The sequence below is a fragment of the Arvicanthis niloticus genome, chromosome 20 (assembly GCF_011762505.2).
Source record: "Arvicanthis niloticus isolate mArvNil1 chromosome 20, mArvNil1.pat.X, whole genome shotgun sequence".
In the NCBI taxonomy this organism is placed as follows: Eukaryota; Metazoa; Chordata; class Mammalia; order Rodentia; family Muridae; genus Arvicanthis; species Arvicanthis niloticus.
This window is the reverse complement of record NC_047677.1, coordinates 17,091,822-17,236,000: the sequence shown is the minus strand read 5'-3', so window position 1 is coordinate 17,236,000 and position 144,179 is coordinate 17,091,822. Positions and strand designations below refer to the sequence as shown.

At 44.4% G+C, this 144,179-nt stretch overlaps 1 protein-coding gene and 1 pseudogene across 2 annotated transcripts; both read left to right on the top strand.

Moving 5' to 3' along the window:
* The first annotated feature begins 1,648 nt into the window (after positions 1–1,648).
* On the top strand, positions 1,649–5,028 carry LOC143435278 (DNA-3-methyladenine glycosylase pseudogene; annotated as a pseudogene).
* Positions 5,029–33,017: 27,989 nt separating this feature from the next.
* Mettl24 (methyltransferase like 24) lies at positions 33,018–141,879 on the top strand. Of its 2 annotated transcripts, XM_034524915.2 has the most exons (5): positions 33,018–33,825; positions 66,320–66,418; positions 73,909–74,048; positions 85,266–85,494; positions 141,227–141,879. In XM_034524915.2, the coding sequence occupies exons 1-5, from the start codon at positions 33,517–33,519 to the stop codon at positions 141,539–141,541; spliced, it is 1,092 nt and encodes a 363-aa protein (XP_034380806.1). In that variant the 5' UTR covers positions 33,018–33,516; the 3' UTR covers positions 141,542–141,879. The 2 variants fall into 2 exon arrangements, with proteins under 2 accessions (XP_034380806.1, XP_034380807.1); XM_034524916.2 differs by lacking the exon at positions 66,320–66,418.
* Positions 141,880–144,179: the final 2,300 nt, after the last annotated feature.

The following is a 144,179-nucleotide window of genomic DNA, read 5'->3' as shown; positions in this document are numbered from 1 at the left end:
TGGTCAGCAAAATGGCTCAGTGGATAAAAGCACTTGCCACTCAAACCCGACTGTGGATCTGGGAACCGAGGGACCAGGAGGAGCAGCCCTGGAGCAAGAGTGGGGTCGAAGCCTGTCTAAATCCTGAAAATGTCATCCTGAGATTGACAGGAGTTGGATCACTGCCCGTCACCCCAACTCCTGGGCATGCATGTCCTGGTGTGTATAACCCTGTGCGCCCCCATCTTTGCCCCACCAGAGGAGGTTACATGGCCTGGTAGCCAGGCTAAACTTCCATTTTCCTTATAAGGTCATGTCCAGCAGCACCTGGAATGCCTCTTCATGCAAATGAGTCATCCCCAGCACCCTGGCCCTGGCCAATGATGTATACTTACCCCTACAGCCCCTAACTACCCCCAAAGGTTTAAATAGCCTTTGTTACCCCGATAAACTGAACCAGTTCTCGGAAGCTGTTCCTGGGTGTGTGTATTCTCTGTCTGCACACTCATGGTTGATCCTGCCTGCACATAACCGAGTCCTGCTGAGTTTCTCTTCCTCCAGTCAGCCTGGTGCACAACAGGCCTGGCTACCCTGAGGGGGAGAAGCAAACAGGGGCCACCACCTGACAACCTAAGTTCATCTCCCGGAACCCACGGTAGAAGTGATTCGGAGGCTCGTCTATTCTGGAGACATTCCCATAGCCACACCCAGGTCCACATGTGACCAGCTATTTGGGCACCCATAAACCAGGCAAGTTAGCACATGAAATAAACCATTCACAACTGGTCTTTATTTCTAGGAAGATTTCACGTTTATGTAAGTAGGATTTTCATTAGGGAGTGCTACTGTCTGAGCATGGGCCACCTGTTTTATTTCTTTGTTTCCAATTTTGGAACATCGTTTATGAATTTTGGAGCTCTGTAGACACAGGACAACCGATTTCTCTCTTAAATCCCTGCTCTCAGGCATGGAGTCTTTGTGTCTGAGTGAGAGCCTGCTGTGCTGTGACCTGGGGACAAGGCTGCTTGGAGACACTGTCACTCTCAGCATGCACTTCTGCGGACAAAGGTTATGTTCAGAGTTTGGGATTTTATTCACTTGGAAAGAAAAGATGTTGAAAAAGAAAGGCCACAGCCCAGCTGGGTGTAATGTATAGAAGATAAGCTATTTTTAAAAAGACACATATTCCTATTACAGAATAGACACATTAAAATGAGCTCTCCCTCCCTCCTTTCCTCCTTCCTTCCCTCCCTCTTTCTTTCTTTCTTTCTTTCTTTCTTTCTTTCTTTCTTTCTTTCTTTCTTTCTTTCTGTTCTCCTCCCTTTCTCTTTGCTTCTTTCCCTTTTCTCTCCTCCCTTGCTTCCTTCTCCTTTCCTCCCCCCCCCCTTTTCTTTCTTTTTCTCCTGCCTTTGCCCTCAACTCTCTTCCTTTTCCTCTTCCTCCTCTTCCTTCTCTTCCTTCTCCTCCTTCTCCTCTTTGTCCTTCTTGTTTTTATTGAGACAGGACCTTACTCTGTAGTTATGGCTGTCCTGGATGTCACCATGTAGACCAAGCTGGCCTTGCACTCACAGAGCTCCTCCTGCCGCTGCCTCCGCCTCCGCCTCCGCCTCCGCCTCCGCCTCCGCCTCCGCCTCCGCCTCCGCCTCCGCCTCCGCCTCCGCCTCCGCCTCCGCCTCCGCCTCCGCCTCCGCCTCCGCCTCCGCCTCCGCCTCCGCCTCTGTGCCTCTGCTTCCTGAGTGCAAGCATTAAAGGCATGCACCACCAGCCCTTCCTTTTCTTTTTAAAAACAGGGTCTGCTGCAGCCCAGTCTCGCCAGAAACACCAATTGATATTTAAGCCAAATTTTCTCAGTCAATTAATAGTTTTTAGAAATAAGGAAGGATGGTAGCACCCTGCCTGCCGGGAGTTGTAGTTCTTACAAACCTGCCACGAGACTCTCCTGATGTCAAATGTTTGAAATGAATGCAGCCCTTCTAGTATTTTTCTCCCTCAATTTCTCTCATCCTTCTTCTTGAATGTGTGAAAGATGGAGACACTTTTGAAGCCTGTTTCCTCAGGATATCACTCACTGGAGAAAAGCTGATTGAGATGTTTAAATGGTACCTTTCTTCTTGAAAAATCTCAGCAGTTTGCCGCCAGGCCTGGGGGTTTTATTATCCTAAGTGACTTTGCTGTCTATAAATCACAGCCGTAAGTAGCCAAAGGGAACAGGTTAACCAGATCCGTTAACTATAACCGAGGCTTGCTGGATTGTTAGTGGAGCAATTGACTTCCTCAGCTCAGGTCACCTGACCACCTGGCCTGGAGCCAAGCTGCTCAGACACAGCCTCATTCTTCATAGCCTTCCCCGGAATTGAACTTACTGTATGGCATCCATATGCTTGCTATATGGCATCAACCCACTCCCAGTTTTGCGATGGGCCTTAGTCTTTCTCTTCATTCAGATCCAGGTCATCTGGTCATCATGTACATCTGCCCAGGCCCCTTTCTGGACTCCTGCAGGGCTCGTCTCAGCCGCCTCACCAGTGTCCCAGGCCCCTTTCTGGACACCTGCGGGGCTCATCTCAGCTGCCTCACCAGTGTCCCAGGCTTTTTTATTGAGAACAAGAGCATTACATATAGGTTCCATTGCAAGGAATAGAAAGCCTCTAAATATTTGCATAAATTAGCATGAAGGAAGCCAGGATGTAGGCAGGTTAGGCTGGTGTGAGGGCTCTGTGATCACCAGTGACCCAAGCTCCTTAGATATGGCCCTGTGCTCATGACAGGAGAAGCTCCAGCTAGCATACCATTTTGTCTTCTCTCGAGGAAATGTCCCGGAAGACTCACGTGACATTTTGCCTCCGTGCTTCTGGGTAGGATTTAGTCCCAGGATTCCACAGAGATTTGTAAGACGGTGGGAATGCAATCTGTCAACTTGATGGCAAGAAAAGGCCAAGTTCTCAGCTCTGCTTAAAGTACTAAACTATACATCGAGTTTCACCAGTGAGAGTAAGAACTTGTTCTAAGTGGGCTGGAGACATGGCTCAGCAGCTAAGAGCACTGGCTGCTCTTCAGGAGGCCCAGGGGTAGATTCACAGCACCCACAAGGTGCTCCCTACCGTCTGCAACTTCAGTTACAGGAAACCTAAGATCCTCTTCTGGCCCGTTGGGCATCGGACACATAGGTGGTGCACAGATATACATGTAGGTAAAACATCCATACAAATAAAATAATAATAAAATTGTGTCCTCAGGGATTTTGTGATGATTTCCAAGTGACTGTAAGTTCTAGAAACATGTAGACTATAGCGGACAACGAGATTATTCAGATTTATGTGGAGGAAAACGGGCAAGAGAGAAGATACCAAGATGGCAGAGATGGAAGCTTGACAAGGGGCCATGTGGGTCCGAGGATGTATCAAGAGTGACTTCAGGGTGCTGGTGGCGGTGGTAGTGCTCGCCTGGGCAGAGGATCCTTAAAACCAGTGTCTGTGACCCTGCTCCCCGACACCGAGCAGCCTCCATTTCCTGGATGAGCCCACCGCCGCCCAGAGAATGCCAGAGCAGGATCCCTAGTGACCGGATATCATGAGGTCGGCCAGATACCAGCGCCGCTTTCCCAAAGCGACTGGCAAACTCAGAGAAGCAGCAGACCCCTAAAGAGAGACTCCCTTAGACCCCGGGCCTCCAGCGGAGTACCTACTTCTCTAGTCCAGAGGACCACCCTGCCCGGCTAGGACCAGAGTTTTTGACCAGGCAGCAGTCACCCCAGCCCGTGCATTTCTGGGGCAGGTCCTTATCCGGCGACTCGCTGATGGAACAGAACTCCGTGGGTGCATTGTGAAGACTGAGGCATACTTGGGGCCAGAAGATGCAGCTGCTCACTCAAGGGGTGGCCGGCAGACTGCCCATAACCGTGGCATGTTCATGAAACCTGGGACCCTGTATGTGTACATCATCTACGGCATGTACTTCTGCTTGAACGACTCCAGTCAAGGGGACGGGGCTTGTGTCTTGCTAAGAGCACTAGAACCCCTGGAGGGCCTGGAGACCATGCGACAGCTTCGTAAGTCCCTCCAGAAAAGCACTGTCGGCCGTTCCCTCAAGGACCGTGAGCTCTGTAGCAGTCCCTCCAAGCTGTGCCAGGCTCTAGCCATTGGTAAGAGCTTCGACCAGCAAGCCCTGGCCCAAGATGAGGCTGTGTGGCTGGAGCATGGCCCGCTGGAGTCCAGTAGCCCAGCTGTGGTGACAGCAGCTCGCATAGGGACTGGTCATTCAGGGGAGTGGACACATAAGCCCCTGCGCTTCTATATCCAGGGCAGCCCATGGGTCAGTGTGGTAGACAGAGTGGCTGAACAGATGTATCAGCCTCAGCAAACAGTCTGCTCCAATGAGCTTTGAACTGTTCAAAGGTAAAATAAATATCCTGTTTGTAGAGAACTGTCCCCAAGTCTCAGCTAGAATTTGCGTTCATGTAGTTACTTCTTTATCCGGGTCGGGAAACTGCGTTACCCAGTATGTCTAGTAGCAGAATGAGAACACTAGTGTGTGGGTGTACACACCTGGGAGCAGGATGAGCTGAACAAGTGTTTTTAGACTCTCTCCAGGGCAGCTCCACAAGGGGCAGGCCGGGAAAGGGATGAGGACACAACCTCTATCTCTATAAAGGGCCTGGACTCTGGAGACACATCCTGGAAGACCTTCTCCAGCTCAGCAACGTTAAGCTGCCGTAAGGACTGATGGAAGAGGGAGACTGGTGGGTAGGAGAGATCACAATGCTTAGAAGTGTTTCCTGATCTTCTGTTCCCAGCACCACACCCAGTGGCTCTCAACCTCTGTAACTCTAGCTCCAGGGCATGCTTTCTTCTGACCTCAGGGCACACATATGCACAAAACCATAAATAAAAATAAATAAATATATTTTTTTAAGTTAAAAAAAGAGTGACTTTAGATCTTAATCCCTTGTGAAGTCTGAATATGCACAGTCAATTCTACGTTCTTAAGAAACTTTACATCAGAAAATAAGGGGAAAGAGAGTAGAGGAGAGAAGAGGAGGAAGGGGGAAAAGAGGAGGAGGAAGAGGAGGAAGAAGAGGAGGAGAGGAGAGGGGTGAGAGAGAAAGAGAGAGAGGGAGAGAGAGAAGGAGAAGGAGAAGGAGAAGGAGAAGGAGAAGGAGAAGGAGAAGGAGAAGGAGAAGGAGAAGAAGAAGAAGGTTTCAGATTCTCTAAGAAGTGTCTGTGCTGGAGAGTGAGAATTCAGTGGTTGAGAACATGTTCTGTTCTTACACAGAATCAGAGTCTGGTTCCCAACACAAATGTCAGGTGGTTCACACCGCCCGTCACTCCAGCTTCAGGGGATCTGACTCTCAGTTCTGGTTCTCATTGGCACGGCCACTCATGAGCTTGCTTGCACAAGCATACACACATGTAATTAAAAATAAAATAAAATAAAATAAAATAAAATAAAATAAAATAAAGGGCTGGAGAGAAGGCTCAGTGATTAAGAGCACTAGCTGTTCTTCCAAATATCCCAAGTTCAATTCCCAGCAACCACATGGTGGCTCACGACCATCTATAATGTGATCTGATGCCCTCTTCTGACACTCAAGGTATACTTGACAGTATATACATAAGAATAAATAAATCTTAAAGAATAAATAAAATACATCTTTTAAAACAGAAGCTGCTTTTTGGGGGGACAGGAGAGATGATTCATTGAGTTAAGTGTTTTCCCTGAAAGTGTGGGGACAAGGGGTCCAGTTCCCAGAATCCACACCAGGCCAGGCAGGCATGGTGACTGCTCACACTCCAGAGGCAGAGCCAAGGCATCCGTGGAGCAAGCTGGCTGACTACACTGGCCAGAATTGACAAGCTCCAAGTTCAGCAAGAGACCTTGCCTCAAAATACAATTTTAAGAAGCATCGAGGAAGATATCCAACACTACAGGCATGTGCGTGTACAGTATCAGCACATACATGTGCCTGTACGTGTGTAAATACACATACACTCACACCACACACGCACATACAAAATCTTTTCTTTTTTTTTTCTCTGCAGTAACTTGAGTAAAATGCTTTTCTATGGTGGTAAGTAAAATAAAAAAAATACAGGTCATTGTTTCTTTCTAAGCTCCCACACATGCATACAAATCCGTCTAAAAGAGAATGAAATCCCTCACAGTAAAGATGAAACTGCGCTGTTTATCTGACCTTCCAAGAAATTAGGGTCACAGAAGCAAAGACCAAGTTTTCCAGACAAATCCGTGCCGATTGATATGATAATGAGATTCTCTCGCTACAGTATCCGTAATGGAAGGTAATCAGTCAGTTATTTTTCTGTACTTGTCTTGAATGACCAATAAAATCTTTTGCTTCTGATATTTTTCAGTTGATAAAATCAACATCTTCTTTTCATCCCACCAAAACACTTAATGTATTTTGTGGAATGAAGTTCTGCCTAAATCTAGAAAGGAAAAGAAAAAGAAAGCCAGTTGGGGTGGTTTGAGTAAGAATGGTCCCCCACCGGCTCACATATTTGAAGGGTAGAAGGATTAGGAAGTGTGGCCTTGTTGGAGGAACTGGAGTGTGCCACTCGGGGTAGGCTCTGAGGTTTCAAAAGCCCATGCCAGACCTAGTCTGTCTGTCTGTCTGTCTGTCTGTCTGTCTGTCTGTCTGTCTCTGCCTGCAGATCAGGATGACGCTCTCAGCTACTGCTTCAGTGCCAAGCATGTTGCCATGCCCTCCACCCCACCCCACCATGATGGTAATGGACTAAGTCTCTGAAACTATAAACAAACTCGCAATTAAATGCTTTCCGTTGTAGGAGATGCCATGGTCACGGTGTCTCTTCACGGTAATAGAATACGGACTAAGACACCAAACAAAACCACTTAACTAACCTGTTTTAAGTTTGTCTTTTAGCACTAGGTAGCTCAAGAATAAAACGTACACACACAGTGCAAACTCAAGATTTGGTGACATGTGGCTTCATTTCCTATCACCAGAAAGGGCTTGTTGATATACTTGTGTCTCATCTGTATTTATCATCACTCAGTGCTAGGCTAACCCAAGTCACAGATACCCAAACAAAGCCCCCAGGATACTCAGGAAACACTGTTCGCTTCTATGGCACTAGCTCTGAGAATTTAATCAACTTCCTGGCTGGGATCTTATGACCAAGGGTAACTTAGCAGTGCTCATTTTGTTTTGAACAGGACATACAGTACAGTGGTAGAGGGCTTGCTTAGCGCCTGCAGGCAATGAAAATCCAAGAAACCTGTTAGACCGTGTAGGGTAGGGACATGGAAAACGCTTCTTGTCCTTGGCAGTCAGCTCTGCTTGTCCAGAAGCAGGAAATGTCTTTGGTTTTATGACATTTTATCCTCGCCAGGAGGTCAAAACTCCAGAAATGTTTAGGGGACCTGGTTTGTGTTCTGGTTTCTTGTTATTTTTTTTTTTTCTCTTTTACATAGCAACCCAGTAAACACGGTTTATTAAAGATGAGTGGATTGTAGGTGGAAGACACCCAGAGGCTTGCCTGTGGCATGTGCAAGTGTGTGGTGGAGAGATAAGAGAGAAAGAGAAGTGGAATGGTTCGAGCATCGTGAAGGGAGATGAAACTGGGTACTCAAGGGTGGAGAGGATTAGTCTGATGTGAGCAGTCTGTGCTGCCACCTAAGGGCATGGTGATGTCTCAGCCCATGTTGCTGTTGACAGCCACATCTGTGGGTCCATGACCATGTAGCAGCAGGGGTCTGTGTCAATGTCTGTGACCCATGTTACCACCAAAGGCCATGTGGACGTTCCTGGTCTGGGCTACTGCCTTGAACCATATTGATGTCCAAGGGCTGTACAGAGCTGGCTCTACCTCTAACTGGCTATAGCACGGGAAAGCAGGTCCTGTACTTGGTCTGGGCAGCATAGTAGAACTTGCCCTGTTAGTAGGAATGGGAGTGAGCCAGCCCTGCCCCTCATCTGCTGTGAGATGTGACATGGGTGTGGTTGAGCCACCCCTTAAGGCATAAAAGCAGGAGAGCTGGCCCTTCCCCTTGCTGACTGTAACATTGGGTGAGCTGGCTGGGGCAGTGCTGGAGAGCAGGTTCTGGTGGTGCTGGTGCAGGAGAGCTGGCAGGCTCAGCTACCACCTAGGCCCAGATCCACAGCTTTGACGTGGTCCACCCAAGTGTCTACCTCATCAATGAACTGCTAGAGTGTGTGAAGGGGCCAGTCCTGTAGATTCAAAGCTGCAAGATCTCTGTGACACACAGCAACAACAGGCGATCTGAGAGGAGTCCCAGTGAGGATCCAGTACTGATAGTGTAGCAGAAACCAGGGCCTGGAACAGACCAATGCTTCGCAATGAAAGTTGGCAGGAAAGATGGGTGGAAGAACAAATATACTGTGAGACTCACTGACACATTGTTTCTTTTCTTTTTTTTTTCTTTTATTTTGAGGGGAGGTTGCAAGGGCAGAGGGTGGGACAGGGAGATGAATGGGATTGGGGTGAATGAAATTCACAAAGAATCAATAAAAAGTTTTATAAAATGAGTAGATTGCCATGACACAGAAATAGTTCAACCATCCACTAGGACTGGGTTGACAAACTGCTTTCATAGAGGTCCTGATGACAAACGATTGTGTCTCAGTAAAGCTTTATTCACAAAACAGGAAGAAGTCCACTGTAGCCTGAGAGCAGTCATAAATAATGTGTAAACATATGGCCATATTGTGTTTCAATAAAGCTTTATTCACAAAACAGGAAGAAGTCTATCAAGTCTATCAGCCTGAAGGGTATTGTTTTGTCAGTTCAGTCTTTGAGTTACATATGGACAGGAACATGTCTGATCTGTTTGACACTTTTATATCTAACTGGAGGTACAAAGCCTGGTATATGACAACATTTATTATCAATGGACCAAGTATCCAACTTTGACCCATTCATTAAGATTTCTTGTTAGCTTTCTCATTGATTTTCCTTAAAAACTGTAAAAATTTACAGAGAATAATACAACCATGGCCAGAATCCTTGGGTAGCTGAATTGTCTAAGCATCTTATGGGGCTAGGCCAGTGAAGACCTTGGGAGGACACTCACCACCTCTGTGCTTTGGCCATTTCTACATGCATCTCTGGCTCAAGTCTAAGCTGAGATTATGGTGTGTGAGGTGTTTTCTGGCTGTGTCCTTTCCCTGAGTCTGTGCTCTTGGTGGCCTCCAGGCCTCTTAGAGCTAGGATGGGGCTCCTCCCACTAGATGAACATTATGAAAACATCAAACCTGGGTCAGGAAGCTTCTTTGACCAAAGGCCTCCTGGTAAGACTGTGATGGTACCTAAGCTCTGCCCTTCTATGGTACCTAAGCTCCGCCCTTCCATGGTACCTAAGCCCCGCCCTTCCATGGTACCTAAGCTCCGCCCTTCTATGGTACCTAAGCTCCGCCCTTCCATGGTACCTAAGCTCCGCCCTTCCATGGTACCTAAGCTCCGCCCTTCTATGGTACCTAAGCTCCGCCCTTCCATTTTACCTAAGCTCCGCCCTTCCATGGTACCTAAGCTCTGCCCTTCTATGGTACCTAAGCTCCGCCCTTCCATGGTACCTAAGCTCCGTCCTTTTATGGTACCTAAGCTCCGTCCTTCTATGGTACCTAAGCTCCTCCCTTCTTTGCACAGACCCTTGAGTCCTGCTCTCTTGGCCACCAACAGCACTGATCACAGGCCTATATGTGTAAGTATCAAGTGGGTCGTTATAACAAAGACAAAGAAAAGATTCACCCCTTGGCCCACCCAAACCAACAAGACTAGAATTCCCTCCACTGGCAATGGTGGGCAGCAACATTTTCACCTTTCCTAGATGATCTGAACATGCATGGAGGATGGGGAGCCACCGATCTAGATTACTAGTCCTGGTGAGAACCACTGGTTTGTTTGCTTTAATAGATGCATGGATGTTCACGCTCTGTTCCAGCCCTCAGAGTCAGAGTCTCACAGAACGTGGGAACCGGGCTGAAAGCTCAAGGGTTTTTCTGATGACCCATCAGGGATGGGAACAGGACTAGAGCAGGCAGAGGTAACAGTCGTGACCCCATTCCTGGTTGCAGATTAGATCAATAGTGAATTCTAGGTTTGCGGTCTCTTCTCTCAGCATCTTGAAGATACTATTCCAATATCTTCTGGTCTCAATTGTTGACATAGAGAGGTGGGGTATAGGTCTATTTGTTGACTTATTTTGGGTAACTGGCCTTTTCTGCTTTTCTTCATGCTGCAGCTTGTTTTTTTCTTGGATACTGAATTAGCTTCATGCTTTTTCTCCCCTTATCCTTCAATATGAGGTTTTAATGTCTCTATTATTCTCGGAAAATTACAGAAGCTTCTTTTCTTATTCTGTTTATTTTCTCATTGGAGACATATTCAAAAAACTGTTTGCTTTAATTGTATTAGGGGAGAATTGGGGCATGTTTATTTTCTTCTATGGACAAATCTACAATCATTTTATTTTGTAAAGGTATGTTAACTGCATATTTCTTAAAAATGGTAACATAGAAAAGAAGAGAACTCACTGTTCTGGGTAGTTAGAGGACACTGGAGTGTTGGAGTAAATATTTAAACTCCTGGCCTGTGGTTTCTACCCTTTAGTTCTCAGATGAAAGACACACTCACAGCCTGTATATTTACAGTAAGCCCTAAACAGCACAGTAGCTGGGCAGCTCCTGCCCTCCATGCTGTTAGAATCTACTTTCTTATTGATAGCCTGAGTTATTACTTAATATTTACTGTGTTCCATCTGGGCTGCTCTTAACTCCAATTGGGCAGCCCTCAGGGCCATGCTCTCTTGACTCCTAACTCATGGCGGCCTCTTTCTCTTTTCCTGCACATTCTTCTTCCCCTTGTGGTCCTCCTCTAACCACTAGTCCGAGAAACCTAAACCCCACCTATGTCTCTCCTGCCTAGCTACATGGCTGTCAGCATCTTTATTTACCAATCAGAATCAACTTGGAGGCAGGGTCCCAGGGGCTATGTGCAGACTCCAGGTCCAGGGTCCCAGGGGCTATGTGCAGACTCCAGGTCTTGGAGCCCCTCACATAGCATCACGGTAGACAGTAAAAGGCAAAACCTCAACACTGCGGGTCTTTCTGAAGAGCAATTTTAGGAGGGATTTAGTGTGAGCAAAGCATCGAGCAGAAGACTGAGTTGTGAACGTGCTGTACGGAGATGGACACAGCAGGTGAGATTAGCCTTCTGAGAAGAGAAGCTTGTCTGTTACTTTAGGATGAGAGAGATCAGATGCTGAAGGGAATAGTCCTTAGGGTAATGAAATGCCAAATCCAAGTGTTAACTGGTGTACATATCACCGGTCACCCGTGTAACCTTCCTGGCAGAATGAAGTTATTCTAAAGAGAAACTTGTGCCCTTCCTGTGACTCTCATAATGGGAAAACTGGTTCCCAGGAAACTGGAGGTTTCCCCAGGATTCTAATTCTGAGAGAAGGAAAAAGCTCTAGCCTTGTACTAACCAGAGGCGGTGCTTGTCTCCCAGGAGGAGTTTTCACAGTCTGACAACTTGTAAGCCACCTTGCAGGAGGGATGAGCCCAGACGATGACGGGTGGGACCACGTCTTGATCAGGACTCTGTGGCTTTCTGTACTCTCTGCCCTCTATTTAAACCTCAATCTCACATCAAGACCATAAGGTGGATGCAGACTGATCCCAGGACCTCTTCCCAATCCAGCCACATTGAATAACTATTCACTTTCTGTGTTTGATTGTTGCTTGTCTGTTCAGTTGGTCCATTTAGGACAGGTGGCCCAGTCCAGCTTGTTAGGGCTGCTGTTAGGGCTTGAGTGCCGACCCTAACAACTCTGGTAAAACCAAGAAGGCAGAGGGAGGGAATTGTAGAGAGAAATACTGTGCTGAGGAAGCCGAAAAGGGGAAGGGGCTATGGGTGCGTCTGCAGGTGTGGATAATAGTCTGCTGTGGTTATCACCTGATGTCTCGACTGTTCCCTGTACAGCGGGAAACAAAATCTTTTGCCGTTAATGAGTGAGGAATTGTAGCATCGGTATGGAGAGACCCCCGCGAGCTCTGCTCTAGTTGGTTTCTAGTGTTGTGGAAAAAAAAATTCTGAGAAAAGCAACTCAGAGGAGGAAGGTTTATTAGCTCACAGTCCCGTGGTGGGAAAATCACAGTGGCAGGAGTTTGAAATAACTGGTCACAGCCAGAAGAGAGGGATGGTTGCCTGCATGTCTGAGTTCATATAGTTCAGCATCTCCAGCCTAGGGAATGGTGCCGCCCACAACAGGCGGGTCTTTCCACCTCAACTAAAGCCATCAAGACACTCAATGTAGACAATGGTTGAGACTCTCACCCCTGCGATTCCAGAATGTGTCAAACTGATAAAACAAACCACAAACTCTGACTATGGGCACATGCTATTGTTCAGTAAGTGGTACCTGGAGATTAATGATCCTAAAGTCAGTGATTCAACTCTTGTTAATTAGTTAATTAATTAATTAATGAGTCACATTTATTAAATTCTAACACTGTACCAGGTGAAGTTCTCCAACAAAGGAATGCCAAACAAGAGCTTTCTTCACGGAGCTTATACACAACCAGAGGATACATAATACATAAGTGCTCACTGTGCTCTAATGCTGTACAGTGTGTACTGCGAAGAAGAGTGAGTTTTCTTTGAAGTGGGGGATCACCACTTACAGGAACTATTATTCTATTATTGCACTCCGGTTGGGTTTGTCCTTGAGAAGATGCTTGCCTGAAGTGAGGGGGACAATGATCCAGGCGAAGAACCGAGTGAAGGACATTTCAGGCAGAGAGGAACTCAATTTCAGAGTCCCCAAGAGAGTGGAATGTGCTTGATACACACAAGGAGACGCAAGGAGGCCAGTGCAGTAAGGAGGCGGGAGAAGACTAAGACATGATCCAGATCCAGTTGAGATCGCGTGGGGTTGGGGCTGTGTGTGCCTCATATGTTAAGTGCAACGGAAACCTAAAGACTGTGATGATGTGATTTACATTAATCTGGTTTATATTTGGAGAGTGTCTTAGGGTTTTATTGCTGTGAAGAGACACCATGACCAAGGCAACTCTTATAAAAGAAAACCTTTAACTGGGGCTGGCTTACAGTTTCAGAGGTTCAGTCATCACGGCAAGAAGCTTGGCAGCATCCAGGCAGGCATGGTGCTAGAAGAACTGAGAGTTCTTCATCTTGATATGAAGGTAGCAGGGGAGATGTCTTCTGCAGACAGCCAGGAGGAGGTTCTCTTCCACACTGGGTGGAGCTTGGGCACTAGGAGACCTCAAAGCCCATGTACACAGTGACACACTTCCTCCAACAAGGCCACACCTCCTAATAGTGTCACTTCCCATGGGCCAAGCATATTCAAACCACCACAGAAAGTAAACTGAAGAAAGGGCGAGAGAGAAAACAGAAAGATAGGGTAAGAACCCATTGCAACCATGCTAGTAAGGAGTGGCAGTCTTCTGCATCCATTTTGAAGATCATACAGGATTTGCTATAAATTGGACGTGAAGTTTAAAAAAGAGGAAATGCTGAGTCAGCGAAGTTTGCGCTGAGCAGCTGCGTGGCTGAAACCTCTGTGTTTTCAGGTAGAGAAGAGATAACTCAGATGCAGGGCAGGAGTGGTGGCTAATCTGGAGTTGGGGAATATTAGATTTGAGAGCTGTGTGGATATGTAGACTGTATAGGTCAACAGATGGTCTGAGCTCAAGTTAGCATGGAGGGTCTGAGCTGAGGCTAGCATGGAGGGTCTGAGCTGAGGCTAGCATGGAGGGTCTGGGCTCAGGCTAGCATGGAAGGCCTGAGCTCAGGCTAGCATGGAGGGTCTGAGCTGAGGCTAGCATGGAGGGTCTGGGCTCAGGTTAGCATGGAGGGTCTGGGCTCAGGCTAGCATGGAGGGTCTGAGCTCAGGCTAGCATGGAGGGTCTGAGCTCAGGCTAGCATGGAGGGTCTGAGCCGAGGCTAGCATGGAGAGTCTGAGCCGAGGCTAGCATGGAGGGTCTGAGCTCAGGCTAGCATGGAGGGTCTGAGCCCAGGATAGCATGGAGGGTCTGAGCTCAGGCTAGCATGGAGGGTCTGAGCTGAGGCTAGCATGGAGAGTCTGAGCTGAGGCTAGCATGGAGGGTCTGAGCTGAGGCTAGCATGGAGGGTCTGAGCTGAGGCTAGCATGGAGGGTCTGAGCTGAGGCTAGCATGGAGGGTCTGGGCTCAGGCTAGCATGGAGGGTTTGGGCTCAGGTTAGCATGGAGGGTCTGGGCTCAGGCTAGCATGGAGGGTCTGAGCTGAGGCTAGCATGGAGAGTCTGAGCTGAGGCTAGCATGGAGGGTCTGAGCTGAGGCTAGCATGGAGGGTCTGGGCTCAGGCTAGCATGGAGGGTCTGGGCTCAGGTTAGCATGGAGGGTCTGGGCTCAGGCTAGCATGGAGGGTCTGAGCTGAGGCTAGCATGGAGGGTCTGAGCTGAGGCTAGCATGGAGGGTCTGGGCTCAGCCTAGCATGGAGGTATACATTTTGAAGCTGTCAGGATATTTGAGTCTATGGGATTTTTATGGGGCCACATGGGAAGTGTAATAAAAAGAGAAAAGAAGATGCTGGAAAAGGCAGCCGAGGCCACCCAGCACTTAGATGATGGAATGAGGAGGAGGCAGCAGAATAGAAGACAGGACAAGACTCATCCATGGGGAGAAGGGAACCTTGAGTGTGGGGTCTCTGGAGCTGAGTGCAGGAGGAGGATATGGTCATTTGTGTGGGACACCCCTGGAAAGTGAGGCCTTGGGCTTTGGCTGGAAATCCCTGGTGAGGAGAAGTGTGTCTCTGACAGGAGTGTGCTTGAGAGACAGTGAGAAGAGAAGAAGTACAAATGCCAAGTGAGAGACGAGTTCTAAAGGGGTTTTGAGATGAGCAGGGACAGAGATGAAGTGTGGATTATGGCACTAGGTCAGTTCGCGACTGACGGACTGTAGGGTGCATACAGCCAGTGTGTTGGCTTGAATAGGTTTGGCCCCCAGAGACTCATGTGTTTGAATGCGTGGGCCATGAGAAGTGCAATGCATGGAAGTATGACCTTGGAGGAAGTGTTTCACTGTGGGGGTGGGACTTTGAGGTCTCCTATGCTTAAGCTACTCCCAGTGTGGCACTCAGTCTCTTTCTCCAGCACCATGTCTGCCTGCATGCTACCATGTTCCCCATCATGATGATAATAGACTAAACATCTGAAACTGTAAGCTGACGCCAGTTAAATGATTTTCTTTATAAGAATTGCTTTGGTCATGGTATCTCTTCACAGCAATAGAACCCTTGGAATGATGCAAGGTCAGTTCATAGCTGATGGTCTGTAGTGTGGATACAGTGGGGTGGGGCATGGAGGCAAAGCCACCTGGGGCACTGCTCAGAGCAGCTGAATTGGGGTCCCAAGGAGTGGGTTGGATGGCCAATGGGGGGGGGGCTGTGGTCCTTGGGAGGAGAGAAACAGTGGAAAGCAAAGACACGACATTGTTTTTGTAAAACTTAGTCTACTTCAGGTTTCTTGGTGTTTCTTGATGTGTGAGTGTCCTGGAGTTTTGAGTGACAGCTTGGTGCCACTTAACCCCCTTGTCTTAATCTACATACCAAATTGAGAGAAGAATGCTCATGAATTCTTCTGGAAGAAGAAGGGGAAGAATGCTCATGAATTCTTCTGGAAGTCCCCATCACCACCACTACCACCGAGAATCCATTGTTTTCATTTTCCAGCCTCAGCTTCTACAGGTCTCATCTGATGTCCTTCAGGAGACTTTTGGTTATTATAATGCAGTATGGCCCATGAACAAGGATGCATAAGATAGAAGGATAAGAATACAATACACCTGAGCAGAATGGACGGGGTGGGGCAGGAGAGAAAGAGATTGTTGGGGGCCGACTTTTAGCAGAAAGTGGCTATCAGCTTTGCAGCCATCTTGAGCCATATACCCTGACATGAGACTTGTTTTACATCAGCCTACAACAGCTGAGCACACTCTGATAACATCTTGGTTTAGATACCTTGGGTGTGTGAGATTAAAGGTGTGTAACTTAAGAATGTGACTTAGAGATCAGATTTAGAGACAAGACCTAAGGGCATGACTTAAAGGCGTGACTTAGAGGCGTGGCTTAGAAGTGAGACATATAAAAGGCGAGAGGCAGACAGGAGAGTTGAGAACAATTTGGAGTAACAGAGATTCAGACACTAGGAGTAGGAGTAGACATTAGACACTCGGAAGAGAACAAGAGGAGTACAACTAGGAACTAGGAACTAGGAACTCAAGACTTGGGACTTGGACTAGGAAGAGAGACTGAAAAATAAACGGGATTGAATCACACTCTGTCTGATCTCCATTCTTCCAGTCCGTCCTCACTCTCTCTCTTGCTGACCCTGACCTGAAGACCGGAGCGGCAGCTTGGGCCGGGAAAACGTGGCCACCAAGCGTGGAGTGGAGAGGGCCACAACATTTTTGGCCGCCCAAACATGGGCTAGTGTGGTTCTCAACAAGAGATAACTAATGAATAGAGCAAAAGCATAACTTTTCTCTCCCTCCTCCTCTTTCTCCTCTCCCTCCCCCTCTTCTCCTTCCTCTTTGTACTGCCACTAGAATTTGAACCCAGGACCTCACACATTTTAGGCAAGAGCCCTACTACTGAACCCCTCCCAAGCCTGCCTTTTAACTTTAGACTGGGTCTAAGTGTGGCCAGGGCAGCCTTGAACCCGTGAGCATTCTGCCTCAGCTTCCTGAATTGTTAGGACTGTAAGTGTCTAAGAGTTACCGAGAGTGATTCCGGACCCACGTCACGGTTAACTTTCTAGGGCTGAGTATTCGTGGCACTATTTTCTAGTGTTTATGAGGAGGGCACATGGAGGAGTTAGCTATTCTATGTTATACCTGATGTGGCTCCATCCCTCTGGGCTGGGAAGGCCGGCCCACAATTCAAGCTCTTGCCACCGATCCTCTGATATGCAACACAAAATACAAATGGGGTCTCTGTGTTGGAATTTGGAATGAGAAGATCATTTGATGTTTTATGAAGAAAAGTCTTCTGTGTTTGCTAAGAGATCTGGTGCCAATTTTTGGCAGGCGAGATGTGAGCTGGTAGCCACACACGAATGCCTGAGGAGGAAATGTTCAGCTGCGAGGGAAGAAGCTGTGGGCAGATGTTTACCCCTCGGGACTGGACTGTAATATTTTTAGGTTGAGAAAGTTTTAAAGTTTTAAGATCTTACCTGTGACAGCCATTTTTGGTTGTCAACTTGACTATATCTGAAACCAACTAAAAACTCAAGCAGCTGGGCACAGCTGCGAAGGATTTTTTTGTTAATTGGATCATTTGAGGTCAGAAGGAACCCTAAATCTGGGTTACACCTTCTCATGACAGCCTATATTAAAGACAAGGAGGAAAGGGGCTTTGACTTTTGTCTTCTTGTTTTCATTCTCATGGGCAAGTTCTTCTATCCTGCTGCTGAGGTAGTTCTTCACTGGCATTAGAGCCTGCTTCTTCAGGATCCTGATGTATACCGAAGACCACCTGAGACAGCCAACATCATGGATTGAACCCGACTCTTGGACTTTCAGTTGGAAGATAGCCACTGCTGGACTAGCTGGACCACAGCCTGTTCTCTCTCTCTCTCTCTCTCTCTCTCTCTCTCTCTCTCTCTCTCTCTCTCTGTGTGTGTGTCTGTCTGTCTCTGTCTCTGTCTGTCTCTCTCATACTACTCATTCCTCTAGAACAGTGGTTCTTAACCTGTGGGTCACAATCTCTTTGGGGCCTGAGTGTCAGATACCCTGCATATCAGACATTTACATTATGATTCATAACAGTAGCAAACTTACAGTTATAAAGTAGCAACGAAAATGATTTTGTAGCTGAGGGTCACCACCACTGTATTAAAGGGTCGCAGCACTAGGAAGGTTGAAGACCACTGCTCTAGAGAGCCCTGACTAAAGCTTTACCTTTAATGTTACTTTTCTGTTAGTGATACTAAAAACAACAGGTTATTAAAACTACACCAGAGAAACACAAATAGAGAGAGATCTGAGTTGTGTGGCACTCTGAGATAAATATCAAGACCATTGGGAAACCCTGGGAGGGGACCAGGGGAGGTAGGAAAGCAAGGGGGAGGGAGAAGAGAGAAGGAGGAAGGGAGGTGTGGAGGGAGGGAAGGAGAGAAAACCAATTAGACAACTGTGTCTTCTCCTCTGCCCCCTTCCCCTTTCTGCTGAGGACACCAGACAAGTGTTCTGTGACAGAGCTACACCCCCAGCCAATCTTTGCCTCCTCTTTAGTGAGGAAAGTTTGATAGACAGCTGACCTATAGTCTTTAGAGAAATACAGGTAGCTAACAAACTGTGAGGGAAGAGAGGAGATGAATACAGCACTGGGGGGGGAGGGGTGTCAGCACTGAGGGGACTGTATCCCTTCGTATTTCCACAGTTATCAAGGGCGTGGCTATTTTCCAGCACCAGGAAATAACTGATGCTTATGGATAGAATTTGGGGATATCAAGGAAGAATAAATTATATTGTCTTTGCTTTCTTAAACGAATCTGGGAGAAGTAACAGAACTTGAAATAGTTCGCAGTTAGAGTGTTTAATATTTCAATTGGTTTTTCTGTTTCATTGAAACTTCACTAATTAGAAATACTTTATAGAAGACCATGTGAACTGTGCAATGCTCATTTCAGACTCTGTGTTCTGGGAATTTTCCGTAGAGTCTTGTAGACTGAAACATCATCACTGAAACTTCTCTAGGATTCCATTTACGATTTAGGTTCCTCTGGGCTGATGCTGGTATTTGGAACCTAGGGACGTGTGGAGAGAGGCAGGGATGAAAACATCTGCTCCTGCTGATGCAGAAGAGGACAGGGGACCATTATCCAACCTCAGCTGCTTCCTGGTTCTGCTGCATGCTTAAGACTGGAAGGGGCTTTCCCATCAGGGGCAGGGGCATCAAGGAGTTGGCCCTTGGCATTCAATTTTCTATGATTTAGTAAGCCACAGACTATTAAACAACTACTATCATTTGTTGGGAGCCGACTTTTAGCAGAAAGCGGCTAGAAAGCAGCTATCCACATGCTAGCCACACCTCCAAGGCTTACATCATATCCACGCGCCTACAAGGGGCGTGGCAAAAGTGTATAAATACCCCAGATTTCCCTTCAATAAAAAAGACTTGAGACTTGAGCAGAACCTCTATCTTGTCTCCATTCCTTGCGTCTCTTCCCCACTCTCTCTCTCTCTCTCTCTAGACCCTGACCGGAAGACCTGAGCGGCAGTTTGACGCTGGGCAGTGGTGGCATATGCCTTTAATCCCAGCCTTTGAAAGGCCAAGCCAGGCAGAGCAGAGCAGGTGGCAGCATAGTTACTATTCAGGCATTGTTAAGTCTTTTGTCTCAAGCCAGGTAGAGCAGAGCCGGTTGCAACAATCATTGGATTGACTGAAACCTAACACAGCTTCTGTTGCCTACAGTGGGTACCCCTCATGCCAGATGCTGAGAAACTATCAACTCCATCTCCCTAGTTAGCTCTCAGGGCCCCACACCAGGTTGCCAAGGCTAGCTTGATTGTAGACCAGGCAGCACCCAAGTCCAGTGACTTCTAAGCTTGGAATGCTCTCTGTTGGTGACTTTACTGTCCTCAAGTGTCACCTGAAGAAGTCCCACCCTTTCAATGAGCTTTAGCTAAAGTGCAATGCACCCCTCCCACCTCCGCCACACACACACCATGGACTGACTTCTTAGCATATTTTGGGAGGTGTGGCCAGAAAGAGACACTGGCCATTTACAGCTTGCCCTGAATGTGTTGCAGGTTTCAGAGGGCGGTTGTCTTTGATAGCGTGAACTTGGCGGTGGGAAGGGCTTCAGGGTAAAAGGTGAAAATGCTTGGAAAACCCACATGTGTGGGGCGTCTGCTGGAGCTTGAGGCGTGTGTTGCCAAGGGTGATGGTGCTTGAACATGGAGGTAGCTGAAGATGATTTAGCTGGAGGTGAGCCACACCATCACTGGCTAAGGCTTAGGTGGCAGTAGAAAATACTGATACATGCAAAAGTAAAGAGAGGACTGAACAGTGGCAATGCTTTTGTTGGCTTGCTAATTCCCTCCCAGTCAACGCATGGCTTTTGGAGTTGCTGTTCTGACTAACCCAGGAAGGGGCTGGAGTGATGGTGTAACCCTCCTCGCCACTTGCTGTTAGTCATGCATTAATTCTTTGGGGCTGTGGATGGGATGATACCTAAGAACTATTCAGAGTCCAGGGAAAGAGCAGCTTGGTCAGTGGAACCAAGAACGTTTAATGGTCGAGACAGAGTCAGTAGAATTACTTTAAGGTTACAGTGACATGTTTATCCACAAAGCTCTGCTCCAGTCTTTCCTAGGAGATTTAGGAGCAATTTCACAACAATCTAATTTTAATTTTCCCGGCAGTCTTGTGAGATAGGTAAGAACCCTCCTTACACTTTTTTTTTTAACAGTTCATAAAATTCCATAACAAGTATTTTCCAAAGAAAGCACCCGAGACCAAAGTGTGAAGCTAGTCAGAGAAGTCTGTCTGCTCAGGGCAAAGCTGTGTTTTCTTTCTTCTTTCTATGCTGACCCCTGGGCCACCAATAGCCTTCAAGTGTGGTCAGCCAGGGCTTGGCACTGACCAACAGTAGCCCCCTAGAAATATTAATGGTTAATGGTTAATGTTAAGACTTCCCTATGGCATTGGCCCTGGACTGTGCAAAGAGAACAATTTCTTTAGCTGGGCATTGCAGAGGCCTCAGAGTTGCAGAAAAAAATAATTGAGACATGACACTGCGGACTCTTTGGAGGTGGTCTTTGTTGAGCAACTCTAAAAGGTTTTCTTGGAGCATGAACTGATCAGGAAAGGCAGATTTAAAAAGAAAGATTATTTGCCATTGTCTTCTTATTCTCTTGTCTGAGGAAAGAAATAATTCCACTGCTCTGCCCAGCTAAGTTTTACTCCTGTCAGCAACAAAGGCTTTATTTCTAACGCTTGCCATGAGTCGCAGGTCCAGCGTATCTGAGATTGTTCAGGCCGCAAAAGAGAATAGAGCACCTTCCCTTTGTTTAACACAGGATTTGAAGCTACATGGAAGTAGCTGTATTTCATGAAAGCAGGCAGTCAAGAAGAGAAAGACCCTTTGTGTGGGATCAAATTTCTGTTTTAATGAGATGAGACTGAGATAAGTTATGGATTTACTTTTGATTGTATTTCTTATCAAGGACTGCTTAAGGCATCTCTTTTTCATATTTAATTGCTAAAATGAGCTTAGGCCTGGAGGGCCCTTGCAAAGTCAATTCTTTTTTTTTTCTCTCTTTCTTTTAATCTAGAATTGGTGAAGTGAAGGACATAAGAGGTCACGAGTGATGCCCAAACACTTGCCAGCGTCTCACTTCAGCTGAAATGGAATTCTAGAAAAGATTGGTGTGGCTTCCAAGCAATCTTTGGTATTTTCCACCAAACCTGGCAAGCATGTAATCTAATATACTAAATATACACACACGAGATTCCCTTAAAATGTCATCAGTACAGCTAGGGACTGGGGGTAGAGCCTATGGATGTTGGTCCATCCTTTGTGCTTGTTGAAAACCTGGGAGGATTTACTAGGACATAATTATGCTATATCATTATCTAATAGCTGGGCAACGGTCACAGCATTTTGTTAAATCCCTTATGATTAATCCTTACGATCAAACCTTCTGGATTTATGGCAGGATGCTCTACGGTAAAGGGAATGAATTCAGTCCCCAATGCTAAGGGTGAGTCTTTGTTCACACTCATACTTGTTTTCCCCAGAAGATCTAGAACCAATAGCTAATGCTTCGTGTTTCCCACAGTGTGGTGTTGTTCGTATTTCGAAGTTGATAAGACAGGGCTTTGGAAGGACGCTTCCCTGAATTCTGAGGTCTACGAAGGCTGTAATCAGAGTCGATTTCAAGCCATGCCAATGTCTTCTGCTCAGGGATCATCAGTGACCTGGGGCTGGAAAGAAGGCTCAGCAGCTAAGAGCACTTGCTGCTCTCTTGGAGGACCTGGCTTTGGCTCCCAGCACCCACATGACCATCTGTAACTCCGGTCCCAGGAGACCTGAAGCCCTCTTCTGGACTCCCTAGGCACTGGGCACACATGTGGAGCATAGGCATGCATGCAGGCAATGTACTCATATACATAAAATATAAATTAACTACCCCTACAAACCATCAGTGACTCCCTGTGCCCATAAGAACCCAAACTCCTCAGCCCACAGTGTTTCAAACCAGCGGTGAGTGTCCCGCTTCTATCACAGAGCTTTTACTGTCAGGCACAGAACGTGACTGGAGCAAAGGCCTGTGGGAAGGACATCACAGTGCATGCCGTGGTAGTGAATGAACGGGCCTGAAGGGCCCTGTGCCATGCCTGACACCGGAAGGCTCCTGAAATCTTCAGTCACATGCATTGCACTGAGTGGTTGCCAGAGATGGGCTGACAGCAGGGATGCAGAAACTATGACCTCATCGTCCACATCCCAGCTCCAGCCCTGCATCTGCTGTGGGTTCAGGGCCTGTGAGCAACCAGCACAGATAGATGTGTTAACAGCTTTGACATCTGCTCAGGTCCCAGTCCTAGAGGTGATGGCGGTGTTTTCTTGATTTAGACAAATGTATTTCCCCTCATTACAGCAGCATTTAAAAATCCCAAAGACCTTAAATAAGATTCTTGGCTGCTAGAAACTTAGCAGTGACATAGCTGTAGTGGCTGAAGCAGCCCACAGACACACATGCACACACTCACACCACAACCCCCCCCATGCATGCACACGATGCACATTTATACACACATACACACACCCCACAAACCCCCATAATAAACACCACACAATTTACTCACACATTCCACACACTTTCACACACATATCATACACACACACACACACACACACACACACACACACACACATATATATATATATATATATATATGTATATATATATTGCACACATATACATACATACGTCACACCCACACACATACACCACACACACATACACATACCACACACACACACATACACCCACATTGCATACACATACAAACACATACACACATACATACACATGCAAACTCACACATACATACAATACCACACAGACATAAACATATATATATATATACTCATACACACATATTTACACACCACACACATACTCACACACATACCATACATACACATACACAGATATAAACACATTCTTATACACATAATACACATACTACACACACCACACACACTGTACACATACACATCACACACACCAAACACACACATACCACACACACACACGCACACATACACTATACATATATACCACACCACACACACATACACACATACCACACACACACATACACCACACACACATACACACATATACACACCACACACACTATACACATACACATCACACATACACCAAACACACACATACCACACACACATACACACATACCACACACACATACCACACACATACCACACACACATACACACATACCACACACACATACACACATACCACACCACACCACACACACACATACACCACACACACACACACACACACACACACACACACCTCCACCCTCTCTTTGTTTTCCATCTCAGGCAGTGTTTCTCCTGGCTATCCTTTGACAAGGAGTGACAAGGAGTGACAAGGAGTGACAAGGAGTGATTTCTCCTCTCTCCTAGCAACAGCAGGGTCCCTTTAGAAGGGACTTCTCTCCCTTTCTGAGCTCAGTCTGTTGGGGAAGCTGGAGCAGAGGGAGACAAGGCAGAGGGAGCTCCAGGCCTCCTGCTCCCTCTCAGTGGAAGCTGCTCTCAGCTTTGGAAAATTCCAGAAAGAGGGATGGGAGGATGTGTGCTCTTCAGGTGGGTTTGCACCTGATAATGAACATGTGAGGTCTAGTGGCCTCTGGCCCCTCGGGCTGTTCTGGGGGGTGGAGGGGCAGGCGAAAGGGACATAGAGGGACTTCTAGACATTGGCTAGAAGTACCAACTGAGAGTGAGCCGCAGAGACAGAGGGTGGTGCGAGCACCCCAGCGGAGAAAGAGGAGGAGATAACAGTGTGGGCTGCATGGCACACAACAGCCCGAGACACAGAAATGAAAGGCGAGCTCAGTTATCACAGTGCACATCAGAGGGGAAGATCCACCAGTTAAGTCAGATCAGTGTTCTTTCAGAATTAACAGGGACTCTGGAGAGCGCCATCTCCAGGCTTACAAGGCGCTGAGGAGAAAGACCACAGGCTGGGGAGGGGTGGCGACGGTTGGGCAGACAGACAGACACAGATGGTCATCTCCCTCTTCTTATCCCAAGGCACAAACAATTGAACTGAAGGCAAGGGGAGGACAGCATAAATTGCTGCAGAACACGGAATGGAAGCAAATGTCCTTTTTGATTTACGATGTCAGCAACAAATTACACTGTGGGCCCGGCACATCCCTGCAAACTCTTTAGACATATGAACTCACGCAGGCTTGGGTGGGCAAAAACAGCGGTTTAGTAAATATACAAACTTGTTTCATCGTTACAACAACCCCATGAAGAAGTTACTTGTATTATTTTACTATTATTATTATTGTTATTACTATCATTTTATTTATGGTTTTCCAGATGAGGGCACTGAGGCAGCTGAGGAAGGCGTTTTCTGCCTCTCTGTCAAGTTGAGCAGATTCCCTGTTCAATTGCAATAGAGATGCCTACTCTACTGTTCTGGGGACTTCTAAGAACAAAGTGGAGCAGGAAAAATGGAGGGATGGAGGGAAGGATTCTCTTCACCTCCCTGTGAGGAGTGGTGGGAGAAGACCAGGCTGCCCTGGGAGGTCCAGCTTCTGTACACGAAGACTCCTTGTCAATGCTAGGAAACTTTGTCTGTGTTTGTACAGAGGGGACTGACAGAGAACATTTGCACCCATGGTTACCAAAGTACCTTGTAAAAAACCGACTTCACCGCACCTTCTGCTGCCACAGTGGGGTAACAGAGTGCCAAGGCATCTGTAGATTGGACCACGAGCCACCTGAAACTTAAAAGGACAGCTTCTGGTAGGAACTCTCCTGAGGTGGGGCTTTTGCAGCTGCAGTCGAGCAATCCCCTAGCGTGATTCATAAGCACACCTAAGTCTTTGAGAATCTTGCGTTCTGATCTGAAAATAATACAGTTCTTGTGTTTTTCTCAAGGGCTATTGCCTTCCTGGGAGGAGAAACCAGGATGGCTTTTGACCGCAGGATTTTTAATATATTCACAAGCTGAGCTGAAATGACGGAGCCCTGAGATTTTTGCCTTTGGGCGTGCTGCGCCTCAATCTAACCTGTCAGGTCCCTGCTGATCTTTTCTGACCTTGAAAGGTTGGGGAGAACTTAAATCAGATTTTTTTTTTTTTTTTTTACACTTGAAAGTGATCTCTAGCTGAGAGATTATTTCTGGTACGGGTCATAATGATAAGATTCATGGAAGGTTCAGGAGGGAAGTGTTCTCTAGGTGGTCCTTTGAAAAACGATGTTTTGATCATTCTTAACTCAAGACCCTTTATTAAAATCTAGGCCTCGTTGTCGGAGTTAGTTTATATAGACACATTTTTTTTCTAAGAATGTTTGAGGTTTGTTTCTAGAATGTTTCTAGAAAGTGTGTGTATGTGTGTTCACATGTGAGTGAGTGTGTGTATGTGTGCATTTGTAAGAGTATATGTGTGTGTACACAGGTGAATGTGCACATGTGAGTGTGGGTATGTGTACATGAGTGTGTGTGTGCATGCACACGTGTGTGTATGTGTCTGAGTGTGTGTATGTGTGCATATTGAGTGAGTGTGTGGGCTCACATATGCGTGCACATATGTGAGTGTGTGTATATGTGCATGTGTAAGTGAATGTGCATATGTGAGTGTGTGCGTGTCACATCTTTTGTCAGTAAAACTTCCTGTGGGAAACCCAGGACCTAGGGCTGACTTCAGAGCCAACTATGATTTCCACCCTTCCCGAGTACTGTTATTTCCACAACTGTTTATTTGATCTGTGCCTGTTTTCCTCCCAGTGACTTCCGTGACAATGGCTCTGATTATTCTCCAGGTCCTGAAGTGCAAGAGGTAGCAGGCTAGAAATGCAGTCTGTGAGCAGGCAGTCTAGATTTGGCTGCAACGCTTACTTGGTTGAAATAAGACAAGCAACATGGTGTGCTGGAAGAGATGTGGTGTCTTGCATCCCACCATCCACGGGACCGGAGTGTGATTCCTGTTGTTCATCCAGCGTCCTGACATGTGGTTGAGACCAATGCCAAGGAAGGCACCATGGGAAGAGGCATTAGGGCAATAGATTCTCCATCCCTAAGCTTGAGAAACATCCCAGAGGAAGGATACCACAAGTCTCCAGCATGGTCAACCGGAACAGTATAGAAACTCAGGGTGAGAGATCGCTAAAGAGAGAAGCAGGCTCCTGCTCTCACTGTTAAGCGGGCCAGGAGGCTCAGACACACCACCTAGGTGTTTTCCTCCCGCCAGCCCATAGTCAGCTTCCGTAGGTTGAAGACTAGTCTATGGAATAGCATTCGGCAGGGCTCTGGATCTCAAATAGGTTCAGTGACTGTCCCGTTACAACTTTTGTTTTGGTCTTGAGAGCTTTCAGCTTTGTGAGTATGACCTTGAACATGGATGTCTGTCTTAATACATAGCTATGACTCCGGGAGGTGTAGTGAGGGGAAACTAATTGATAAGCCATTGAACACAAATCCTGTCTGGGATGTGGTTTTGGAGAGGCATTTGAGGGAGTTAAGTAATGGAGGAAGTAGGAGACTAGACTTGCGGAGGTCATTCTGTTGCGGTAAGCTCAAGGCTACTCTTCAATTATGGTCTTTACATAGGATTAGGACAGCCTTTTTTGTGGCATGCTTAAAGATTAATAAGGACATATTTCATCAAAAGAAGAATTTCCCTTAAATTATTATCACTGCACTCTTAGAACTAAATGCGACGAAATAATTAGTTATCAAACTATTGTCTAAAGTATTGGGGTAATAGCAATAACTAAAATAAACAAGTCCTTGAGCTGGCGGAGTGTATACTACGGCTTGAGAAGACATAATAAAGAGAACACATTGTCCTCATAGGTAGCTCTCAACCTGCTAACATGGAGACCCTCTAATACAGTTCCTCATGTTGTGGTGACCCCAACCGCGTCATTATTTTGTTGCTACTTCATAAATGTAATTTTGTGACTGTTACGAATCACAATGAATATATCTGATATACTCATTCATGTGAGGGTCGCGACCCACAGGTTGAGAACCAGTTGTCCATCTCCTAATGGACCCATCCCCCAGCTTCTTCCCTCTAGAAATACATTTTTTACTTTGTGCCCCTGGGGGCAGACTTTGAGGTTTCAAAAGTCTATGTCACCCTCAGTTATCTCTCTCTGCTCTGTGCTTGTGGATCAAGATGTAAGCTCTCAGCTACTCTCCAGCGCCATGCTCCCCACTGTGATAGCCATAGGTTTACCTCACCCTCTGAAACTGTAGACCCTCCATAATCTCTTTCTTCTGCGAGTTGCCTTGGTCATGGCGTCTTATCACACTAGTAAAAAATGCAACCAGGACACTTGATTTCTGTGAGCCACGTTCTTGTATCATGCTGCGTATCTAACTTAGCCCCTTCACTGAATTCTGCTTATGGTTCTGACGTTGAATTGGTGAATACTGGAGCTAAGTTCTCAGAATCTTCTTATCTCCTCCCCTCTCTATGCAGGTGGTCTGAAGTTACGTTTCAAGCCCTTACCACTTCTAGGAATTTTAATTTCAAATCCACCTGCCTCCTCTGCTCCTTCAGTAGGGTGTCTAGAGAGACTTACAAACGTAGCATAATCACTAAAATCAAACTCTTGGTTTTCTGCCCCAAGAGTCTTTTTCCTTTCCGTCAATGACAACTTTATTCTTATAGTTACTCAAGAAAAATCCGGGAATCAGTCTTGTCTTCTTTCTCTGATCCTTCAGATTTAGCTGCAAAGATGTTCACCATTGTGTTGTTTTGAGACTTAGAAACTTGAAAATGATGTAATTGTTCAGACAGTGGGAGAGTGGACAAATCGTGGCACTCCTAGCCGTTAAAATAATATTGCAATTACTAATAATCATAGGATGTAAAATAAAAAAGTGGAATGAGATTCACAAAGATGATGTTACAAAAGAGAAGAGATGGCACCTGTTGACAACAACCGAAGGCAAGGATGTGGAAGTCGGAGTTTACTGTGGGTAAGAGTATAGATCAATACATTGACCATGACAAATATGGTAAGTCTTCTGCAGGAGTTAAAACTAGACATGCCATATTGGCCAGCAAGCCCTCCTCTGTGTATGTGCTCAAAGAAGACAAAACCACCACTTTGTAAAGATATTTTTATCCCTGTATTCACTGCTTTATTGCTCACAAGAGCCAAGAAGTGTAAGTGCCCATCAATAAACATGCATAAGATCACATGGGATAGTATGACCCTTAGTATAAGAGGAGGGTTTGTTATTTCCTACAATATGGATGGAGCAGGGGCATTATACTATGTGAAATAAGCCACAGGCAGCCATAAAAATGTCACATGGTTTTTATCGCAGCGGAGGTCAAGTATACAATGAAATAGTGATTGCCATTGATGGAAGAGGAGAGGAAGGGAAGTGGGGAGAAGCAGGTCAGAAGATTCAAAGTAGAGGGATGTGGGAAGATGAGTTTTAGAGGCCTAATGTCCAATATGAAATCTCTGATTAACGGAACCACACTGCGTCCTGTTAAGTACTATTGCTACATAAACACCCCACTTCTCCTTCACCCGACTTTTGATTTCAACAAAAATCTTCAGTTTCCTGAAGATAATTTAGGTGGGAAAAGATTAAGTGGAAAGTTCCAGAAATTTAAAAAAAAACAGTTTGTAAGTTTTCTTTGCACACGGTTTTGGTAGAATGATAAATCAGGCATCACTTTGGTACACTCGTGCTGAATACTCTAGTCACCAGCCACATGGGTGTCTCAGTTAACAGATTGACTTTTGTTCTATAGCAGGACTTTGGTCTACTCCACACAGTTTCAGGCATCCATTGAGGGTCTTTGGAGCAGATCTTCCGTTGGTGAACGGTATCTGGACGACTGTAGATTTCAGACACTCTTGCCCTCCCGGTATAGAAACCATTTGAGATTCCAGATGTTTGAGATTCCAGATGTGTCAGTCTTTACTATAGCGACAATGGGGACCACCTACCTTCTCTAACAAAATTTTATAAGCTAACATGAACTGTCCTTTGTGTTATTTTAAAGATGTAGCTACTAGCTTACAACTTGAAACATATTTGTTGTGCATAACGTCAAACATGCTTAGTGATAAAGAGTTGAGACTATATCACCAAACTGTAACAAAGATCTACTTACAGCCACTTTCTGCTTAGTTTATGCCTTTCTCACCCCTTTCTGCTCTGCACAGCATTGTTTTAAAGCAAATTTCAGATGTATTCTTTACAAGGTAGTGACTATCTTCTTTGGGTATGTATTAATAATTTGGGTATATAATAGTATAGATACTATGTTGCAAACGTTGATTACAGAAGAATGCATATGGATTCCCTTTGGGAAACAGGGAAGAGTTTGGCAGGATACTTACCTCCGAATAGAAACAAATGACTCCTCACATCCTCTTTGGTTTGTATGTATATCTCACCCAGTGCACATGTGGAGAAAAGATGATAGCCCTCGGAGGAAGCTGTTGATGCCACACTTCAGCTGTATTCGTCTTGAAAACCTGATTGCTTTGGTTCATCCCAGGTGCTTCTGCTTTACACAGCAGAGCAAGCGGAACCAATCTACGAAGGCAAGAATCATTTCTGCTGGTCTTTGATCCTTGGCATGTCAGTAATTTAAGATTCCAATATCAGCATCTATCATGACAGCATGCTTTCTCATAGTCATCTCTCCTGATATCTTGTACCTGATATTTTCCCTGGCTCTTTACCTGTTAGGTGCTAGTATCATCTTCCTCTCTCCCTACCAGTGTACATGATGTATATGTATATGTATATGTATATGTATATGTATAGTGTTGGAGATTAGCAATAAACTTTCATTCATTTTATTGGCTAAAAACTCATGGAGAACATAATTTGTGATATGCTAAAAGTTGTTATTGTGGTTTACTGACCTGCGTATTAACAACCCATGACACAATTGCTAGTGATAACCTGCATATTGAGACATATCCAGGAACAACCTTGACTTGGTCAACTCTGAGAAAAGCAAAGGTCATGAATGAAAGACTGCCTGCCAGCTATGGTCAGTCACAGTTGCCTCTCCAGCTTACTGTCAGGCTATTCTTTATCATCGACAACACAGGGAAATAGTGCGTGGAGCTTAAAAGTGGAAGATCTCTGCCCAGAGAATTAATGATGTTCCATATTTATCAATAGGTCTTTTGATCAGTAATGAAGACGTAGACATGGGTGCAAAATATAAAGGAAAAGGGTATTTAAACATTGTGTATAATTTGGAGGGGTTCCCTGTCCCATAATGGAAACACTTTATTAGAGATAAAAGGAGATCAGGGGGAAATATGAGACCACCTGCCTCCCTTCTCCTCTAGGGCTACACTGTTTTGAATGTTTCCATGTTTCTGCTGCCTTTCCAGTCCTTTCCAGTCCAGAATCTTATTAAATACCCCCATTTTAGCAATATAGAGAAGTCCTAGGATTCCTCTCTGTAGAGACTCAACAGATAAGCAGAGGACATGAGTTAGTGGTGCCGTGATCTTCAGAAAATTGCTTTTTTATTTAGTGGCACTGTGTTTCTAGGGACATAGAAACAAAACAAACGGAAACAAAACTTAATTAATTTCTAGCATAGTCCACCTCAGACATGGCTGAAAAGGATTATCAAACACTGTACACGTTATTTAAATAGTGCCATGTAAGTATATAACTTACTAGAGTGCATTTGCAGAATCGTGAGTCTGGGAACGGACATCAGGGCCTTGCACATACGAGGCAAATGTCTTCCACTGAGCTACAGCCCCAGCCCTGGGATCATGAGTCTTACATGTCCTTGAAACTGTTGATGCTTTAGTCAGGTTTGCTAGAGGTACAGAACCAAGTGGGTGAATATATTATCAAGGAAGCTTTAAGGTAACGATAGCCAATCCCATCTGAGACAGAAGAATCCAGTACTCAGTTCCTGAGCCTCTTACTGGGAGCCACCCTGTAGTTACCCAGTCCACAGGGCAGGGTGCATCAGTAGTCCCAGGCTGATGCTGGAAACGTGCAAAGTTCTCGGAGAGCACTGGTCCCCATTCTCCCACGAAAGCTTGCAAATGCTGCTTCTGCTACAGCAGAGAAATCAGCCCCTCAGCCCAGGAGCAGCGAAGGAAGGGTCAAGCAAACAAGAGGTGAGAATCAACCCACTCTGAAATACTCTCATTGGATCTGGGCTACGACCCAAGGGTGTCACCCACAGTCTGGGCAGGCCCATCCACACCAATGGAGGCCATCGGGAGAGTTCTTCAGATGAGGCTCCCCACTGAAGTGACATTAAAACCAACCATAATACGTAGTATATGCCAATTATACACAACAATGGCTTCATAATGGAGTGTTCATGCAAACATATAACCTGTTTTTATCATATCAGTTGGGAATTCCTAAGTCAAGAGACAATATTCATAAAATCCTAAGTCAATGGTAAGATGTCTATAGATCACTTTGTCTTGTATTTGCCCATCTTTAAAAAAATGCATACTTTTTTGTGACACTATCCATCACTTTGTCATTGGTAAATGATTAAAAAAATTAATGTCTGAAGGCCAGTTATTATTTAGGTACTAAATACAACGTAGTTATGCAACATATGTAACCCTAAATATTGGTCTATTTCCCCACAGGAAAACAGAGGCTCAGAAAAGATACATGCTTTCTTTAATGTCTCACGTCACTCAGTGGGAGGGCTGTGAGTCACACACAACACAGTTCAAGTAAATAACTCCAGGATGTGAGGCCATCTCGTCCAGCGAATAAAAGGGTGTTTGTTTATAACCTTAATACACACTTAGCTGCAATTTCCCTAGAGGTGGGAAAATATCTATCTGTCTGTGTATCTGCCTGTCTGTCTATTCCAATAATGTGTGTGTATTTTCAAGCATAACAAACCCTTTAGGATCCCGAGGACTGGTGGTGGCCAGGGAATACACTAGATTAGGTTTAGAAATTCTGTGACTCTTGGAATACAGGTTTAGTGCTCTGACAAAGAATAATGTGGCCAAAAAGGAATGGGAATTCCATTTCTATGTAAAATCTCAAAATTCAAATGGGGAGGTGGCCAGACTCCATCTTAGGTCTCTGTTATCCATGTTGCAGGCTAGGGAGAGAGACAGCCTACAGAGAAGCGTGGAAAACATATCCGTGTGTGTGTGTGTGTGTGTGTGTGTGTGTGTGTGTGTGTGTGTGTGTGTTGGGGGTGGGTACCTGGCCATGGTTTACAAAACAAAGAAACCAAAGAACCTGAATGTAAATCTGGAAATCAATGTCACCCTAAACAGGTGGAGGGAAAGAATCTTAACAATTAAAAGTGGAACGCCAACCCCATTTGTGAGCCCAGACTGTGAGCATCTAGGTTTCTTTAATTAAGGTCAAGGTGACGATGGCAACACCAGCTGGGGAGCATTTTGCCCAGAGATAAACATGTCCTTCTGTATTTCTGCCCGGCAGCAGGGAGGTGTGTGTTTGGAGCTAAATTAATTTGATTTCCATCACACCATGGCAACTTCTGTTCCCTCTCTCCTGCTGTCAGATGTCTTCGCTGGCTGGTTCCCTTTCCTTCACCCCCACACGTTTCATAACCAAGGGAGAAAGCACGGGTTGGCTTCAGGCAGAATTTAGAAACTGAATAACTAATTGGATTCTTCTGCATGGAGTGCTATTCTCTCTCTCTCTCTCTCTCTCTCTCTCTCTCTCTCTCTCTCTCTCCCTCCCTCCCTCCCTCCCTCCCTCCCTCCTTCCCTTCCTCCCTCCTTGAGGGAGAGAAGTTGTAAGCCCGAGCATAAGTATTTATTTTTATATCATGCTTAGTGGCACAAACTGCTTGACAGAACTTTTTCTTTGGTGCCAAACCTGTCAGCTCACCTTTCCTCTTCCCTTGTGTCGAATAATAACACCAACAAATGAAGTCAGAGCCCAGGTCCCCGGGAGGAACTTGCCTTTTCTGGTTCTGTGGCTGTCCCCCTGCGCCAGGCTTTGCAGGCTGGTCATACCTAACGACACCCAGCCTTGCCAGGGCAGCCGGGGTGCAAGCCTAGCCCACCGCCCCTCGCTCTTCCTGCTGCGGCTGGGCAGGATGAGGTTACGCCGGGGCCTCCTCTGTCGCAGGGAAGAAGGCGGGCCGCTAGGGAGTTGCCCCAGTTGGCAGTCTGGGCCCATGGGGAACGCTTCTCTGCAGGCGGCCGGGAGCTGAGAGTAGGACCCAGAGCGCAACCGGAGACCGGGGTCCCCGCCATGGCCACAACTAAGCCTCCCGGGCGTGGCTGTGGAGCCCTGCCCCGGTGGCTGCTCGGTGCTGCTCTGCTTCTGGGCCTGCGGCTCTGCATGGAGTTGCGCCACGCGGGCTCGGGACCCCCGAGCCGCCGCGATCCCCCGGGGCCACCCCGGACACACTTGCCGCCGGCGCCCGGCCCCCCTCGCGGAGCCAGAAGGAGGCAGGTGACCTACGTGCGCAGTGGGCGCCGAGCGCTGCCCCGGGGTGGCGGGAGCACGACGCCCCCAGAGCCGAGCTGCTGTGCCCAGCGCGGGCTTCCTCGCAGGAAGGTCAGTTGCAAATCGTGCAGGCATGGACCTTGGAGTTGAGCCTGCACCCAGATGGCGCTGCGGAGCCTTCTGCTCAGGCCGGTGGACTTCCCCACTGGGACCTCCAGACTCTTCTATTTCCTTTCCACTGAGCTCTCCCTGGAACTTTCTGTAGTCTCACTCAATGCCCTATAGAATGAAGTGGAATCGAGCAGGGTTCATCCAAATTCAACTAGTGTTTGCTGAGTTCCCACTGTGGCAGGCCTCTTTCTAGGAATGGAGCACCCAGCAACCACACCCATTTCAGTGAGGGAGAGGGCGCTGGAAGGGAAGGAGGCTTGCCTTGCCATTGTGCTTTTCCCACCCAGGCCTGGACAAAGCTGGATGGGTAGACACTATGAATGGCTCATCCACCAGTCCAGATGATGGTGAAGATCTGCCTTCCAGCAGCAACCCACCCCTCACCCCCCCACCAATCCCCGAGTCCCTACCCAGGGGTTGGAACTGGCACAGGGTGAGAAGCCAAACCCCCAGCACCACTTAGTGGGAAATAATTGGATCCTCCAGGACCAGAGCTGAGGTAGTCTTACATCGCTGGCTAGGCTCTTCTTTGCCTCGTTAACTTCCCGCGTCACACTTCATTGAGTAGGTCAGTTTAAACCTCTGTTGTAAAGCCTCACCTTCCCACCTTCTCTTGGGAACTCCACGGTATCTAGGAGTGAAAAGATTAGAAACTGGATATATGAGCTAGCCAGATCCTTCCGCCCATCACTCCTGCTTCCAACTGCAATGGCATCCTCCCGAGCAAAGCTGTCTGTGCTGCCTGGAGTCCGTTTTTTTTTTTTTTTTTTTTTTTTAATTTAATTTTTTAATTTTTTTTATGGCATCTGGCCACCCCCTCCCATCCTGCCCACGGGCTGCCCCCCTGCATTTATCACCCTACTCTTCCTTTGACTCCTCTACCTTCTTTTCAATTCTAACAATCCCCCCACTTTCAATGCTTTTCTTCCCCCACTTCTACACGCCCCACACTTAGCCTTCCTGCACGGCAGTTGCTTAACAGGAGAGTCTCTTATCTTCTGGGATAAACTCAGCTCTGTTTTCTGTCTGTGAGATGCGCCTCCTATATAAAGACTTAGCTAGTTTCTCTAAAAGAGCCACCTCCTTCTCACTCTGACCATGCAGTTCCCATGATACTGGGCTAAGCATTCAGAACTCTTGCCAAGGGCTTACACTGGATGCTGGGTCAAGTGCTGCCGGCACAAACTGAATTCAAAGTGGTTGGGACTCAGGAAAGGCATACAACTTGATTCAGGCCTTGAACCTACAAAGAAAGATCAAAAACAGAACAAAAGAGACATTTGAACTGAGACTTGATATTTTTTTTAAGAGTCTGGCCTCCTTTGTCCCTCTGTGGACGCCCTTGAACATTCTGTCTTTGATAATCTCCCCTTTCAGAGTAATTCTCCACAACTTTTGTTTCTGCTGTCGCCTGTTCAAGGAGACCTAAGGTTTTGTCTCCAAAGTTATTGGTATACCCTGCCTCGCAGTGTTAAGTTTTGGAATACATAGACTCAGAGGGTCACTGGGGGTGTCTGTGGGGAGTTCACCTCTATCCCCCTGTAGGAGGGGAACAGAGAGATCAATTTGAAAATGGCAGGCAGGTGGTAAATCCGGAGGTGACAAGAAGTGGTGGACACTGGGTATGTTTGAAAGTTACATAGAGAAGCAGCTATCTTTGCTTATCTTGGTTACCTGTTTATTGTTGGTAGATTACAGAAAGAGGTGCTGACTCCAGATAACTTTCAAATATCTTTTAGTGATTCAGTTGGTGATGTCAAGTAGACAGCCAGACATGTTGATCCGGGGCTTAGAGGCAATGTCCAGGCTGAAGTAGCAATTTGGGGCCACTGCTCTCAAATGGCACTAAAACTATGAGGTAGTATGAGGTCAACTGTGAGTGTGGCTCACAGGACAGGAGTCTGAGTCCTGGGGTTCAGTCTTTACAATTAAATGAAAAACAAAACGAAAGGAAAAGGTTTGCATAGTGTCCAGCATGTTATAAACACAATGTAACAACTTTTATTTTCTCTAAACTATCCCAAGTGTTCAGCCTTAGCTGTTCAGCAAGTATAAACGGTACAGAGTATTTACATTCCTTTGCCATATCAGCTCTTGCTCTGCGTGTTTCATCCTGCATCTTGTCAATCTTCTGCCCCCTTCCTACTTCAAACATTCAGGTCAAGGTTCTCTGAGAACCTACTCCTGTCTCCATGCCGATCTCTCTGCCATCTGTGATGGCAACGGACAGCAATGCCTTCTGTGTGTTTGAGTAGCTTTGTTCATGCGGAGACCTGAGAATCCATCTCAGATGGAATGTTTTGTCTGCATAAAGCATTCTCCATCGGGAGGGATTTCATTTCCCACGGTTACTGTGGTAAACTCCAGAGACACTAGCATTCGACAGATGGATACTGCTACATCTTGAGTTTCTCCTGGGTGACCCTAAATGTCTTTGGCTAAACTATATAAAAAGTAAAGCCTACCACTATTGTAAAAAATATTGTTATTAGTCTCTCATGGGAACATATGGGAACATTTTCCTTAGATTTTTCTCCATAGTTATTTACTTATTTTATATGAGATTTTTTAAATTATAAATTTATAATTTTATTATAAATTTACAAATATATTTTATATAAAAATACATAAAATTACAATTATAAAATTTACTTACTTTATAATAAACATTTTTATACTTACTATATGAGAATTTATATTTCATTTCACCAAGTTCCTAGGCAGGATTTTAGATTTGTTTCCCTTTGCCAGTTTTTCACAGCTGAGTTAAAATATACCTCAAAACTGGAAAGGCCAGTTTTTAATCTTTTTTCTGTCTTCTGAGAATGGAGTTTACATCTTACATCCTGGGATAAACCTTGGTCCTTTTGAGCCTTACAAGACAAGGTAGCGCACCATTAATAAATGAAAATAGAATTTGGAAGTTACTCATTAAACTTTTATTTATTTTACTTTATTATTTTATTTTAATTGCTCGAGAACACTGATTAACAGTTTCATAAGCTTCTCAGTTCCTTTGCCCTGGCTGGCTTCCACATTGGTACAGAAGAGCCCACTCCATCCTGTGGGCAGCTTTCTGGGTGATGGGACTTGGTGTGGAATATTAACCTGGATTGCAGAGTGTTTCTTGCCACCAAGCTTTTGTTGCAGGAGTGAGATGCACAAACATTCCGCAATTATAGTACCACCTTAATAAGAGGTTATGCTATTCTTAAAGGATACAATCTGGATACACACACACACACACACACACACACAGAGAGAGAGAGAGAGAGAGAGAGAGAGAGAGAGAGAGAGAGAGAGAGAGACAGACAGACAGAGACAGAGAGAGAGAGACAGAGAGAGAGAGAGAGAAAGAGAGAGACAGAGAGAGAGAGAAAGAAAGAGACAGAGACAGAGACAGAGACAGACACACAGACAGATGCACGCTCGAGTGTACACACACACACGGGGGGGGAAATAGTCGTGCAATTCTCTCTCTCTTCCCACAGCCCCCTTTTGCCAAGTTCTATAGAACTAGCTCTAAATATGAAGTCCTTCGTATAAAGAGTTCTAATCTTTGAGCACTGGGAGATGGAGATGGATGACAGATGGTAGGAAGCCTCTTCTGATTGTGACAATCCTGGAACCTATTCATTTCTGCACATTAGACTTTGAGCATCTCATCAGTGCTCAGAGTCCATAAACTTTGCAGAGTATGTACGTGTTGAAACATCCCTGATATCTGTCTTTACCCTGTTTCCTGCATGTGTCTGGGGTTTGCTATTGTTTTCTTTCTTAAATAGGCATTTATGGTTTCTATGGGTAAAGTTCTTTTGTGGGGGAGGCTTATTTACAGAGGGTTAGATGTAGTCTATGTGACGTAGGTTTCTAATGCATTCTTGGAATGCATGTGGTACCCCTTATAGGTCAGCAGTTCACCTACAAGGAAACAGCTTTTTAACCTCTAGGCCTTACTTGTTCTGGAGATACTTAACTCAGGACCAGGCTGCCAAGAGAAATGTCTTTTCAGAGCTATGTCACTTGACATTTAATATCCTGGCAAGAAAAGTGACTCTGAGTCACTGAGCTACAGAACCCAGCAATGTGCTGCTGACTTGTCTGGTATATTACAGATCCTTCAGAACAGTGTGCTGGCATGAGTGTCTGAGTGTGTGAATGCATGGATGTGTGTGTGTGTGTGTGTGTGTGTGTGTGTGCATGTGTGCCTGCATACACACATGTGCATGCATGAGTATGTATGCAGGTGTGAGTGTGTGTCTGCATACATACATGTGTGTGCATGGATGTGTGTGTACCAGTGTGTGCATGTGTGCATGTGTTTGTGTCTGTGTGTGTATGCATGTGTGTATATGTCTACATACATGCATATGTATGCTTATGTGCATGTGTTCATGTGTGTGCGCACGTGTGCCCACATACATACATGTGTGTGCACATGTGTGTTTGTCTGCATACATGCATGTGTGTGCACCAGCATGTGTGTATGCATGTTTCTGTCTGTGTGTGCATGCATGTATATGTGTGCCTGCATACATGCATATGTGTGCTTATGTGAGTGTGTGCATGTGTGCATGTGTGCATCTCTCTCTCTCTCTCTCTCTCTCTCTCTCTCTCTCTCTTTCTCTCTCTCTCTGTGTATGTATAGGGGAAACTATTTCCTTTTCTGGAAAACAAAATGGCAAAAATGGTCTGGCTTCTTGTCTTTGTCTTCCTCTTAGTTTTATAACTCTGTAGTTGTCATTGAGAAGATGGGAACTGGCATGTGTGCCCTTCAGGTCTACCCAATTGCCTTAAGACCTCTTATTGTTTTCAGACTCCTTGCAGGTAGGGTGGGTCCTTTGTGACACAGAGAGAAGACATAGTCCTGTGATTCGCTTCCTCTTCCCCTTTGCCAGGCTCTATAGAACTAGCTCTAAATAGGAAGTCCCCTTGCACATCAAGAGTTCTAATCTTTGAGCACTGGGAGGTGAGGACGGATGACAGATGGTGGGTAAGCACTGCCTCTTCTGATTGTGACAATCTTGGGACTCAGCAGTCAAGTCCAGCCCCTCGGGTGTGCATATGTGCCCATACTTCTGACGTCCAGGGAGCAGTGTGAGTCAGCTCTCTCCCACTTCCCACAGAAAGCCCAACATTTCCATTTGAAACAAAGTCAGTGGAGAGTAATTGAGCGAGCTCCAGTAGTCCGTGGGTGTGAAATAGCAGTTGCTTAGTTTCATTTCAAAAAGAGGGTTTTTATTACAATTTTGATGTGCCTTCAGTGGGGACCAGGGCTCTGCTTCTACCCAAACCCTACAGTTAATTTCTTGGAGTGTGTTCTGTGGGCAGAGGGCTGCTAATGGAGGCCTTATTGTTTCTCAACAACCAGTGGTAGGGATTTGGGGCCTTTGTGTATAATTTGTGCAGTTCATTTTCTCTAAAGAGAAAAATGACCTGCCAGTTTTCTTAGGTAGAATTGGATTTCCTTTTTCAGTCTGTGAAGAGAATCAGGGCCTCATAGTTACACTGCAGACTGGCAAGGGTAGAGAGCCCTTGTGTTTTTCCATCTGTACGATGATACCTTTGCAGGCCTTCTGCTTCTGAGAAGTTGGGCTCTTTGTTCTCTCACACACGGGAGGTAAAAGGAGCCTGCTTCATTTACCACGAGACGAGTCTCAGCACAGCAATCTGCCAATGGTGACAAGCGTCTTTTCAAACAGCACCTGGGTCCTCTGGATATGTCACAGTGGGCCCATTAGTGTCTTGTGGAGGTTTCTGATAAAGAAGGGTGGGAAAAATTTGCTCTTCAGTGAGCATTTTTATCCCAATCAAGTGACTGAAAGAAAATTGAGTTTTAGAAGCCTTACAATCAGGGGGCATGTGTAATTTAAGCTAATAGCAAACTATCCTGCTAGTTAACCCTGAAGGTAAACATAGCCAACGAATTTGAATCACATAGCATTTTTTTTTTCTAGTAGTGGGAATTGAACTCAGAGCTCATACGTGACAGGCAAGTGCTCCACTACTGAACCCTGCCTTTACTCTAATGTAAATGTCTTTAGACAAGATGTCCAGTGGGATCCAGCCCTATAGAGGAGTTCTGGTCGGTAACATTGCTGCTCTGGCAGGGGATCACATCCGTGTGTGAGGTCCAGCTGGAATGCAGACGTCCACACACCTGTAATCCTTCTGGCTGGAGTACAGACACACCCTTTTGTGTATACACTTTTGTGGCAAAATTCGTTTGTAGAAGAAAGCAGCCATGTTTGAAAGTAATGTCAGGTTGAGGGACAAAGTGACAAATCAGAGAAATATTTGGCGGAATGAGTCAGGACAGGATTTGCCTTCTCAGGAGACCAGCTTGGGGGCGGGGGTGGGGGTGGGGGTGGGGAATGCTATTTAAAAGCAACACAGGGAGAGTCAGTTGGGAGTCAATTCAGTGAAGTTGAGTTCATTCTTGAGTTCAGTGTATTTCAGTGCAGCTCAGAAGAGGCAGTTGAAGCCAGAGAATGAGAAGAAGCCAGAAGATTAGAACAAATTATCAGAGTTAGTTTAAGACCAAGCAGAGCAATTCAGTGAGAAGCTGAGAGAAGCCAGATTGACTCTGTCAGCTGGAGAGAAGTTTTGCCTTAACTTGCCTCTTGGCATTTTGTTCCAGGAGTGAGAAAGTCATGGATACAAATGAATTACATGGGGCCAGAAGTGGACACTGGAAAGGTGCTTGTAAAGAAATGTATTTCCTCAGTGTAGCACTGTTTTGGGTTTTACAACAACAACAATAACAGCTACAAAACACCCAGTTTTGCTCCTTAAATAAAAAAAAATTGCACTCTTGCCTGACTTAAAACAAAGAGAAGAATTAAAGAAGTCTGTTGGGGAAAGCTGGTGATTTTTCACTGAGCTGGCAGAAGACTTCAATCGCTTCCTTTTGGAGGAGGGGGCTGTTTAGAAAACTCCAGTTTTCGGAGTCCACTGTCCTCACTCCTGAAGGGCTGCCAGAAGGTGGCTCTCCTTGCTCTGCTCTGGGACTATCTCTCTAAAGTCCACTTTGAATTGGCCAACTCCGACCCCTTGCTCTAAACACAGCCCAGGGCCAGCTCCTGTTTGGAAGGTCATTCTTAGAGTCAGAGAAACTGTCACTAAGTCATTCGCTCTAAACAGCTAAGTCCTTGCCACTCCCTAACTGTTTAGACTTATTTTTGCTGTTCTTCCTTAGACTTTTGTTTTATCATATAGTATATTATTTTTATTGACTTATTTTGGAAATCTTGGACCTGGGACCTAGAAATAGGTTATTGCTTTTGTCTTGCTTTGCTTTGACTGACCACAGACCCTCTCTATATGTGAGTCGTTATAGTAACGTATGTGTCTAGCTATCTTTTATAATGGTGTAGGCATTGTTTGTCCTCATGGAGACCAGAGGTTGATAGTAGATGTCTTGCTTTATTGCTTTGCCTTTTTAAAAATAAATATTTGTTTATTTTTACTTCCTGTGTATTCGTGTTCTGCCCACACATATGCACCACGCGCAGGCCTGGTGTGAGAGGAAGCAGACAAATACATTGGATCCCCTGGAGCTGGAGTTACAGGCAGGTGTGTGCTGCTGGGTTGTGGGTGCCGGGAATTGAACCAGGGTCCTCCAGAAGAGCAGCAAGTGCTTGTAGACACCGAGCCATCTCTCTATCCCTGTTCCCCAACCTCAATTTTGAGACAGTGTTTCTCATTAAACCTGGTGTTCACCTATTGGCTGGACTGGCTGTCCAGCAAACTTCTGGATCCTCCTATCTCTGGCTTCCTATGCTGGAATTATACCTATGTGATACTCAGGTTTTTTTTACATGAGCCATCCCCCACCCCCTATCTATCACAATCCTATACCCAGGTTGTATTTGGCAGGAAGTTGGCATCCGGTGCACACTCAGGTGCATACACAGGGTCCCTCTGTTGGGTTTCATTCATCTGTCTATGCCTCCATCTCTTCTTTTCTCTCTCCCTTCATTTTTCTTTAATTTTTTTTCAAAACATTCTTTGGTAGGACTTATAGAAAAGTAAATAGGAATAGTTGGCTATCATCTCAACTTAGGTTCTCAAACCCAAATTAGAGTCTTATGATATTTGATTTTTTTTTTCAGTTAGTACAGTTACTTTTCAAAAAAACATCCAAGTTATTGCTTAGTATGCCTGCATCTTTGCAGCCTCCTTTCTAACAGGTGAGTTTAAGATTCCTTATTGCCGGGCGGTGGTGGTGCATGCCTTTAATCCCAGCACTTGGGAGGCAGAGGCAGGCGGATTTCTGAGTTCGAGGCCAGCCTGATCTACCAAGTGAGTTCCAGGACAGCCAAGGCTACACAGAGAAACCCTGCCTCGAAAAACCAAAAAAAAAAAAAAAAAAAAAAAAAAAAAAAAAAAAAAAAAAAAAAAAAAAAAAAAAAGATTCCTTATTGTAAGTCACTTCTGGATCACCTGGGACTTGGGTTGTGTATGACGAACCTAATTGAAACTTGTGAAACCAGAGAATGGAATAGTCTGGCAAGACAAAGAAGAAATACAGAAGCTGGGAAGTCTCCAGAAAATCAAGCAGGTGCTAAAGTGAGCCTGAACACTTCAGCTATCTGATTGATCCCACGTCACAATGCAGTGGATACCGACTGGTAGTGTCGGCTGCACCCTTCCCTCTTCTTCCTGGGTTTGCAGAACTATCTACTTTTCTAAGAAAACATTTTTTTCTATTTTTTCTTGCACCTGATGTGCCTTCGAGGGACCTGAACATCATCCCTCAGACACTCCTGCAAGGGAGATTGGATTGTGCTTTCAGATGTAAAGAAGCAGAGGGCAGGAGGACCACAGCACAGCTGAGGCCAGGAGTCTTGTGATGGGAAAGCGGGAGGTCCATGGTGTCTGTACCCAGTGGTGAGGCAGTGCAGTCTCTACTAGTGTGTCTGAAGGCGGTGTCTGTGAGCCAATACATCTTTAATCAATTCCCTTTCTGCTTAACTAGCTAGAGTGATTTCTGTTGTTTACAACGGAGAACCTCGACAGAACAGTAAATCAGAGCTGGTACTTTGGAGGATGGCGACTGTAACTTTCCCTTTTCAGTTTTGCCTGAGTCTATTTAATTCAGGTTTGGAGACATAATGATCAGGCTGAGGGATCTCTCCCTGACAAGATGATAATATTTAGTTTCAGACACTAAATTATACAGATCTGCTAACTCATCTCTAGAGACATCAAGCCATGTTTCAGAGTGCCATTTGCCTGGGGTCTCAGGAAGCAGGGAACCACATGATAGAAGTTGTCACAAGTATCAGAGCATGGGCAGGCCTCACAGTATTGCAGGTTCATGGCAGGGTTGAATGGGTGTGTGTCATGCTATTTTGTGCTGGAATTGTTCTATCCCTGGACTCCAGGCTGAGCAGAAGGGTAGGTGCTCTACTGGGCCTTGCCTGGCATTATCAATAGCCTTATCCTGGGGACGGGAAAGATGACTCAGCAGGTAATAACCTAAATGTTCTTTCAGAGTACCTGTGTTCAGTTCTCGGCACCCATAAGGCAGTTCACAATCGTTAGTGACTAGTTCTAGGGGTTCTGATACCTCCTCTGGATTCTCTGGACTCTGCATGGGCATGGTGCACATGAACATATATGGGGATATATACATACACATAATTAGGCATTGCAAAGAAGAAAGCCTAGAAGTGACATATCTCTTTCTTGCACACAGTACAATGTTCAGAGATACCCAAGGCCAGTGCTGCTCTCCCGTCAGATACCAGAAGACAGCTGGAATGTTCGGTGAGCAGGACAGTGGCATCACAGAATGTAACCTCTCAATCATGGATGTCTTTGTGGACACTGTCTAGATCATGTTTTATGTCTGTGTTTGGAGATCCTTGCTGATTGGCATGTTTGACAGTATTGAAGAAAGCATGGTTGTTTGTTTTCAGGGGCTGAGATATGAAACTATAAGCTAGCCCCAATTAAATGCTTTCCTTTGTAAGAGTTGCCTTGGTCATGGCGTCTCTTCACAGCAACAGAAACCCTAAGACAGTAGTTGGTTCCGGGGAATGGGGTATTGTGGTAGGCCTGACCATGCTTTTGTTTGTAGAAATCTGGTCTTGAGACTTTCAATTTAAAAAACACTTGAATGCTTTTGGTGGCTCTAATGTGTCACATTAGCAGAAGCATGAAGGACAGTGATCTGAAGGTGGTTTGAATGGGGGCCTGGCTCAAGAGGTTTCAGAAAAAAAGTAATTTTAGTATGTGGCCTAGGGACTGTGTGATATTTTGGTGAAGAACGTGGCTTCCTTTTGCCCTTGTCCAAAAAGTTTGTCTGAGACCAAATTGAGTAATTGAGTTTTGGATCGATTGTGTTGGCAGAGGAAATTTCAAAACAATCTAGAATGGACTCTGTCCTGTGGTTACTAGTGTTCACACGTCTGCAGATCTATAATGACAAAGAGCAAGCTGAGCAAGGAGAACTACAAAATACACAGTTTGAGGAGAAGGAGGGCACCAGGAAGTAGAAGTAAGTCCTACCTGAGCTCAGGGAGATAAACAGATCAAAGAAAAGCCTAAAGTTAGATGGAGTGAAGGGAGTGGTGATCTCAGGACAAGAGCCTATCCAGCTAAGCTTCCACCTTGTGAAAAGGAATTGAAGAAAAGCCCAGGGCTGGGCATACCTTTAATCTCAGCACTCATAAGTTGAGGTTGATGGATCTCTAAGTTCAAGGCCAGCCAGGTCTTCAGAGCTAGTAACAGGACAATCAAGCTTACGAAATAAAGGAAACCACCAAAAACAGAAAGCTGGTGAAAGATGCATTTGAACAAGGGGACTGTGTTCCATCCCCAGCAAGCAGCAGAACTCGGCAGCTTCTCATCCGCTGAGGTCAGGCATACATCAAGGGTGTCCCTCCATGGAGACTTAGAGAGGCCATAGCATGAAGCTGTGAAGTTGAAGCCTGGGTTACCTTGGAGACCCCTAGAATTGGAGATGTCAGAGTTGTGGAATACCTGCTAAGGGAAGTTGCTGAGAGAGAGAAGAGTGTTGCAGTCAACAAAGCTGAAAGGATCTGGAATCTGAAGACTGTTTTTCACATCAGACATGGAGATGCAGAGTCTAGCGTTTGCCCAGCTGGTTTTCTGTCTTGCCTTGGCCCAGTATTTCTTCATCATGCTCCCTCTCCTCCTATTGGAATGGTCATGTATGCTCTGAGCCATTGTATGTTGGAAGGGCATGATCTGCTTTTTCATTTTGATTTTACAGAAGATCACAGTTAAGAGATTGCACGAGTCTCAGAAGTGGCTTTGATTTAAACAGTGCTGATACTGTGATGAACTATGGGGACTTTTGATGTTGGACTATGGTATGACTACAAGCCTATGGAGGCCAGGGACCAGAATGTGGTGATTTGAATGAAAATGGCTCCCATAGGAAGGACCGACCATAGGGAGTGGCACTATTCTGAGGTAAGGTCTTGTTAGAGGGAGTGTGTCATTGCTGTGCTCTCAGATGCTCACGCCAGGCCCAGTCTGGCTCTCTTCCTGCTGACTGCAGATCTGGATGTAGAACTCTCAGCTTCCTCTGAAGTACCATGTCTGCCTGCATGCTGCTGTAACAATAATGGACTGAACCTCTGACCTGGAAGCTAGCCTCAATTAAACTTGCCTGTATAACAGTTGCCATGGTCATGGTGTCTGTTCACAGGAACAAAAATCCTAACTAAGACACAGTCTAAATTTAGTAGTACTGTATAATAAAAACAGACTTAATGTATAGCTTAAACATTGCTGGAGCCAATCCTGGAGTCTGTTAGGCACAATGGTTCTTGTTGACTTTGCTTATGCTAAACTCTGCCCAGGGCAGATGGAGGAAACAAATTTTTAAATAAAATCATGAAATTAAAGGGCTGGAAAGATGGCCCAGCAGTGGGAATGAATCTAGAGGACTGGAGTTGGGTTCCCAGCATCTGTGTCAGGCAGCTCACAACTGCCTGTAACTCCAGCTCTAAGGGAATCTGATTCTTTCTTCTGGACTCTAAGAATATCAGCATGCATGTGCTCATGGTTACACACACACACACACACACTCACAGATAGAAACAGACACATACAGACACATGCACAAACAAGACACACACAGACACACATACACATGACAGAGATTCACAGACACACACAGACAGAAACAGATACACTTCCACACACACACACCCACAGACAACACACACCCACAGTCACACACACAGAAACATACACATTTCAAAGCACACAGTAGACACACACAGAAGCACACACACAAACACAGAGACACACATACACACACAAGCACACACATTCACAGACACACACAAAGATGCACAGATACAGAGACACACACATAATCACACACAGACACACACACTGACAAGACACACACAGATGCACTCTCTCTCACATACACGTACAGATACACACACAGTCATACACAGATACACCCATAATCTAAAGCACACACACACACACCCTCACAGACCCACACAGAAGCATATACATAGATGCATACACACACACATACATACACACACAGTCATACACACAGAGAAACACAGATAAAGACACATATACACACAAACATCACAGAAACACATACAGAGAGACACATAGACACACATGCAGAAGCACACACACAGACAAGACACACACACAGACATTGAATCTGTAAAATAAAAAGTCATGGATGTAAGTGGAAGGCTTCCAGTAAGAGGAGTCAAACACCATGTCTGAAACCATGTTCATGGTGGTCATTTTCTCATTTTTACTTGGAGTTAACTGAAAGAACTCAAATATACTTCCAGAACATGGTTACGGATTGGAGACAATACTTGAAGTGTAAAGCACAAAATGGCAGCCAGCAATTTAGTTTATTTCTTCTCTACTTTGAGTGTGGAACAAGGCTTCACTTAAAAGCTCTGCTTAGTCAAACACATGGCCACTCAGAACTCAGAGCAATTAGGGGGCAGGAAGTGGTTTTTTTCTATCATCTGTTTTGAAAGGAGAGTTTGGAAGGATGCTTACACACGCGATCCTAGAACACTGGCGACATTCATTGAAATGTCATGCAAATACTCTGATGTAAGTCACTTGCCTGTGAGATGGGTTTCTGGATTCTCTGGCAGGTGTAGGGAGGAATAGAAATGGCTGCTCCTGGGAACAGCTTCTTTCTGAGAATATTCTGGAAGCGGCAGTGGTACCAGGTTACACAACTTGTGCCCATCCAAACCCTGATGGATTGCACACTTCAAAATGGCACATCTTGTGGTATGTGAGTTGAAGTTTCCTAGAAGCTCACAGCCTACGAGTGACAGATGTGAAGTCCCATGCTCTGTCCTGTTCAGATAAAGATAATTGAACCCCAAGAGGGCCCGGGGAGCCCCAGCCTGCTGCTGCTCATGGATCTGCATGGCCAAGTGCAGCAGGGACATGTCTGCCTGTCTGCATGGTTCCCAGGACGTGTCTGCTGTCTGTGTGGCTCCCAGGATGTGTCTGCCTGTCTGTGTGGCTCCCAGGACGTGTCTGCTGTCTGTGTGGCTCCCGGGATGTGTCTGCTGTCTGTGTGGCTCCCGGGATGTGTCTGCCTGTCTGTGTGGCTCCCGGAGTTCCTCTCAGAAGTTCCCACAGCTCTTCAGATCTAGTAACACACAGTTTGGTGTTTACAGATGAAGGAGAACGTCAAGGCACCATTGTTTTGAGCTTGCTGGCAACTACTGCTCCTGATTTTGGCAGGAAGGATGGCGGAGAGCACCAGGGTTTGTAAAAGAAAAAGAAAGACAGTGTCAGCATTCTAGCTCACTGCACTTCTTAGACCAGCCACTTCTTTTATCCTCTGTTAATTTGGTCACTTTACATCCTGATCACAGCTCCCACCCCCCCACCAGTCTCCCACCCACGTCCTCCCCCATCCCCTCCCTTTCTCTTCTGAGAAGGGTGAGGTTCCTCTGGGTACAAACCCAACCTGGCACATCAAGTCACTGCAGGACTAGACCAGCTATGTCTTCTGCTTACATTGGCTCTTTCACCTCTTCCTCATTCCCACCCTTGACTTCTTGTTGTCTTTGCAGTGATTTGCGTGCTGGTCCAGACAGCCCTTCCTGCCCTACAGAAGCGTGCTCTTCTGTTACCCTAAGTGGACCTTGTAGTGCTGTGTGTGATGCTCATCACTCTCCTTCCGTCAACAGGGAGCCTTGGTTGCATTTCTGGTTCTATATGAAATGAGACCCAGGTCGTTCGAGGTCAGATTTAAGTCATTGCTACTCTCTGCTATCAGTTATTATTGTTGAAATCTAAATTGCAGAAAAATAGGTTGATTTCTATAGAATTCAGGTTCTATATCAAAGTTAAGCAGCTAAGATATTTTCCAAAGCAACTAGTATATATTTTAGAGTTTGGCTTCAGCTCGCTCTTTGAGGTAGAATTTCAAGTATGGGTTACATTGCTTAAAAACAAATTTGGACTGATTATGTAATTATGCCGGGGAATGTTCTTTTGGGTGGTGAATATTCATTTTGCACAAAAATAGTAAAAAGCGGGCTTATTTAACTAATGTGCACTTAGAGGACCTTCAACAAGGAGCAGGCAGCCACGTGAGTTTTGAAGCTGAAATGGCTTGAATTTATTTGGGTACCTTGGAAACAGAGAATTGTTTTGGAAAATCTGATGCCCAGGTCTTATTCTCGGACAAGGAATGTTCTTATTTACAAAAGCTGAGCGACCGGTGAAGACTGACACTTATGTAGCACACAGCATCAAAAGCTTCCTTGTGATGGTGATGCATGGAGACAAAACGGTGAAAATACCGTATTATCCATACATCCAGATTTTATTTTTATAGGTAACACATGGTACAGGGAGTTAAATAACACACGTTTGGTGCCATCATTAACTTCACAGTAAAACCAGAAAGTGCTTCTATGGTTCTTTTTTTTTTTTTTTTTTTTTTTTTTTTTTAATGCTTTAATAACAAGACCATACAGACATGGAAGGAGTTGGGTAAGGGATCTTGGAAATTCAATTTTCTATGTCTTTTGTTCAAGGAGTTTTTAGGTTATAGCTATTTTGAAACCAAAAATTTTCAACTTAAAAATAGAAATGAAGAAATAGGAACAGATTGTAGTCTGTGACAAAAAGCATAAAGAGGGGAGGGAGGACACTGCAGAGTGGAGGACTGCCAGGGAGCACTAGTGCTTGGTCCTCCTCAGATCCTTGGGTGCTGCCAGTGCACAGGTAGTGAAGTCATGGGCTGAGTCCACAGCTGTGCTTCGCCACAGTTGTTTATTTATTTATTTAAAGTTACAAACTTGTGACGAAGACAGTTTGATGAAAGCTATGGATATTAAGCATTGCTGAATATTGAAGATTACATACAAATTTATACACATTCACATATACATTTATACACACACCTCACACACAGCTCACATACATGCACACACATGCACACACATGCTCACTCATATGCATTCACATACACACGCACTTGCATACATATGCTCACTCACATACACATGCACACACATGCATATACACATTCACTCATACATTCACATACACGTGCACACACATGCTCACATATACATTCACATACACGTGCACACACATGCTCACATATACATTCACATACACATACATGCACACACATGCTCACTCATATGCATTCACATACACATACATGCACACACATGCTCACATATACATTCACATACACACACATGCACACACATGCTCACTCATACATTCACATACACACACATGCACACACATGCTCACTCATATGCATTCACATACACATACATGCATACACATGCTCACTCATACATTCACATACACACATGCACACACATGCACACACATGCACACACATGCACACACATGCTCACTCATATGCATTCACATACACACACACACCCACACACATGCACAGCCACACTCCCACATACTCAAATATTCACATATTCTGTGCACAACTCACACACACAACCACACACACACTTACACACACTCTGATGCAGAGACTCACACACATCCAGCCCTGACTGCTCATGTCTTAGCCTGACCCTTCACAGAAATCCCCGACTAGGTGAAGCAATTAATTTCGTTGCTCAGGGGTGAAGGCAGTCATGACCCTCCTGAAGCTGCAAACTCTTACTGTGGAAATGGTTCAGAATGACTCATGGGGGTTTCCAGAACACAGGCATTTCACCTAGTCAGGGGTTTCTGTGAAGGGTCTCTCCTCAAGGAGGTGAGTGTTGGGTTAAGATGAAGACAGATAAGGTTGAGGGCTGGTTCCCTCCAGTGAGAGTGCCCCTCCCCCACACCACAGGAATTTCTTTTCTTGAGTCTCTTCACTGGGTGACACTCCAGAGGGGTGGAACATGCTGTTTTGGAAGATAGCCTGCAAAGTGGGAACTATTCCCAGGCTAGACCCAGCTAAGCACTCCCTAGCCCTGTGATATACATCCTACAGCTGGCCAGGTCTGTTTGCCTCGGCCTCCCTAAGCTACACCATTGTTTGAGTAGAAGCCAGTGGCTTCTCCTTGCCATCGATTTTTCGGTTATTTCATTTGTAAACAGTGTTTATTCTGTGCTATAAAACTAGTCAATGCTAAGCAAATTTTTGAAGGCTGAAAATTCAGCTTCTCATAAAATTAATATGAAGGAAAGCATGGGCCAGCTCTTCCATCTTTGGAACATTTTGATTTATGTTTTCTATTTCTCAGCTGCACGCTTACGCCAGGCTGGCATCTTTCCATGCTGGTCAATAGCATCACACCATCTCTGACCAGGCATCTGTGCAGTCTCTCCAGCTATCCAGTTACCAAGCTGAGTTGAAGCCCTGTGTCCACACTCACCCACTTGCAGTCATTAGGTCGGTTATAGAAAAGATAGAGCAGTAAATTGCAAAGAACACATATCCAAGGGCTACTTTAGCTGCAAATGTGCCTGTATATTAACCTGCCAATATTACTTTGCAGCCTGTCTTGCAAAAGCCCATTGAAACTGCATGTCCCCACCCTCTCCAGTTGGTTTCTTCAAATGCAGCAATAGCTCGATGCCTGTGAAGCCATTTAAGTGCAGACTGCTTTGAGATGGTAGTAATTAAAATATTTTTTCACAGTCCACTCACGCATACCTAATACAGTATTTTAAAAATAGTCACTGGGACACAGTTCCTGCCAGAAGCAACTTAAGGGAGAAAAGACTTATCTTGGCTTGTGGTCGGGGGTTGCTGTCCATCATTGTGGGGAAGGCATGACAGAGGTCCACCGTGGTGGGAACCTTCCGGAGATGCTGTGTACATACACGGTACCAATCAGAAAGCAGAGCGCTGGGGTGGGAGCAGGTGGCTATAACTCTCAAGGCGACATCCCAGTGATTCACTTCCTCCAGCTAGATGCCCACCTCCTAAAAGTTTCCCAAGTGCCCCCCAAGTAGCACCTTAAGCTGGAAGCTAAGAGTTCAAACACATGGGCCCATGGGGGAGAGCTCACAAACCATAAGAAGCACCTGATCTGCCCTGACTTCATTTTTATATGAATGAGAATCTGTTCTTTTCTACACACACATTTCGTGGACTTGCCTAGTGATCAGTTAAGCTGTCATTTCAAAAACCTGCCAAACTGGTATGAACTGGTCTAGGAACAAATGCAGCGATTGCTAGTGAAAGTAAATGAACCTGTTATCAGCGGGAGTTTACAGCAAAGACACTTCGAATGTCAGTTCGCTGGTTTTGTGGAGCCCCTAGAGTATTTCTGTGTGCCTATAACCCCCGCATGCTGGAGGCCAAGGCAGAAGGATTGGAGGCCAGCCTTCGGGTACACGGTGTGACTGTATCTCAGCCCCCCGTAACCCTCACAAAGTGTTTCTATGATAACATACGATGACTAGTGTATAAATATTTAATTTTTAAAAATTATGAAATGGATGTCTGGGTTTGGTGATACTGAGCATCCAGAAAGTCACTGTGCCACTGAGCTACAGCCCCAGGACCTACAGGTCATGTGTGAGCATGTTCACACGTGTGTGGGTACATGCATGTGTGCACAAATGTGGAGGCCCAAGGTTGACACCAGCAGTCTTTCCTGATTACTCTCTGCCTTGTTTACTGAGGCAGCGTCTCTGGCCTGAGTCCAGAGCTTGGCAATACGGCTAGTGTGTGTGTAGTTAACGGGCTTGCTCCTGGGGTCCTCTGTGCGGAGCCTCTGCCACACCCACTTCCCATTTCCTGGTGTTCTGGGGATTTGAACTTCATTTTTGACACTTGCTGCGTGGTTGCGAACACCTCAATTACTGAGCCATCTCCTTGGCCCACAAGTGCTAATCTTCTTTCATGACATGCTTTAAATTCTCAAAAATGCTTTCTGCAGTTTTATTTTTTCCCTCAAGATTTTGTCATCCTTGATTTAAAAAAAAATATTTTTATTCACTTATTTTTTTTTATGTGTGGGTGATTTGCCTGCATGTATGTCTGGGCACCACGTTCATGCCTGATCCCTGAGGAGGCTAGAAGATCCCCTGGAACTGGAGTTACAGGTGGTTGTGAGCCACCACATGCGTGCCGGGAATTGGACTAGAGTCCTCTGGGAGAGCACACAGTGCCCTTTATAACTGCTCAGCCATCTCTCCAGCCCCTGCTTTTTATTTTTATGTGAACAGAACTGAATCGAGGACTTTCAGAATCCACAGCTTATTTTTATCTGAGTAAAATGCAGGTATATTTAGCTACTTTAAGGTATTCCTACAAAGCCCAGTTAGTGAATTCTACTTTCCTGCCCCCAAATTAATAATAATAATAATAAAGCTATTCTCAACCCAGAGAGATGTATCATGTTCTTTTCTCTCTGTCATTTAAATCAATGTAAAAATGTCCCTTGGAACCAGTTCTGTGGGGGATTGTAAGGGAAGCAAGGCATGTGGTGTCTTCATAAGGCTGGTAGTTAAGCCGACTCCCCTGCATCAGAACACAGCAAACAGTAAGCACAGAGCGAGAGGCAAGAGGTGTAACGGCGAGGCATCTGTCCTACATAGTTTACTTTGTACATAGCAGAGGCCTGGGAAATTAGGACTTTTGAGGGCAGCTTGTGGCTAACCCCAGACCAGGAAGGATCAACCGGATTTGAGCCTTCTCATGACTAAGTGGAGGATCCTGACGAGGAGGGGAGGCCTGGCTCAGTGTGATATAGGGCAGATGCACGTAGAGAGCAGATCAGACAACAGGACTAGTTTTATCTCTCACATTTCCTTATAGGCTCATTCTATGTGCCCCCAGCTCCTCTGTGTCTTGACTCTCGGTTGTCCTTGGCTGAATTTCTTTTCTTTCTCTATCCAAGAATCCTAAAGTAGCCCGTTGTTTGTTTGTGACCTTTATTCAGTCTCTGAAGGTGTGGCACTGGGAAGATCCTGTGACCATGTGGCTATGTGACGTCCCATAGTGAATGTCTTTTACCTCCTCAGTGCCTGTCAGTCAGGACAGGCTAGCTGATGCTGCAGTAACAAACGTTCAGGTGGATTTCAAACTTGAGAGGGTTAAAATAACTAATTTTTATTCCTCACTCTTGGTCCATATCCAGTGTGGGTGGGGGAAGGTGGTGAAGGGCAAAGTCTCAATTGTCGATGTCATTCAGAGGCTCATGGGACCCTGATATCACCGTCCATCAGCACAGCCTGGATCAGTTTAACCCTCCCTTTAAGCTACTGAGCATCAATTATCCATAACGTTGTCAGATACACGGGCGAGTTTTGTACCGTGTCCCATATCTCATGGATAAACAGTTTTACAAGTTTGTTCCCACTGCATCAAGGGCTGTGTCAGCACAGGCTGAGGGTTTTCTTGAGAAGCCTTTCTGAAGTTTCTATTGGCATGGGCTATCCATAGGGTCAAGACATCCGTGTGTGGGGAATTAAAACAGAGCTGGCGTGAAGGCCGGACAGTGTAGAGAGCACGTGTGGGGTCAGCCATCCACATTTCACCACTGCCTGCCACCTCCTCTGCGTGACTTGGGTTTGTCAATTTGTCCCTTCCAGGTTCATTTTCTTTGATTATAACATGGAGGCCGTGACATAATGTGGTCTAGGTTATGTGTAAGGCTTCTTTCCAGACAAGTATTCTCTTCAAACATAGCACAAGTAAAACCTAAAGCCCAAAGCAGACTGTGCCTTCTATAGTCATATATATGTGTGTGTGTGTGTGTGTGACTATATATTATATAGTCATATATATATGACTATAGACTATATATTTATATATATAGTCTATTATATATGTGTGTAGATATATGTGTGTAGATATATATGTGACTATATATTATATAGTCACACATATATATGACTATAGGCTATATATTATATATATAGTCTATTATATATATGACTATAAACTATATTATATATATAGTCTATTATATATGTGTATATCTATGTGTATATATTATATAATATATATATATATATATATATATATTGCAGTTTTTAAAAGGGTTTTAAGTGCTTCCTTGTATAAGAGAGTTGTTTTCTTCTCTGACAATTCTTTTTGAGGCTCTTGCACATGACCCTTCACCCTCCCCTCTCCAATTTCTCCAGTGCTCTCTCCTCCCACACTCAGGAGCTCTTCTTGAATTACTATTGTTACGTGTGTGTGTGTGTGTGTGTGTGTGTGCACACGTGTGCGCGCGTGCATGCATGCACACGTGTGTATATAACCCTCTGAGTCCACTTAGTTTTGCTCATATATGCATGTTTCTAAGGCTGGGTTGGAGACCTGGGATTGGACAGCCTGTGTAGGAGCTCCTGAGGAGACTGGGTCTAGCTCTGTCAGCAAGCGTCTAGCTATGGGACCAGGTCCCCTCTGTGTTGGCCTGCCCACTAGTGTTGTCCTTTTGTTAGTCTGGTTCAGGCAACCAAATTGTTGAGAGTTCGTGGGTGCAGCTTCCCTGTCATATGTAGAAGACAGGGTCTCACAGCAGCCGACATACTGTTAAAAATGCTTACAGAATCTCCTCAGCTTAGTTCGCGCTATTCATTTGGTTTGCAGTCTGTGCCCTCTGCTCTCTGTTGTTCCCAGTCTGCTGTGGGGAAAGGGTCTTGGTAAAAACCATAGCCACCAGTAGCTTCATTTCCAATTTTGCAGAGCCTCACTCTCTTGCAGCAAAAAATCCCAAGGCCAGAGAGTTACACAGCAGCAAGCTGATAAGAGCTGACGCCCAGAAAGGCCTACTTCCTCCAGCAATTCCTCATGCTCTGAGAGGGGCACTTAGCGAGAAAGACAGCGAATTTTCCTTCCATTTCGGTTTGAGGCTTAAGTGCTTTTGGATCCCGAGGCATCCAGCCAGCTCTGCCTGCCTTGTTTCACACTGTTGGCAGTTTCCCACAGAAAACCTTCGCTGGGCTTTTGCTAACGTGTCAGGCACTATGATTTATAGTGCATTTGGGAAGAAAAATGTCCTATAAATAAAGAATCATGCAAAGAATGTCCTGGAAGCAGAGTCTTATCTCTAATTGTCAGGTAGGATTTCCAGAAGCTTCCAGGACAGTATTAGTTTCTAAGGGCCAGAGGGGGATGATGTGAATGCTATGAAATATAGGAAACGATATAAAATGAAAAATAATGAATGCACATTTAACACCGAGATATGCACATGTGTACCCATGCACAGTTATGTGTATCTGATGCCATTTTCAGTGGGATGTGACAGCTTTGTCCAGAAACTAGTGATATTCCTCACACGATAAATAGTATGGGGCTTGGTTGGGAGCCTGCGGGCATTCGGTTCTCTCCCTCACACCTGTATGAGCTGTCCTCAAGAGCGCCATCTTTGTGGAAGATTGCTCAAGCATCGCCCAGCGTCTCCAGTGACTTCCAGTGAAGGCTTTGCTTCCTCTCAGTATATGCACATGTGGCTGCTGTCCCATGTGTCAGCTGTGGCAGTGGCTGTGGGGTGACTGTGTTTCCGAGTATTCTGCATGCACCGCATTGGAGGCATTCCTTCTGCCATGATCCCTACACCTGGTGATTAGGGGAAAAGCGTCTTGTGTTGAGTTCAGAACTGCAACACTTTTCCTGGTCTGGACGAGGTTTGAGGGCTTAGTTGAGAGCCAACAAAGAGACCCTGGGAAGCCCTTGCGGACCACGGTGGGTCCTTGTGAACCTGCAGGGAAGGTCCAGGTATTGAGAGGAAGCCTCACTCTGTTCTCTGCTTATAACCCTTCCGGTTTTCTTCCCTATGCTCACCCCACACAGTGGCTTTCCTGCCCTGTTCCCTTGTCCGCTCATTTGGAAGCTGTTTTCTTATATGCACATCTCCATCCTAGGAGGATAATGTTTTCAGGAAAGGTGGCTGTTTGGGGATGCTGATGGTTTGTTGTTTGTTTTTTGTTTTGTTTTGTTTTGGCTGAGATACAGACACAGCAGATTGATGTTGCTGTAGATGACGTTAAGTTCCTAGAATTCTGGGACCTGACATGTCATGAGGAGGCCATGTATGTATGTGGAGGGCTATGTGTGTGTATGGAGTGTGGGACCTGACATGTCATGAGGAGGCCATGTATGCACGTAGAGGGCTATGTGTGTGTATGTATGTGTGGGACCTGACATGTTATGAGGAGGCCATATATGCATGTGGAGGGCTATGTGTGTGTATGTATGTGTGGGACCTGACATGTCATGAGGAGGCCATGTATGCATGTGGAGGGCTATGTGTGCGTATGGAGTGTGAGAGAGATGAACACACAGCAAAAGCAGTCCTGAGAAATATGGTTAATACTTCGCTAAATTTTTATTTAATTTCCCAGGCAAACATTTTTATATAAAGTGACCTCAAAAAGAAATCAAAGTCCCTCTCCCTTCCTGGTTGGTATGCATGGGGCCCCAGTGAAATCCCTAATTTGACATTTGAATTCCCATTGTATATGCAGATAGTATATAGCATGTACATTATGCAAACTAATGGAAACCTCTGGCTCTCCCTGGATCTATCCCAGGAATGAAATCCAGAAAAACATGAGGTTTTATTCTCTCTGCCCTCCCTTGGGGAGTTCAATCTCACCCAGATCGGGTCCATTTCAACGTGCACAGAAAATGTGGGGAAATTAAAGATGTCCGTTTAAGAAGAAAACTCTACTCTAATTTGCTTATCTTCTCTTTCCAACTTGGCAGAATAACTTTGAAAATAAATCTAGAATGTTTATTTCTCCTTCTCCTTCCCTCCATCCTTTCTCAGAGTTATCAGGGCCTGCTTGAGTTATGGTGCATTTTTTCCTGTCAGAGAGGATTTGATTTCTAGTTCCCTCGTCCCTCGCCTCCCAACCCACACTCCGTGTAATGATGCTGGGGTGGCAGATTGATGGCGTGAGGATTTGAAATGCCTCTCTGGCCGTAGATTTCAGCATGCCTGATGTTGACACCAGTAGCTGTCAGCTGACAGACTTGGTGGAGGTGAGGTGGGCTTGTGCCTTGACAGAGAGCATCCCAGGGAAGCTGTACCCCGTGACCTGGATTGCTTCTGTCTGTTCACACTCAGCCCTGCTTGTTACAGCGTTAACACAAACTCAGCTTTCTTGCTATTGTCTTTAGTTTTATTAGGTTGGTTAGGTTGTGCATGGAAGTAAAAATTTTTTCATTTTATGGTTTTATAGTAGTGCACGTGGGCAGGGATGGGGTGGGGGTGGGGTAGGGTTGTTGACCCTAAAGCCTCACACAGTTCAGGCAAGCTCCACCACTGAGCTGTCTCCCCAGGCCCCTTGTGGAGAGCTCTGTGAGTGTTTCTCCTGGGAGTTTGCTGAGCCCTTTGTTGCTTTAGATTTATGTATTTTGTCAAAACTGGGGCCCTTCAAGTCTGATTTCTTTGACTTCTATTTTTTAACCCTGTGTTCTTTCTCCTCCTCTGGGATATCAAGGCTATGCGTGTTAGACCTCTTGCTATTATCTTAAGTGTCCTCAAATCTCAAAAGATTTACTTTTAAGTGTGTGTGTGTGTGTGTGTGTGTGTGTGTGTGTGATTGTATCTCGAGTGTCAGTGCCCTCAAGAGGTGGCATTCTCTGGAGTTACAGGCAATTGTAAGCTGCCCATGATGGGTGCTGGGAACAGAACTTGTGTCCTCTGCGAGAGCAGTACAGACTCTTAGCTGGAGGCCCCTGCCCACACCTCAAGCTCTTTTCCTGTCCCCAGCCCCTTCTGTCTCTCAGTTTTCCTTTCTATTGCTTCATCTGCATTCTCCTGACTCATCCTGCTACTGAGTTCATCCACTGAAATTTTATGTTAGTTGCCACATTTTGTTTGTTTCTGTTCAAAAATGTCCATTTGGTTCCTCTTAGCTCCCATGTCTTGGCTGAGTCTTTTCCTTCTCACTGATTTCAGAAGCACATGCTTTTGCTTTATGCAAAGTATTTTTATAATAGTTGCTTGCCGGTCTCAGTTAAAGCATTTCCTCATGTTTGGTGCCATAATTGGAGTCCAGTGATTGTCCTTTCTCATCTTAGCTGGAAGTTTTTTAATTCTTCATATGCATCCAGGACATTTTCAGTATAATCTAGGAGCCTCTGGGTTATAAGTACTATGAATAATAGTGATATATATGTATGTATATATATATATATATTAAATCACATTATAGTCTATATTCTATTTCATATTCTACATTCTATATTCTATTATATTCTATATTCTACATTATATATTCTATATTATATGTTCATTATGTATACATATTCTGTATTATATGTTCATTATTTATACATATTCTATATTCTGTATTGTATATTTTATGCTCTATACTCTATATTCTATATATTTCTATATTCTCTATTCATTATAATATAGGACCTAGCTCATTGGACTCAGGCATGAAGTTCCAGCTGGCTTTCCATGGTTTTATGGTTTAAATATGGAATGTGTCCCCAAGCTCATGTGTTGAAGGTCCTAAGCTGGTGACATTAGTTCTGGATTGGAAGAAGTAGGTAACTGGGGTGGGGGGGGGCAGTCTTTGAGAGGTATCTTGGCCTGCCCCCTTCCTGCTGCTCTGCTTGCCGGCCACCACTAGGTGAGCATTCTGTGCCTTCTCCACCATTGTGTTCTGCCTCACCAGACCACAGACCCAGAAACACGGAGTCAACTGGCCACGGGCTGAAAGCCAAGGGAAATCTCCTCCAAAATCGTTTCTCTCTGTGGTAATTGGTGCTGGGATGAGAAACCATTGGGTTGTGAGCTTTATGCCATGTTTGCAACCTGTCTGTAGTGTGTTTCAGGTTTACCCACAGGCGTGTGCCTCCTAAGGCAGTCTGGAATCTGTCTGCACTGAAAGACAGATCTAAGCTTGTGTAGGGTTGGAGTGGGCTGGCTTCATAAACTACCATGGCATTTCCTCAGCTGATATTTCTTCCTGATGGCCCCAGTGTCATCTACTTCCCGATGGCTTCCAATGCTCTGGACAGAGGTTTGGGTATTAAGAAACCTCACTCTGCCCATGCTTTGGTGTATATTTCCTCTGGCTGGAGCTCACTCCAAGGCCAATGAAGGGTGAAGGGAGAGACTCAGTGCCTTCCAGGAGCCATAGCCTCAGATCAAACCTCAAGCTGCCTTTTCCTCAGAAGATTAGAAGCCCTTTGACCTCAATTTCCACTTTATCAATCAGTTCAGTGGCATTGCCTTGGAGTTAGGATACAAGAATGGAGACCAGAAAAGGCTGGAGGAACAGAGTCTCTCTTTGGGGAATAGCAGCTGCTTTCCTTTCCCTGAGTGGGAGGACTTCTCTGGCTTCTGTCTGTGCCAGCCGTCCTGAATGGGGGCAGGGACGAACAAAGGAGCTTACCACGGACTCCATGGTGCTTTGAATTCTAGGCTCTCCCTACATCTGCCTGAAAGCATTTACTTGTCTGAGTTTCTAAAGAACTATTTTCTGCTTCCTGTCCCTCATTGGTGTGAACATGGGGGGTGGGGACGTGCCTAGCTATCTATCTGACCCAAACCTGAGACTCAACTCTCATCTCAACCAGATTTTTGATAAGGTACCCACATTTAAGGTAGCACTACCAAACATGTGACTGACCCTTGCTTTTACTAGGTCAGGGCTGAGTCTGAGAACCAAGACAGTAGCAAGTTTTGGAACTTTGGTATGAAGAGCAGCAGAGGATATGGAAGCCTGATGCCCACAAACTCTGAGGCAAGGCTGGACTTATGTTCCATCCAGATAGCACTGTGTGTTTCCCTCCCCCCCCCCAAAGCTCCCACCACCCTTTTTTTCTCTCCGAAGAGGAAGAAACAGTTTCCTTCATGTGTCCCTGCCCAACAACAGATGCTCTCAATTACCGCAAAATTGCTAAATAAATCTATTTTACTTGTTTTGGTTTGTTTCTCCAGAAAGCCTTGGCTTCTCCTATCAACACATCAACACGCGCTCAGCTCCACATCCTGTTTAGTTTGCATCAAGGATGTACAACTGTGTCCCCGGCCTCTGGCAGCCACAATGTAGAGACCCTATTGTTAGCTGCCTCCCTGGTAGAAAACGGCTGGCTCTAACCCCTTCAGGGGCTTGGGAATGTGCCTTTGGGAATACATTGATCAAAATCAACCCCCAGAATTTGATCACAGCCAAAGAACTGATCATTTAAACCACCCATTACATATGACCTCCCAAAGGAACTGTCATTGAAACAGGTAGGGCCAATAGAAAAACAATACTCTTTTTGTGTGCTTTATCTTAAAATTTTCTTTACCTGTCCCAGTTTTTAAAATGGCTTGCATAGAACTTTCCTGCGCTGCTATGCCCGGTGACGTGTGGTTACAAATCCCATGACTTGGGTAGTTGAGGCAGGTTCAAGGCCAGTATGAGCTATAGTGAGTGTAAGAGCAGCCTGGGCAAGACAGTGAAACCGTACTGCAAAGGTCACAAGGACGCTGTTTTTAGTTTGACAGTTTCCTCACCGGCTGCATGAGATCGCATGTGAGAGTGAGGAGACTGCTTGTGAAGCAGAGAGCTGCTATTCTAAATTTCCAGACAATGCTTTTGCAAGGCAGGGCTGATGGCTTTTTCCTAGATCAAGGGTGGGCCTGCTTAAGAAAAACACATTTTTAAAAAATTACTACTAGTTTATCTGGAGGCTTTTGTCTTGAATTAACGAATGTAGGCTGGCAGGCAAAAAGTATTTTAAAAGATTGCTTTTATTTTTTCATTATCATTTAGGAGTAAAATCTTAGAATCCAGCTTCCTGGGTTTGACAAACCCAGTTCCAAAGAAAGAAAGAAAGAAAGAAAGAAAGAAAGAAAGAAAGAAAGAAAGAAAGAAAGAAAGAAAGAAAATTTAATGTTGAGATAATACATGATTAAAAATATCCCCAAGCCTTCTATCTGTGCTTGGTGCAGACTCATGAGTCCGACCCTTGTCTCTTGCATGCATCAGCCTTTACCCTTTGGAGAATGGAAGCTCAAATGCTTGCAAAATAGCAGGGGGCGATGTGAGCTAGCTTTGTGGAGAACCTTCTGCCGTCCTTGATCTTAATGTTTGGAATTCTGTGTGTGTGTGTGTGTGTGTGTGTGTGTGTGTGTGTGTGTGTGTGTATAAAAGCATCTGCCTTCCTTTAAAGGTGTAAACCTCAGCGTACCGCTAAATGGAGTCTTATAATACAAGACTGGGGCTCCTTTTCCTGAGGTGTCTAGGAACTTGCCCTTCTGAGAAGCTCAAGTGATAGGAAAACCCCAACCCCCACCCAGTCACTGCTTCTAGTGATGTCTGGTGTCTGTCATACAAAGCAAGACCATGGATTTTAAAGGACCTAGAGGGGCTTCCCTCCCTGGGGGTGGGTGGGGGTGGGATCTGTGCAACAACCCATTGTAACGCTATGCTTGACATTTCCACACAGGCCTGTGGGCAACAAACAGACAACCCAACACAAAGTGATTCTGTCCACAGCCACCTGCAGCTAAGCAGCTGTTTACCTGCCTCAGGTGTCCACTGATGGCCAGATGGGTCTGGGAATCCATAGCCCCACTGACTAGGACTAATGGAGGTCGTGCTGTCGGTCCCTTGATATTTGAAGCACGTGGATAACAGGCACACAGTGCACTCTGGCATTTAGGAAATTGTGTGGAGCAAAAACATCATCATATTTTTTTTAAAAGAAAATTATGGGTTTTCCTCTTTTCTATTAAACTTGCCTGGTATTTGAAGGTGCTGCTAGAATTCCGTTTGTGGGAATTTGGGAAAGGCAGTTTGTTGACGTGTGCAATGGAGAATTAAGACAAATGGTAATTGAACGAGAAGATAAAAGCAAGCGGTTTCCATGGGGAAATAATCACGACCTGCTGTCAGATTGATTCCAATAAGAACACTGCTTTATGTGAAATGTTTTTTAAACAGCTAAACCAAAGCAATATGTGAGAGCACATCCGAGAGCATTTATTGCTGTCTGTGTGGCTTCTAGCAGACCCCCCCCCCCCCGTCTGCGATTACTTGACATACACTATCCACCAGGGCAGCTGTGTCTTAGCTTCTTTGTGGTCAGCTCTCAGCTGGACATGAGGAGCATCGGGTTAGAGAAAGATAATCCTACATTTAACAAGAGGGATTCACAACCGCCACTGCGTGAAGTCACTCCTGTGTGCTAGCCCTGGCTCAGTGCTGCTGCGGGGTTTGACGCGTCTATAATGTTTCCAAAAACACCTTGCTGTGTTTGGAGGCCTGTAGCCATAGAAGCCCTTCCCTGTGATCTGTATCCAAATTTTTTGTGCATCAATCATAGAGTAATCCTCAAGGACCCCATTTCCTTGTACCTCAGCTGTACACCTTAAAGAATTCCATCAGAGCTCTAAATAATTCCTTGTATTTGTTGTGTGACACAGCTGTGCCTCATATTAAATGGAAAGAAACATACCCTATAGGCATGACGCAAAAATGCCCACAGAATGAATGAATGAATGAATGAATGAATGACTTTGGTCAAATCTTGCTTTCATTTCATCTCCACTCTACTTTCCCAGCTGGGACCGTGGGGGTAGATGTGGGGACAGGGGATGGGGGCTGATGGCAGGGCCAGTCTCCATTTCCCTCTCTGTGGACTTGGCTCTCAGAAGGCAGGAGACCAGTGAATGTGGCAGATGAGGTGTTATCTGTAAGAGATCTGGCTTTGTCCCTTTCTTAAAAAGACCCTCTCCATATCATTTCTCTAGAGGGTCGTCTGGTGTCACCAGTCACTGGTGTCACCCGTCACTGGTGTCACCTGTCACCAGAGTCACATCATTCCTCTTGTGCACCCTAAAATCCTGCCCACAACTCTGTAAACAGTCTCTTTGTGAAATTCCCCTCAGTCGGGCAGTGTGACACTTCCCAGCGCTCTGCTGAATCCCTGACTGATATTTGCCCAAGCCACAAGATGACAGAGTTGGCTAACATAGCCACAACAGTTTGACTCTCTTGTGATATTGCTATTGAATGGCCCAGAAGAGACTGGCGAATGCGCTTTGTCCATTTGACACAGGAGAGAATGTGCCTGAGCACAAGGAGGAGGTGTTTGTGTTTAAATGTGTTTAATGTGGGACTTCAGAAACCGTCTCTGAGAATAATAACTCTCTTAAATGTGTTCCTATTTCCTTTTCAAAGTAGTTAAGTACAAATCTGATGTCTGCTCCTAGCCATGATATCTCCTGGGAGAGTTTAGATCATATTCAGATCTGTATTCATCCTTGCCTGGTCCATGATGGTGCGTGATAAATATTTATTGACTGAATAGTTATCAGCATCTAATAAGAGAAGAAAAAAATCAGTACGGGGATGGAAGGTAGCTTAGATAGTATTCCTTGATGCTCTCTGCTCTGCCTTCCCAAAACAACAACAGCTATAAGACATGGCTGTCCTTAGCCAAAGCAGCTTGCAGAGCAGGGTAGCTAGATCTTTTTCCCCCAAGCCAGAGTCTTGCTACATAGTTGCCTTACTTTGTTTCTTTTCCTGTTGCTCTGATAAGATACCCCGCCAGATACAACTTAAGGGATTTTTGGCTCACAGTCTTAGGTTGTGGTTCATTAAATGGCAGAAAAGTCATAGTGACAGACAGAAGCAGTAGGTACCACTGCAGTCATAGTCAAGAAGTAGGCAGCAATGAGTGCTGGGCTCAGCTCACTCTCTTCTTTATGTGAACTCTACCATCCTAGCCTTGGGGATGGTGCTGCCCTCAGTGGGCAGGTCCTCCCACCTCAATCAGTCTAATCAAGATAAGCCCCCACATGTGTGCATGGACGCCCATCAGCCGTGGTTCTAGATCTCATCAAATTGACAAGTGTAATTGACCATCACAGTAGCCTGGGATGGCTTTGGACTTGTTATTCTCCTGCCTCCGCATGGGCTAGTGTTGAGATTACTGTTGTATGCTGCCATGCCCTGGATACATAATTTATGAGGACCCTTGTTCAAAAACCATGAAGATTCCAGGAAAAACTCAGCAGTGTGATAAGTTAATCAAGACCCCCACCAAGCCTTCTTAGATTACAGTCCTTGAGAAAGAGGCAGTTTGTCGGAGGTTAAAGAGTATCTTTCAGTCTTGAGTCTTCATGTGAGTGTTTTATATAAAAGAAAGAGAAACCAAGGATATGTTTGGTGGAGTCACACACAGTATGGTGTGAGGAAAGGGGGCACTTCTGCAGGCTCATGCTGAGGCATCCCTTCCCCCTGAGGTACCAGCCACCTGATGTATATAGTATAGAATAGAGTTTATTTAGGGCATGGGGAGGGGATTTGAGGGAGTAGAGACAAAGGCAGAGAGAGAGAGAGAGAGAGAGAGAGAGAGAGAGAGAGAGAGAGGAGAGGCCAGCCATGAGCACATGGGAGTGGAGAGAGATGGAGAGAAAGGAGGAAGAGGGAAAGGGAGCAACAGGAGAGGAGAAAAGAGAGAGAAGGGAGGAAGCAGCCCCTTTTATAGTGAGTCAGACACACCTGGCTGTTGCCAGGTAACTGTAAGGCGGAGCCTACATGAAATGCCAACATTGTGGTCTTAAGCTACAGGACCCGGTGGCTGTTAGTGTGCTGCTGAGCCTGTGGGCTATGTTATCATAGAGCCTGTGGGCTAGGCTATCATACAGCCTGTGGGCTAGGCTATTATAGAGCCTGTGGGCTAGGCTATCATACAGCCTGTGGGCTAGGCTATCATAGGCCTTTAGTTCTGCCCAACGGGTCAACATCCTGTCACATTCAAAACATTTGCATGTATCTCAGATTCCCACACAGGAGGAGACTTCTGAACCCAGAAAGCTGCTTCAGGCTGACTAACCTACCTGACTTGATCCTCCTCGTTTTAGTTTCATCCCGAGTCCCCTGGGTGACATGTGAGGGAAGGCAATCACATTTCTATCAAAGTGTCTCATGACCACCTTGTTTAAATGTTTCTGTTGGTTGGGGGGTGTGGTGGTGGTAGTGACAGCTCTTACCACCAAATCATCTTGGAGAATAATGTATGTACATGAATAGTCTTTCTACCTGGTCCCTAGACCCCTTCCTCAACATAAATTGAGCTCAGGACCCACCTGATTACCATACAGGAGCTCCTACTCTATGACCACCAAAGTCTCCCTGAAGCTAGTCATCCACCATGCCAGCCTTTGGAAGGTCTTTTCTCTTCCATTGCCCTGACGCTCTGTAGGCTGGGCTCTTGTCTGCATTTGAAACCACTGGGGTTCTTGGAGGTTCTAAATGGTGACTCTCTAGGAGAGGAACTATGAGCTCTAGCAAAGACTTCCTGACCAGAGCTTCCTTTTGCCTGCCCACATTTCCGTTCACGCTTCTTCCAGAGCATGGCCTTCACTAAGTCTTTCTGCTGCCCACTCGTGCTGTAAACGAGGCTCAGGTCCCATTACTAGCCATACAGTACAGAGGTACGTCAGATCCTCCGCTGACGTGTCTGTCGCTAGTGGAGTAAGCTCAGTTGTGAGCGGCCTCTCCGTGCTAGAAAGCTACCCTTCACTGCTCAGCACCCTTGTCCCCCACACAAACTCAGCAGCAGGTCTCATTATCCATGTCTCTCGGGGCTAAGAAAGATGACCAAAGGCCTGAGTGTCTCTTCCACCATGGTGTTAGCACCTCAGCCTTTTGATACCGTGAACCCCAAAACTATTCTTTAGAGAGCAGATTCTCGAACCTCTAACCTAAGAAAGCAGTAACAGATAAGGACCATTCCCCTCTGAGTGTGAAAGGGTATCATGTTGTATCCAGTTGCATTAAGGTCCTTTCAGGTGGAATCAGGTGGAGTGTATCTTTGATCACACAGTTCCCGGGGGCCACTGTCACCAGCTTCTTAACTTAGCCACTGGACTTTCTCCTGTGGCTTATGTGGTCTTAGATGGCAACAGTGCTGGGCACACGTGCTGATAGCCTTGGTCCAACCTCGTATTTCTTCTGCTCTTCCCAGATGTCCCATCTTTACACACCCACTGTGTTCTGTCCTTCACAGAGTCCCCGGTGGCACATAGAGCTCCAGCCATGGGCAGGCCCTTCTCGGTCCCTGGATGAAGAAGCCTCAAGGTTCCTGAGCTACATCAGTACCATTCAGGTTGTGTTTCAAGTTCAAATAGGTTTGGGAATAATGTCAATGGTACTGACCAAGCATTGCAAGAAGGCTTTGCCATCTAGATCCCGGGAGTTGTGAGGAGTTCCTGCGGGGAGTATCAGAGACCCCTGATGCTACTCAGTTTTCCGCACATCCATGGAGGCAGAGAAGATGGCTTCTGTTTGCCTGTCATCTTCTTCCTTCCTGGACTCTCACCCATCTGGGATGTTCTAATGATTCATCTCCAAGTGTTTTAAAGAATCACTTTAGAAAATTGCTTTGGGAAGCCATTTGAAGAGACAGATTTGTCCCCGTGAGTAGGCAGTCAAGTATGTTACAAAACCAAACCATCTTCTTTCCTGTTTGGAAGCATTTGGCTGTGGGTTTCCCAGCCACAGGCTCTCTGCAGCCGGGCCGTGATAGGCGAGGAAGACGGAGGCTCTGAGAAGAACCACGAGACTGTTAATGACGCCGGCACTCACTTCCCTCTCCTTGAGCACCCTAAGTCGTTACTGAGCATGGCTTTTATTGATGGCTTTACACATAGTGGCAGCTCCTGCTCAGCTCCAGGAGTGAGACTGAGTCAGGCCCTGAGAACGAAAGAGAACATTCATTGAAGTGACTCTCGGGCTCTTGGCACATTAATCAGAAGATTCACTGTCTCATTGCCTGACTCTAGAGAAAAGGCAGATGTAAAAGGGAGATAAAGGCCCGAGGGTGCTTAGCTCTGGACTGAGACGAGGAGGAGGAAGGTAGAACTCTCCTAGCCTGGGAACTGAGCACAGGCTTACCCTGAGAGGCTCCCTGGCAGGAGCGGCCTGTGGGAGGGGTGCTGGATGCTTACTCGCTTAGGTCCACTGGCGCTTGTCACTGCACTGAGCCTCACTGGTAACAAAGCCATCATAAAGGATGAGAAAGAATATAGCCTTGCTTTGAGAGAGGCTCTGACTATGCAGCCCAGGCTAGCCTTGACCTCCTCCTGAGTGCTGAGGTCACCACAGGTGTGTGCCATTATGCCTGGCTCATTGCCAGAGCTGTAGGAGGTTAGTTTAGGTTAAAAAAAAATCTTATATCTTACATGATGCAGTCAGCCATAGGAATTTTAATTCGTGTCCTCCAGACATGGAAATAAAAGCTCGTGGAATTAATTGTGGCTGATAGACTGATAAATCAGTCCTTGTGCTTTATAGAAATTTATCTCATTTTGGCTGCTTTAAATTAATTTGGTGGATTTACCCAGGCTTAATCAAAATACTGAAATTTTAATTTTACAATTATGGTTTTAGATGAAGGATAGGATCCTAGATCTCTTAATTACAACCTAAAAACACTCTTTAAAAACCTGGAGGAAAATCAGCGGCATTAAATATATAAATGAATCTGAAAATGCTAAGCCCCACCTCCAACATTAATTTATTGATCACCACTCTCCAAATTCCATCTTACATGTATTTTAATAATGTACGTTAATGTTGTATAACTTTGATGAGGGGTATTTACCTGTGAGATGCTCTTAAGGCATTCAGTGGTCTCTTGGGTCTTTCTCATGAGCCATGGTCTGAAAGGGGGGAAAAGTCTAGGAAAAAAAGCATGTTCTGATGTAATGTGGGCGAATGCTGGAACCTAGGTGATAGATTTTGCCTCTGTGGCTGTCCCTGTTCTGATCCCCAAAAGCTTGAGGTTGGACCGAATGCTTCTAAGATCTTCTCCATGGCTGAGAGAGTAGGTGAGGGTGATTATCACCCAGGTATTTCTGAGCAGCTATGTGGCCAGGGAATTCCGAAGGTACTGGGCTTGCAGTCTTGGCCTCAAGGAGACCAGAGATGAGTAGATATACAATCATTAGACATCTTGAGAAGATCCGTAATTAAGAGAAAGACTCTTCCCACCACAATGTGCTGTGGGCTCCGTAGCGGGGTAGCGGGGTAGCGGGGTAGCGGGGTAGCGGGGTAGCGGGGTAGCGGGGTAGCGGGGTAGCGGGGTAGCGGGGTAGCGGGGTAGCGGGGTAGCGGGGTAGCGGGGTAGCGGGGTAGCGGGGTAGCGGGGTAGCGGGGTAGCGGGGTAGCGGGGTAGCGGGGTAGCGGGGTAGCGGGGTAGCGGGGTAGCGGGGTAGCGGGGTAGCGGGGTAGCGGGGTAGCGGGGTAGCGGGGTAGCGGGGTAGCGGGGTAGCGGGGTAGCTGGTTCTTAGTTCCTCATACAAGAGCTGAGATGAGCAAAGCCACCACACAAGCGCAAATGACAACGCTTATGCTAAACGTCATGGATGTCTTCATAGGACAGCGATGTTCTAAGAGATGGCCAAAGCACAATGCTTTCATGCTTTGCACACGGAGAAAGAAAGGAGCCTGGAAAGAACAGGACAAATGACCCTTTAGATCCAGGCAGTAAATTTTAAGGATGCAGCCAGGAGGTTTGGGGTGGGGACCTCCCCTGCAGGGATGCGTGGGGTGGGGGCGGTGTCTCTAAGAGCTAGTGGAGGATGACAAGGGGAAGGTGACTTTAAAGTTTGTTTATTTTGTCCTACTGCAATCTCAGTGACCAAGAGGATTAAAGGCTATCCCACAGCCTCTGCATGGGAAGGCCACCCCACCCGAAAGAATCTGTATAGCTTGTTACACTTAGGAAAAGTCAAGCCAATTGCTCCCTGTGAAGTTGTAGTCCCTTGAGAGAGTGCAGTTTGGGGTAATGATAGTACCAGGTTGGAATGTTTTGAAACGATATGACCTAAGTTCTTTTCAGACTCAGTGGAAGTCTTTTTGTCCTTCAGAAAATGTGACAGATTGCAGACCTCTCGATGGTTTTGTAATCAGGAGACATTTTATCCAGGTGGTGGCTTCCAGGTGGGAGCCGTCAGAGATGACACCGATTCTTCCTTAGATCTTTCACTAACTGTTGCTTCCGCCCCTTCTCTATGCAACAAGAGCTTTGCTGACGCCTTTGTGACTTATGTCTCATTTAGAAATCATGTTAACAATGGAGGCCTACAAAACTTGCAGAATATTAAAGTCACTGTTACCTAAAATTTTCTGTTAGCAGCAGTGAGTCACTAAGTAAATTCCACCCCCACCCTCCTATGCTGCTTTAAAAAAAAAGTCCCTCAAATCTAAGTTCAAAATGGTACAGTAAAGCCCAGCATTGGATAAGCTCATGGCCGAGTTTTTCATGTGTCAGGACTAAAGGCATTTGTTGTCACCTACCCAGGGCCTGGCCCTCTGCTGGTCTTTGGGACCTCAAACCTTAATAAAATGCCCTTCTCGAATGGTAAGTAAGAAGGGTACATCTTACAGATCAGAGGGTGAGCATGTGGCTGGGCTTCAGACAGCAGTGGGTGTGGTACCCCTGTGCATACTGATGACCTAGGTGGCATGATTACGGCCCTGAATTTTTTTTTTTTTTTTTTGATGAAACACCAGAGGGTATGGCATTTGACCACAGTATTCAGAGCTTCAGGTCCAGTTAAATTAGCAATATTGTGTTTCTTGGTATGAGAGGCCCTGAGTACACCACAGAATTCGGCAACAGTAATTCGGTGGACTGCTTGACAGGAAACGGTTAACTCATGAGCACTTGCTCTGCTCTGAGGGAAGCCTCCAGAGCCAGCTTCTTAGGGCAACCCCCACACCATATGCCTACAGAGTTCATCTAAGCACCAGTGGCTGTTTTAAATAAGAAAAACATTTTCAATTCTATTTTTCTATCTGTGACTCCCCATCTATAGTCTGTGATTTATCCAGTTACCTATCCATCTACTTGTAAAAATAGCCTGTTAAGTCAGGCTGCAGACACTGAGGACACAGATTAGAACTTTGTGAATAGTATGTGTCAATAGTCTATGTTATATTTGTGCTCTCTCTCTCTCTCCTCCCCCCCCCGTGCACGCGTGTACAAGCACGCACACGCACAGAGAAAGACAGAGAGAGAAAGCGAGAGAGCAAAAAATTCATTTCTGCCTTCGAGCTTTTAAAAATTCTTATCAAAACTCTGCAAATTTTAAGAACCCCTCTTGCCACATTCTATTCATGAGTTGGTAGGCTTGCTATCCAACCTTTTGGGATGCAAATGAAAAGGAAATGTGTTAGACTTCTTTAAGCTAAATAAATAAAAAACATTTCAAAAAACACTTTCCCCCCCCCCCCTGGAGTCTTATTTGCCTCTGCACGGACCTAATTTCCTTTATTTGGTTAAAATTACAAGGGGAGTTAGGCAGGCAGAGGGTGTGATTGCTTCAGCTGGAGCTTGGCTGAAAGTTGCTGTCCTCACTTGTTTTGCTTGTGAGAGAGTTTATTGGAACCGTGGCTATATATCTTAACCAGAAAATTTGAAAAAAAATCAATATTTAATTATTTTTTAAGAGCAAAATTTTATGGAGGACTTTTAGTTATTTTCCAAAAACCGAATGTCAGTCAATAAGATGGTTAATGTCTGGTTAAAATTGGATAATTCCTGTGCTGTATCTTTTAGATAAGACAGGAAGGGGAGTGGGAAAGAGTGTCTCTCTGATAAAGTGTCTGTGCAAGATAAAATCTTAGAATAAGAAAAAAATGTAATTAGATAAATACAATCCTAATAGAGGGAACTCCGGATCAGTGGCTGTCAACCTTGCTAACGTCGCAACCCTTGAGACGCCCCCAACCATAAAATTATTTCATTGCTCCTTCATAATTGCAATGTTGCTACTGTTATGAATAGTAATGTAAACATCTGATACTCAGCATATCATATGCAGTCCCTGTGAAAGGTCATTCAACCCGGGAAGGGGATGTGACCCTCGGCATGAGAACCGCTGCCCTAACCCGTGGCTTTAGCTCAGGAGGAGCAACAGGACCTGTAAGTCTGACTTATGCCCAGAGTTTCTTATTTTGAGAATCCTCTGGTTGGTCGTTGGTGCCAACTTCTCTGTTCTTTGTTAGGGGTCAAAGAGGATGCTGTCTTCAGTTAAGTTCTGGCCTTAACATTCTAAGGTTCAGGTGAGAAGACCATGCTGGGTCTTTTCCTGGGGCTTTATAAAAGGCCAAACGCTCCAGTAAACTCAAAGGGCCACCTGCCTAGAGAACACCTCCCTGACCCACGCAGGGTGCGTGGATGAGCGCTCACTATACTACATGTTCCCCAGGGATCGTGATACCTTGTGAATCTGGAGTGAAACACAGCGTAACTTTTTTTTTTTCTTTTTTCTTTTTCTTCTGCAAATAAGATGATCGGTATCAGAGGCGCCATGTTAAGCGTCATTTACACAGAATTGGCCAGAGCAGAGTTTTGATGCCATCAGAAAGGCAGTAGGAACATATCCTATGCATCACCATGGAACATCTTAGAGAGAAGTGTTCACAATAAGTGTCTCATCTTCCGAGCAGGACACTACGCTGGATCAGAAGCCTCAGGCTTAGGCAGCCCAGGACTCACGAAAGTGTCCTCTCCCAAGCAGCCTCCTGAGGATGCACGGGCGCAGAACAGAGTATCGAGCGCTCAGGTTTAAGACGCAGCAATTTTCCCATTAGTGGCTCAGCTCTGACCAATTAAATTGGCAACATCTCTGTCCTTGGGTGGGTGAGGAAGAGCGTCAGGTAGGCAGGCAGCGGCCAATGGTGGAGAATGAATTATACAAGTCAGAATGCTGTACTCTGTGAACACATGAGTTCTGTAGTTGTTATTTGAGAGAGGATCAAGTCCATTTTCCGATGACTAATTTTCCCCCTTTGAATAGTGGCCGGAGACAGAGAGGTGGAAAGACACTGAGCCAGGAGGAGAGAAACTTGAATGCTTTTGCTTGTTTTTGTTGTTGCTTTTTTTCTCCAGACCTCCGACCTCATGTGACTTAGGCTGGTCTCAAATTCCTTACGTAGCTGAGGAAGCCTTGACGTCTTCATGCTCCTACTTCCACCTCCCCTGTGCTGAAATTACAAACATGTGCCATCATGCCTGGCTGTTTTTGTTTATTTATTTGGAGGTTTTTATTTTATGTGTATGAGTGTTTACCGGAGTGTCTATTTGTGCACTGTGTGCATGCAGTACCCACTGGAGACCAGAAGAGGGCGTTAAATCCTCTGGGACTGTAGTCTGATTATTGGTCAGAGCTGATTCACTAATGGGAAAATTGCTGCATCTTAAACCTGAGCGCTGTTCTGCACGGTGCCTCCTCAGGAGGCTGGTTAGAAGAGGACACTTTTGTGAGTCCTGCCTAAGCCTGAGGCTTTTGCTCCAGGGCAGTGTCCTGCTCTGAAGATTTGACACTGAAGATTAGAGTGCTGGGAATTGAACCCTAGTCTTCTGGAAGAGCAGCCAGCACTCTTAACCAGTGTGTGTGTGTGTGTGTGTGTGTGTGTGCACACGCGTGTACAAGATCGTGCGTGCACTGCTGCTGCTTACTGTCTTCTATGTGTTCACATGAGGGGCAGAGGTTGATATCATGCTGATATACATGCTGAGACACCTTGCCAGCCCTAGAATATCTTAATAATAATAATAATAATAATAATAATAATAATAATAATAATAATAATAAACAATAACAACAATAGTAGTAGCAGTAGTAACAGTCCTATCTCCTGCTGTTGTTTTCCAATAAACAAGAGTAGTGAACCGCAGAGCTCCTCTGTATCTGGAGTGATCTTTTGTCTCCAGGGTGATGGCTCCACTCAGCTTGGAGAGTTTTGGGGGATAAAGATGAGGGGGACTTTGGTCACCCAGTAAGACAGATGCCTGGGACTCAGAGCTGTTTTCGTCTGTGTCATCAGCCTTGGCCACACACAGCACCAGCCTCAAACCCACGCCTTTACCAAGCTTATCACGCACTTGGAGTTAGAAGTCTCTTAGCCGAAGTCCACATCCCTTTGGTTTTCTATTTAATTTTGATGGATGCATTAGGAGAAACGCTTGCATTAACTGGGCAGCACTTTTCTGCGCCAGGGCTCCAACCCCGCTCCCCCAGGAGGCAGCTCATTAGAGATTGCCACAAAGTATCCGTCTTCTCAGCAGGGATGGTCACAGCTATTCACACAGGTTACTTTTCTGGCCTCAGTGGTCCCTCCTTACCTGTCTGCCGTAACGCACTGGTGACCTGTGAATATCTTGGTCAGGGTTGTGTCACTCTTTCTGTAGGCACACTGCTCAGTTCTTAGTCCAGAGACCCTTCTCATCTGTTCCTCCCCCAGACTAGGCAGACTAGCATCCCTCTCTGCACAGCACCCTGACTCCTCTTCCATCCCATCCTGGTTCCCAATTTGCAATCCAGGCAGATGGCCACTACAGCCTTTAATTTCCCTTCAAACCCGCACTGAGTCTTCAGGAGCTGGCTTCTTATCTGGCACGTAATTGAAATTCCTCTGAACGTTTTACATCGGGTCTTGTGGTTCCCCAGGGAGGACAGTAGTTAGCAGCGGAGGACATAACTCTCCTATTACTGTTTTCAGGAGCGGGGAAAAGCAGTTAAGTCTCTACCTGCCGTTTATCATCCAGCATTTTAAATTATTCATATTGATTTCCAATCCTTACAGATTGCATGCGACCACATGGGTACAGACAGCTTGGCTACTGACTCTAGCCCTGCACCGAAGCCCTGGCTGGTGTGTCTTGATGACAGGTTTGGCTTACCTCATCAAATCCGCAGCAAGCGGTGCCGCCTCTACTCTTTAGGGTAATACTTTTTTTTTTTTTTTTTTTTTTTTTTTTATAGCTGAGAACACAAACAAGCGTGCAGGCAGCCAAGGCCTTTTCTGTGACAACAGGGGAGGCGGGTGCAGCATGTGTGGTTGCTGTGATTTGTCTCAGGCTGGTCTCCCGTGAAGCTGCAGGTGCCCGCAGATCACCAACTGAGGTCACCTTGGCTGGAGCACCACTTTTTTCTCCCATTCTGCTGGTAATAAGGTGTCAGCTTCAGTTCTCAGCATGAGGAAGATCCCTTTGGAGAAACCAAAGGCTCCCAGCGTGAATCGGAGCATCTTTGTTAGAGACGGGGAAAAGTATCAATGGCTATATTGAGGAAAAGATGATATCAGAAATGCTATACACTGTTTTGAATGACCTGAGACAGATAAGGCCACTACTAGTTATTTGGTGTTTGGTTTTTTGGTGTGTGTGTGTGTGTGACCAGTGATCAATCTATATATAGCTTTGCATTTGCGGGGCGGGGGTGGGGGGTGGGGGGGTGGGGGATGGAGTGGGGGAGTAAAAGGAATTCTTGGAAAAACGATGTATGTTTTGCCAAATAATTGACTCAGTCATACAGGTTGAAAATGACCTTTGATATGCACACGTACTCAGAGAGGTTCTGTGTAAGAATGGAAATGAAGCAATGAGACTATTTCAGCAAGTCCGCCAGTGCTTTTTGTAAATTCCTGAAGTCACACATGTGTCTTAGCTTTCTATCATTGGGATAGAACGCCAGGACCAAAAACAATTTGAGGGGGGAGGGTTATCTAAGCTTACAGCTCTACCCCACACATTTCACCCAGGGAGGTCAGTCAAGAACTGCGGCAGGAACAGAAGCTGAGGCCAAGGAGGAGCGTTGCTGACCAAGCTCTTGTGGCTTGCTCAGCCTGCTTTCTTAAAGACCCCAGGACCACCAGTCCAGGGATGGCACTACCCACAATGCACTGGGCTCTCCACCACCAAAGAAAATGCCCTACAGGCTTACCTATAGCCCCACCTAATTTTCTCAACTGTGGTTCCTTCTCAGATAACTCGAGCCTGTATCGAGTTTTCAAAACAAAACCCACACACAAAGTAGTAAAACAAAGCAGCCAGGACAAAATGATACCTGTCTCCAAACAAAGCAGGAGGGAACCATTTTTGCTTGGAGTGTTCTGCTCAGTAGGCTATTCACAGAAGCCAAGTAGGTTCTCAGGTTAGACCACTGCAGCATTTTAAAAAAGCATTTTGAAAGAAGACCCTCCATGATGTCACATGCCTGTTCCTCGCAAATTCTTAATGTGACATAAAATAAAGTCTGCAGTCATAACTCCCCATTCTCCCTAGGGTCTTGAAGCATAGCTGGTGGCTTCCAGGAGAACAGGTTCCAAACAACAGGCTACAACAGGTCTGGCTCAAGCTTCAGTGGACACAGAGCCAGGGTCCATTTCTCAAGGAACCCCTGACAACCTCTACCACAGTGCCAAGTCTCACCTACAGATTCCCTTACTCCATTCCACTGTTCATGTCTAGACATCTTCCAGACTCTTTGGTCATGTGTCATCTGGGTGTTGGGGAGACTTCCCCGAAAGAGCTAGTGAAGAGGGGACCCAATCATGGCTATCAAAGTGTTACAGGCAGTTTGTGGACAAGAGATGTAGCTGAGTGTCTGCCTGGCATGCTTGTGGCCCTGACCTTGATTCTCAGCTCTACAAAAGAAAAGCATGGTGGTGGCTCATACCCGGAATCCCACCACTCAGGAGGCAGAGGCAGGATCAGAAGTTCAAAGTCATTCTCCACTGTATGAAGAGTTCAAGGCCAACCTGGGATTCGAGAGATAGATCCTGTGTCAGAAAAGGAAGAAAAAAAAAGTCATTGTGTATTTTTTAAAATCAGAGAAAGAATTCAAATAAAAGAGTGAAGTTAATGAAACTATGGAGGCCCATTGCAGGTGTCTCTGGGTGGGACTTGGTGTGATGATACTGGCTGTGTCCAGGGTTGTTTGAGAAGGAGATGCTAGCTATGTGTCAGACGGATCATGAGTCACACAGGAGCCTCACAGTCCAGCGGTGAGAACCGAGATTCTCCTGGAAGTCACCAGCTCTGCCTCAGGGCCGTAGGAAGAATGGGTAGTCCTGACAGCAGACTTTATTTTATGTCACATTAAAAATGTGTGAAAGTAGGTCAAAAAAATAATTGCATAGTGTAGCATGCAAATTGGCAATGTCATCTCTATCCTATTTCCTGGTTCCAAACTGCCTTTATGTTCTGCTTAACATTTTACATTCCACAATAATTTCATTTAAAGCATATAACTGAATAAAATAAAACTTGGGGAGTTATTTAGGGGGTGTTTTGAAATTCTTTCCCCCACTTAATGCCTCCAAGCTGTTAGATAAGACAGTTCTGCAGCAAGATTTCAGATTATTACACAGAGGAAAAAATAATGTCTCTCATTTACATTCAAAATCAACTATGCAAAAAGCAAACGAGATCTTATGAATTACACTGGAGGCAGATATGAATAGATTATAAGGGTCGATGTTTGATGAAAACCACGAAAGCTTTTATTACAAACTGCAATCGAGCTGGGCCTGGTGGCACACACCTTTAATCCATCACTTGGCAGGCAGAGGCAGGTGTATCTTTGTGCGCTCAAGGCCAGCCAGTCCTGTCCCAAAATGAGACCTTGTCCCCAAAACAAAATACATAATAACCAAACCGTCAAACCCAAACCAAACGAAAACAAAACCGCACAAACAAACAAGGAAAAATAAAAGAAAGACAGAACACTGGAATCGAAAGAAGTTACTTGTGGTAGAAGACAAAATGATGCCTGGACTGTGTAAGGGTGGTGACTGTTCTATGACTTGGTGTCTGGGATCTAGACGGCCCTCCTGCTCGGATGAACTCCTTATTGCAGGACAAGCAGTTGGCTGTCGGCCATCTCAGTTGCTCCTGAGGGGAGACACACAAGCAGAGGCTCTGACGTGAAGAACCACCACAGGGAATGTTGGCCCTGGGTTACCAGTGAAGGAGTGTTGGGACAGATGTGTGAGAAGTGGGGGTTGGAGCCTGTGACCTCCCCAAGTGTGTGTCTGAACTCCAGAGAAGGGCTGAGAGGAAGCCGTGTCTCTGCTGGGCCCTGGGGTTCCCAGGCAAACTGCAGATACAGATGTAACTGTGGGGCACCATCCCAGCATGGGGATCCCGGAGACAGAAGACAAAGGCTGATGGTCCTGTGTCTGATGCACCTCAGCATCTCTCCTCCCTTACCCTCATCCCTGTCTCTCTCAGGCTGAAGTTTCTCTGCTGGCTGTGGAAGTTTCATATTCCACAGTGGGTTTAGAAAGACAAGTGTCTGTCTGCCACAACGTGTGCTATTGTGGAAAAGTTAAACGCAGACCCTTTTCAGTTTTCAAAGAGTGGAGAGTGTACATACAGGAGGGGACAGGAAAGGAAGGCAAACGGTGATGAGAAGGAAAAGAAGGGGAATGGAAAAGAAAAAAGAAAAGAAAAGAAAACAAAAAACCAAACCCAGACTAGGTTGTAGGCTCAGAGGATAGTTTACACCTTACAACTTTAGACAGGCTCTGCTCAGCAAGTCTTTCAGGGTGGAGACTGGTGAGGGGACTGTCCAGGCGTGGTGGGAGATGGGATGAGAGGAACAGAGAGGGCAGACACCCAGCTGACTTTCATGCCACTAGCTGTGTTTTAGGGGAGAACTGTCCATCAAAATGGAAAAGAAGAACCGAGGCAGAGGCCTGCTGTCTTAAATTACACCACTCAGCTTCAACTCAGCTTCAAGACGTAATTTCTTGGTGTAAGACAGAAGATTTCCTAAGTCACACATGGCGAGGCAACACGAGCCAGTGTTTTAAACAGAAAACCTGCAATTTCTGGTGGCTGGGAGCATTGCAATAAAAATGAATGAGCCTCATGGCCAAATACGTTTGTTTTCCAGAACATAGGTGGAGCCAGAAGGAAAAGTGTTAGCACATATGTGAATGGGGAAGGAGAGGATTGCGGCTCTCAGTATTGTTAGATACTCGCTCCTTGACACCCTGTCTGTTGTCTGGTAATACCATAGGTGCACAGATGTACGTTGTGTCTATGTACGGTATGCTATATATGTAAATAGAAGAAGTGGGGGGTCAGGGGGTGTTGTGTGCATGCCTGTGCTCCCTAAAATCTATTTCATTCTTTTGGGGGTGGTGTTGTTCTAAAAATACATGAGTTTTATTTATTTTTTAAGATAGGGTTTCACTATGTAGCCCTGACTGTTCTGGAGCACCCTATGCAGACCAAGGTAGACACATAGTCCTGGAAAGCCTCTATCACCTGCATTCTGGGATTAAAGGCATATACTTCCATGTCTGGCTCCATGTCTTAAATGAAATTTTGGAAATTTGCAATGTTATTAGCACACAAAGCAATACTTATAAAAGATTTTATTAACTATCCTCTTTGTGCTTTCAGACATCACCCCATAAACACACACACACACACACACACACACACACACACACACACACACACACACACACACACACACACACATGCACGCACACGCACACACACACAAGTAGTCTGCAGTTTATAGCTCTAGGTTACAGATTCCACCACCAGGCTACAATGCCTTTCCTGACCCTGCTGGTTTGCTCCCACCCTGACGGAAAACACTTCTTACCGCTTCCAGCCCTCCCCCCTCAGTGATGAGGGTTGAGAACTTTGCCGATCTGTATTCTAGATTTATTTTTATTGTTTTCTTAAAAGCTTTTAAAACAGCTTTACCCACATCTAGTTCACACACTTAAATGCACAAGTCAGGGATTTCTTTAAGTCACTACCGTTAAGTTTAAAACATTTTTCGTTATTCTCTCTTCCCCCAAAGTCCTGAACTGGTGTGTATCACCCCCAATGTCCCTCCAGGATTTATCCTCCAGCTGTTCTACCCCTTCCTGCCTACCCGAGGGCCGTGAGCAAACACTAACCTGACTTTCTGCCTACAGTCACCCACTCTAGACATCTCATGTAAACAGGATCATGTAATGTGCACTGTTTTGTGACCGTTGTCTCTAACACAACGTTTTCAGAGCTCATCTATGTCCTCCATGTCCTTTATGTCTGAGCCTTAGTCCGTTGTATGGAAAGTCTACAGTGTGTCACGTCACCCATCAGGTGATGGCCATTGCCTTGGTTGCCTTTTTAGTTATTATAAATGTTGAGATGAACACTGATGTATAATTTTGAGCCTGCATCTTTTGAATTATCTTGAATAGATACCATTTTACACTTCCATTACCAATCTATGACTGGTCCAATTTCCCCATATCCCATCAACATCATATTGGACCACTCAGTTATACCCCTCCTGGTGGTTGGGATCTCACCGTGGCTTCAGTTGTCTTTCCCTTCTGAGTAATGATCCTGAGGTCTTTTCATGTCCTTACGGTCTAAGCTTTTGATTCTCAGGAACCATAAGCCTCACTTACGTGTACATGCAATCCTGCTTTAAAAAAAAAAAAAAAAGACTAACCACAGACCTGCCACAGTCTGTTCCTTTTGCCTTTTTGTGGTATATAAGAGATCATGGTTGCCAATACATATGGTTCACATACTTAAAGCACACCCATAGTTAGTCCAGAGAGCACTTGGCATAGAACTTTATTAAAAAACCACCAGTCTTTCAAGAATTCTTAGTACCAGCTACCAGGAACTTATTGTGAAGGCGATTCCATGTGAAAAGCACATCTCAGAGTTGTTTAGTGTATACCCCACACAGCTCATGCAGGGAACCTGGTTGCTTTACTTTGAGACATCAGAGATGGATGGTCAACATGGCTGTCCTGATATTCCAGTCTAGTCTACTTTTGGAAGTTTAGCCCTGTAAGTCTTTCCCTTCTTCAGAAAAACCTTTTAGATTTGATAGTCTTGGTCTGCTGAAAAATTCAGTGTGTCCTATGATTCCCAGCACTGGTGTGATGATATTTATTAGTTAATCAGATAACTTCACCTCTCTCTTTTAGAGGGAGGATGACAGTCTTAACTAGAGGCCTTTGAATGAGCAACTTAACTGCCACAGTGTTTCAGAGAGGAACTGTGGAAGCTTCTCATTGTCCCCTACTGCCTAGTCTCTGTTAGTCCTCTGGTAACATAACTTTAGTTAGCAAGACACACAGCCACTGTGTGGATTCCTGCATTTCCTGGCTTTCTGTAGGGATAATCTCTTGTGTGCTGTGTGGAAGCATCACCTGTCAATAAAATCTGATGGCCAGTAAGCTGAGACAGGATTAGAAGGTGGGACATAAGGCAGAGAGAGAGGGGAATCCTGGGAGATAGTCGGGTGTGGGAAGATCCCACTCCCCACTCTGATGAACTAGGATGGATGAAACTAGCCGTGTGGCAGACATAGAATAATATAAATGGGTTAAAATGACTTATGAGCTTGTTGGGGAACAAACCTAGTTTATGGTCTATAGGCCTTTATTTGTAAATAATACTCCTCATAGTCGTTATTTGGGAACTGGGGCATGGGTATAAAGGCCCGAGGTCACAGCTTTCCCTGTAGGGCAGTGGCCCTGTGATTAGCTGTGGGCAGTGACTGTGGGTAGAAAAGATGCATGCAATTTTCAGAAAACAAACACAGCCACTGTTTCCCCTTCTACCTGTTTGTATGGCAGCAGCAGAGACAGGAGGAGGGAAAACAGGACCTGTCCTCTGCAGACCTTGAGATGGACGCCATACATCTGATCTGTGCTACTTGCTCTACAGACTAACCCTAAAGAAAATAATTCTATTGAGTAAACTTGTCTGCTGCAAATTTGCTTTGCAGCTCAATAAGTTAAAGATGGTTTCTTTCATATTTTTTGTATTAATAACAGGTGTTACCGTAATTCTTTAAAGTGCTCTTTCCTTTTCACGGCCTTGTGAACTCCCTCAGCTCAAGGACACTTATATTCTATTTGTTCTCACGCCAGTGAATTCCTTACTTCTGTAGAGCAGCCTGTAAATACTCATTTACATACCGGAGTAAGTCAGTGAATGGGAGTAAGTAGCCGCTCTGTGCTGCATCTGAACGCTGCTGTATATCCTGGGAGCTGGAGACATTACATAAAGTTTTCTGTGGCAGCATTATGGATCTATCTGTCACCTGTCTAGGACACAGGAGAGTCAGGAGTAAGACATGTCAATGCGGCCTCACTCTCTAAAATGAGGCAACTTTCCGGACTTTGAGAAGAATGTTCCTCCAGAGCCCCGTGACCCAGGTCACCTGCGGCGAAGGAGAGAATCCACAGAGCGCGTGATTTGGAGGTGCCAGACGTGGACTCCTCTCCCGGTTCTATGACGTTGGGACGTGTCGCGCAACACCTTGGCTCTCCCTCTTGCCTTTTACGTCTGCCAAGAAACTTGATCAATGTAAGCTAAGCCTGGGAAACGCATTATTTTAAATACACAGAAGGCAGAATTGCACACACTAGGTGTGTGAGCATGGCTTACGGCTTCCCGACATAGTACATATTTACGTGTTAAAATTAAATGGTGTGGAAATGCCACGGTGAAATCCCATTACTTGATAGTCTACATGCACTGTGATGTTAATCTCACTGGGTGTGTTCTGGGGGTCTTACCCTGCTCCCTTTCTCTTACTGCTCCACTCCGCCCCCTGCCAATCAGAGACCATTCCTTGTATATATTTAGAAAAATTCTGGAAAGATACAAAAAAAACCTACTAAACATGTTAACCTCTAGACGTTAATGGTTACAATTTCTAGTGTTAGAAATCTTTTCATTTTCTCTGCTTCTTACCTTTTTTCCCCTATGTGTAGACCTAGAATTATAAGAAACGAGTTTAATGTAACCCAGGGAGTAGAGTGCCTGGCTAGCATGCTTAAGGCTCTGGGTCTGATCCCAATCATAATGAAGGGAGGGAGGGAGGGAGGGAGGGAGGGAGGGAGGGAGGGAGGGAGGGAGGGAGTCAGTCAGGCAGAAAGGGAGGCAGGCAGAGAGGGAGGGAGGCAGAGAGGGAGGGAGAGAGGCAGGCAGAGAGGGAGAGAGGGAGGCAGAGAGGGAGGGAGGGAGGCAGGCAGAGAGGGAGGGAGGGAGAGAGGGATCTGCCTGGGTTTTATAGAACAGGACCTCTCAGGTAGAAGAAATGGGAAGGTTGAATCTTTCTGGCTAAAGTAGATTAACAGGGTCTGGTGAGGGATATGGGGCTGACTGACTTGTCAGGGTATCTATTGCTGAAGAGAATAATAGAGTAGGGTGAAGGGCAAGAATAAGGCAAACAGGACAACCTTAAAGGTTTAGGTAGATGGTTTCTGCACCGGAAGCTCCTTTCGGTTCACTAAAACCCGCTGAACAATTTTGTTGTCTCTGTTTCTGTGTGTGCCCGAATTCTGTGACAGTCAGCGCAGTTGTCTAAGAGGGTAGAGTTCTGCGGTACTAGCTTGGGTTTGGTCACTGTATGTTGCCAACATTCAGTGAGATTTTTTTTTTTTTTTTTTTTGCTATCCTAAATCATAAGTAGTCGCAGGACTTTAGATCTAACATGGCTGTAGATGCCCGTATTCCACTGAGGAAGAAGCTGAGGCAGAAGGATTGAGAGTTCAAGATCAAGCTAGGCTGCATAGCAAGACTCTGACTCTCTCCTCCTCCTCCCTCCCTCCCCCTCCTTCCTCCACCCTCTGCCCCTCTCTGTCTCTTTCCCTTCTCAAAAAAATCATAAACAATTTGGCAGAGAAGTATTATCTGCCATTTAAAACGCTACTCTTTTCTAGTTAATTGTATGTTTTCTACTCAAATTGGTGCTTTAACCAATGTGGTGATTCTCACACTAAACAAGACATTTTTCTTAGTAGCTCGGTGTTTTTAAGCATTTGAACTGACTACATGGCATGCTAGGTGCTTAGGTGTAACCCGATCACAATTGCTTCCCCTTATCAAGGCGAGCTGGGTATAGCTCCGTTCTCCGGACTCTGGCTCTAGTAGAAGGACACACACTTACCTTTTTGCTTTAACTGCTCTACTTTAAAATACAAACCATTTAAAAGAACAAGGCGCTGCCCACAAGTCCAGTGTGGGGATTAGCATCAAGGAGATGAATTAAAGCCTCAGTAGAATTCTGTCCCCTCAAGGGAACAAATTCCAGGCTTATCCTTTTTGGCCTATGTTGAAAAAATTACACTGGTGGATATTTTTATTTCTGTTGAAAATAAGTTTTGCTTCATGCAATGTATTCTGATTTCTGCTTCTCCTCCTCTGCTCATCCTAGGTCATTCAATGTCCACTTTCTCATTCTTCCAACACCACACCTTCTTTCCCTCTCTCCTTACAAAACTAATAGATAAATAAAAACAAACACACAGTATTAACAACAGCCAAGAAAACCCGCCAGAGATACAGAAACACAACACAAAAACGAAACCCATACCAACACAAAATCGGAAACCATAATATACAATCAAAAGACAAGTAAGGTGAAAACAAAACATGACAAAAAAAATCCCAAATGCCATATGAAACAAAAACAAAATCTCCAAAAATACCCTTGGGTTTGTTTGTCTTGGTCATCCACTGCTGGGCACGAGGCCCACTGTCAAGTGTAATTTATATACCCAAATGAAACTCTGTTGGAGAAAACGAATTTTTCCTTTGTAAATGGTTGTCAACTGGAGATAGGTTCTGGATTAGGGATGGGAGCTCATGTGTAGTTCACATTTCAGTGCTGGGATCTCATCTGACTTAGACCTGTGCAGACGCTGTGCATGACGCCACAGTCTCTGTGAGTTCACATGTGGGTCAGTCTGGAAGCTACTGTTTCCTCGGTGGCACCCATCCCCACTCACTCTTACAGTTGTTCCACCCCCTCTTATATACAGCTCCCTGAGCCTTGACGGGATGTCTCCCACTCTCCACACGCTGTCTAGTTATGGGTCTCTGTATTTGTTTCCATCTACGGCAGGAGGAAGAGTCTCTGGTGATGCCTGAACGAAACACTGATCTTTGGGAACAGTAGACTATCATTAGGATTCATTTTATTGCTAAGGTCCTTTAGCAGAACAGGGGTATTTGGTTTCTCCCTAGGCCTGAAGGTCTGTCTCGTCTCAGGTTCTATACCACCTAATCAATGTTGGAATGGGTTCCTTCTCAGGGGGTGGACTTTAAATTTAATCTGATAGTGGTTTGTGCCACAGTTGCAAAGGCATATCATGCAGGCAGGTCACCATTTTAGTCACAGGGTGTTGTATATACTAGGTTGGTGTTTACCTTTCTCTCTGGTGGCATGCAGAGTAGCTTCTAGTACAGGAGCACTGGTTAGGAAGCGCGAAAGCTCTCACTGGGGACCGCCGTGATATTTCCCGTGTGCAGTGAGGTATTTAAGTGAGGGATGTAAGTGTTGTCTTCAGCTCAGCAATAATGCCTTACTATAAGTTCGCGGAGAGCAACCACTAGTCTCAGCAGCAGCCTGAGTTGTTTGAGGTTTTCACCGGACCTCTTTAGGCAACAACTCAATTAGACATAGCCCATCGCTAAAACTGAGGGTTTCACTTAATGGCAATTGGGACTTTAGTTATTTTATTTGGTGATTTAATTTATATTAATTTCATATGGGTATATGGCTTTTGAAGCTTCTACCATAGTAGGCTTCCATATGACCTCAGATGGCCCTCAGCGTTAGTTATTTCTCTTGGTATTCCCTTCTTTACTGCTTGTGTCCTTTCCCATCTCTACTCAATCCTCCTGTCCTAATTTTCCCGTCTATAACTATACATTCTTCCTCTCCATCCTTGGACCATACCCCTCCAGTCTCTTACTCTATACCCAGCTGCTGTGGTTATACAGATCACAGCATCCGTATTGAAGCTACTGGATATTCCTATTTCTCATTGCCAATATATTTTACAACTTAAATAAACCATTCTCACAGGTGCCTATGTATTTGCCTAGTGGTTTTGTGATTTGTGTTTAGCAGATAAGTTTTCTCTTATGCAGAGGCTTTGATCTGCAGTGTGTGTGTGTGTGTGTGTGTGTGTGTAGAGCCTGCATATGTAAAGTTCACTGAATGTGTACATCCGATGTGCTTTAAGACAGAAAATATATCACTAGAAAGAGTGGCATTAGAATTGTCAACTTGTTCATCTAACTTTGCTTCATTATATATGTATGATATATACCATATATATCATGTATATATAATATTTTTTCTTTCTCTGGTCTCTAGGCTGGGGAGCGATGACACACACTTTGAGGTGAGCATGGCTAACGGTGGCTGTGAAGTGCATCGTTTTGACCCCAGTGTCAAATCAGCCCACGTTCTGGAGAGCCAGCGCCTCTGGCATCACCGCTTGTCCATCGATTGGCGGGATCCGCATCCAGCTGTGGCTGCTCAGAAGCTGCATAGCAACACCAGAAAACTGGGAAGCATTTTGAATGAGTTTGGGCACCACAAGGTAAGGCATCTCATTGATTTCATAATTAAGTAACGTGAATGACCCCATCAATGTAAGGAAATGAGAGCCGAGGCTAAGAACGGGAGGGATACTGGAGAGCCGAAGGCTTGGTTTTCCAATCGTGCTGGCCGCCCAACATTACTTCATAGAGTTGACCTGCAGATGTCATGTGTTGGTGATGCTAGAGCTGTTTTATGTTGAATTGAGGGTTTTATTTGTTGCTAAGGAATTGCTAAGGCTTGGTCAAGTTGAGATAGGAGACTAAGAAGCCAACTTCTGACAGACTTCAGCACACTATTCCTGCTTAGGAGTTTTTTTCTAAAATTTCCAGAAAGGTCAACTGCTTCCTTGAGCCCTGATTATACAAAACTTTCCCTGTGTTTCGTAAGACACTGATACTGTAGAGTGGTCCTCAAATCACTTGCTGTTTTGAGACTTTGACTCTTAAAGAGCAGAAAATAAATGTAGCTTTGAGTGAAATCTACTTTATAAAATCGAATGGATATCATGTATATTAAAATTTATATGATTATGTTAAAGGATGTAAAATATATAGAATAAAAAAACTCACTCTTTAAACAATGTTCTTTGAACCCAAGTTTTAGCATCGCGTGGCCCAGCTGACTGAAGTGTCTAAGCAGATACTGTAAGAGTGATTCTGACTTCCATGGCCCTTTTTGCTCTCCTTGATTTCAGCCTGTGTTAGCCTATGGTTCCCAGACCTAGGTGCTATGTAATTTAACATGTCAGAATAAGGGTCCATTTGTGAGACAAGGTGTGGGAGACTTTAAGTTCTAATTGGCTTATTGATCTTTAATAAAAAGACTTTCCTTCTTATTCTCCTCTCCTCTCCTCTCCTCTCCTCTCCTCTCCTCTCCTCTCCTCTCCTCTCCTCTCTTCTCCTCTCCTCTTTTCTTTCTTCCCTTCCTCCTCTTCTTTGTGAAAAAAAAAATCCCTGTTTTAGGGTTTCTATTGCTATGACAAAGCCAAGTTGGGGAGGGAAGGGTTTATTTCCTCTTGCAGCTTCATCTCTTACAGTTCATCATCCTGGGAAGTCAGAGCAGGAACTCGAGGCAAGGCCTGAAGGAAGGTGTAGATGGAGGGTAGAGAGGAGAGCTGACCCCTGGCTTGCTCCCCATGGCTTGCTCAGCCTGCTTTCTTATAGCACCAAGACCACCAGCCCAGCAATGGTGCTACCCACTGTGGCTCTGGGCCCTCGACATTAATCATCAATTAAGAAGATGAACCACAACCCAATCTGGTGAGGACATTTCTCAGTTGTGGTTTCCTCTTTCCAAATGACCTGTGTCAAGTTGACCCAAAACTAGTCAGTGCACTCCGTTTAATCAAACTGTAAAGCCTTTTCAAGAACAACCTTAAAGAATTTATTGCTCCTCTAACATGGGGTTAGTTACTGGTTTATGCTTTGTTTCTGCCACCAAGAATATCCAGCACCCAACAGTCAGGAATCTTAATGCTTCCTACCTGGAATATTTTGAGTAAAATCTGTGAACAGAACTTTTTTTTTTTTTCATGTGCTACTAAATTTTTAAGAAGCAGGGCATTTTTCAGAGTTCTTTTCTAGATTATTCTATTTGCCACTCCTACATTTGAAAACCTGCATTTTTTTTTATTGCTGAAAAATACAAACCCCATTCCTTAATATGCCAAGACTAGATTATTCACGGAGTGAAGATTCTTTGTGTTCAGTAAAGAGTCTTGTTTTCCCTCTCTGTAAGTGTCACTGCCTGGCCCTGTGCACCCTCACTCTCCTGAGACTAGCCTGAATAGGCAAAAGAGATTAGTTAAAATCAATGCCCTTTTGCATTTTTCCAATAACATTTTAGCAGAAGATTTGCTAGACAAGAAGATAAAGTGAGGCTTTGAAAAAGTGATGTGTGTACATAATTTATTCCAGCACAATTGCTATAATGAGTTTGTTTTGGGCTAAGGAGGCACAGACCTCAATCGCTCCTGGGTAGCAGCTCCCTGGGAGCTGCAGTGAGCCAACCTCCACGCTTAGGGCCGATGTTGTGTGAAACATTTTCCCCCTGAGATAGCAGAAACATTTACAAGGATACTTACAGAGGAGAGATGATTTAAAGGGTTACTTTGTTTCTATGGTGATTTATTTTTTCTTTAAAAAAAAATTAATAACAATGAAAGTGATTTGCCTCTGCCTCAGAGTTGCCAGGCATGTATTTGATGTTTTGGATATATATATATATATATATATATATATATATATATATATATATATATATAATTAATTTATCATTGAAGAATGGAAGGGGTCTTAGACTCTTTGGGTGAGTAGTCCCAAACAGAAACAACAAACACAAAACTACCAGTGAGTGATTGCTTTCATTAGAAACACACTTCTAGCGGCTATGCAATACCAGATAAAAGAAAACCCCATTTGTGGCCCACAGAGAGCATAGTCTGTTTTCATTTCTCTGCGTGTGTGCAGACATTGAAAAATAGGATGTGGCAGAGGCAGGGTGGGAGTTAGCAGAACACTTGAAGGTATCAGTTCTTCCTCCTCTTTGTGCACTAATTCCAGAAGTGATAATAGAAGCCAAACAATGCTTCAAAGACTTTAAAATATCTCATATAGTTTTATAATGATTTCCATGTTTGTTTGTTTTGTTTTTTTTTCCTTTTCTTCTCTGCATCCAAACCTAGTTTCTAGTCAAGCAGGGAACAGGAGAGCCAAATGCAGGCAGTATGTGGGGACAGTGACAGAAGCAAGGACGCGAAAGCCAAATGCAGGCAGTATTTGGAGATAGTGACAGAAAGATGCATATGGCTTTGTGCTGCTGTAAAAACTCTTTGCTAATTTTAACTTCAAACTATAAATCAAAAAAAAAAAAAAAAAAAAAAAAAAAAAAAAAAAAAACCTTTGCAGAAGCAGCTGTGTCAGCAAAGCCGTGTGATCCAGAAGCCCTGTCTGCCAGGAAGTATATCACCTGGACCCAGCCTTGCTCGGGGTGATTTACTGACTAGCTTGTGCTGAAATGGTTGTTGCTCTTAACTAAATCTATGGAATTTTCAAAACTGTATGAAGATTAAACTTGAGGATTCTGTTCTTATTCATTTTATTGTGTGGTGCCTTCCCTTCCCCCCTCCCCCCGCCCGAAACTCTTTATCACAAACTCAGCATTTCCTAGATGAACCTGACTTGGTAATGATAAATTATGATCATTATTACTGCCAGCCAGCCAAGGGCTCTATCACCATGTTTGGATGGAAAGTGTGACTGTTAAACTGAAGCTCTCTTAGTGCCAGCCGCTCTGAGCCTTGGGGGGGGGGGGGGGGGGTTGGGAGCCTCTGCTGTTTGCTGTCAGCTCTGTCACTCCTCCACATGCAGAGACACTAACTCTTCCTGGCTTTGGGCTGAGGTGGCTGAAGCTTGTTGTTCTTCCAGCTCTTGGCTTTCCACAGTAGTCTTTCTCTTGCATCGTCTTGTCGTTTTGCAACCTTTGTTGTCTGCAGTCTGCAGAGTCTCAGTTCTCCACAGAAACACTGCAGTCCTTCATGGTCTTCTTCTGGCTCTGTTCAGGGCCATTCTGGAACTCATCAGTCGCCCTCTAGTTACTACTGGAGGTGTGTGTGTGGGGGGGGGGAGCCTAAGGAAGGTGGCCCAGACAGTCGTCTGCTTTTTGTGCTATCAGCTCAACCCACTCCATCCATGATAAAGATCACAAGGTAGGCAATAGGACCACCTAGAAGAGGCTCTGTGAATGCCTAGCACTGCAGCTCAGTAGGTAGTGCAGGAGGAAGATCTGGTTAGACCAAGGAGAGGCAGGCAGCTTCCATAGCTGCTCACCCATGCGCACAGCCCCCTGCCTGCAACCACATACAGGGCTGAAGTGATTTCTGGAGTGTCTGTGACTGATCATCTGATGCTGTCAATGGCTGACAAAACATTTTCAAGAGTTGATTTAGAGTGACTAGAATAGCCCTTAATAAATGACTTTTGTTTCCCCAAAGCAAAAGCCATGGTTGGGGTAGTAGTCAGGAAAGCTACTGTTGGTTGATATTGTTGGAAGGAAATCTCTTCCAGGCACCTGTGACTGGGCAGGGGCCTCCCTGAGCAACCATGAGATGGTCAAAACAGAGCTACCATTGCAACAGCTGGAGGAATCACACAAGCGATAGCCAGCTGACTGATGGTTCTCGTGATCGCCATGACTAAAGGAGCTGAAGTCAGAGTTACTCATATCCCTGATGGGATGGTACCAATGTCTCTCCCAACCCCACTAGATGTGGGAACCATAGAGACGGCAGGCTAGATCCCCATTCCCCATTCAGACTCGGTCCTTTATAGTTTTGGAATCATCCCCTACCTGGGCTGCTTAGCAACCACTGTAGCTGAGCACAGAAAAGGGGTTGTTCTGACAGCTGTTAGCCAAGCAGCTGGTTAGCTCACCCCTGACAACTCCAGTCACTGGGGGGCAAACCCAAGCAAATAAATCAGGCTTACAACCAAGATCTAACATGAAAATCGGTGCACTGAATTTAACTCATAACCCCTAACTGTTGTCCTGAGGATGTGATGGGTTCTCCTGCATACATCTTTCTTATTTCGTCCTTCTGTCTTGACCATGCTGCTGATTGCAGGAAAAGATGCCTTCCCGGGTGCTCACCTCAGCGAAGGGCTTTAATCTAGATTTGAATAGAAAGTCTGCTTGCTAGCACCTGGTACGGGACAAGTACCTGATCTCTCTGGCATCCAGTTTGACCATCTGTAAAAGCAATGATATTAATAAAGTATGGCCTTTTGCCGGGGGCAGGAGGGAGGGAAAGCGGGAGCAGGGGGGTGAGGGATTAGATCCGAGAACCCAGTGTGGAAGTCTCCATCGGAAAGCCTGGCAGGTGTTCATTACTTAATCTCTTTTGGTGAATTTAAAGGATTTGTGATCCACGTTTTCAGTAACTGTTAAGAAAATGATACAGGAAATGTTTATTTTTCTTTGTTTTCAGGGCGAGTGTAGTGTAGATTCATTTGGACATTTCTAACTACAACTGGTTTCAGGGAAGAGTTGTTCGTGGAAGCTGTGTGTAAGACTAAAGGGCACTTGGTCCTTCAGATGTGGTTGAAAGAGAATTATTGTTGTTTGCAGCCTGGGGCACTGGACAGCTTTGCTTGGTGATTGTGTAGAAAGTAAATACCGTGCTTCAGAGAGAGTAAATAAGATACTGAGAATTAATTGGAAGCTGTTTCACAAGAGCAGATGTCCACCTCGGGGCTGGTCAGATGGCTCTGGGTAACTGGGCTTCCTCCCTGTCAGCTCAGGTCTCTGCCCCTGCCACTCCTCTGACTCAGTGTCCTCTTGGGCCCTAGAAGGACTGTAGTCTCTGCCTTCCCGGGATGAGAGATTTCTCTTCCTTCCAGAACATCATTTTCTTCTGTGGTGTAAGCTTTTTGAGATATTATGGGCTCTGAAATCAAATAATTCTTTCCTTCCTATCCCACAGCCCCCACCCGAAAGGCTGTGAGGACCCTGTGGGAAAGCTCATTGGTTTGAAAAGACTTTGGATCTGGTCATTGGGGGTATTTAATGTTTTTATTTGCATTTTTTAAATAATAAAGTTTATTAAAATGCTTTAGAAGATTTTAAAAATGAGACAAAAAAAAAAAAAAAAACATTTGTAGAGCTACGTGTCAGCAGCTAACTTATAGACAGCTTACTAAGTATGCCTAAGGCGCCAGATTCGACCCACTGCAAAACAAAAAGCACCATGTAAACTAAAAACCAAAATAAAACAGAAAGCAGCTGATGAGAAATAGTTCACAGAAAAGGTACAGCGGACTCATGAAAAATCACTCAAGCTTGCTCATAGTAAGAGAAATGCAAAATAAAACTGCACCTGAGTGTTTCATCAAGCCACCAACCACAGAGCAGCAGGAACGTGAGCTGGTACAGATTCTCTGCTGCAGAGGCTGGCAAGGGCAAACCTGCATTGCTTCTGTGAGCCTCCATACCCTAGGTTCCCACGTGTGTGAAGCCATCCACATGAACAAGATCACCTGCTTGCTGCATTGTGTGGTTGGGTAATCCACCACGTCGGGGTACTTAAATGCCGGATATCTTTTTGTGGACTCCTAATGGTGCCCCAGTGAAAAAGCACAGGTCAAATCTTTATGTACTGACATTGAATTATTACACACACACACACACATACACACACACACACACACATACACACACACACACACACACTATACAATATATTATACACATATGCATTTATGTATATATGCCAAGATTATATATCAAAGGAAGTCACAAGGCAAAGAAACTGCCAGTTTTGAAGAAGAGTGAACTGATGACTTACACTAGTCGATTCTAAGTTGAAGCCATCAAAACAATATTATATTGACTTAAAAATAGATGGATAAATACAATTGGACTGTCAAGAGAACTTTCAAATAGAAACATATGTGCAATACACACATATATGTAATATGTACATATAATGAGTTTTGGCAAAGTGTTAATGCAATTCAATGGTGAAAATGATAGTGGTTACAACAAAAGATGTCAGGACTATTGGCTAACGGTACAGAAAAACATTTATACGATACATTTTGTTCACCACCTCCACCTCTCCCTAGTGCTCCTACACTGCCCCTCCCTATCCTACACTGCCCCTCCCTATCCTACATTGCCCCCTCCCACCCTATGCTCTTGTTAGTCATAACCTCCTGAGTCCCACTAGTGGAATCCACATCCACCCTGGTGTGGAGCCATCCATAGAAGCATGGACAACCTGGTGGCAGTCACGTCCCCAAAGGAGAGTGATTTCCCTCCCTCCACAGCCATCACTATTAATCTACCAGGCATAGGGCTTTGGGGACCCTCCCTCCCCCATGTTAGAATTCCGACTGGCTTGACACTATGCAGCTAACACATGCTGTGAGCTGATGTGTACAGAGCGATGTCATATCCAGGAGTTAGCATCCGACAGCTCTCCTTCTCTTATGGTTTTGTTTTTCTGCCCACACTTCCATGATGTTCCCTGAACCTTAAATACAGGGTAGGTTAACAGACACGAATCGTCCACAGCTAGCTGCTCATGGCTTGTACTTGGCACCTTGGCCAGTCTTGGCCTGCATTGACTGTCACCCATTGTGAAATGAACTTTCTCTAAACAAAGTTGAGACATTAATTTAAAATAAGATAGGCCTAAACATGAAAGGCAAAATTATGAAAATTTTGGAGATGTTTAAGACCTTGGTTGTGGCAAATATTTCTTTAATTTTTGTGTGTGTGGGTTTTGGCCTGTATGCATGTCTGTGCATCAGGTGTATGCCTGGAGCCTGAGGAATCCAGAAGAAGGTGTCAGATCTTCTGAAACTGGAGTTAGAGGTGGTTATGTTTTGCCATGGGGGCTGCTGGGAATCAAACCTGCAATCTTCTGGAGAGCACCCAGTTCTCTTAACCACCAAACCATCTCTGTAACCTAGGCATTTCTTAACACACACACACATAAAACAGCATAAGCAACAAAACACTTTTAAAAGGTAGTGTTTCAGGAAGATAAAATAGCCTGCTCACCCAAGGACGTTGTAAAGAACGTGAAACCTAAGATAAAATATTTACCACAAACGTGTCAGATTTTAAAACCTTCGTCCAGAACGAACAAAATTTTTACATTAAAATGTGAAATGAAAGGGGGCAGGCGGCATCTCAGTTCAGAACTGAGCAAAGATCTGAACAGACACTTTCCCAAAGAAGATAGTTAGAGGCAAAAACACATGGGAAGATGCTCAACACTGTTAGTCATCAAGGAAATGAAAGCTAGAGCTAAAATAGACGTTATATGAGTTACACAGCGGGGAAAACAGGCAGGCAGCAGCAATGGGGGCAGATGACCGGGACCCTCGGGCACTCTTGGTGGAAATGTGACCACTTCAGAAGAGTTTGGCAATTCCTAGTTAAGTTGGAACTACAGTTTAGATCTGAAGTGCTCCTCAGAGGCCACGTATTACAGACTGGTCTCCAGCCAGTGGCATTACTAGAAGATGATGTGGGAGGTCTTCAGGGTGTTAGGTGTGTGCCTTTAGAAAGACTCCTGGGACCCCAGACCCTTCCTCTTAGTGTTTTATTGCTATGAAGAGACACCATGACCAAGGCAACTCATATAAAGAAAAGAACATTTCATTGAAGCTAGCTTACAGTTACAGTGTTATCATCATGGCAGAAAGCATGGCAGCATCCAGGCAGACATGGTGCTGGAGAAGGAGCTGAGAGTTCCACATCGTGATCTGCAGGCGGCCAGGAGGAGGGTCTCTTCCACCCTGGGCAGAGCCTGAGCACAGAACATCGAAGGCCACCCCTGCAGTGACAGACTTCATCCAACAAAGCCACACCTACTCCAACAAAGCCACACCTCCTAATAGTGTCATTTCCCATGGGGCCAAGCATATTCAAGCCACCACACCCTGGCCATGAAGTTAAGCAGCTTTGTCGGCCATGATATGCTACCTACAGACCGCAAAACTATAAGCCAATCAAGCATGCACTAAAACCTCCAAAACAAACCTTTCTTCTTTGTAAAGGTGGTTAACTCAGATACTTGTAACACTCATGGAAAGCCGATGACATAGTTGAACATATATTTACTAATAGATCTACACGCCAGCTTCTAGGCATTTACACAAGAGAACTGGGCAAGTATGTCCACGCAAAGGCTTTGTGCTTGAAAGTTCATGTAAGCTGTATTCATAATGGCCTCTAACCTGGTTAGTTCAGACATGAATTCACAGGGGTAGTGGTTAATCTTCGTTGTAAACTTGATTTAAAATTGCCTAGGAAAGGCGTCTTTAGCATCTTTCCAGAATGAATTATCTGAGGAAGAAAGGCCCATCCTGACGTTGATGGCACCATCCCATGTGCTGGAGACCCAGACTGAACATAAGGGAATGACGTGGAAAGCCCAGTGAGGATTAGCACTCTCTCTAATCTGTCCTAGATGTGAGCAAATAGAGTTATGATTCCCCCATCATGCCCTCTGGTTCATGCGGGACTGTAGTAGTTAACACTAAAAGCCCAAACCACTGTCTCTACTAAGTTCCTTCATGTTAGGTGAGAAAAGTAAGTAATACAGCATTTGAAAAAATAGACTATAGTTTGAATATATAAAAACAATATTCTATACCACCCATATAGGCTAATATAGCTCAGAATTTTTTTTTTTAAAGGAACCAGCTTAGTAATTTACAGAGGATCTTACAGATTCCATACTGGATAGAAAAGAACATGTACAGTTTTCTACTCATTCAGATTCTAGAAAAAGAAAATCCCTACTAGCTACTGGTAGAAAGCTGACCAGTCATGTCCTGGTGCCATTGAAACAGGAACAAAGATGGATGGAGGGGATCGCAGGGGACTTTGAGGTGTGTGAATGTTCTGTATGGACGAGTGTTGGTAACTTGTATGGGTATTCAGGAATGTCACAAGTCTTTGGCCTGTACACTTGAAATGAACTTCACTGCATATTAGTTATACTAATACATACATACATACACACATACACACACACACATACACACATACACACATACACACATACATACTGACTTTACTGTATATTAGTTATACTAATACACATACATACATATACACACACATACACACACACACACACACACACATACACACACATACACACTGACTTCAATGTATATTAGTTATTCCCTGAAAAAGGAAAAGTAGAGAAGACTGTGCAGGTTTTGATATTCCAGTGGCCACACAGTACTTTTGGTTTGCCTAGCCTCTCTGGGAAAGCAACGAGAACCCAGGGAGGTCTTTTGCTTCTAGGGAGAGTAGGTCACTGAGACAGAGACTATGCTGCATGTCTTGGATGCTGTACCTTGTGAACATTCCCAATGACCCGTGTGCTGCAGGCTTGGTTCTCAGCTTGACACTGCTGGGAGGGAGGGAACCTTTGAGAGGTGGAGCTGAGTAGAAGGAAGTTAGGCTACTGGGAACTTGCCCTGGAAGGGTTATTAGGACCCTGATCTGTGGCTGTCTTTCTCTTTTGCTTCAGGTTGTCATGAAGCCTAAAGCTTTGGGAGGTAGAAAGCTGTGAAACTGTAAGGAAGGGAGGCTGGGTCGCCACATGGGGCACTGCATGGGTCCCCTCATGGGGCACCTCATGGAGCACTGTATGGGTCACCTCATGGGGCACCTCATGGAGCACTGTATGGGTCACCTCATGGGGCACCTCATGGAGCACTGTACGGGTCACCTCATGGGTCACTGCATGGGTCACCTCATGGGTCGCTGCATGGGTCACCTCATGGGTCACTGCATGGGTCATTGCATGGGTCACCTCATGAGTCACTGCATGGGTCACCTCATGGGTCACTGCATGGGTTGCCACATGGGTCGCTGCATGGGTCACCTCATGGGTCACTGCATGGGTCACTGCATGGGTCACCTCATGGGTCACTGCATGGGTCACTGCATGGGTCACCTCATGGGTCACTTCATGGGTCACTGCATGGGTCATTGCATGGGTCACCTCATGGGGCACCAGATGGGTCACCTCATGGGTCACTGCATGGGTCACTGCATGGGTCACCTCATGGGTCACTTCATGGGTCACTGCATGGGTCACTGCATGGGTCATCATAGGGCACTGCATGGGTCACCTCATGGGTCACTGCATGGGTCACCTCATAGGGCACTGCATGGGTCACCTCATGGGGCACTGCATGGGTCACCTCATAGGGCACTGCATGGGTCACCAAGGTGGTGGTACAATGGCAACTGCTTTTTTTGTTTGCTTTTAGAGGCAAGGTTTCTGTGTAGCCCTGGCTGTCCTGAAACCTGCTTTGTAGACCAGGCTGGACTTGAACTCACAGAGATCCACCTGCCTCTGCCCTGTGAGTGCTGGGAGTAAAGGTTTAAAAGCAACGGGAGGTCCGGTCAACCATACATCAGAACTCTTGAAACTGTGAGCCAAGACCAAACCTTCTTTCATTCAGAGTCTTTTGCCCCAGGAGTTTTGTGCAGTAACAGATTGATAACTATCGTCACTTATAGATGTGTTCTGGGGCCTCTCTGTCTACTCTCTTTCTCTCTTAGTTGCCTTTTCATATTTTAAAATGTCATTTATTATCATACTCTGAGTGAATTCCTTAGTAGCAGCTTCCAACTCTTTCTTTTAAAACCACGTCCAGTACAAAGCTTATACCACTTATCGATATTTTTACTAGAAAAATAACTTTTTACTTTCAGGATTTTTAATTGGGATCCTTCCTGTCCATCTGTTCTGTTATAGTTGTGCATGTTTTATTTAAAAGCGTATTCTCTCTGCTTACATCTTGTGAAGGCAGATCTTATTTTTGTCTCCCCTGAGCATCCTAAACACACCCATTTATAGCCAGACGGTTCAGTACAATTAATTTTGGAATGGCTAACGGCCCATTTGTTGTTGGCGTTACCATTGCTCTCATCCTGTGACTTGCGTGCAAGTTGGAATTTTGGTTTGCTGACTCATTTTCTGCGGAAGGGTTTGGTTTGGCTTGTCTCTCTTATTTCTTTATTGGCTCACCCTTCTCTGCTGAGTTCTTTTGCAATTGCCTCCTGGACCTAGTCTTATGCAAGCGCATGGGGGCTTCCACTACCTTCAAGGATGCTCGGAATGTTCCGCCACTGAACCAGCTGAAATATGCCTCGTTTGCCGTTACTAGGGTGTCTTTCCTGTCAACTCTCCTTAGAAAAGTAGTTAGTTTTCAGCCAGGTCTTCAGCCCGTGGTGCTCAGAAATTTATTTCAGACTCTTTTCTGGAGTTAGGGAGCCCCACCCTAGCCCTGGCTTTAATCGATGTCAGTGACCCTGGCTTTTGTCAAGGAGCCCTGCCTTGGCTCCTCCTCCGTGTAGAAGTCAGACACCCAGCATCACTGCCACCTGCTTGAAGACTGAGAACAGTCAAGTCACCCTGGCTTCAGTGCTGCTCCTGGCATGAATGAGACACGCTCCTTGCTTTTGAGCCCTCCTCTGTTCTTTCCTTTCCTCTTCTTGAAACACCTCACTCCCTTTTGTTTGTGTATGGCGTGGGGCAGTGTTGGGGAAAAAAAAAAGGCTAGAGATCCCAGGGTTCCTCCCGCCATGCTGTGGGTAGTCGGCTGGGGTTCCTCCAGCTGGAAGTTGGGCCTGGCTGTTCATTAACTAAAAGCCTCTCCCTGGCTCCTCACGGTTCCTCATAGCGGCAGGGCCCCAACACTCGAGGAAGCCCTTGGGTTTCCAAAACTGGTTTATTCACATGGCGGATGGTGGATGGATCTGGATGCATACCCCATAAACCCAGGATCGACCTGAGTTAAAAGGGGAGGGGAGAAGGGGGAGGGACTGGGGAGGAATGTTTAATGGCTCCACCTCTGGAGCCATTAAAAAAGCAAGGAGGCCTTCAGGTACCTCATTAGTATGTAAATCTCTCTAGGGCCTCTTCAAGCCCTCCACCTGTGTAGTGACTGAAGGGTGAAGGTGGAATGGAGATTAGACCTCGTGTTAGGCCCAACAGGGCAGGACTACACCTTACTTCTGTACAACCACCCAACTGTGCTTTAAATGAATTCAATCTTCCTGGACTTGTGTAGATTATATTCCGGGATCAGCTTCACTGGTTAACACCTATTTAAAATGCCAGAAATGAATGATTTTGAGATGTTTACATTGTCTGTAAATCATATTCCATATCATGATTTCCCTAATGTAACGCAAATGTTAACTGCCTGGAACCTAGTTAAACTGACGGTGGTGGAGGAGGAGGAGGTCGGAGCTGGGACTCAAGTCTTATATTTCTTGTATGTTTCAGATGATGCTGGAGCTCCCAGCTGGAAAGCGATGCTTTCAGTAGCAATTCTGTAATATATTTAGCAACATACCGAACCTGAGGATGGTTAATAGCGACGGTCAGTGCTGGAACTTGACCTGAGTAAGGTTCCCCAGAACCCTGAGCCACTCAGCTCCTGTCTTCTTCCACACTCGGTGTGAGTTCTTGTTAATGTGGGGGACAAGGAGCCAGTGACATGCCATAGGCCAGTGTTTTACCCGTAGCATGCGACACCAGGTTTCTGTCATCCTGACACCTGAGCTGTCATCCTGGGACAAATTCTCCCCAGCTGGCCTACTACATCAGTTCAAGTCCCCAGCATGCCTGAGTTCCAGATGACTATTGATCTACCCTTGAGCTAAAACCTTCATCTGAGATGTGTCCTCCCAACTGAGCCATGTCCCCGACCAGTAGATAAGGATCCTAGGCTCTCCCACTCCACACATCTGACCAAATTCTGTGAAAAGCCTAGGAAGCTTGCTAACCTAAGTTCTCCCCAGTACTATGCAAAGTCAACTATGTAGGGCTTCAATACCTCATCTTTTGGTACAACCTAGTACAATTCGAGGAAGCACAGCATCAAGAAGCAGCAAGCATAGGCATGCAGAGCTCTCCTGGAGACTACTAACGATTCCGGTGAGCTTTTGTGAGAGAGCTTACTGAAAACCAGCTCTGCTGCCGTAAAGGCGATTTTAGGCTCAACTGCAATCTTCTATCCAAATTCTCTTGCATTCCTTTTTTCAAAGAGAGCTGGGTGTCATTTGTCATTCCATACATTTGAAGGCAGCTTCATCTTGTGGAATTACTTATTTATTACTTATTATTACTTATATATTACTTATTATTTAATCACGAAGGTTCTTTGCTTCTGTGAAATCAGCCAGTAGTGACTCAGCAGTAATGCGTCATTCAAGGCTCTGAATTGCAATTGGGAAAGCATTTCCACCCATCTGCAGTGGACCCCGTGGATAAGGCATGCAGGAACACGGGTGCAGAACTTTGCAATCCCACACTAAAGAAATGAGGAGCTTTTCTGGCTTTGTTTCGTTTTTCCCAGTTTTGCTCACTCATCTATAACAGTGAGTTTTTTCCTGTGGGGCATGATGTCTTGCCTCGGACTGTTTTCAAAACACCCTGTATTTTAACTCATAGCACCTCCCACCTCTTGCCATGAATAAGGCCCTGTAGGCAGGAGCCTGACTGCCCATTTCTGAACCGTCCTCCCTGCTTTCTCACCAGTCTCTGAGTCTGCTATGCCTCAGTTTCCCTATTATAAGATACGTAATGTGATCGATCATGTAGCCTGTAAGACCCACCACCACCGGAGAATGTGATGCAGGCAAGCGAACTCACACTGGGGAGAAAAAGGCACGGGGGAGGGGGTGGTATTCGAGAGGCACAGAAGTGATTATACTTTGCGGAGAATAAGGACTGTTGTGGCCTTGGCAATGTGAAGGGGCACAGTCTTCTTACAATCGAGGGAGTTTCCCTTGTGGTGGAAGCGCGCCTCTGGTGCTTTCTCTTTGTTTTTGTTGTTTGCATGAACCAGGAGTGGGCGGATTTGTCTCCGAACCTTGCCGTTTTGACAGTTTACAGAGTGAGAACCAAATGAACCTGGAGCGTTCTCTAGAAGCTTCGCCCTCTGTATGGCGCCCTTTTGGGGAGTCATGCAGCTCTCGCTGGCTTTATGTGTCTAATAAAAGCACAAAGCCTTTGATAACAGAAGGCAGAGAGCTTGCACATCCTCCGAGGGCGTGTACTCCTGAGCAAGTAATATTGTTTTATATTTGATTTATTTGTTATTTACTTACTGCTTTATCATTGTGTGCGTGCATAAGCGTGAATGTATATTTGCATGGAGGAGGTCAGAGGGCAGCTTTGTGGAGAGGATTCTCTCTTTCAACATTTAAGTGGGTGCTAGGAATGGAACCCAGGTGGCTTAGCTGATGAACAAATTCAGCACTGAGTCTGTCCCAGGCCCTGAGCCTTTGCTCAGGAAGACTTTTCTTCCAGGTCACATCTGAACTGGCCATTTTGTCTCTGGAGCTGAACCAGAGCAGAGCAGCCACGAGCTAGGTTCCAGGTATCTGAGAAGAGACGGATAAAGTTTATTTGGCCATAAAATCTGGTTTCTCTTCCATCTAGGGAAAATACCAAGAAAGAAAGTTTCTTTTGCTACTATTTAGTTAAGAACATAAAGACCCTTAAAAACCCCACGGATTTCCCAGCATGCAGTGCCATTCAACAGTTTCGCAATTAAAACGATAATGAAACTTTTTCTCTCTAGCACTTCTCTTTAAAATCAGTATGATGGGTACAGAGCACACCATTAGGAGGAATTATGCAGAGCAGCCTCCCTGTTCCAAGTTTTATTTTAAGATTTAATTTATTCCAGATTCTGCAGGAAAAAATGCCCACGTGACAACGTGCTAACAGATGCCAGTTTAGTTTCATAGCACATGCTGCATTGCCGAGCCAGAAAATGGAGATTATTCCCCCTGCCTGCTGTTTATGGCACACCACGGCCTTGGAGCACCGAGCTCCAGAGTGCGGCTGACTATAACCTGTGGGCATGCGACTTACCCTGCCTCATTGATGGTGCCATCAAGGGTAAGCTCCAGTCTACATCCTGTCAGGTGCAGAGAGTCTCTGGAAGGAACAGAGGTGGCTGAATATGGATTTTTCTCCATTTGAATGTCATCTAAGCCAAAGGATGGGTTAAATTATGTTATGATGTGAGAGAAAAGAAGAGAATTGCGTGTTTATATGTAGAATTAATTTAAATAGTAGGTACTAATAAGTAGGTTACATTTTAAACATTTATTTTCGTATTTCCTATTATTATTTTGGGTTTTTGAGACAGGGTACCACATTGTAGCCTTGCTGGCCTATTAACAGGGTACATAGACCAGGCTGGCCTGAACTTACAGCAGTCTTAGGACCAGTGCCTGTAGTGTACAGGAATAGGCACATGCAACTCTACCTGGCCTTGTTCTTTTCAATTGTGTTCAAGTGAATATGGAACAAGACTTGCTAGCTTAACTCTGTTAAGTGAATCAGCAGTGTATGTTAGTGTTAAGTCCAGTGATGCCATGTGTCTGGTCTACAGAACTTCACAATGCCAACAGAAACAACACAATGCCCTCGCCTCCACTCCATGTCCCAGTGATTGTCAGTCCCCTTGCTGTCTTTGTGAGTTGCCTGTTCAGGCTATCTCACACAAGTGGAGTGTCACAGAGTGTGGGGAGCCGACAGGAGGCGGCTATCATCCTTGTAGCCATCTTGAGCCATATACCCTGACAAGAGACTTTATTACAATAGCCTACAACAGCTGAGCACATTCTGACAACATCTTGTTTTAGATACCCAGGACTTTCCTTGGGTGTGTGAGACTTAAAGGTGTGTGACTTAAAGGCGTGACTTAGAGATCAGATTTAGAGACAAGACCTAAGGGCATGACTTAAAGGCATGACTTAAAGGTGTGGCTTAGAAGTGAGACATATAAAAGGTGAGAGGCAGACAGAAAAAAAATATTATTAAGTATTAGGCATTTGGAGTAGGCACTTGAGACTCGAGACAGGCAACTAGGATTAGACACTTGTACTTGGATGAGACTCGAGACTAGAACTTGGAACTTGGAGGCACTAGGGACTAGGAACTAAGGACTAGGTAGGAACTTGGAGAGAAGAAGAGAGACTGAAGAATAAACAGGATTGAATCACACTGTCTGGTCTCCATTCCTCTCGTCTGTCCTCACTCTCTCTCTTACTGAACCCTGACCCTTGGACTGGAGCAGCTTGGGGCAGTGCAAGCTCTAACAACTTAGCCCCCAAGGCTTTTGACAGTGCAGGTTCCAACATTGATAGAGTGGTCTGTGACATTTTGGCCCCCCAAACGTGGGCCAGAGTGGTTCTTAACATTTTTGACACCCAACGTGGGACAGCTCGGGTGGGCCTCGACAACAGAGTGTTTGTCCTTTTTGTATGTGGCATTATTTCACTTAGCATGCTTTATCAGTTACTTTCTCTTGCAGTGATAAAATACCATGACTAAAGATGACTGTGTAAGAAGCAGTTTATTTTTGCTTACTGTTCCAGAGGTGTCAGAATCCACCATGCGGGGAATCATGGAGGGAGGTAGCAGGCACGGCAGCAGGAGCAGAGAGCTGAAAGCTCACATCTTCAACAGCAGACACCAAGCACAGAAAGCAGCCCAGGAGTAAGGCAAAGCCATGAACTCCCGATGCCCTCCTCAAGGCTTGTACTTCCTCCCCAAACAGTGCCACCAACTGGGAGCAAGTATTCAGATGCCCAAGCCTATGAGGTGTTCATTTAAAACACCACACACATTTTCAGGGTTTCTCCACATTGAAGCATCTATCAGGAAGCCCGCCCTTCTCTCTCTCCCTCACTCCCTCCCTTCCTTCCTTTCTTCCTTCCTTCATTTATTTATTTAATATTTTTTGAGATTACTATCTTTCTATGTAGCCCTGGCTATTCTGGAACTTCTTATGTAGACCAGGCTGGCCTTGAGTTCACAGGGATCCTCCTGCCTCTGCCTTCCCAGTGCTGGGATTAAAGTTGTGCACCATTTCACCCAGCCTTCCTTCCTTGTTAAAGCTGAGAAGATATTTTATTATATGTATAATACATTTAGCTTGTCAACTCACCTGTCAATAGCCACTGGATTTGTTTCCAGCTCCTGTCTGTTATGGGTAGTATGACCATGAACATGGTTTATACAGTCTGCTTTCAACTCCTTTGGATATATATGGACTATGGGGTGGCTCTAGTTTAATAATAATAGTAATAATAATAATATTTTATAATAATATATAGTTATTCAAAAATATTTTATATTCAGATTAGATGATATTAAATATACAAAATATATAGTATATATTTTATAATTTATTATTATAATTATAAATATTATTATTTTGGTGGTGGTGGGAATTGAACTTAGGGCATGTTAGACAGATGCTCTGCCACTGGGCTGGATCCTCAGTCCCTGTTTATCTATTGGTTTGTTTATTTGTTTGTTTTTGAGGAACCACCATATGTTTCTCATAATGTAGACACCATTTTATATCCTCATAAATAATGTGTGACTTGTGCTCCTGCTGGCCAGGCCACAGTGGGAGCTGGGTAAGTGATGAGTGGGTCAATCGATCACCCACACCTTCTATGATTTAGCCTCTTTGGATTTTCTCCTTCCTGTTCTCTGATGCCCTCTATTCCACAGGATGGCCGTAGGGAAAGATTGGAGAGTTCACTAATGAGTCCAACTTTTCCGTGGTTGTCTCTCTATATCTCTGCCAAATTATAGAAAATCATGTCCTCAGCTAGGTTATTTTTCTTATTCTATACTTCATCTATTCTTTAGAGATATTTCTACCAGAAATGCCCCTCCCTTACCTTGAGGGTGGGGGAGGAAAGTACTCACTGAAATGAGACGCTGTTAGGAAGTGAGGGGGTCTTGGGGACAGACTGCTCTTTCTAGTCTTAGGAAACTGGCTCCATTCTCTGAGTCTCTAAGGAATTGATCGATAAAGTGATCAGAAAGACCTTTTGCTCCTTTGGCTCAGATCAGCGACATTTTGCTTTTGCTCAATTGTATGCTGTTTACAGCTATTTCAAATTGAAGCCTCTGTCTTGAGACACCAGGAGAATCTCAGGTCTCAAGACTATTTAGACATCACATTAGAAGACCTATCTTTTCGTACTTGATTTTTATAAAGGAAACGTGTTTATTTGATTACAAAACTAGTAGAGGCTTCAGTTATTCTAAGTTCTGCTGCTGTAGCTGCTGTTAGCAATCACGGCGAAGAAAGAGGCTGGCCACAAAAACATTTGGCTCATTCTTTCCTTAGAAAAGTTTGTTTCTTGCTGTTACCATTCCGATTAACTGAAGATACTGGGAGCGTCAGATTGATGGTGTTTTCAGGATGCCTCTGGAATAGCTAGCACACAGGAGGCCACACTGCACAGTTCTGTCAAGTGAGGACAACTTTCCAAGCATGACGCTTGAGAGGTTAAAGACAAAAGTCTGTAAAGCATGACCAACATGCCATTTGCTCCTGGTGGAGCTGACTACTGGCTGAGTCGGAGCTAATGACCTTAGGACAATGTTCATATATTGAGATGGAATATCCTGGCATAGCTGACAGTGGGTCTCATTGCTCTTTTTACGGTTTTAATGGTCATCGGTGAATTTCCTTTGGTCAACCATTTGCTCAGATATTTTTTAAAATTTATTTTTATTGGATATTTTATTTACATTTCAGATGCCATCTCCTTTCCCATTTCCCCTCCCTAGAAAACCCCTACCCCATGCCCCCTTTTCCTTTTTGCTTTTATACAATTTTTTAAAAATGTTAATCAAAGGCTTTATAAGTTTGGTAATGCTCAATCAGAAGTGTAACCCAATACCCAACCTAGATATATCAACTATCTTTGACTGGTGGAGACACGTGAACATCTGCCTCAATGTCCCCCCCCCACACACTCTCTTTCTCTCTCTTTCTCTCTCTCATCACCTAGCTTCTCCTCTCCTTCTTCTCCTCCTCTCCTTACTCCTTCTCTTCCTCTCACCTTAGCTCCTCCTACACATCACCCTTCCTGTTAAAATAAAACTTTTCTCTTAAAATACAATTAGAGCATAATTATACCAATTTGTACCAAGTGAGGTACAAGATAGTCCTAATACCAAGTCCATCATTTTGTTGACTAACCAGAACCTCTGTCATCTCTCCTAACTAAAACACTTATTTCTGAACCTGGCTTTTTTCTTGGATTTAGAACGAATGTCAGCTGAAAACCATCCTCTCAAATCTTTTCTCTCAAAGTAAATAGTCAGGATTGGCTATGAGACTATAAGTTTTCAACCCCTTCAGAAATCCAGAATGACTGAGTTAACTGAAATTATGGGAAGCACAAAGCATAGTTTCTAAAACTTAGCCAATTTATAGATACCGCTGAACACTTGGACAGTCCCTATATTATAAAATGTTGGAGCATCTGATCTTCAGCCATCTGGCCCAGGATCATCTAACAGACCTTAGTGATGCAGAATTATTAAGGGCTGATTACTCTGTCTTGGCAGATATAATCAGTTGACTATTCCACAAGTGTGTCCTTTTCTGGACAGTAATTTGTCTGTAGATGGAAAGAGGCAATTCTTGCCTAGTGGCTGTCTCACCATAACTGGAGTAACTCCAAAGATACTCAATTTCTTCTTAGAATCCAAGACAGGAAGCTGTCAGGAGCAGACAGGTCTCTAATCAAAATGAACATTTATACAGAAATGTTTGTAACGTCAATTCTGTGGATTTCTGACGTTTTGAAAACCAACTATCCATGTAAGGCAATCTGGACTTTTGTCTGTTAACTCCTCTCAGCTATTTCTAAATAAAATATAGAAAATACCCTTACAAGAAACTCAATTGCTCAGATATTTTTAAATTGTGGGGAGGGATGTCAGTATTCTGGATTGGATCTTGGAAGTATTTGGAACAGAAACAGTGAGAGCTTGGGGTCCAGAAATCCCTTTGGTGTCCTTGGAACAGATTTTGCTGCAATGACAGACATGGGCATCATTGGTGTGTGGTCATCTGCCTGCTTCATGACGTCAGTAGACATCTAGTACCTCTGAGCTTCCCTTGGGCATCTCCTGAACACTAACGGAAATAATCCAGGTTCTTTGAAGATTTTTATGATGTCTAAAACAGAGCGGAGCCACACCGCTCAGTGGGTTTGCCCCATGACATTCATTTCTTCTGACTCCCCCAACCCCCACTCTCCATCTCTGTATCTTGTCTGAAACTCTCTGTTATCTAATTTTGACACATTTTGGTATAGTAATAAATCTAATGTTCTGGAATTTTCTATATAGCTAAAATTATCTGACTAAATCAAAGAGTGGTTGCCATCTATCCCCACCATTGTCCCCAAGCCTTGCCATTTAGTTGTGTTAAATAAAAACATCTCACTTGATATGAAAGGTCTGAACGTGTGTGTGTGTGTGTGTGTGTGTGTGTGTGTGTGAGAGAGAGAGAGAGAGAGAGAGAGAGAGAGAGAGAGAATGTGTGTGAGAGTCTGTGAGTGAGGGGGTAAAGAATTGTGTGTATGTGAAAGTCTTTCTCACACATAGAGTCTAATATACACATTCTCTCTCTCTCTCTCTCTCTCTCTCTCTCTCTCTCTCTCCTTCTCTCTCTCTCTCTCTCTCTGTGTGTGTGTGTGTGTGTGTGTGTGTACATACCAGGGGTTGACATCAGGTATCTTCCTCTATCACTGTCCATACTATAATTTTTTAAGAATTCTTTATTTATTTTATTTACATGAGTACACTCTCGCTGTCTTCAGACACACCAGAAGAGGGCATCGGATCCAGTTACAGATGGTTGTGAGCCACCATGTGGTGGCTGGGAATTGAACTCAGGACCTCTGGAAGAACAGTGCTGTTAACTGCTGAGCCATCTCTCCAGCCCTACATTATACTTTTCACTAAGGCCGTGAGCCATCTCCACAGCTCCCATATTATACTTTTAAAGACAGACTCTTTCAGTAAGTCTGAAGCTTGACGATTGGCTGGCTGGCAGCTGAGTCCCTGTCTGTACCCGTCCCAGCACCAGGGATTGTAGGCATGCGCCATCTTGCCTGGCTGGGACCCAAACTCAGATCCTGTGCTTGTGCACCAAGTGCTTACCCACTGAGCCATCTTCCCAGTCTCTGAACTCAACGTCTAACTGTTACATTCCCTAATATGTTCCCGCAGATATCTTTTTATTTTTGAGGCATGATCTCACACAGCCCAAGTTGGCCTTGAACTCGCCCTGTTTGGCTTCAATGATGACTTAGAGCTTTCCAGTGGCCCAGTGTCTGCATGTTGAGATAGAACCCAGAACTTTGGGCATGTTCTGCTAACTGAACTACTTCTCCAGCTCCTGATATCCCTTCCTTTTACCTGACTGGGTGGCCTTACTTTCAATTTGCCTGAATATTTCCATTCCATGTAGCTTTGATCACAATTTCCACTCCTTCTAATATTTTTCCTGCATTTGAACAGGCACAGATATTTCACTCATCTTCTGGATCCCACTCTCAATGCCATCTCTTCCACAAAGCTTTTTCTCACTCCTGTTTAGTTTTGATTGCATACATGATGTATGTTCACTGTCAGAAATGTTGATCATAGAAAAGCCAGGAAGGACACAGCTGAAAGCTAAAGTCACAGCTAGTGATTCTAACCCTGGGGATGCTTTCTGTTGATATACATCACTATCATACTATATATGTTGTTTTACACCTGATTTTATTTTTTACTTAAAATACCTTGAACATTTCTGTATATCACTAAGCATTTGATTTAGGTATATTGCAGTATCATGTGTAATAGCAAAAATCTAGAAACAACAAATTATCTTGTTGAAGGCTGGAATAAATGAAAGTTGCTAAAAACCTATATGGCCAAATATTCAGTGACTATGAAAAATACCTACCATATGGCGATGGTGGTGTATGCCTTTAATCCTGGCACTCGGGGGTGGAAAGAAGGCAAAGACAGGTGGATCTCTGAGTTTGAGGCCAGTCTGGTCTCAGAGTGAGTTCCAGGACAGCCAGGGATATACAGAGAAACTCAGACTCAGGAAAAAAAAAGATTTACTTAAAATATTTACCATGTATCTGTTTTGTTAATATGGGAAATATCTGAGCTAAATTGTTAAGAATTGGAAGCAAAGTGCCAGATGGGAGTGTACTGTGACACACACACACATACACAATTTGAATAAAAATAAGTCCACATGTAGCTCTATGCTTGTATATGTACTTTTAATTAAGCATACTGGGGAGTCTTTAGATAAAGGTACTTTGGGGGGTATCCTTGGATAAAGGAATATTTTGAGTATTCATAACGAATACCCAAATGGGGTGGAGAAAACACCTTATTGTTTTTTTGAGGGGGCTGACATTTTATCATACAGATCTGTCACTTGCTTGGTTAGAGTCACACCAAGGTATTTTATCTTATTTGTGACTATTGTTAAGGGTGTAGTTTTCCTAATTTCTTTCTCAGCCTGTTTATCTGTTGAGTAGAGCAAGATTTGTTTGAGTTAATTTTTTATCCAGCCACTTTGCTGAAGTTGTTTTCAGGTTTAGGGGTTCTGTGGTGGAATTTTTAGGGTCACTTAAGCATTTTATCATATCATCTGCAAATAGTGATACTTTGACTTCTTTTCCAATTTGTATCCCTTTGACCTCCTTTTGTTGTCTAATTGCTCTGGCTAGGACTTCCAGTACGGTACTGAATAGGTAGGGAGAGAGTGGGCAGCCTTGTCTAGACCCTGATTTTAGTGGGATTGCTTCCAGTTTCTTTCTCTTTAGTTTGATGTTGGCTACTGGCTTACTGTATATTGCTTAGGTATGGGCCTTGGATTTCTGATTTTTCTAAGACTTTTACCATGAAGGGGTGTTGAATTTTATCAAATGCTTTCTCAGCATCTAATGAGATGATCGTATGGTTGTGGCTGACATTTTAAACACGTGTATTTTATGTACTTTTAATACATTCATATTAAATATTTATGTACAACGTAATCTTTGATGGCCACATATATTCTAGTGAATAACTTCATCATAAGGTATGGGATCACTTCTTAATTGATATGGATATAGGCTGCAAAGTTTTGATTACCCTACACCATTTTATAGTGGCCTTTGGGTATGTATTGCTAAATTTTCCACAAAAAAAAAAGAAAAAAAAAAGTCCAAAGCTGAGATCTTCCAGTGGATGTGAGTGCTTATATGTTTGACTTCCATACAACTTCGCTGCATATCTGTTCTATGAACACTGTAAGAAGTTTCTCCCACCATTGTAGAGGAACACTGGATGCTCATCTTACATCTCTGAGTCCTCACTGTATCTCTGGTTATATGCATTATAATGTATATACATTAGACACTTTGAAATGTCAGATGCTACTGGTCCTATTGCTTCCCTTTCCCCACTTTGACACAGAGTTGCAGTGAATCATAGAGTGAATCACTAGGTCTCACCTAGTGAACATCTTTCTAAATGATGGTAATGAAATTTGTCCAACTGACTATCCTGGGATAGCCCTCCTTGTAGAGCCCTATAAACTACACTCTGCAGAATCTCATGAAATACCAATCTCCTTAACTATTTGAACTAAGGCAAGTTTATCTATTCATATGTATATGTGCATATGTAGATAGATAGATGATAGATAGATAGATAGATAGATCATAAATTCACATGAACAAGCTGCAGAACTAAGCAATATTGACTGCTTCTGGCTTCCTCATTAATAATTAGTTGCCACTTGTCATTTATTTTTCTTCTATTGGCTCATGGTGGCAGACAATTAGCAGTCAGTGTGGAGGCAAGAAACACTGATGAATTTTGTCATGTGGGAAATTACCCTGATGCAAATAAACTCCACATATACCCGAGGTGAGCTATCCCTGAGGTTATGGATCACAAATTAAAATGCCTGAGTTACATGCTTTATTGAATCAATTAAAAACACACAGTGAGAAGTAAGGGGAGGGAAGTGGAGTGCATTCATATACCAATGGGATAGAAGAACAATTCTGCATGAATCTTAATCAGCCATCAGCCCCCTGCCCCCTCCCCTGTCCCTCCTCTTTCTCCCCTCCCTCTCTGTCTCCCTTCTTGAGCTCTCCTTTGATCAGCCTTCCCTGTTGATGGTGGGGTGATGAGGACCAGAATTAAGGTTGAGAGTAAGGAGACTCCATCCTCAAGATGCAAGTAGAAGTGACTTCTGTCGCAGCTGTGAGCTCACTTATTTAGGTGGTAATTGATGACTCCCAGAATACTGATTGACTCCTGAACACTCAATGCTCATTAACCACTTGAATGTTTAATCAACATTCCTGTCCTTTTCCAGTGCTTAGCACACATACATACTGTCACCATCCTGGGAGGAGTGACAATATTCTAAAAGGACACTGGTACCCTTCTCTTTGGTTACCAAACAGTTTAGACAAGGTACCCCAAAGGAATTACACTTTTCCCAGGAATCTCCTGCTGAAAGAAGGAAAAAGCTGGGAGCCTAGTGTCAGCCAGAGCAGATCTTGTCTCCCAAAAAGAGATGTATAATTTGTCAGACAATTTTGTGGGAGAGACTGGAGCGGAGACATAGATGGGACCACACCTGGACTGGAAATATTAGCTATTCACACCTCTTTTACTTCTACTTGAGCCTAAGCCTCATGTCAGGACGTGAAGATGAACTTGAACACGTCACCAGGCCTTTCTTCCTTTTCTCAGTGTGGCCGTGTTGAATAAACCTTGCTCTTCTGCTTTTTGCTATATTATTTGTTTAATTGTCCCACTAAAAAACAGTTGTCCAGCCTGTTTTGTCAGACTGTCCAGGCCTAACTTTAATGACTATTTAATGGCTCCTAAGTTCACTACACAAGGTTTTGTGAATTTTATATTTTCCATTTGCTGCCTCATCTTCTGTAGAACTAAACATTCTTAAATACAATAAGTGGCCACTACCAGGTTAAAACCTAAAGTAGACAAGTGTGTTGAGTAACTTCGTTTTTATCATTAGCCCATTTCTTTGCTCAGACACCTCTCTGAAGTCTTTGCAGGATCCTGAGACAATCATTGATAAGTTGTCAGGAAGACCCATCCTGACTTCCATTATGAGGATCTGTCATAGAAGATAGACCTGGGTATTGCTCAAAGAAGGGGCCTCCTTTGCAAACATTTTACTTTTAAAATTACATTGTGCGTGTGCTTGGGTGTGTGCATGAGTGTGTGCATGTGTATGAATGTGTTTGTGTGTGCACTGTGTACCTGCACATGTGTGCGTGTGTGCATGTATGTACATGTGTGTGTGCACACATGAAAGCAAGCATGCAAGTGTGCACGCATGTGTGCTTCCAACCATGAAGTGTGTAAGTGTGTGAGTGTGCACACATGCACGTAAGTGTGTGCTCACACATGAGTACCACAAGTCCCTGGGGAGGTCCAGTGGGAGTCAGCTCACCCCTTCCAGCACATGGGTAATGGGGATAGAACTCAGGTCATCAGGCTTGATGGCAAATGTCTTCACCCTCCGAGTTCTCTCACTGGAGGAAACTGTTCAGAATAAAAAATATTTTGGCACTTTTTAATGTCTCTCAGTACCCAGAACAGTGTTCGATGACAAGTAGGAATTTTCCCTTTATGGTTGTATTCTGGTTAACTGAGATTTAAAGATGGTCTGCAGAGGACATATGTTTATGGGACAAAGTCTCCAGTGTCAGGCATAGTGAAAGTAGGCTCTTAACATTTCACAGAAAACTAAAAGCCCCAGTCACTGCGACTCCCTTGCTAGTTCCTGGCCGTTCCTCAATGTAGGTTTTAACATATGCTGTTTCTAAGAGGAATGTACAGAGATAAAGTTTAGCATCTTCCTGCTTTAAAAAAAAATCCTCAATATGGTGTAAAAAAGCCAAAAGCACCAGCAAAGAAAAAAAGCAAAAAAAAAAAAAAAAAAACCTAAAAGGAATATTCTACCTGCCAAGGAGCTGGCTCCCAGGCTGCCTGTACTGTTTTAACACAAGGGAGCCAGAGATGAAAGACACAGCATGCCCATGAAATAATTACCTTGGCCCGAAAAATGTCATAGGCTGTAGAAAAGATAGGGATGTGTCTAGTAGTGTTGCTCTTAAACACCATGCACACGCACACACACATGCATGCACATGTGCACGTGCACACACACATGTACACGTGCACATACACATACATGTAAGTGCATGAGCACAAACACACACATGCATGCACACACACAAGTGTACGAAGGCACTGAGGGCACATCTGGAAACGTCCCCTCTGAGAGTCGCCTGAACATTTCTCTCACAGCTGGGCCTATCACAGGTAAGAGTTGAAGAAAGTTTGTCATGTGAAGGAAGCCGAGGTCCTTCTCTAGCTTCTTCCACGTTCTGTTATCAGCAGTACTCTGTTCCGAGTGTTTGGAGGAATTTAGAATAATAAGTTTAGTTTATCTAGAATATCCCTATTTGAGTTTTTATGTGCTAAAAGCTTTTAATCAAGATAGAAGAATGCTAATTTATTTAGACAGCAGAATATATTAAGGGAGATTTAGACTTCTCCAACATTTTTCCCTGACAATTTCTTTATTATAATATAAGCTGCATACTTTGGAAAGCTTTTTCCATTTAGAGTGAATTTAACATCCACAGATATAACGCAGGATAGCAACTTCTTAGAAATTATTGGACAGCAAACGATAAATGAATCCCGTTCCCTAGGCAACCACACGGAAAGATGTAACATCCCCAACACTCTTAAAATGAAGTTTAAGGTTGCAACTATTTTGGGTTTCAGCTTCTTCTGAAAGTGGTTTTTATTTCTCAAAATTATTCTTTGCTATAATGAAGTCTGAGCCCTTTCCACTCCTCTTTGCCATGCATGTGTGTGTGACAGCCTCCCTATCCTTTGATCTCAGAGTGCTCGGCTGTTAGAGGAATGGGCACCGTGGAAATGAGATCAAGCTGAGGATGGACACTAATATGGGGACAGGACAGAGTGGAGCATTCCTGGCCCCATAGAAAGCTTTTGTCATTTGCCTGGAGTTTTCTGCCCCCTCGCTCTTAGATGAAAGCCGTTTTCATGGAAAAGATGCTGGAAAAATATGTTTCTGGTTCTTTTAGCCGACCTTTCTATATGAGTGTCAAGTGCCATCTTGGATATGGCATCTTCTATGGTGAAGTACCATCCTTTCTTCTTTACTAACTCTGGCTCAACTCTTCATTCTCCTTCTCCTGCTCTGTGTGTCTTGGTGATTTTATTTCCGCATTGACTAAGCTATTGTGAGCAGAGCACTGATCCCTTGGGGGAAGGCACCCTGGTATATCCCTGGTATTTTTCATCCCTGGTATATCCCTGGTATATCCTGGTATATCCCTGTGTCCTTTGTATATCCCTGGTATATCCTGGTATGTCCCTGGTATGTCCCGGTATGTCCCTGGTATAACCCTGGTATAGCCCTGGTATAGTCCTGCCAAGGCCTGGCATCAGCACCTTGCAGAAATGTGAGGACTGCTCGTTGGTGTTCTCTTTCCACCATGCTATCTGTGGCTGGGGTTGTCTTATGACCCAAATGACCCAAGTGGCTTCCAGAAGAATAAAAATCTCTCTTTCCCCTATTCCAGTGTTTACATTATAGTTTACATTAATTAGTGATATTTGAAAGACATTTCTTAATAGACCCTTTTTTTGCCCAACTATCAACTACTTAAGTTATGAACTCTAATTGGTCCCTCTCATGCCGTATGGTATTTGGCTGAGGGCATGAAGATTGTCTAACATGGAAAAGGAGAATGTCTCATATGTGACTGTGTGTGTGTGTGTGTGTGTGTGTGTGTGTGTGTGTACACATATATGCTGTATGGCTATCCAGAGGGCATCTGCTGGTAGAGTTGTGGGTGCAAAGGTACAGGGAGTGAGAAGGGAACAGAAAGAAGGTTGGTAGAAGAGAGTGCTGGGTGCAGTTTGCTGCCTTTGCATTTTGGCTGCGCTGTGGGGCTGTGGGTGCTCCCACGGCAGACTGTAGAGGTACACGTTCCCTGTGTGGGCCAGTGTAGCGCAGACAAGCTGAGTGTCTGTATTAACTGACGTCACAAACCCTCAGTCCAGATTTATAGGCACATCTAATGTTTTGACACTGTGGCAGAGCGTCATCTACAAACTTCACCCTCAAGAGCTGTGCAGTAAGTAAGCATAAGCTTCCAACTTATGGAAGAAAATAAGCCCACCAAAAATTCATAATGTTTTAATTTTATGATTTCTTTTTTGGTTGGGCCGCATTCATCTCTATCGTGGGGTACAGGCAGGACACAACTGAGAGAAATGGGATTTGGCTTATTGATTGAATTTGTTGGATTATATTGAAAGGTACTTAGTATCCTAAAATTACTTTTTGACGTTTCCTTTTGCATAAAGCACTGAGAGTGAAAGACTAGTGCCAAAGGTCACTCGGAGAGAGCACCATCTGTAAAGATTACATAGCAATTATATCTGGTGTACACAATGCCTCTTACTGTCAGTGGCGTGAGGAGTCATGGTGGGAAGGGGTTACCGGGGAGAGTCTATGCCAGGTGGCTCTTGGCAATTATAGAGAAGTTTAATTTTTGTTGATTTGGTTGGTTTGTATTTATTTTTATCGTGTTCAGGGTAGAATCCAAGGCCTGTGCCTGGGAGACAAGCACTCTGCCTCTGAGCTACTACATCTTTAGTTTCAAAAGGAGAAAAAACAAGGACATAGAAATGAGAAGAAGGAAAAAAAGAGAAAAGAAAAGGGAATTCTGAGAGTGGTCGAAGACTCAGCATGTATTGGGGGCACAGATAAGCATTAGAGAAACCAAGAACACTGAGCACGCAGGCTTCTCTCTTCAAAAGAACTGTATAGCCTCTTTTCTGCTCAGAAGGCTGGGAATTGAGGTGGTTAATAGCCTAGGTGACCTCTGCACTACCTGTGAGTCAGGCCATGCCGGACCCCTCAGGCCATCCCAGACCCTTACTAACTGGACCTTTGCACTATCTGTTGCACCAGGCCACATCTGTGCTTCCTCAGGTTCCCAAAAACAGAACCAGAGGTGATTAATACCCTAGGTGACCTCTGCACTATCTGTAGGGCTAGGCCACACCCGCCCTCCCCCACAGACCCTTGACAAACAGGACTGGAGTTAGTTACTAGCCTGGAGAACTCTGAGACCAAGCCAGATCCTCTCCCAGGCCTTTAAGATGACACATAGAGTCAATCTCCAGAGCCCATCTTCGTGGGAGAAGGCACATGGACTTTGAGAGGAGTTTTAATGTCACTCACGGTGCCTTAAGCTTGTGTGTGCACACTGGATTGTGCTGCACCAGAAAACCTTTTTCCAAATTGTACTGTACTTGTGAACGCCTAAAATAACCTGCCCACTGTCAGACTGGGAGTCCGGACCAACACCAGCTACCGAGTCCTGTTGGATCCCACTTCCTTCTTGTCTCACGCAGATCAGCCCTATGCTGGAGGTTGCACTGCAGGCTGGAAGGGAAACTCTGGAGATTGTATCAGTCCTTTTGTAGCTGAAAAACAAAACAAAACAAAACAAAACAAAACAAAACAAAACAAAACCAACGAGCTAGTAGAGACCTGTAAGCAGGGCTTCAATAATTGCTTTAAAATCCCCTGAATTCTGATGCCTGGTGGAAGCTGGACAGTTCAAGGTCCAGCTTCTCTGAGAAAGTAGGCAGGTTTCACTAAAATACACTGGACAAAGCAAACATTAAAAAGGGTGATAATCAGTGTTAAGAAAGGGGACATCAGTCAAGTCTGACATTGTAGCAATAGCTGTCCTATCTGTCAGCAGATGGCAAAATTTAAAATGTGGGCAGACATGACATGCCTCCCTTAGCTAGATTTTTATGAGCGACTTTCATAGAAACACATTTGTTTTTGAAAGGGAGGAGAATCGGATCCCACCGCAATAAAGCTGAGATGTCAGCGTGTTCGAAAAAATCTTAGTTAATAATTCATTTTCCAAAGAAATACTCATTTCTAAAACACTAAAAATTACTCTAGGGATTTATATGAACAGATTTTGAACTCCATCGCTTTGTTTTGTCTGTGTAGAAAACAAACTATGTCACATTTTCCAGAAACAATGAGAGCAGTTTCTGCAGTGTCAGCAGTTACTACATTCCTCCGAGGAGCCCGTGGATGCAAACTGTAGGTGACCCTAAACAAATATTTGATATTTGCTGTGGACTGTGCACTCACCTTACTTTTGATTCTGGGTTTGGAAATCACTCTATAGATAACTGAGAACTGAATTTTCTGTAAAACATATAGAGGGCTTCTTCACATAGCCTATGAATAGTCCTTTCTTGATTCTTCTCTGTTAACTGGGGTTTATTTATTTATTTTTTGCTTGTTTGTTTGATTTGTTTTATTTCAAATGCATATCTAAATGAAATATCCCAGTTCATAACCAATACAAGAAGTTCATCACATTCAGTATTTAGGAAACAGCAAACTGAAAAGGTGTGCTTGTGATGGAAAACATTAAAAGTTGTAGTCAGCAGAAATCCGATAGACACCTGTCTAATTCCTGAGGTTACAGCATCAAATTTGGCAGCTCCACTTCAGTGGAAGGCATAGTTTTCCCTTCCTCGAGTTTGACAAGATGAGTGGTTGTTTCAGTCTCCTTAAGGGCATAGAGTGCTGGTGTTACGATCCCAGCGTGAACTTAGAGGAACTTAAAGTTACTACTTTAAAGTCTTATAAACGATGTGGACATCTTTGGTCCACATGAAGTTCTCCCCAGGAAGTTCAAAAGTATAAGTTCCAGGGACAGTATGCCTGGTGACAGGTTAACTGTAGTCTCCTATGCGCCACAACTGGTGTCTGCACACCAGAGAAACTGCATTCTCTCTGTTTCCGTTGGTAAGATGCCACCAGAAAACTCTTCCAGTCCCGGAACAACTGCATTGCCTCATGACTGAAACTTCCAGACATCAGCGATTCTTCTGATGAAGCAAGATATGCAAGAGGGCCGAGAATCTTGGGGCTTCCGTTTCAGAAGCGGCAGAACCAAAACCACCAACATCAAACCGGATGATGGTGCTCGTGGCTGACAACGCACGCACTGGGATGTTACTGAGTGCCGCTGGGCTCTGTTTCAGGCTGATACATACACTTTTTTTTTTTTTTAAATCTATTACATGGATTGGTCTTTGATTCTGTTAGAAAATTACATTTTTGGATCAATTTCAAAGGATAACCATTTATCAAAATGCCCATGTTAGACAAAGTAGTCTCAGTATTTTTGTGCTTTGGCAGCCTTCCTGCAAGTTTCCTGGATGTAAAATTGTGACTGGAGAAATGAGTTAAAGCAGAGAGAAGAAACCCCAGACTGATGGCCTATTGACCATCCTCTTCCCCTCCATATCTCCCTCCCCCACCCCTCAGAGCAAATGGATGAGGCGATTTACATTATGTGAACGTCTAGGTGAGTCCTCTGTTCCTCCACTGTGCTGCCTGCCTTTCTTGCTTCTGGGTTTGCAGCCTTCCCGGCTTGTGGGTGGGGTCTCTTACCAGGTGTGGAGACTAGTGGATGCTGTGAAATATTAAAAAGAAAATGTTTCTAAATTCTGGTTAGCGTGAGACTAAACTTAACAACCACGTTGCTGTGAGGCTCCCCAGAGGTTAAACTGTGTGACTATCTTCACTCTATGGGACCCCCTCCCCCAAAATCTCAGGACTTGGAGCTGGAGAGATAGCTCAGTGATTAAGAGCACTGACTGCTCTTCCAGAGGACCTGGGTTCAATTCCTAACACCCACGTGGCCGCTCACAACTGTCTGTAACTCCAGTTCCAGGGGATCTTACACCCTCATAGAGACATGCATGCTAGCAAAACATCAATGCATGTGAAATAAAAGTTAAAATTAAAAAGTAAAAGGAAAAATCCTGGGACACATTACTGAGCTCCTCTCATGAGAAGCCCAGGCTGTCAGCACACGCCTCCAGAGTCTTCAAGTTAAGCTGTTGAAATGATCTTTGCCTGAAATATAAGGGAGTTGTTGATGAATATTAAACAGATGGCCTTTTAAAATAAAACAACTTAAAGCCCACAAGAAACAGATCTTAGAATTATACACGCTATGTGGTGTTGATTATTTTCCAAACTGGATAAAATGCTTGCAAGAGATACCAGAAAGCTCTGGGGGGGGGGGGGGGGGGGGGCGGCTGTTTCTCTGGGTGGGGAACTGGGACAGTAGCTCAAGGAAAGATGCCTGACAAACCTGAAGCTTTAGGTTCAATCCTCTAGTACTGTGGTGGAGGGAGGAGGGGAGGGGAGGAGAGGGGAGGAAGAAGGAGGGAGAGAGGTTGGAGTGGGGAGGAGGGGAGGGGAGAGGGGAGGGGAGAGGAAGGGAAAAAGAATGCAAAAACAAAACAAAACAAAACAAAAAATGAGAAAAATGTCTTCTTTGGGGACCAGAAGATTGAATGAGTTTTTTCTTCTCTTCCATGTACCTTTTTCTATTCTCCTAATTGTTAATTAACACCATGTCTTAGTTTTTAAAAATGGAAACCAACGCATAGCTTCCTAACTTACTTAACCCCTTTCTGGGGTGTGGAAAGGCCTGGGTGGAGCTGGTGCATAGCTTTTGTTGTATAGCTTTTTGCTACATTGTATCTGAGGGAACTTTTTGTTGTTGTTGTTGTTTTGACAGTTTAATTTCTAACAAAAAGGTGGCTTCGGACTTAGCTCCTTCCTAATCAGACCCAGACCAGAATTTAGGCCTTGAAAAGAATAGTAAAACCCACTTTTTTTTTCTGATTTGCAAGGGGGTAAATTGCTCTTGGAAAACCTTCTGTAGCAGGAGCAGGGACGTTGTGACACCTAGTTCGGCTTCCATTGATGAAAATGATGGCTTTCTTCTTATTTGATAATCAAACACACTTATGTGGAATGTTATAAAACATGATATGGCAAACAGTGTCCTGTCCCCAAATTATGCCACTTGGTGATAAGGCAACCATGATAGTAATATGGATAACTACAGGGTTAGTTTAAAGAACGAGAAGGCAAGGGGACATCCATTCCCATAAGAAAATTGGGTACCGCGTGCATGCCAGTATGTGGGCCAAGTCTAAAGCCAGGACGGATTACTGCTTCTCTCCCGTCTCCTGCCCCCTCCCCTCCCCTGCCACCGCCCTGGGATCCGCAGCTGATCCCACTTGTGAGAAGTTCATCAAAGCTTACCAGTTGATAGACCGCACTTGCTTTTCTCCCCTCTGTCATTCGAGCAAAGGAAACTAGAAGTCGGAAATCCTCATCAAGGTCCCCTCTGTGCTCGTGTCCTTTACTGTCCCCAGTCTGTACGGACAGGAAGCGAAAACGCTTTGCAGTCAGTCCTGTGACCCTGACTCTGCCAAGAGTGAACGGGGATTTGGGCAAATCCTCTTCTTAACATTTTTACTGAGGTGAACTTTTTCCGATCAAATCCATATCTGAGTAGCTAAGGTCTGTGAGAAGACTTGGGTTTGTGATGACTAGGTGATGATTATATATATATATATATATATATATATATATATATATATATATTAATTATAATGCCTCTCCCGGTTAAAGCTGCTATGCAAATATAACCGGAAGTTCAAATCCTGCTACTTGACTTTTTTCTTACCTCTTTTTGTTTTTTTTGTTTTGTTTAGTTTTTAGTTGTTTGGCTCTCGGCCACACACAGTGATTCTCTTCCCTTGGGCAGAGTTTGGGGATTTGTCTTGATGAAAGCAGGGTGGTTTTACCACGAAGTTGATGAAGGCTGCATATTGGAGTCCCTCATCTGAGTGGGTCACAGGCCCCTTGAAAGGACCCATACCTAATTCTATATTAGGTACAGTTATAATTCTGCATTTTATTTTGCTTGTTTGTTTTATATTGGGGAGTTTTGGTGATAAGGGGCTTTGTTCGTTTTGGGGGAGGGTAGGATTTCAGGTAGCCTGGAACAGCTTCAAACCTGCTGTGTAGCCAAGATGGTCTTGAAATCTGCTGCTTGTCCTCCACCCCACTGGTACTGGGTTTAGTAGGTGTGTGCCACCAGGACCTGGTGACTATAGTTTTCTTCCTCTTATTTTGCTTGCTTTTGAGACTGGCTCTCACTATGTAACCCTGGCTATCTTTGAGTTCACACATACACAGTGCCTCTGTTCTCCAATGCTGGAATTAAAAAATGCATGCCAACATGGCAGGCTCTCTTCTATTGTTTTGTTAGGGTTTTTCAAATTAAGTAAACTTCAAACTCCTCAGAATGTCAATATGTCTAAGTTATAAGTTAAAAAATTTTTTGGATTAAAAAGATTTGACATTTCTGATTTCCAATTATCTAAAACAAATAGCATTTCTGGGTGTGAGTGTGTGTGTGTGTGTGTGTGTGTACGCACGAGGTATGTGTATACGTATGTAGGTTCATGTGTGTGGAAGCCAGGTATGTGTGTATGTATGTATGTATGCACACACACACTTGCACACATGGGGTGTGTGCAGATTCATGTGTGCGGAAGCCAGGTGTGTGTGTGTGTGTGTGTGTGTGTGTGTGTGTATGCACACACATGTGTGCACACTTGCACACATGAAATATGTGCATATGTATACAGGTTCATGTGTGTGGAAGCCAGTATGCAAACTCAGTTGTCACTCATCCTCTTTTGCAAGACAGGGTCTCTCGCTGGCCTCGACCTGACCAAGAAAGCCAGACTGGCTGGCACTCAAGTCCCAGGGATCCACCTGTCTCTGCCTCCCCAGCACTGGGGTCACAAACACACACCACCACACCTAGTTTTTGTTTGGTTCATTGGTTTTGTTGTTTTGTTTTTCATATGGCTTCTGGGGATCAAACTCAAATCCATGTGCTTACAAGGCAAGCATGTCCCCAGCCCTTAAAGTGAACAATAGTGTGGGAGCAGAAGAAGACTAAAGATGCCATTTTCTTGTTTCACTTGGGTCCTGAAAGAAAAAGATTTAAACAAACAAACAAACAAACAAACAAACAAATCTGTTCTTTCATTAAAGATGTAGGGACAGGGTTGGCAAGATGGCTTAGGGTAAAGGTGCCTGCCACCAACCCTAACAGCCTGGGTTCAGTCCCCAGGACCAATATGGTAAAAGGAGAGAATCCTCTCCCACTAGGTATTCTCACAAATAAAATGTAAAATAAAGTAAAATATTTAAAATGTACAGACATGTACAATCCCCTGGTGATTCACAATTAGTCAATATCTTGTTCCTTGAAAATGGTATAGAACTGCAAATGTATTGACTAGAAAGAAAAAGAGAGCTAAGTTAATTACCACAATTCCTCAAATGTAATGTCTTCATACTAAAAGAACCAGCTGAGTGTGATTTTGATGTTGAGTTTTACTCCGCAGTGTAAATTCTAGACAAAGGGAGAAGGGTGCATGAAGTGGTGGTCTCAGGAACTATAGCAGAGGATTTGCTCCTGGAACAAAGGAAAGAGAAAAGAGAGTGAAATGTCTGATGAACTTGGAAGAAAAAAACATAGATTCTGGAATTAAAAAGTTATTAATTGAGATGCTAACTAAAAACACTGGATTTTCAGGCTATAGCTTCTTTGCATTGTTGAGACAAAACACATCTAAGAAAAACAATGAAAAAGAAGAAAGATTTATTGTGGCTCATGGTTTCAGGTGTTTTATCCTGTGGCTGTCTGGTACCATTGCTTTTATGTTGTGTTAATGCAGAAATATCATGGGGGAAGTGTTTGCCAAAGGGAAGCAGTGTTCTTCATGGCAATCAGCAGAGAAGCTGAGAGAGGAAGGGTCTGGAGACAAGATATTCTTTTCAGCAACATGTCCCCAGCAACTTGTTTCTTCCACACACCTCAAAGCTATGGATGCATCAATGGCCTGACCCACTGATGTCAGCAGCTTCCTGTTTAAATCACCTTTCAATAGGGCCACCCACTGGGAACCAAGCCTTCCACACTATACGTGGAGAGTTCATATCCACATTCCAAATCACGGCATTCCACCCCTACCCCACAAATAGCATGTTTATCTTATAATGCAAAAATGCTCATGACCCATAAAGGTGTCCACAGTCTGGTACTGCTCAAAAGCTCCAGTTTAATGTCCTCTCTGAGACTCAAGGTAAGCTCTTAGCTTAAAAACCTCTGTAAAATCAGTAAGAAAGTTACTTATTTCTAGCATATGATGATAGGATAGGGTTCAAACTCCCATCTCAAAAGGGAGAAATAGAAAAGTAGCAAGGGGTGTGTGTGTGCATATGTATGTATATAAAAAGAGAGAAAAATGGCTCAGTGGTTAGGAGCACTGGTTGCTCTTCCAGAGGACCTGTGATTAGTGCCCAGTACCCTCGAGGCAGCTCAAAATTGTCTATAACTCCAGTTCCATGGGATTTAATGCCCTCTGCTGGCCTCTGTGTATACTGGGCATACACAAGATGCATAGACAAACGTGCAGGCAAAACAGCCATACACATAACCAAAACTTTAAAAAAGAAATAAAACTCTCAAGGAGGTGTCAAATTAAAGCAATTTTAAAAGGTGAGCAAGGGAAATATTAAACAACCTGGAAGCTAGGCACATGGTGGTGGGATGTGGGTTCCCAAAGCCTTGGGAAGTCCTGCTCTTAGTCCTGCCAGTGGCAGGTCACATGGGCCATCTCGTGGGCTGACCATTCGCTTCCTATTCTGGCCTGTCTGTGTACTGTTTGACCTGTCAGACCTTCTTTGCAGCCCGAGTGGAAGCTATGACCATACAATGTAGTTCTTCATGCCTGCAAAGTAAGCATCGCATGGCCATTGACAAGGCCTGCTGTCAGCCATACCATGACCAAGAACACTTAGACCATGGTCTCTGTGACCCTGGATAGGTGAACATAGGGAACACTTCTCTAGGTAGCCCCTCTTAAAGCAACAGCAAATGAATAGTACAACTTCACAAACTTGAGTCTGGTTGGTTGGGTTGAGTCAGATGCTGAGAGCTCCGATTGTCAGGCATCTATCCCATTGTCTCTGTTTAAAATACTTTCTTCAGGGTGTTAATAATCAGTGACTATGTCTTCTTTGCCTGTCACTTTAGATACACTCTTTTCTAAACTGCTTTAAAATCACTTCTGTTCTGATATTTGCTCCCAGTTTTCACAATAAATCTGGCCCAAAGCAGTCAGTGGTAACAGTGCTGCTTTGGAACTTCCTGCTACAAAGTCTCAGGATATGGACATAATGGAGACAAGTTTCCATGCCACAGTATAACAGGGGTGGCTTCTAATCTAACTCCCAATACTATGTCCTTTCCAACTGAACCTTCATAATTCAATCTTGACTGCATTTCCTTTTGGCATTCTGGTCTTCTACACTCCTACCAGAGAAACCCACTAAACTCTGTGTTCTGCCACTTCAAGTATCTCTGTTTTTTTTCTTTATAGTCTTTCTGATGACTCTGAACAATATGGTCAGTGTGGTAGTTTGAGTGAGAATGCCCCTCATTGGGCATCTATTTGAATACCTGGTTCCCATTTGGTGGAACTATTTGGGAAGGCTTAGTAGGCGTGGCCTTGTTGGAGGAGGTGTGTCACTGGAGGTGGACTGTGATGTTTCAAAAGCCCACATCAGGACCTCTTTCACTCTCTGTCTCCATCTCATAGATAGATGTAAGCTTTCAGCTCCTGCTCCGCCACCATGTTCCCCACCATGATGGAAACAGGCTGAGCTTCTGAAATTGTAAGCAAGCCTCCAATTAAATGCTTCCTGTTACAAGCTGCCTGGGTCATGGTGTCCCTTCACAGGAATAGAATGGTAACTAAGAGAGCTGGGAATAGTCAAAGCATTGACTCCACTTCTTGGTAACGATTTTCTACTTTAGGTTTCTTTCTGTGTGTGAGAGATAAAATACTTAAAAAACTACTTTAAAAAATTAATTTTGATTCATGATATTAGAGGCTTCAGTCCCTAGCAACATGGCTCAATTTTTTTATGGGTCATGAAAATTCAGGGGCATGTAAGGATGGGGCAAAGCAGCTCACCTCATGACAGGCAGGGAGGAAAAAGAGATGGAAAAGGACCAGGACCCATGTGCCCTTTAGTGGCATTCTATCTATAATCTGTTTATATCTACATTCTACCTGCAAACGGTTAACTAGGTAGGCCCTAGCTCCTGGTAGCCCATTTTGTGTGAACTTAACAGTGGATCTGTAGTCTACTAGTGAAGCCAATACCTTCATGATTCAATCATCTCATTACTTCTGCTTGTTGGAGACCAAGCTTTTAGGGGAACACTTTATATCCAAACTGTAATAGATGGGGATCTATAATTTTAATAGATATAAATTATTAGTCTGTTGCACTGCTGTCCACTACTTCCTCATGGAAGTCTTCAGCTGTGTGCAACTTTTAAAATATACACTTCACTCTTGGAAGGTAGCCAAGAATAATAGTATGTAATTCATATGTGAAAGATTAGGTTGAATTGCATTTGGAAAGAAAACAAAACAAAGTAGTGTAGTGAGCCGCTGTCTCAGTGGCTATACACGTGCGTTTTCCAACATGGCGCTGGCCACATGTTTCCCCAGCAATAAACAATCATTCTGCACAGCTGCTAGGCAGAAAGAGCGCCAAGCCACTGGCCTATCCCGAGGCGTAATACTGGGTAGTGAGCGAACAGCCATTCAGAAGTGAATACGTCACTCTAGGGTGTATTTAAGGGACCCTCTTCCGGTTTCTTGGGTCTTTCCGCTTTATCGTATGGAGTAGTAAAAAGTTCCTCGTGGCAGTAAACCCGACTATCGCCTCCTGTCTTTATTCGCGGGCGAAAAGGGATTTTGGGGGCGTTCGTTACATCTGGTGCCGAAACCCGGGTAATTTTAAGGCGCTGCGGGAGACCACCCAAGTTTGGGGACGGGTTAAAAACTGCGGAACTCGAGGTGCATCTTGGAAGGTATGCTTGGCGTGGAGACCTTTGTTGCGACCGAATTTTCATTCACTGCCGCTGCTGTGGTAGCTGGCCTTGTGTGGTTTTCGTTGGCAGTCTATTTTTGTTGTGAGGAACTAGCTCGAGGCACAGCTAATAGGGGGAGTGGAGAGGTTTCAAAAAAGGTCTGCTCTAAGCTATCAGAACCAGGATGTGGCAACAGGTGCTCAGCCATAGGGTTGGGAAAAGAGAAACAGAAGTCTGGAGAGAGACTGGCCAGAGAGTTTGGTTATAGGAAAGAATGTTCAGGAGGAATACAGGCCACTGCAGGGCCTATTAAAGCTACGAAACCTTCACCGGCTGGTGAAGAGAAGCGGGAACCCCCACACCCAATTAAGGAGCCTGCTTCCATACACCTTAGCAGCTCCGAGGAAGATCTAACACAAGGAGAGGAAGAGGGCCTGGGGCAGGAACCAGCGGCCTGTACTAAGGCTGGCGGTTCCAAAGTAAGACTAAGAAAGCCTTTGAATTCCTCAGCCCCACCCTTGCCTCCGACTTATGATTCGGGCGGAGGCCTTAACTCATTCCTCAGTCCGGCAGATCAGAGGCAGCTACAGCTTGCATTTCCGGTCTTTGAAGCGGCAGAAGGTGCCCGCGTTTATGCTCCCGTAGATTATAGACAGGTCAAAGAATTAGCGGAAGCAGTGCGCGCATATGGAATTGGAGCTAACTTTACTGTAGCCCAAGTAGAGAGGTTAGCTACAGCCGCCATGACTCCAGGAGATTGGCAGAACACAGTGAAGGTGGTACTTAACAATATGGGCCAATACCTAGAGTGGAAGGCCTTGTGGCATGAGGCGTTATGAGCACAAGCTAGGATTAATGCAAATACTGAGGGACAGGAATTATGGACTTTTGATATGCTAGCGGGAGTTGGCGTACACGCGAATGACCAGACCGCTCATCCTTGGCAGGTCTACGCGCAGACAGCAGCAGCTGCGATAAAGGCGTGGAAGTCCCTCCCTAGGAAGGATGGCAGTAAACCCGAAAAAAAAAAAAAAAAAAAAAAAAAAAAAGGGGGTGAAAAGGCGGTTTTAAAATTCGGCGAGGAACAAGAGAAAATTCAGGAGACGTCTTAGTATAAGAGAAACTAAGAGAAATCCTTAGTTCTGCTTTTTTTGTTTATTGTCTTGTCCTTGGTGCACCAATGTCCACGTGTGTCTCATTGTGTTTTCTGTCCACGTGTCTCAGGAGACGTCTTAGTATAAGAGAAACTAAGAGAAATCCTTAGTTCTGCTTTTTTTGTTTATTGTCTTGTCCTTGGTGCACCAATGTCCACGTGTGTCTCATTGTGTTTTCTGTCCACGTGTCTCGTATGAATGATTGGTCGTCTATGTTTCATGTTCTATGTTTAATGTTTAAAAGATTGTTAAAATTGCTTGATTCAACACTTGGTCTAGTCTAACTTGGTTTTCAAAGGCAGTTTTAATATGCAGAGCAGTGGCTAAAGAGTTGAGCTCAGCTGGAAAGGCTGCTTTTTCTAGGGACCAACATGTTTTTTGGATTAAATAAGGAAGTTAAGAGTTTGTCCTAAAAAAATCAAAGTGACAAGGTGCTTTTATCTTGAAATTACAGCTAGAGAAATCGAGAAATTTTGTTTGGTTTAAATATATAAGATGTGTTGTCATTTCATTTTTGTTTCCAACTGGTTTTATAAATTATTGGCCTAAAGTTATTGGATATGATAAAGTGGCTTCAATGACAGAAAAATTTCTTCCTCTTACATAAAAGAAGTCTAGAGCTGGTTCAAGTTTCATATGGAGATACCAAGTCACCAGGGGCTATTGCTTCTATCTTTCCCCTCTTTCATCAGTAAAATATAACCCTTCTTCTCCAGAAATGTTGTTGAAGGTCCAGCCATGACAACTTCACTCCAAGCAAAGATTAGAAGACACATTAAGAAAACTCACTGGAAATCTCACAGGACAGTTTTATCTTGTTGGGTAGATTTTTTGTTGCCTTATTGCACAACTATTGAGAAATTAGAAAACAGAGCCTTTTCCCAGGGCACATGTGACTCTCCCTACCCTTATGGATCATCAGCAGATATTGGTCCATGTGGACAAAGGGAGCAGAGACGACAGAGGGGGAAGGGGACTTGGAAGTCCTGTGGGTATGTGTTCTGTAAAGAAGACACACAAGGACCAGCTTCAGGAAGGCAGATTAACTTTACTTGGGGGTGATTCAAGGCTTGTATAATTTGGGGGACCGGGATAGGAACATCCAAGATGGGCAAAGGTCACTGGCTGAAGGCTTAGGGACTCATTAGCGTGAGGAAGCATTTCAGGACTATCAGGTGCTAGCTGAGAAAGTTCTTATCTAGAGAAAGGAAGTTGAACATGTAATCCTAACCAAGGATACATGACATCCACAGGTAGAAATGTGGGGAGTTTTCGAACTCTCCTGACAAGGTCAGAGAAAGGGAATCCCTGTCAATGAAGGGAGTCATCCATATTGTGCTGAACCCCTGAAGGCTATCCCGGACACTGGTAAACTTTGACATTAATTAGCAGAGTTTTCCCATAGCCATAGACATACACATAGATATAAAATAAAAATAAATGTTACAATTTTAAATGTGCTGAGAGATCACTCAGCAGTTAAGAGACCATGGTGCTTTTGCAGAGGACCCAAGTTAGAATCATCTGTAAGTCAAGGGTTTGTTGCTGAGGAAGAAAGACAAACAGGGATGTGTGGGCAAGCAACGCGTCCTGGAATAGTTACCTTTGAAATAATCATAAATATAGTTGCTGTTTTTCCCATCCTGAAAATGCATTTCTCAGAGAATTTTGTGATACTTTCATGTATTAATATAAGACCTTGTATTGATCTGAAAAAGGTTTGAAAACACCAGATTGTGCTTTTGGTACAAAGAGATTCTTGGCAGAGAAGGATGCTAGGAGGAGAAAGATGTGCATCCTACTAAAATATTACTGTCTTTAACTTGGCCACCTGGCTAGGTCTTTAAGCCTCCCTTCTTTATCTTCATGCCTCTTTCCCTCCCTTCTCCCTTCTCTGTCTGACCCTCCTCTCCTGTCCTCTCCTGACCTCTCCTGTCCTCTCCTGTCCTCTCCTGACCTCTCCTGACCTCTCCTGTCCTCTCCTGTCCTATCCTGACCTCTCCTGTCCTACCTGAGCCATGTGAGATGTAGGCTTTATCATCGAATTTGTGATCTTAAATGTGTCATTTGGGCCTTATCTTTTAAATGAGGAAGTTGGGCCGGACGTTCACAAAGCCCAGACTAGTAGACTTTAATCTGTTACAGAACACAAGAGGAGCGCCAGTCATTCAGCTACCCATCCATCACCCATCTATCCATAAGAACCCCATCTATGCATCCACCCAGATACTGTGGCACACCTTCCAGATCCCTGGGAATGTGCTAGAGGCTGAGGAGTCAAACCCAAGTCATTGGCTTACAGGCTAGCTCAGAACTTTTCTCTCCTGTCAGACAAATACGTAATTGAAGAATCTGACTTTACTTGCCAGTGTGCCATGTATAGATGGCTCTTGGCTACCATGTTTTAAATGCCTTTGTATAATTCCTGTAGCAAATTTTAATATTGCTTCTGAGCTATCTACCCAAACATGGTGTTATGAAACATAGAAAGCACATTTTAATGTTGCCTTATTTCAGACATTCATTTAAAAAATGATATTTGATTTTTTAACTGCATGTATATGGGTGTATGTCAGGGCATGTCTGTGAAAGTGAGAATAAGTGAAATCCCCTGGAATTAATGTGGTTGTTATGTGTTTGGTGTGGGGCTGGGAACCAAATTCAGGTCCTGTGAAAGAGCAGTGTGTGTGTCCAACCACTGAGAGATTTTCCCTTTCCCTGAAACCAGACACTCCTAATGTTTTTTGGATTACAGATTATATGAAGAACTAGTAAAACTATCAGGAGCCGTCACTGATGGACAGGCGCTCACAGGCGTCCATGGTGATGTTTCAGGTGTATTTCTTGTTAAGCCCCAGAATGGTCCTGTGGTATGGACTCTGTTGTTTTTCTCCAAGTCACTGAGAAATAACCCGTCTCATACTGTTTGACAGTCAGCTCTAGAGCCAAGGTCCCCAACCATTATGCTGTTAATAAAAAAGGGCTCATGTATACAAATGCACTTTTATACACAGTTCCAGGGAATACGACTCTCACTGAAAGCCTGTGAATTTGGCAGACTTTGACCTGATGGAATCATAATTTAAAAAGCAGTTGGTTGTAAAAAAAAAAAAAAAAAAAAAAACCCACCACCAATCCGCCGCCAAGGTCAAGCATCACCTTTGTGCAAATACCTTTCTGCATCTGCTGATGAGATGTGATGAAGTCAGCTGAGCTGAGGATGAGAGTCTCAGACATTGACAGTGCAGCCAGTGTCATCAGCAAAGATTCTCCAAGTATGGTCCTTGGGCCAGCGGCATCACCGTCAGCTCAGCTCCAGTGAGAAATAGAAATACTCAGTTCACACCATGTCTACCAAGTCAGAAACTGTTCTCTGAAGGCCTGCAGATGACAGGGATGCATGCAGGCCTCCACGCAGCACCACCAGTGAGCCTCTGGGTGGATATGGAACATGTCGGCATAGTAGCCATTTGCCATATGCCGTCACAGAGCACTTGAGGCACAGAGAGGAGCTGTTATGTGCTTGGTCCATGTGTTAAAGGCTACTTTACACAGCAGCACACATGAGCAGCATTCTCAAATCCCTTGTCTCTTCTACTGAGCCTCGTGGAAACAATCTTTGTGTGATTTTCAGTGTATTTCAGTTGCGTGTTTTATAGACACGTTCGTCCACAGCTGTGCACACACACTTGTATCTGTTCTCACCTCTTCAGCACCTAACTCTAGAGCTCGTCCACAGCTAACCCCTTTCTTGTTTTCAAAGGACAGCATTTCTCCTCAGACTTAAAAATGCCCTTTCTAATAGTCTTAATAACTGGGCTGGGGAGATGGCTCAGTCGGTTAAGAGCACCAACTGCTCTTCCAAAGGTCCTGAGTTCATTTCCCAGCAACCATATGGTGGCTCACGGCCATCTGTAATGGGGTCTGGTACCCACTTCTGGTGTGTCTGAAGAGAACAATGATGGCGTACTCATATGCATTAAATAAATAAATAAATAAATAAATAAATAAATAAATAAATCTTTTAAAAAAACAACAAAAAATAATCTTAATAACTCAGTAAGTTTATTTTGTTTCTCTGTAAAGTAGTGCTGGGCATTCTTGCCTTCTTGCGTTTGGGCCATGTTTGGTGTCCATAGGCTCCAGTATGTTATCATCTTTCTGGAGAGTATTTTTATGGGGGCTCACTTGATTATTTGTTGTTTATACATCTATTCACTTAAACTCAGCTTGTGTTATTTGTTTAGCAAAGCTGGCTATCTGGCTAAAACTAAGTGCTTGTAAATGCTTTACCATATTTCCTTTAAATTCTAGGACCTTGGGTCTATAGATGTGTATTTTAAGTTTCTTCTCATTTTAGAAATACTTCAGAATATTTGCATCAATGCAATAAGTCAGAAGAATAGACACACCAGAGGCTGTAACTTTTAGGCATCGAGCTCTGATCTTACAGTTGCAGGCCAACTTGTTGGTTTTGGTGGCCCAAGGAGAAGGAGATGGGGAGGAGGAAGCTGCCTGCCTCTGTCCTTGGTTCTGTCCTTTCTACCTGACTTTGTCTTGGTGTGAGTTGGAGAGAGGGGTGTGTGTGTGTGTGTGTGTGTGTGTGTGTGTGTGTGTGTGTGTGTCTCTGTGTGTGTGTCTGTGTGTCTGTGTCTGTGTGAGCATGTGTGTGCACGTGCACATGCAGAGGTCACAGGAGAACTTCAAATGTCACTGTTCATCCTCAGAGCGAGACAGGGTCTCTCACTGAACCCTGAGTTTGCTGTTTTGGCTAGACTCATTGACCATTGGCTAGGCTGGCTGACCATTGGCTAGACTGGCTGACCATTGGCTAGGCCAGCTGGCCATTGGCTAGGCTGGTTGACCATTGGCTAGGTTGGCTGACCATTAGCTAGGCGGGCTGACATCAAGCTCCCAGGATCCTGACTCTATCTCAGTGCTCTCAGGTGAATGTGGCTACGCCTGGCTTTTTATGTGGGTTCTGGGACCTGAACTCTGATCTTCATGCTTGTGAGACAAGCACTCTTAACCACTGGCTGTCTCCACAGCCCTTTGACTTTGTTTTTTTCCTGATCCCTGGATGCCACCACAATAAATCGTGTTGCTTGGCCCCTTACTATTGTAGGTCACCAGTATCCTGGTTCTACTTCTTGACTTGTCATAGGCTCAGCCATCTGCTGGTCCCTAACTTGAGCATCTGGGCCCATTCTTAGCATCCCCTCACTAAGGCAGTGGGCTTTTGCCCAGCAGCCTCAGATTGGAATCTCCAGTCAGGCTGGATTTCTGGAAGAACAGTCTTTGCAAATGTTGTCATTTCCTTTCAAACCCACAGAGTGCTGTTCCCTGCAGAGGTCATTTCTGAGAGCTGATTACCACATAAAATATTTCCCTTTATTATTAGTTCAGAATTGGTCTCAGATTAGCTTAAGTGACCCTTTGTGCTTCTCATAATACACAGAGCAGTTCTTGTCTCTTTCCCTAGTGGTGGCAGAGATTTTGCAGTTACATTTCTGGCAGCCGACAGTGTTAATTGAACTTGATTTAGGGTGTTTAAGGCCCTGGAGGAGACTTTTAATCCCCTGCTCGCATGAAAAAAATAATAGTTTGTCCTATTTTCTACAGTAAGACCACTTTCTAGTGTGTTTAGCATCATTTTTTAGGTGTATAGCTGTCTTCCTTTAAGTAGACTTGATATATAGGTTAGGTTTAGTTTATCATTAAATAGCAACCTTTCTTAATTAAACTGAAAAGAAGGAAGAATTGATACTTGTACATCTTGATTGAATAATGACCCAAACTGTGATAATTATGGGGAATTAATATATCTCTTTTGAGATGTAAATAATTGATGATAATTCAATTTTTTTAAATATTCATAAGTAGAAAATGAGTTAAATTGCGGTTAAAATATGAGATCAATTAAAAAACTCGATTTCTAGACTTTTTTTTCATGTATCTTTTACAAAATGAAGAATGTCCATAGATATCTCCCTGGGTGTGATCTGAGCCTCAAGCCCAGATAGGGGCTAATGAGGAAAGATGTGTTCCCAGGTCAAATGCTGCCCGTGTGGTATGTCCCTTGTCTGGGCGAGGTACTTGGTAAGCTGGCGGCTTGTAATGACAGTTTATTGATATCATGTATGCAGCTTCAGCTTCCAGCCCCAGATTTTGATTAATGAATAAACTTCATTATTGATGGAAGTAGCCAATTTAAAACTGCATGAATGTTTTCCAGGTGGAAAAAGAACAATCTCTACCTTTAAATTTTAGTATAGGGAAATGCACATCAGAAACATCTTCATTCAAGTGATTCATGTCACAAGTCATAAGTAGATAACATCAAATATTTAGTTAAAATTGACCTATGTTGTTTGTTTTCTTTATAAGACATTCAGATTTCTGTGCCACCCAGTGACATAAGAACACAGGCAGGTCTCTCCAGCGAGCAGAGTTGAGGGTGTAAGCGAATGACGGAGCCTTCGGTGTGCTTAGATCTTCAGTAACACATTTGTGGAAAAAGAATGTTACATGGCTTCAAAGTAAGAAAAGGAGCCATGGCCTGTGACAGTGACGGGCCTCATGACCCGTGACAGTGACCGGCCTCTGCAGTCCAGTCTGCTTGCTCTGAGTCTTAGTACAGCCTAGCTGGTTCCAGGAGTCACAAGCACAGAGCCAGCAGAGGCAACAATTAATCCTCTGCTTCCGGAAATTTATGTCAAGGAAATCACAGGACAGGTTCAAAGTCTGAGCTGCAAGTTTATTGACCATATATATAACTCACCATTATTGATTGATTGTAGAATTTAAAGATACCCCAGAGTCAAATTTCTGTGATAGTGTCTTAGTTTAGGATTTCCATTGCTGCAATGAAACACCATGACCAAAGCAGCTTGGGAGGAATGGGTTTGTTTGGCTTATGCTTCCACATCATTGTTCCTCACTGACGGAAGTCAGGACAGGAACTCAAGCAGGTCCAGAGCCTGGGGGCAGGAGCTGATGCAGAGACCATGGAGAAATGCTGCTTACTGGCTTGCCTTCATGGCTTGCTCAGCCTGCTTTCTTATAGAACCCAGGCCCACCAGCCCAGAGATGTGGCACCACTCACAATAGGCTGGGCCCACCCACATCAATCACTAATTAACAAAATTCCCCACAGGCTTGCCTACAGTTGGGTGTTATGGAGGCATTTTCTTAATTGAGGTTCCCTCTTCTCTGGTGACTTTGTCTTGTGACAACTTGACATACAACTATGCAGCACAGTGAGTCATTTGTTTTCCGTGGATACTTGTGAACTATCACATGATTTGTGTATCAGACACAATTAATCTGAAAGATCAGAGGCTAGGCTATTTCTGACCGCGACAGGGCTCCTGCTGTCTATGATGAACAATACAAGTGCGTGAGTTTTAATTTATAAAAACAAAATGCTAGTATTTAACCTACCTCAAACTTACTAAATGGTTTTATGCTGATGAATTCTTTATATTTAATGTCCTTTCTCCTATGCCACAATTTAGGGCATGAAAACTGGCCAAAGTCTACACTTAGCCTGGTTTATGCCAGGTAGCTTTGATGTAGTTAGGAGATGCATCCCTTCTTGAAGGCCACATGTAACCATCGGAGTTCTTGGCAAGCTGGAAAAAGATCATTTCGGTGAACTGGAATGAGAAGTTTGTAGCCTCCAAATCGTTAGAGAATCCTGTGCTTAAAACTATGTCTAAAGTACTCAAGACAAACCCAGTGTGGCTTCTATCTTTTGCTCCAACACAGAGCTCATTGCAGTTTTAACTTCATATAATTGAAGTGTACCTCTGAATAGTTATTGACAGTTTACTAAATCACACTTGTATTCTTAGTACAAATATAATGAAGCCTTGTCAAAACAAAAATGTCATATCTACTCAAGTACTGCTCTCAACTTGGTGCCCAGTGGCCAGAAGCTGGTAGCTCATGAGAGACCATCTCTGAGTGGTCATGAAACCATCTGATGGTATCAGCAATCTCTGATATTTACATGCATTCTTAACACTTAGTTGTTGATTTTTTTGATTCTCCTTCATCCCATCACTGTGTATGCCCAAAGCTTACTGCTGACACTTACTAAATGGTGTTTGGACTGATGACTTATTCATGTTTAATATTCTTTCCATGGTGTCACATGTTTAGAACAATCTAAGTTTTCTAGAAGATCGTCTTGATCGGGACAGTGTGCACCAGTGTCCCAACCCTAACTCAGCATGAGCACCCGCGGTCCCTTGTGTGCCTCTCCCCCAGTCTCTGCTGTACCTTGTAAAGAGATCGGAGAAGCGCCAGAGACAAACACTGATTGCCACGTTGTTTCAGTGGAGAGATCTGCAGGTTTTATTCTAGAAATCACTCAGGTTGCAGTAGCCATTAAACTATGTTTGTATGGTGGTGTTTATCAAATACATGTAGTTTAAAGAAAATGTTTCATTCCTTCAACGATGATGTCCTCAAATCTGTGACCATTTGAGGACACATGGCCTGCTTTAAAAGGACCGCCAGTGAACGTGTTTTTTCTTGTTAGAGGTGTCTATAGCATTAGCAGTTAGTGCTACGATTTGACAAGTAGCCCTTTCAACATTTTACTTGTGAATTAAAAAAAAATAATAACCACTTAAAAATATAACATACTTTGGTTTCTCTTCTTAGTTTTTCTTTCTTTCTTTTAAATGGAAACAAGATCTTGCTAATGTGGTATAGGCTACAGATTCCAGCCTGGCTTCAAACTTCCAGTCTTTGTGCCTGAGCTGCTGGGGCAATGTAGCAGTCCGTCATCATACCTAGCCTCGATATCTTATTAGTTATCCTAATCCACTGACCATCCGGTATTCTCTGTCAGCTTCCAGGAAAAGATATCTCTATAAGCAAATGCCATGTATAATGAATGTTCCTTCTTCAATAATAATTGTCCTACTTTGCTTGTCTGTTGCTGTGATAAAATACGGATCAGGAGAAAGTTTTGGAAGGATAGGGTTTATTTGGGTTGTGGGTTATATAGCATCATAGAGGAAGCTGGGGGGCGGGGGGAGCTGCAGACAGAAACTGAAGTAGAGACCATGGAGGTACACTGCTTACTGGCTTGGACCCAGCCTCATGTTCAGTTACATCTGTTACACAGCTCAGTCCCGCCTGAGTAAGAATGGCACTGCCCACGGTGGACTGGGCATCCCACATCGACAACAATCAAGAAAATGTCCCACAGAATGCAGCATTCCTTCTTTCCAGGTGTGTCAAGCTGAACATCAGGAGTAGCCATCATAACATTCTAATGAAGGACTTGATGCTCACTTTTTTCTGAGTATAGCTCCTACCTACTAAGTATCCATTTCTACAATTTGCACAAAGTACAACTGCTTCTAATCAACAGGGCCAATCGTTTGCAAAGATGGCTGAGAACACGTCTTCCCTCCCCCTTCCATCCCCTCTGTGCTTGCCCCTTCTTCCCACAGTGGCTAGAATCTATTGCCTTTTCTGGGATCTGAGCTGGCTTTGTGATTTATTTTGACTGATAGGAGGCAGTGAAATTTCGACATGGAGACTAGGTTTGACTTGAAGGGTGTAGCTCTCATTATTGCTCTTTAAAGGCAGCCGGCATGAGCAAGATCTGCCCATCCTGCTGGGAGGCCTGCTAAGGAATAATCTTAGATGGAGGCCTATAGATGAAAGACTGCTGTGAACCTGGAAGTGATACAGAGGGATGGGGGCGGGGGAGATGTGTGTGGGGCTGTGGGAAAGTGCCCCAAACAGGTTGTACTTGATTACATGGTGAAAAGAACCAGGGGATGAGATGTAGGCATGTTTCCATGGTGATTTTGGTTGGCCTTTGAGATTTTTTTGACTTGCCTAGGTTGGGTATTCGGCAAGGTTGAAGCTGCCAGTGTTGGCTGATATAGTCACTGGCAGAATAACGGTGACAATTGCTTTGGATAGTTGCTACCTTTGTCTCTCTTTAGCAGGACCTCCTGTCTGAGCAGCAGCTCCTGGGCAACCTGTCTTGCAAAAGCCCTGTTGCAACAGTTGCCTTGAGCAATGTTATGGGCTAAATCCTGCTTCTCTAGCGCTACAGAATGTGGCCTTGATTAGAAATGCCATTGTTACAGATGTATTACCTAAAGTGAAGTCATAAGAGAACATGCTTGGCTCTAATCCAAAATGGCTGATACCTCTAAGAAAAGGGGGAACTTGGACACAGACACAGAGGCATACAGAGAAGACCACAAGCTGGTGAAATCAGAGCTAAGATCATTGAGCCTCGAGAAGGGAAGAACAGTTGCTTCTTTAGGGAGAGGCATGGACTTTGAGTTGTAATGATGAGGTGACAAACTTCAGGGTTTAAGTCACTGGGTCTGTTGCTTTTTGCTAAGACAGCCTAGAAACCTCAGTCCCATGTGCAGTCCCCTTCCCTTCAGTGTCTCCCTGCGGATCTGGGTGGATCAGTCTAGGGATATACTTGTACTCCGGATGAGGATGCTGCCAGAAGGTATCACATCTTAATGCAGTTAAAATGAAAATTCTCATTGCTTCAGAAAGTTGTGTGAGAAAGGCAACTTATTGGATCTCGGAAGCATAAAGACAGGAAATAATATTTGATACCAGAACCTCTTCAATGCCTTTGATATTATACCAGACAAGACTGTTTCCTCTACCATCTTTGAGATTCTCCTATAAAAAAAAATGTTTTCAATTATTCCAGAGTATACTAGACATTATCACTTACTTGTTTTGCTCAAGAAACATGATTTAACCAACTATATTAAACTTGGCACTTGTTAATCCCAATATACTCATTTGCATGATTTGGCATACCATAATTGTTACAAGCTGGTATTAGAATCTTAGAAGTGGCATATCTTCTTACCCAGAAATCTTTAGTACTTTATAATAACAATAATATTGTCTGCATTATGCAGTTATAATGGAAATAACATTTGCAAAATAGTTCATGGTAATGGGACCTTCTGAAGTGCAAGAGAAAGAAAATACATAATGGGAGAGAAAAATTTGTTTGATTCACTGCATTTTGGTTGTCTGTATTCTCAGGCTGGAAGGCAGGAAAGAGCTTGTGGGCAACTCCATGCCCCACACCCAAAGGCTGAGTGACAAAGACCAGCCTGGATTGTTCTCATCAGTGGGGACTCTCAGGCTCTGGGGTCAAAGGTGTGGTGTTGTCTTACCTAGCGTACTGTTTGTTCTTTAGAGGAGATTTTCATCAAGTGAGTAAAAGGTGGATTTCTAAAGCAAGCATGTGTTTGCTATAGTTCAGCCCTACTTGGTTCTCTTCTGGTTGCTTTTAACTTCTGATTGATAATGTACTTAAAATGTAGCAGGGGCATGGCGAGATTTCTCGGCAGTTAAAAGCACATGTTAAGAGCAGTTAAGTGGACCCAGGTTTGGTTTCTAGCACCCATGTAGCAGTTCACAACCATCTGTAACTCCAGTTCCAGGGGTTCTAATACCTTCTTCTGACCTCTATGGGTCACCAAGCATATACACATGTATATATACACATGTAGGCAAAACACCCATGCACATATAAATACAACTCTAAGATGTGCCTGGATCATATATGATATATTCCTTTGTATCTTTACCAGTAGAGTTTTTAGGTCAATGTTAAGTTAATGGACTTCATCCTGCCTCTCCATGTACCCACCCCCGACTTCCCCAACTTTGTTTGTTTGTTTTTTCTCCTCATGTTTTCTAAGTAATCGACTCTGTTGAGCTTCCCCGTCTTTTTCACATTTTCTTTTATTTCTTTCTTTCTTTTATTTATTTATATTATTATCCATAATATCCAAACTTGCAGAAAACCATGGTGAAAAACCAGTCTGTAGGGAACCTTGTGGAATTCTTGGCTATGTGAGATGATACAACACATGCTGCCCTTTGAATTTTGGGGTGTATTCTGACCAATGAGGACATTTTGTGAAACTTTGATTAAGCATTTCTTTTGACAGCTTAATTACCCTTAATCCAGAAGGATTCTGCCTAAAACTGACAAGATTAAACAAAGCCAAAGAAGTGCCAGACAACTGAAATCCAAAAAGCAGTGAGCTCATTCCCTCAGGTCCCATGCATAGAATTAATTTAGCCTGGCCCATACTCCCATAGAACCTGTCTGTGCTCAGTCATCTCCATGCAGAAGAATGTTGGTTTTCACCTTTCCATCTGTTTTGAAACCATGTCCAGTTTACAGATGCTGACTTTTCTAAGGCCTCTTGGTTTTCATTTCCAGGAAGTTCAAGCAAGAGTGCTAAGCCATGTGCTGCAGGTCTCAGAGTGTTAGGCAAAGCCCTTGTAGCAGTTGTATCTCTGTACCTTGCATCCCTCACAGAGGGCCTCCAAGGCTGTGGCTCTCATATTCCAACAACATCTGGAAAACTTACCAGATGGCGCTGACAAAAGAGAGTGGGCAGACTGGTGTCCATCCATGTTTGTAAGCCAGCAAAGATGGCTTACCAGCACATGTCTGCAGAGCCGGATCCTGGTGACTCTGGCCAGTAGCTTCCTGGGGCTGCAGTGCTTGGAACTCCTGGCTTTGTGACTTTGAATGTTTCCCTGCATACCAGAATCCATTGTGTCTGGTGCTATCAGACTTGCTTTGTGTGGTGAAATCACCCACTTTGAGAAGTACTGTGAAAATTCAATGATAGTGGTTAAAGTACCTCACTGACCCACATTTACTCCAAAACGTCTTGGAACACTGAGTTATGCTTTTCTGTTGTGGTTTCCTGGAAGGGTAATATTCTTAAACGGTTAGGAGCACACGTGGGGAGCTGGAGAGACGGCTCAGTCGGTAAAGAGCCTGCTTTGCAGGCATGAGGACCTGTGTTTAGATACCCAGCACCCATATAAATGCTGGGCACGGTGGCATCTCTAACCCCAGTGCTGGGTGATGGGTGTCTGGGGCAGAGATAGGGCAGCTCCTGACCTCATTGGCCAGCCGGTCCAGCCCCAAATGTGAACTCTAGGTCCAAAAGAAGACCCCACCTTGAAAAGTAATAAGTTGGAGAGAAAAATAGTAAGCTGGAGAGACACCTGATGCTGACCTCTGGTTTCCACACATATGTGTATATACATGCAAATACATGTGTATGCACACACACACACACACACACACACACACACACACACACACACACACACACACACACACACACACACACACACACACACACACACACACACACACACTATGATACACAGGCTGTTCATATTTCACCACTGCCTTTCCCCTGTGGGATTGGTGTGGGTTACTCACCAAGTCTGTTTTCATAAATGGTTACTAAGGTCACTGTCTCAGTGTTCTGTTGCTGCAGAGAGACACCATGACCATGGCAACTCTAATAAAATACATCATTTAACTGGAGCTGGCTCACGGTTTCAGAGGTTGAGTCCTTTGTTATCATGGCAGGAAGCATGGCAGCACACAGGTTGAAGAGATACTGGAGAGGTAGCTGAGAGTTCTACTTCAATATCTGTAGGCAGAAGGGAGAGACACTGGGCCTGGCTTGGCCTTTTGAAACCTCAAAACCCACCCCAGTGACACACTTCCTTCAACAAGGCCACACCCACTCCAACAAGGCCACACCTCCTAATGTGTCTAAAGTAGTGCCACTCTCTGATGCCCAAGCATTCAAGTATGAGCCTATGGGAAGCATTTCATTCCAATCACCACAGTCACCAACAGAATTACGCTTTCATTAGTGCTAATATGTAATTACATGGACATTGCAAAGGGAAGTTCTTAGCTTGGGGTCTTGCACATATTAGTAACTTGGTGACTTCTTCTTCTTCTTCTTCTTCTTCTTTTTTTTTTTTTTTTTTTTTTTTTTTATGGTGCTGGTCATTGAGACTAGGAGCCCCATGCCTGTCAGCTAGGGAAGTGCTCTGCCACCAAGCCACGCCCTCTCTGCGTCCATTTCTTTCAGGAGGTATTTCGGATCCTATTATTCTAATAGATTTTGTGCAAATCCAGAAGAAAGGAGCTGACTCTCATAACCTGATTAACTGCAAAGATAATCTCTCCCAGCCTATGTTCTTTCTTTATCCCATTTTACTTAGGAAGTAAACCAAATCAAGTAAACAGATGGTTCACGGTTTATTGTCTGTTTTGTTCGGTTTTAGAATGTTAGCCTGGGATATAATTAAAAGAAATCATAAAATAATAATTCCAAAACTCAGACACCCCAAATCTCTTTCTTAGGCTTCAAACCCTAGTGAAGCCTCTAGGGGGATGATGCTTGTGAGAATGACCAGGCAGGCAGGGACTCTCTGTCATTCCCTCTGTGTGACCGCTATGAGGACTTGGCTGGACTCCTTGCAGTGGCACACAGGTTGTGGGGAAGCCTGTTGGGTATTGGGCTCTATGACAAATGTGCCCCGGTTTTCCTGCTTTGACATGTACTGGCACTGGGCAGAAAGCAAGGGAGTACACTATGATGCTCACCTGGCATTTCCTTGCTTGTAGTCGTTAATGGCATGAAAGAGGGTTGGAATCTATGTCAGAAATGGCTACTTGGTTATTTGAATCAACACACACACACACACACACACACACACACACACACACACCTAAAGCTTAAAAGCTAGCACTAACATATAAAAGAAAACAAGCAATGTTGTCTTTTTGAATCTTGGTTAGAAAAGTGGGGAAAGGGATGGAGAGATGGCTCAGCGGTTAAGAGCACCGACTGCTCTTTCAGAATTCCTGAGTTCAACTCCCAGTAACCACATGGTGGCTCACAACCATCTATAGTGAGATCTGATGCCCTTTCCCTGTGTGTCTGAAGACAGCTACAGTGTACTCACATACATAAAATGAAATAAAATAAATAAATCTTAAAAATGAGAGAGAGAGAGGGAGAAGTGGGGAGTCTTGAAGGAATTGAGAGAGGGGAAAGAATATGATCAAAATATATTGTATAAAAATACTTGATAACATTTTAAAATTGGCTACTTAGAAATGATTTCCAACTCTAAAAATTAAAAAATCCTGTTGCCATTAGAAGTAAACATGATTGATAATAAAATAATAATATAATACAACACTACAATATAACACAATACAATATAATATAACATGATACAATATGATACAATACGATACACTATGATATGGAGGTGATACAGTGAATGATCAAGTACTTTATTGCTTTGTTACAGATTGATGTTCTCAAGGCAGATCTGGAAAGTGCAGAATGGAAAGTTCTAGAAAACCTTATTCTGGAGGATGTCCTCGAACAGATCGGCCAGCTCATCTTTGAGATCCATCTCCACTGGCCTGGTTTTGAGGTCAGCGGCAGTGAGAGCAGCGTGGTGCGGTTTTGGTACAGCCTCCTGAAGGAGTTGGAGCGGAAGGACTTCAGACTTTTTCACACCTATAAAGACTTATCGAAACCTCAGCTTTTCCTGAAGAAGGACCTTTTCAATGCTAGCAGCTGTTATACCTTGAGTTGGGTGAACACGAGATGGACTTGAAGTGAAGCCTCAGGCTCAACACAAAGAAACACTTGCACATGGATGTATCCGTGCTTCCAGTCCCCACTGGCTTGTCACTTGCTTGAGGCAGGGCTTGTGTTATTGTCTCTGCAGCACATGATAAACCCTTGAGCTCGGCAAGCGACAGCGACATGAATGAACCCTTTACTTACCCAGACTGAGACCTTTGTCTTCTTTGCCTTTGACAGAGTGGGGGTGTGTGTCCCCTCGCTGTCCCATGGACATAGAAATACCCTGCATATGCCAGCTTGTGGTTTTCTTAAAGTTCATTATGTATCTACAGCTCATGAATTTACATTAAAATGAAATTTATTTCATACTTTTACTAGGCTGATCAGATTTTAAAATGCACTGTTTGTTTTAAGTTGGATCACTCTGCAGAGGGGGTAGGGTGGTACCTGCCTTTCATCCCAGCACTCCACAGGCAGAGGCAGGTAGATCTCTGAGCTCAAGGGCAGCCTGGTCTATAGAGTAAGTCTTGGGATAGCCAAGGTTACACAGAAAAACTTTGTCTCAAAAAGCAAGCAAGCAAACAAATAACCCAAACAAACAACCAGAAATATTGGTCCATTCATTTGACTTTAACCTGCTTCCTTTAAGGTTTCCCTTGCCCTGCCAGTCAAGGCTGGGCTTTCGAGCCTGTGGATTTCAGCCATTCCTTCACAGCCTCTGCGGAGGCCATGCCATGGCTCTCCAAGAACTGCCGATTCTAGTTCCTGGGAGCGTTGGATACATCGGGTTCTGTTAGAACTTCAAGAACTTCAGTTCAAATTTCTTTTCAGACTCAGCTGTAAGCATGCATCATTGTCTATAAAACTAGGCACAAAGCAGAAACTGAGTGCTTTTGCTATTGCCTTGTCAACCCTCAAACCTGACTGGCACCTCAGTCTTACCTATGCTGTCAAATCTTTCCAAATAGACTCTCTTAGGGCTGAGGAGATGGCTCAGTTAGTAAGCTGCCTGGCACTTAAGCATGAGGGCCTGAGTTTGCATCCCCTGTACATAAAAGCCAGGCATGGTCTGCAACCACAGTGCAGGGATGAGGGTGGGCTGGAGACAGGCTGGGGCTCATGGGGCAGGCTAGCCTAGGTGAATCAATAGGCTTCTGGCTCAGTGAGAGATCTTGTCCCCAAAACTTAGGCATAGTGGCACACACCTTTAATTCTGGCACTTGGAAGAAAGGCAGGTGGATCTCTGTGAGTTCAAGACCAGCTGGACAACATAGTAAATTCTAGGACAGGTAGAGCTACAGAGTGAGACCTTGACGGGGAAAGAAACATAAGTTGTACAGAGATAAAGACACCAATGCCAATCATCTGATAACTCCCTCCCTCCCTCCCTCCTTACCTCCTTCCCTCCCTCCCTCCCTCCCTCCCTTTCTCCCTCCCTCCTTACCTCCCTCCCTCTCTTCCTCCCTCTGTCTCTTTCTCTCTCTCTCTTCTTCCTGTCTGTTTGTTCGTCTGTCTTGTGTAGCCCAGAGTGGTTCAGAACTCACTAGATGTCTCAGGTTGGTTTTGATCTTTGATCCTCTGGTTTCACTTCTTTTTCATATTATTTTTTTAAAGTATGCAGAACCAGTAGGTTCTTAATGGTTCAAATGATATCTACAATTCTTATTTATAGAAATAGATTGTCCTGTGGATGATTTTCAAAAGTTTTCTGGCCAGGTGGTGGTGGCCAGCACTTGGGAGGCAGAGGCAGGTGGATTTCTGAGTTGGAGGCCAGCCTGGTCTACAGAGTGAGTTCCAGGACAGCCAGGGCTACACAGAAAAACCCTGTCTCGAAAAACCAAAAACCAAAAAAAAAAAAAAAAAAAATTTCTGCTAATTAAATAATATAAAATAAACCAAGTTAAGGGTTTGGGGGACATGTTTTTCTGCATACAGAGTATGAAAGTTGTGTGTTCATTGTTCAAAACACTGCAGGAGGCAGTAGAATGCTGGCTGTTGTCACATTCCATCCCTTTTCCCAGGCTTTTCTTTCCTGCTTGCTTCTACCCTCAGATATTCCTGGTCTGGCTGTTGGTTTGGGCCTTGGAAAAAATTATTCAAATGAGAACCTGACAGATATCAGAATAGGATGATCTCACTACCTTGAGCTAAAAGGAGATCAGAGTTTCTGAATTAGTTGTGATAATTTAAAAAAATTTAAGTTTTGATTCTTTTTTTTTTTCCCCATGAGACTCGCTGAGAGCCACACAGGAACATGGGATTCAAACTCGGAGAGTTGGGAACAGTCCATGCTCTGGCAGCGGGCGCCAAAGCCATGTGCCACCACACGCTGGCTTAAGGTTTTGATTCTTAAAACTCATAGTACCCAATAAAAACGGGGGTTGGGGTGGGTCGAGCACCTGGAATAAATGTGACCAGCACCGGTGACGCAGTCTCTTTAGTGTGCACATGTATTTCAGCTGTACGCTAACACAGAAGGGTCCATGCGATGTAGAAAACGCTTCATACTATTAGTTTGTATGGTGGTGTTTCTGAAGAAAGGTAACTTTATTTTGCCTTTGTTTGGATTTTGTCACAGATTGTTTTAATAATAGTTTTATGCACTGGAGTATACAAGTAAATATTCTTCAGCAATGTATGCAGAGTGCACTGATTTTAACTGTGAT

Bases quoted from the DNA above. Each gene is read 5' to 3' on its own strand.
- Mettl24 (XM_034524915.2), top strand. From the start codon at position 33,517: ATGGCCACAACTAAGCCTCCCGGGCGTGGCTGTGGAGCCCTGCCCCGG. The intron at 33,826-66,319 runs GTCAGTTGCAAA...TGTCCTTCACAG, and splicing joins GCGGGCTTCCTCGCAGGAAG to AGTCCCCGGTGGCACATAGA. The intron at 66,419-73,908 runs GTTGTGTTTCAA...CAATCCTTACAG, and splicing joins GCTACATCAGTACCATTCAG to ATTGCATGCGACCACATGGG.